Raw genomic sequence first — 144,179 nt, 5'->3', positions numbered from 1 at the left:
GTCTCCAGCTGTTCCTGCACAGTGTGGGGGAAGTATAGGTACTGGGGTACCAAGCTGATGATGGCATCTAAGACAGGTTTGAGGAACTTGGATAGGGCTGGCTGTGAGACTCCTCCGACTCTGGTGGTTGTTGGTTGGAAAGTCCCAGAGGCCAACAGGTGCAGCACAGCCAGCAGCTTTGTCTGTGGAGGGATGTTGGTTGTCCGCTGTGTTGGTGCCGTCAGCCTGTGGGCAATGATGTTTAGGATGCGGAGGATTGTTGTCCTTTTGAGTCTGTAGTGGGCAATGACATGCTCTGGTGTTAAGTCTGTGAGGCTGGTGTGTTTCCTGAAGGTCCGCTGTCTTTGTCTGCGCTGCCTCTTCGGTGGTCCGGGTGGGGGGTGGGGGGTGGGGTCTGGGGGCTTGCGGTCCTGGGGGTGGTGGCGGTGGGTGTTGTGGCACTGTTGGGGCTCCGAGTTGCATGATGAGTTGCTCCATGGTATCTGTTGATCTTCAGGTGTGGCTCTGGGCTGGGCTCCCTTTTCTGGTGCCAGTTGTCGACCGACTTTGCACCAAGTCAGAGCAAGTGTTCATTTCCAGCTGCTAACGTGCCTTATCGCATGTTTTGTGATCTTATCGCTGATCTGGCTGCTTGTTGAGAATGTTGCGGTGTGGTGTTGTCATGGCTTTTTGCTCGGGAACGCCTACTCTGCATCTCATTAGCGATAGTTGCCGGGATCATCCGTGGCGATGTTTTTTGAGGATGCTATCGCGGAAGAACTGGTGATATCAGCTGGTTACACCGGCTTGTGAATTGAGCAATAGATTTAACGTGACTTTGGCTGCGCTAAAGTGCCTAAAACTCGGCCATAGATCCTTGAGAATATGCCCCTTTTAGGCACATGCATCAAAGGAAAAAGAGAATTTGCCCCTTTGCGACCGGTATTTTTGCATTTGAGATGCATCATCCCAAAAGCAAAAATCGCAATTTAAGGAATCTCTAAATTGCGATTACTTAAATTGAGATGGCATTTAAGGAATCCCAAATTGAGATTCCTTAAATGCAATGCATTAAAGTAAAAAAAATAGCGATTTTGCTAATAGGGGGAGCAAATTACCATGAAGTTGAACTTCATGGTAATTTGCAAAAACTTTGAAAAATGCACTTTTGTGCATTTTTCAAAGTTTCATGTTTCGCACACACAAGCCCTTAGGGAATGTGTGTGTGCAACATATTTGCACAGATCAATTTCAGGGGTGCAATAGGGTGTCATTTTGACACCCTTGTACCCTTGAAATTGCTCATGCAATCTCCAATTCATTCCTATGAGCCTGGAGGCCCATAGGAATCTGCTCACAGGTACCAGAGTTGATAATCGGAAAGCATTGGAAAGTAGGATAGCACCCAATGACCTTTGAGTTTGTGTGCCCCCCAAACTTATGTGAGGCATGTTCTCACCTTGAGCAGATCTGGAGATTTCCCCCTTTCAGGAGAGGAAGTAAATCCATATCCAGGCGGGGAATGAAGGAAGTGTGGGATAGGTATGTCCAAAGGGCAAAGGAATGAAAACAAAATTCTAAAATTCAAGTTAGCCTTTCCAAAATGTTTATGCAGGGTTACGTTAAACACAATTTAGAATTTTGTGTTTGAAAACATGATAAAATTGAAAATGTCAAATGAATTCAAGACCTACTCATGGGAGACTGTTACAGGGGCAGCTTCTCAGAAGTAGTCCTGGAATCCTGTGTGAATTCAAAAATGACCATAAATATACTTTAGGTGTAGAGGGTAATCTACAGAAACACATTTCCGATTTTTTTGAGTATTGAACCACAAGCACCAAGAAGCAAGTGAGCTGTGAAAGGTTGCAGGATTGTGCAGTAGAATTTGGTGATCCAGGTGGGGTGGAATGATTGCTCTGTATTAAACTAGACAGGTAGGGGCAGATTTACAATAACTGGCGCATCCCTGCGTATCAACAGGGATGCGCCAGTTATTTTGCGTCACGGCAGACACCTCTTGCGCCACCATGGATGCGCCGCATTTACAATGCGGCGCACCATGGGGCAAGAATAGACAGATGCGTGACGCATCTGCTGCCCTAAAGGTTATGCGTTGCTGGAGTCGCATCACAAGCGAGACACAGCTCCAGCAAGACTCGGGGTGCCCCTATGCCTAACATGCTGTGTCAATCCTTACGCCTGCTTCAAGCAGGCGCAGGGTTTTGATGCAGCATGGCCATAAAAGTGACTGAGTGAAAGCCCTGCGTCACATGTGGCGCAGGGCTTTACAACGTGACGCATCTCCCTAGATGCGTCACGTTGTAAATACCCCGCAGCATGGCGCTGGCTTTGCGCTGCCGCTGCATCACATAAGTGACGCAACGGCGGCAAAAATGTGGTATACGGGGCTTATAAATCTGCCCCTTAGTGTTTTACAAGAATGGAGTGCGACACAGGGCAGTGCAATATTGGAAAAATAAGGTAAGGAATTAAATACAAGACACATTTCTCATCCGCTATGAAAATGTATCTAATTTGTAATGGTAAGGGGTGACTTAAAGGCCCGAACACTGGTAAGAATAAACACTAGAATCAGAATTCCAAATAATGTGTAGTGTACCACTGCTGGTGATTTTTGAGATGTATTAAAACATGCTCCCCTGCAATTTTACCTTTGTTAATTTTGATAGATCAAACTTGCCAACATGTATGGGGGGAACTCATGGGTAAAAACAAGGGCATGGAGAATCTGGTGTGATAAGTATTGCATTACATATGTTACACACCATTTGAGTATACAAAATCAAAATAAGTGGTATTTAGTGGATCATTTTACTATTTACTAGGACTGGTAAATGCCTCATGCCCCTTGGCCTCTTTCCCTCTTTCCTGACCAGGGAAGAAGCATTTTCTAGTGAGTGTGAATAGCAGAAACATAGTTCCTGTTTATACGCAGCTATGTGCTGAAAGTTGTGATCCTCTGCCGAGTTCAACTACCATAAATATGAAAGGTCTGTGATGTCTTATATTACAGGGGTTTAGGAGTTTCACTTAAACTGAGTAGAGAACGAAATGGGAGATTGATTTCTTGTGTAAAGCGTCTACTATCTTTAAGCAGGGAGCCACGAAGCGAAATTGAATTGGACAGTACATCTTATCCTGAAAATGAGGATGACTTTTGAGCAGCAGTTTAAATGCAAATGTTGTAATCTAGTTAACTTTTCTTCAGAAGTTTCGAGTCAGCCGAAAAATAGAAATTCAGGCATTGAAAATTGTTCAGGCAAACCATAATTTTACATTTCTCTGCGACTGCTAATTAAGTGTAGCTTCATTTCAGATCAGGTGTGCAATAGAGCAATTAATCATAATCTACAGTGTATTGAAATTAAAATAATATAATATTCAGCCAGTTCCATCGTAAAAATGCGTGCACTGCAGTTAAGGACCCCGATTTGTACCACTAATGTGTCCCAGTGAAGAATGATTTTAGACTTATGCATGCAAAGTCATGTCAATTGAGAGTCTCGCTTACTGTATTCGATGTTTTTTCTGTTTCTGTCCCTATTTTAAGGCAGCTCCACTATTTCTACATGACTGAATTACACATAGTCAACATTAGCTGTAATATTTTTAATTTAGACTAAATCAAAACATGATTTGTGTCTTTTTTTATTGCCAAGTGAAAGATACATGTTCACAATTATTCCCCTTCATCCATAAACATTTGTAAAGGAACACGTGACACTTGAGGTCGAACATATGTAAGCTGTTTTATAATATATATAAATAAAACACAACTAACGTGAAGTTATAGGGGACGTGGCTAAGACGCCAAATAAGATGGCCGCGTTGCTCCGGAGCTCTGCCACCGATACCGTCGTAATTAACTTTAGGAGAGATTCACACCTATTTCGCCCAAAGCATGTAGGACTCTAAAGCTACACTAAATCGTTGAGCTTTTCATATATTCAGAAGCCGTTTTCATGCATTTTCCAGCTATTTTAATGACGTGATTCGTTTTTACCTGAAAACGGCTGCCATCTTGGAATCTCCTCAACATTAACAACGTTTTTCTTGGAAACATCACTATGCTCCATTTTTTCAGCTCAAAATGCTTCTAATATTGACTTGCACTGTTGGTCAAATAATTTTTTACACGCACTGGGTCTCTATTCTTTTCTTTTGACATGTGAAGTCAATTCTGTCTCTTTTGAATCAGCAACCATTTTGTGCTTCAGTGATTGATTCTGCGAAGAGTATTTTTTTCCTTGTTATGGATGACCTTCATTTGACAGCTCCTGTTGGTATGACTTTCATAAGCTCTTCTTGAACTGTGCCACGTTTCTTTTAAGGAGCTCTCCAATATTCTGAATGCATTGGACCTTTCCTGCTGTATTTTGAATATTTCTCTACGCCATCAATGATATAGCTTATGCCTCCTACATTACTTTGACCTTTCTCTCTGCCGCATCTTTCCGTAGTGTCCTAGGCAAATTAAGGGGGTAGACGTTTAAGAGTTTAGTTCAATATTTTACTCACTAAACTCCAACAACACTATATGGGAAAACTGAGGAACCTTAAACTTTCTGCCTCTTCAAAAGTTACTGAGTGCTCAGACACCAATTTCATGGATATGGAAGACACTTCTACTTCAAACCCTGAACATCTGTCAGGTACCTTTCCAAAAACTCAGCTCTCAAGCAAACTACCTGCGATTTCCACCAAAAGATCGAAGAAAGATCCTCCATTCACCAGTATATTCTTCTTCGACCTCAATGGACTTAATTCTTGAGGAAATTTGTGCTTTAACACCTTTTATAGAGGAAACTACAAGACTCTGCAATTTTTTGTTAAAGAATTAGTTGAAAAATAAAGACATCAGCAAAAATATGAAATTAAGCTCAAACATAGTATAAATCAATAACAATGCAAATGTCAGTGTTAAAGAGACAAAAAGCATTTTATGGGGATTTTAAAGATAAGGGAAAGAAAAAGGGAGAGATAGGGAGGTAAAGGGGAGAGGAAGGGGAAAACGGAAGAATCACAAAGGTAAGGTTTACAAAATATGAACTCTAAAAACACAATTACGGCTTAAAATCAAGTGAATATATGAACAATATAAAAAAGGAGAGAGTTGGAATCCTTCAAGGAGGTCTAACATTTTCTGAGGTAATATGCATAGGTTTCTTAAAAGCCAATTGATCCAGGTAGGTAGTGAGGGGTAACCAGAAAAGATCAACATTACGTATTGGTTTGCAGGAGGAGGCAAAGGCAACATCAAACCTATGAAAATGACATAAAGTGTTCCACCAGCCCTGTATGGAAACATTTGTGAGAGATTTCCAATTGGATGAGATGTGTTGGAAAGCAAGAGCAAGCATGAGATCGAAAAGGCCATGTGAATGCGCAGGTAAATCTAAAGAGACAGAAAGACTACCCAGAAATGAAGAAGTAGTTGAGAAAGTAGCAGAAAGAGTAAAAATATGAGAAAGGTATAACCAAACCTTTCCCCAGAAAGCAGAAACAGCGGGACAGAAAAAGAGCAGATGGGGAAGATCAGCATTGGGAGCACCACAAGTCCAACATTTAGAGTCAGAAGTGGATAAGAAACGAGACAAGGAAAGAGGAGTAAGATAAATTCTATGATAAAGATAAAATAAAGATTGGGTAAGAGAGGCAGAGCGAGAAATTTTCAAGGATCTGGACCAGAGCTTATCCCAGAGAGCAACAGACCAAGTGCAACTAAAATCCGCTTCCCAGGAGAGCTCCGTCTTAGTTTTGGCGCGATCAGGATTAGGGGAGGCAAAAAATGTATAGATAAGAGAAGCTTTAGGGAGAGTAACGAGAATACTAAGAAGAGGAGCTGGAGATACTGATGAGAACAAAGAAGGAAGAGAGTAATAACAATCAAGAATTATTGCCATAAGGATGGAGAATTTCTGTAAAAAAGATCGGGGGCAATGAAATAAGAGTTGAAATTGGGGAAAGGAGCAAGGTAATGAACCATCAAAGAGTTGATTAGCCCACATGATGCCTCTCACTCTCCAAGATTTCCAAAAAATGGGTCTGTTATTTAAGAGAATAAATGAGTTATACCAGATGGGTGTATTTAGAAAGGAATCACATGTAATAGTAGAAGGAAGGACCAAGGGTCTTAAAAGCGGAGAAGTATGTTTAAATAAGGGAAGTGAAGAATAGGGAGTCTTGGCAGAGAAGCGTACTACTTCATCAAAGGAGAAGGGCAACAGTAATGTTTGTTCAATGAGAAGCCAAAGAGGAGTGAAGGGAGAAGGTTTTAATGATAGCCATCTCGAGGCTTGTCGTAAAGAAAAGGATTTATGATAGAGACGAAAATCTGGGAAGTTAACTCCAACATTAGGTTTGGGTTTACGAAGAGCTGTGAGGGAAATTCTAGACTTTTTATTTTTCCAGAGAAACTGCGTAAGGAGAGAATCGACACGCTTAAAATAGAGTGCAGGAATATGAACAGGTAACATGGAAAAGACATAGATTAGAATAGGGGATATCATCATTTTAATTGAATCCAATCGGCCCCACCAGGAAAGAAAGAGGGGATTCCAGGAGGAGAACAATTGTTCAATTCTAGAGAAAACTGCAGACATATTTAATTTAATTGAAACAGAAATGGAGTTAGAAAGCCAAATACCCAGATATTTAATCTTTGAGCTATTCCAGGCGAAGCCAGTAGAGGAGAAAAGATGGGAAAGACAGGATGTGGTGAGCGGGAGGATTTCAGTCTTGTCTGCATTGATCTTATATCCTAAGACTATAGAGAAGGAGTCAAATTCAGATAGTAGGGGGGAACAGAGGTCTCTGGGTCGGAAATAAACAAAAGAATATCATCTGCATATGCAGAGAGTTTCAATTGATTGTTACCATAAGGAAAACCAGAAATGGAGGTATTGCAACGAATGGAAGACAAAAATGGTTCAAGAGCTAAGACAAAAAGAAGTGGGGATAAGGGGCAGCCCTGACGAACGCCCCGCCGAAGAGTAAAGGGCGAAGAGAGTTGACCGTTTACAAGCACCGATGATTTGGGAGCAGAGTATAACAGAGAAATAAGGGAAATAAAATTGGGACCAAAACCATGCCAACGTAACGAAGCAAACAAAAAAGACCCATCAACCCTGTCAAAAGCCTTTTCCGCATCAACAGAGATAGCGGGTGTCGAGAGAGACAAAACTTTATTGAGAACATTAAGAAACAGACGAGAATTATCAGATGTAAGCCTGCCCTTAACAAAGCCACATTGCTCCTTGCCAATGAGATGGGGCATAAAGGGGTCTAAGCACAACGCAAGTAATTTAGCAAATAATTTATAGTCATCGTTAACTAAAGAGATCGGACGATAATTTTTACATAATTGGGGGTCGCGACCCTCTTTTGGGATAAGACAGATGGTAGCATCATGAAAAGTGCCATCCGCCCTACCAGATGAATAAAAAGACTGAAAAAGAATCATAAGTTTAGGAAGTAAGAGATCAGAAAAGTGTAGATAAAATTCAACGGGGAAACCATCAGGGCCGGGGGTTTTACCTTTAGTAAGGGAGTTCAGAGCAGTGGAAAGTTCATGTAACGAGAGGTCAAGTTAAAGGTCCGGAAAGTTGAGATGAGAATTAGTAGGTTTAGGGAGCTTCTCAAAATAATTCTGAATAAGAGAAGGGGTAGGAAGAGATTCTGGGGTATAGAGATGTTGGTAAAATAATTGGAATTGATCAAGAATTTCCTTATCCTTATGTAGGAGAGTGTTATCAGAGGAATAAATAGATTCTATATAAGTGTGTTCTTTACGAGATTTAAGATAATTAGCTAAGAGTTTCCCTGACTTATTGCGGCCTCCATAATAATGAGCACTAGAACGAAGAAGAATTGAGGATGCATTATCGGTAGTAAATTTGTTAAAATCTAATTTTGCTCGTAATAGCTCTGGGGACATAAATTTATCTGAAGAGGTATAAAACCTGTGCTCTAAAGATTTTATATGCGCTAGGGAGTCTTTCCGCTTTTGTAGATATTGCGGGTTTTTTTGGAAACGAAATCAATAATGAAGCCTCTTGCGGTAGCCTTAAAAGAATCCCAAAGGATATAGGGAGGGGTATTGGTGTCAGAGTTAAGTAAAAAGAACTCCTTAGCAAAGGAACGAAAAGAAGAAGAGAAGGTAGGGTCGCTAAGAAGAGTACAATTGAAACGCCAGCGAGAGGGCTTGGGGTGTGGAGGAAGTAAGTCAAGGACAGTTACAATAGGGGCATGGTCCGAAATAACTACGGGTTCGATAGAAGAAGACAGTACGTTTTGAGATGAAGATTTGGAAAGAAAGATATAGTCAAGACGAGAAAAAGATGAGTGAGGAGGAGAGAAAAAAGAGTAATCCAAAGTATCTGGGTGCGAAAGTCGCCAAGAGTCAGTAAAGCATGTTTGCAAGATAGTATCAAGAAACTGTTTGTGAGATTTGTGTGGTGTGAAACGGACCGCAGATTTACGATCCAGGAAAGGGTCAACAACCTGGTTACAGTCTCCTCCTAGAATAAACAATTCATCTTTATATTGAATACATTTGTTCGTGATAATTGGCCAAAAAGAACAATCCGGTTGTGTGGGACCATAGATGTTAAAAACAGTTAGAGGAATAGAGTTCATTAACAATTTAGCTAGTATCCATCGACCTTCAGCATCCCCTTCTTGTGACAGAACAGTACATTTTAGTTTTTTGTGACATAAAATGGCAACTCCATTCTTTTTATTATTGGAAGGTGAAAATAAAACTGAGCCTACCCAGCCCCTCTTTAATTTAAGGGATTCAATTTCGGTAAGGTGGGTTTCCTGTAAAAAAACTATATCAGGGTTGTAGGAAGCTAAATGGGAAAGAACTCTCTGCCGTTTTATAGGGTTAATAAAACCTTTTACATTCCAAGAAACAACTTTGAATTTACAAGTAACATAAAATCATTAAAAACAAGAGAAAAAGACATACAAAAATGTATATACGTACTATAAAGCCGAAAAAATGAGAGAAAGAAAAAGAGGATTGTGAAAATAGGGAAAAAAGAGAAACGAAAGAAAGAGGAGTTCAACCAGTGAATGAAAAGGAGGGAAAGGGAAAAGAAGGGGAGGAAAAGAGGATACAAATACAAGAAAAGACAGTACATATCCAGAAGGATGACTGAAAATAACATACCTGAGAGGAACAGAAAAAAAAGGGATATTGGGGCAATGGCGACACTCGACAAGACGAACCTCCCGAGAGTTGGGAGTCCAACCGCACCAGGACGAAGACGTAAAAAGGGAACCTTATGGAAATAAGGCGAATACGCCGACCACTCTGTATGAATCAATACAAAGAAAACAATTAACATCCAGGAAATATATAAGAATATAGAAACCAAATCAACCAACAAACAACTTAAAAAGATACACAAGATCCGGAAAGACCAAGATGTCAGGAGGAACAAACATAAAGAAGAAATGTACAATGAAAGGAACCATGAAAAATCTCAACAGAGAAGAACCACAATAAAACAGATATCTGACGGATAAAGATCAATGTAAATTACTTCCAAAAAGAAGACCTGTAGTGAAAAAAGAGAGAAATGAATAGATTAAATAATCAACCACAAGAAGAGGTGGAAGTATCCATGCCACTGCTAGTTTGAGTATGAATAAAGTTCTTAAGTTCTGCTGGGTCAAGAAAAGTCCTTGTTTGGTTCTGGTGAGTAACTTTGAAAATACATGGGTGGAATAAACCATATCTAGCACCAATAGCACGTAAAGGAGCACGGAGGTTTAAGAATTCTTTCCTCCTGGAGGCGGTGGCATTGGAGACATCTTGAGACAAAAACACTCTCTGACCCAACCAGGACACTTGACGTTTAGCTCTAGCTGCAGATAAAACTGAAAGAAGATCCGTGAACCTCAAAAAGAGAATGATGACACCACGTGGCTTAGTTGAGGCGGATGAGCGAGGGCCAAGCTGGTGCGCTCTTTGAATGTTGAAAGAAGTAGTAGATGGCATGTCTAGGAGCTTCGGGAGGAAAGAGGTAAAGAACATCACAGGGTCATCACCTTCCAGGGATTCTGGCAAACCATAAATGCGTAGGTTGTTCCTCCTATTTCTGTTTTCTAAATCCTCAGTGTGCTGCTGAAGAGCAAGGACCGATTTTTCCAAGAAAGAGATGCGTTGAAGATTAAGTTGCAGGTCTGAAACTTGTTGTTCTACAGATGACACTCTGTTATCCATTGATGACCATTTCTCCTCAAGGAACTGCATTTTGCTGTTTGTCTCCTCTACAAATGGGTGCAGAGCGCGAATCTCCTCTAAAAGTAGTTCCATGGAGATGGGAGATGGAGCCTTGTCTGGAGATGGTGGGTCATGCTTCAAGCGTTTAGATGACGCAGCAGGCGGAGAGGGTTTGCTTGAAGGGGGCTGTGAAGAGGGAGAGCGACCAGGAGGAGCTCCCGCCATTTGGCTTGTGACAGGAAAAACAGAGGAATGAGAAGATGGTGACGCAGGAACGCTCTTTGATGGTGTAAAGACGAACTTCGGTTGACGTAGCCTGCCCATAGAAAATAGAGTCCTCAGTTAGAAGGGTAAACGAAAGGCTGTTATTATAAATGAGGAAAAGAGTACCAAAAATAAGCCTTCCAAAAACGATAGAAATTGACCATGTGGAATAAGTGGGAATGTTATAAAAGCAGAAAAAATATTATGCACCAAGCAGATAAGGCAATTATTTTTGTAAAAAAGGACTCAGCGCCATAAGAAAATAAGCACACAGCAGCAGTGACACAGAGGGCTCTAAAAACATCAGGCACAGAAGGACAGAAGTACAGTCGGTGCCTGTTGAAAACTTATGAGGCAGTAAGTCTCTGAGAATGAGCCGGCTCACGAGAAAACAAAATGGCGGCCATTATGTGGAGGAAATACAAAGCCCTGGAAATTGCCCAAATACAGCGCATTGGAGGTAGCAAATAAGCTCACCAGAGGCAGTCAACGCTCCGATACATGATGCGAGCGTTTGTAGACAAAAAGCCTCACAATAAGCACCGTAAATGTTCCGATGCGCGTCCTGATGTGGCGGCGAAAACTCTTCAGGTGGCCATCTTGTGCGGTGCCTTAGCCACGCCCCCCACGACTCTGCAATTTTTAAATGACAAATGTTCCTCGTTGGACTCACAAGTGCTTATTGTGGAACAACGAACAGAGTCTCTTCCAAGCTCATGCTCCCGTATTCCATGTCTAGAGTCTGAAATATCTACCCTTAAAAAGCAGGCTGAGGATTTAGAAAATCGAAATCGCAGGAACAATATTAGAATTTATGGTCTTCTTGAAAATATTGAGGGTTCCAATCCAACTGTCTTTTTTCAGTCTGTTCTGCTTAAGCTCCTGGACCTACCTGCTACCACCCCACTTAACATTCAAAGAGCATACAGGCTTGGTCCTAAAATTTCTATAAAGCCTCATGGTGTCATTATGCTTTTCCTGCAATACACTGACCTTCTACAAGTCTTGTCTGCTGTCGAGTCAAAAAAACAAATTATTTGGGAAGGTCATAGCCTCTTTTTTTCTCAAGATGTGGCTAGTGTTACGGCAGAACGTCGGAAATATTTTCTGGACTTACGCCCCCAATTATGAGCTATCAATGCCAAATTTGGTCTTCTGCATCCTTGCATATTCAAAGTCACATATAAAGAAATAGACTACAACTTTTGAAGACCCAGCGGCATTACAAGAGTTCCTTTGTCACCATGGAGCTACTGCTATGGACACTTCAAAACCTGCATGATTATTACTTATGCTTGGTCATGTGTAGATGTTTTCTTGTTTTGGTTTTGCACTAATTTTGTCATATTTACATTCTGGTAATGTTTTAATGTTTTATTTGTTCTATGTATTCTTCTTGTATTGCTTATTACATTACTGTTCTTTATTCCTTCTTAAGCAGGTGCTTTGTTCTTGCAATCCCGTCACCTTTTTGGTCTCCCTTCTTTCTTGAAGTTTTGAATGTGACTCTTCGGGAGTTTGGTGGACCTCGATGCTGTCAACGTCATCTTCTGGTGTGGTCACTTGCCATTTTCGTCTTGTATTTGTAGGTATGTTTTTCAGTCGTCATTTGTATGACTTGTACTGTCTTTTTGTTCTTCATCTTATTCCACTTGTATCAGTTTTTTCTTGGAAAACCCCTTTTTTTACTCCTTGTTTATCTTTTCTATTTTCTCTTTCCTACTTTCTCATTTTCTAAATTTTCTTTTCTGCCACAATTGCTTTATTTATTTTGTATTTTTCCTCTATACTTATTACATACAAATCTAACTCCGTTTCCTGTAAGGATGCTGTGTGTTCATACTTTTCTTGTTATAATACAGTCCGGGTTATTACATGGAATATTAAAGGATTAAATAATCCTATTAAAAGGCAACAGGTACACTCTCACATAGCAAAGAAAATAAAAATGAAATTGCTTTACTCCAAGAGTCTCATGTCTCCGACATTGAAGCCTCCAAGTCGAAGATATGCTGGGTGGGACATGTGTTCAATTTGTGGAAATATGGATTTTTCTGGTCAGTTATGTCCCCTATCTTGGACCCCAACGGTTCTATGTGCATGTCACGAGTACATGTATGTTCTCTCCAGTTCCAGTTTCCAAAACGCAAACATATGTGCGTCCACCGTCAATATGTTCTCTGTCAGATCCGCCATCAATGGGCTGGGTACTCGATTCTTAAGTATGAAAGGCCACCGACTTTATATGGCTAAGTTACTCTATTTTTACAGTTCAGGCAAGTAGGCCCGATTCTGTCCTCAAAGCCTTCCCTGCTCTCTGTCTCTGACAGCTTCAGCTTGAGCTCGCATCTGTATCCATGAACTTTGTCCTACCCCCTGTGCAGCTAACGGTGCCTGCCTCGGCCAGTTTTCGCCTGCCTGCCAAGAAGCTGTATTTCACCTTCGAATTATCTATTTTGCTCCTCAGCCGATGCATTCCTGTCCAGTGATTTAGGTAAACATTTCCTTTAGCTCACAAGCAAAGGACTCGGCCTTTCACTTCTCCTGCAAGTAATTCATAGCCCTGTTGCCATGGAAAGTTTTCTGCCCCTCGCATCTCATATAGACACTTAGACGCTTGTACACGCACACAGACAGTATAGAATAGATTCTGTCCGAGAGTCTCTTCTTGTCGATAACATAGTTCTCTAAACATAGGATGTTAGATATGATTTGGGATTAGGTTGACTTGACCCCCCAGACTTCTCGTCTCCACATGTAGAGCTAAATGTCAAGTCCCCTTCACCCCCTAGTTGCACGGCAATCACACGTCATGCTGCTGCGCGCGCATCTATGTTAAGTATTATCTTATAGATCCACCTATGTATTACATCATAGCCAATCATGTTCCTTTTTTCTCATTATTACACCCATTTTCGGCTACGCACACTAAACGTCAATGTCCTTATCAATTGTTACGCCTACTGTATCCACTTCATTGTGATGTATGTATTATAAAAGTTACTGCTTGTCAATAAAGTATTGTACTTCACTTCCTGAACCCTCGTGGTGACGGAACCTGAAGGCCGCCACTCGAGTCGGCCATTTTGGATGGAATAAAGCCCATTTAGAAACCCTCTTATACCACGGATTCTGCCTCTTGTTATTCTGAGCTATTTTACTTTATTTTAAAGATTCCGTATGAAATTCAGTTTAGGTAAAAAGAATATTTACCACATAATGGCGCCCGAACAGGGACACTTTCTCATCTCACGCGCCGGCGGTGCGTTGCAGGCCCGGTCTCCTGCCACAGCTGGACGGACCATAAACGCGTACCAGCAGGATTTCCTGTAAGCTCCCTCCGGTCAAGCGGGGGCGACTGAGGCTGCGATCAACCCAGACGAGGCGGTGAGAAGTGCGAAGTATCCCGACCAGAGCCTAGCTGAGAGAGCAAGATCCGAGGTATACAGAGGCCCACCAGGTTTTCGAAATCCCGATGTCCAGAGGGTCCGCTGTCCGCAGTCATCGAGTCCCGTTCATTCTCTGAGGCCTTCCGTTTCAAGGAGCTACTCGGTGAGTACCATCGCCGAGGAGGCGTGTTGACAGCACATAGGTTGTGCCGGTCAAGACGGATTTGGGTACACAAATCCGGTCTGCACTGTTTAGCAGTGTATATGTACTGTTTAGCAGTATATCAAGTATTCCGAAGTATTCAGTTATTGTCAAGAATTCAGCTTGGTGATTAGTTATGCAGACTGTCATCATCGTCGGTCATTTTTAAAATGTTTAATGTTTAATGTTTAAAGTGTTCAAATGTCTTGCATATTGTGGTATGAATGATTGTTCATTGTTCACCGTTCATTATTGTGTTTTTCGTATTAAGTAAATTCAAGAGTAAGTATCAAATCAGTTGTCAAGATGCCGTTCTTCTCGAAGTTAAGACAGATTACTACCAGAAAAGGGGTGCTTGAAGAAGCAGTTCCTATTCCTCCTAGGGACACTCCAGGGCATTTTATGTACCACAAGCATGGCTTAGATGCCATATTATTTCTTGATTTATGGGTAGACTATACCAAGGGATTACCAGAAAGTCAAAGGTGGCCCGCAGCGGGAACCTGGGATGCAGAGTGCATCATGAAAGTCGAGGAAGAGTTATGGAAAAGAAAGGTCAGACAGTCACAGAAAGACGCTGTTGAGTTATGGCGTAAAGAATCTCATAGACGTACAGAAAAAGCACGTAGACAAAAGGAGAAGAGTAAAGAGAGTTCAAAGGAAGTTCAAGAAAATATGTTAATTGAGGAAGGTATCCGAGTGAAATCAGAACAAGTAGATAGACAAAGAAACGCTCTTATGAGTGGTATGTACCCCCTCCTAGCCGAAGGACTACCTAAGGCTGTTCCAGAAATGCCAAAAGACTTGCCACCCCCATTATTTCCAATTAGGGTACATCCAAAAGGGCATCCCAGAACCGCAGAAGATGTTTTTCTTTCCTCATATCTAGATGACGCAGCTCCCGAGTATGCTAACCCCACACCACATAGACCGCCTGGCGGAGGGGTTCAACGTCAGGATCAGGTATCTGTCCCCGTGCAACAACAAGTCCCGACACGAGCTCCGGCAAGCACATCTGTTTCCGCATCTGTCCCCGCAATCGATTCTACAGTGGTATCGACACCTATAGTTGCTGTATCACGTTCGACGAATCCATTCACACCCGACGCCCCTGAAGGGGCCACGGGAGGTGCAAGCAATACTTTTACGCCACCTAGAATAAATAAACTTGTTTTTCAAGAATCAGCGCATTCGCGTACACCCAAGTTCGTAAGTGAACGTACGCTTAAGGAACTCCTTATAGATTGTAGATATGACCCGGTGGTCGGTAAAGAGGACGAAATGGTCCTGGCATCCTTACGTATCAGACGAGCTGCAGAGTATTTAGCGAGGTTACCAGGAATGATTACGCATCTAGATAAAATATATCATTTTGTCCAAACAGGGCGAGACCCAGAATGTATTAACAGAGCTATGGAATTCCAGAAAGTAGAGATACAGGGGGAACTGTTACGTTTCCTCATAAACTGTGTGATCAGAAATCAAGACCGTCCGGGGGTAGACCCGAATACAATGCTAATTCTTACAAAATGGAGCCAGAATATATCAGAAGGGAGACACGATAAGAAAAACTGTATAATAGCCATGTGCCGAAAAATCCATAGAGAAATAGAACGTATTCACGAAGAAAGATTGGAAACAGACGAGTTCGAGCAAGATGAAGTATCCGAATCAGGGAATTCCGCAAGACAGTCAGAAACCATAGCATACGTAGGCAGAGGAAGATCCTGTGATAATACTAGATACTTTTCTGATCCCATACACTCAGAATGTCCAAATAATAGCAGAACGTATCCGACGCCTATAATAAATTTAAAGTCTCCTGAACATTTGTTCCAAGCCGTAGATAAAATACTACGAGGACGAAGGGGTTACCATCTCCTCGATTCCCTGGATGAGCAAGAATTAGCCAGATCAGCCGTTCACTGGATTGACAGTCCTGAAAAATACGGTGATGAGACCGTAGCACACACGTTTTTTAACCTTAGTACAGATGAACAACGTTTAGCTGGAATCTATATGATTCAGCAGCTTCTTATACTATATAAGAGCGAACATGCTGACCCTGGTCCTTTACCTGATATATTAACGGAACTACTCACGAACAGATGGAGAGGTTCTAGTAACAAGTTAATTAAAGAAATATTAGTGTCACGTAAACAGTATGTCCTTTTTGTAAGTCCGGATTCTTTCTCGCTGCCCCGCAGAGAAAGAACGCCGTATTATATGGATAGACAAAATCCCTTACGAGAGGTGCACCCAATAAAAGGCGAAGACAATGAGTTTCACCGTGTATTTGTATACACACCCATATCAAAAATAGAATTGTTAGAAATGAAGAAAGTAGTACCAAGTCATGACAAAGACCCAGCGGGTTTCCACCGAGAAATTAAGGACATGTTGCTGATGGGAGAGTATACCTATCCTGATATTATGACGATATTAAAGGTGCTCTTACCTGCTGGCATTTATGAAAAACTGAAAGAAAAAGAGTGGGAAGTGGGAGACCAAAAGATAGATTGGACAGCATTAGAAACAGAAGAAAAGGCCCGAGCTGCAGGTTCAGGGCTCGGGGATAAAGTCAAAGCATTACCAGGTTTACTAGTACAAGTACTGCCACGTTTATTAACTACGAAAAAGGAAGATTGGGGTGCAATCACGGCCTGTAAACAAAAGCATGATGAAGACACAAGTGACTATTATGCCCGATTTGAAAAATGTTTTGGAATAAATAGTGGTATAAAAACAAGTAGTGAGTCGTATCCACACTTATTTGTGACAAAATTAGTAGAAAATGCATTACCTCCAGTAAAGAATAGAATATTGAAATTCGAGAGTACCTGGCAAAGTAACACTCCGTCACAAATGCTACAAATGTTACAGTATCATCACAATAGAATTAGAGATGAACAAGAACACGAACAAAGACGTATGAAAGATACAAAAATGAAAATGCTAGTGTCTCAGACAGTACCGGCTGAAGGACATAAAAAGGGTATGACACAGTCCGATTCAGCAGGACCGGTAAAAGGGACATGCAATTATTGCAAAAAGCCAGGTCATTACGTACACGATTGTCCAGTTTTAAAACACAATATCGCCATAGGTAAAACACAAGAAAGATCACGGCCACTCAGACAAGATCAGAATGAACAAGGAGCTATGCCACATCCCCAGGCCATGCCAGCCGCACAACAGCCAATACAGTTTGTGCCAGCTGCACCACCGTTGCCTGTTACTGCCACACAAACCACCACACGACAAATGTATCAGACTGCACAGTATGAATATCCAGAGTATCAGCGTTACGCATGAACCAGCCTAGAGAGGGAAGTTGACTTACCGCTTATCGAGATTCCTGTAGATCAAGAAGGACCTTATGTACATAGTGAATTATTAGGCCAAAATAGGAAATTCTTACTCGATACAGGGGCAAGTCGTACAACTATAAAACGTAGTGAAGTTCCAGGGGCACCCCTCTCAGGCTCTCAAAATGTTTCCCTTGGTTTTTCAGGAAAACCTATTGTTAATGAAGTATCACAGCCTCTTCCACTTACGATAGGACCTTTGACACGAACTACAGATTTATTGCTTACTAAATCATGCCCAGAAAATCTGTTAGGAATTAAAACTCTGAAAGCCCTAGGAGCCATAATATGTTGTTCTCCGGAAGGAGTAAGATTGTTTTTACGTGATTTTAAAGGTCACTATGTATCTAGAGACATGGATCCCCGACTACAGACTTTACCAGCACATCTATGGGCACAAGGCCCTACTGATGTTGGTTGCATGAACATTACACCATACCGAGTTACACTCAAGGCAGGAGTGGTATTACCACGAATGCGACAATACAAGTTACCGCAAGATGCTGTAGTGGCTTTGCTGAAAATCATTGATGAGCTAATTGCCCAAGGAGTAGTTATAGAAACAGACTCCAATGTATGTAATTCGCCGATAATTCCGATTCTTAAACGAACTGACCCTACTGCTCCGCCAGTATACCGATTGGTTATTGATTTGCGTGAACTAAACAAGTGCATTGTGCCACAATTTCCTGTGGTCCCCGATATATCATCATTATTGACAGCAATTGATTCCGAAGCAACATTCTTTACTGTAATTGATCTCAAGAATGCCTTCTTCAGCGTCCCAATAGATCCGGAAAGCCAACATTTGTTCGGATTCAGTTTAAATGGGCGCAGCTTTAAATTCTCACGCGCTCCCCAAGGATTCACAGAAAGCCCCAGCATCTACAGCCAAGCACTGAAACGAGAACTTGACAGTATCCACATGCCAGTCAATACTGCACTGCTTCAATATGTCGATGATCTGCTGATCACCGCGAGAAGCGAACCTGAATGTGAAAAGGCTTCTCTGACAGTTTTACATTTTTTAGCCGACAAGGGGCACAAAGTGTCTCCTTCTAAGCTGCAATTCTGTGTCCAGCGAGTTATTTATCTTGGTCACTCGCTGTCCAAGGAGGGAAGGCAGCTTACACCAGATCGCATCCAGTTAATTGCTAACATGTCAATACCCCAGACACAAAAGGAGGTGCGGGCTTTCATAGGCCTCACTTCATATTGTAGGCAGTGGATCCCTCAGTACGCATTTCTAGCAAAACCACTCATTCAGTTAACCACACAGGAGGCAGCCACATCGACGGTTCTCCCTTGGACTCAGGAACATACACAAGCTTTTGAAAGCTTAAAGGAAGCTTTATGTCAAGCACCTGTTTTAGCACACCATGTTATAGCAAACATTTTACATTCATGCCTTGTTAGACGCAATACATCTACCAACTGCCATATCGATTATGAAATGTAAAGCACACACGAAGGTTACTGATATCATTTCTCAAGGCAATGATTTAGCTGACAGAACAGCTAAACAGACTGCTCAGAATCGCACATTAGACATGACAAAGCCAATAGTTCAGACACCAACACAGTGTATGACAATTAAGGATCCCGCACTTGACGTGATTAACATACAGACACATGCTACTGCAGAAGAATTAAAGAAATGGACTGAACTAGGAGGGATCCAGACAGATCAGGGATGGATGACGAAGGAGAAATCTGTATGGTTTCTTCCTGACTCTATGGTCCAAGCCATTATAGCTACAATTCACAGCCCAGCGCATTTAGGAGAGAAAGCTATGCTAGATAGCATTCAACACATTTGGTTCAACAAACATTTACGAGCAGCAGCTAAACAAAAGGTCCGTACCTGTATGATATGTTGTCAGTTCAACCCAGGAAAAAGTGTTCCCGTAGAACAGGGTGGATTCCAGACTCCTGACCATCCTTTTGAAGTGCTCCAAATAGATTATATCCAGATGGAACGATGTCGAGGATTCAAATATGTTCTGGTAGTTGTCTGCGCTCTCTCCCGATGGACTGAGGCGTACCCAGTATCAGATTACACGGCCCCGACTACTGCCAAACAGTTAGTTCGAGAATTCTTCCCACGGTACGGTTTACCACGTGTTGTATATTCAGATAACGGCCAGCCTTTCTCATCCGAATTAATGAAACATGTCTCACTTTTGTTGGGATATCAGTGGAAATTCCACTGTGTCCGACACCCCGAGGCAGCAGGTCTCGTGGAAAGACATAATCAAATATTGAAAATCAGATTGTCTAAAATATGTAAGGAGAAAGGTGTTGACTGGATAGTAGCATTACCAGTTGCACTATTTTACATAAGAATGGTAGCACACTCTCGAACAGGGCTATCCCCGTATGAGGTGATCTTCGGAAGACCACCAAATATGTGGGGGACGCCTATACCACGTAAAATAACTGATGTTAATTGTAATATGCTGACAGATTACTTGGCTTCCTTGATGTCTGCACTACAATCTTGTCGTTCACAGGTAGCTGCAGCTTTTCCTGACAACACTGAGGTGAAACCCCATGACGTTGCTCCGGGGGATCTGGTGTTTGTGAGGAATTTCGATCGGAAAACCCAATTGGAGCCCAGGTGGAAAACACCGAAGCTAGTCCTGCTGACCACAAGAACAGCCGTGAAAGTGGAGGGCCGCAAAGGATGGATACATTCCAGCCACGTTAAGAAATTTCATGGTCTATCCTCGGATATAGACACTGTGCCCTGCACTCCCTCACAGACTGATTCAAAACTTCCCTTTGTTGAAAGGAATGACTCTCAGAACTATAAATTAAAACTTAGGCCCAAACAGTCGAGCAATTTGATTGTTTAAGTCCTCTCCAAGGTGAAGCGGTTGAATTGTCTCTGACATGTATCCCTTGGACCTGAGTAGAGAAAATACCAGAGAAATGTTGAAACGACAGGCGTATTGTAAATCACTGCGTAGCTACTGTGTGAGGACATTATTAATTCTGTTTTTATTGAGTGTTTTAATAATCATTACGAGTGTGATTTTGCACATATATCATCCTATTTCTAGACATGTTTATAATATTACTGCTGAACATTCTTTTAGTGACCTACCGCCACATGAATTATCTTATAGACTTGCGCTGCGCAATAACACTTTCATTAGTATGTTACATCATTCCCATCAGACTAGTAATGCCACCAATTGTTGGGTGTGTGGCCGACTCCCTCCCTATCAGAATAACAAAGGAGTTCTGCCTTTCTTTCCACATCCGTTCACACACAATGGCTCCTGTGGAGCATGGTTTAGTTTACTAAATTCCATAGACCCAGACACAGCAGTTTATCAACAACATTGGATATGGGGAAATCTGAATCTAGTTTTATTCAAAGTCTGTCATCCTAATAAGGAGGGTCACCCCAGTAGAACAGGAACTGATCTAGAAAATGAAGTGTATAAATTAGGTAATTTTACACCTAATCTTATGATTCTGAATGTCAAATCCGAAGTTGAACTAATTCTGCCCACTATGTCAGTATTTCCAGTTAAGGGTGAATTATGTGTAAGAAAAGTTGGTTCCATACATATGGGCCATAGCCAATGTGTTACTACAGTAGAATATAGTGATCAAGGTAAATCGTCATTTAGAGCTTCTCGCCATTCCTATTTTATATGTGGTCAGACGGCATATATGCGTCTGCCTCTAGATTGGGATGGTACCTGTTACGTAGCATTCCTTCTGCCACCTGTTTTCCTAGCTCCACCTGATTATTATCGAAATGTTCATTTAGTACACAAAAGAGAGCGTAGAGATCTCCCAGTTGTCGATTATACTGAGACGGCATGGGACAAGTATGTAGATTTCAATAAAGGTATCTTTCCCTATATAGGTACAATATCAAATAGTAAGCTGATACGTAGACTAACCAAGACTCTTGAAGCTGTAGTAAACGAGACTATAGCCGCCCTAGGCAATCTGACAGAGGAACAATCAGTGATGAGAATTGTTGTTCTCCAGAATCGTCTTGTCCTTGACGTCATCCTGGCCGATAGGGGCGGAGCTTGCAGGGTCATCGGATCCAGCTGCTGCATATTCATACCAGAAAATTCGCCATCTGTATATAAAGCTATAACACGCCTTCATAAGATTGTGAGCCAGATACACGAAAATCCAGGCACTTGGACGTGGTCCGGGTGGTTTTGGAGTGTGATATCAGCCTGGGGATGGAGAGTTCTATCCTTCCTGGGTATTGGCCTTCTTATGCTCTTCAGTTGTTGTTTATGCCTGCAATGTGGACCAGCGATTTGTGGTCTGTGTGCCACATCGTGCATTCCATATCAAGGTTCTCGTTCAAGATCCCGGAAGAAGAAAGAAGAACAAATGATGCTATATGAACAGATCAATGGATTGATGAAGATTGATATCTCGTGAAGGGCAAGAAGGGGACAAGGAGGGAATGTGGAAATATGGATTTTTCTGGTCAGTTATGTCCCCTATCTTGGACCCCAACGGTTCTATGTGCATGTCACGAGTACATGTATGTTCTCTCCAGTTCCAGTTTCCAAAACGCAAACATATGTGCGTCCACCGTCAATATGTTCTCTGTCAGATCCGCCATCAATGGGCTGGGTACTCGATTCTTAAGTATGAAAGGCCACCGACTTTATATGGCTAAGTTACTCTATTTTTACAGTTCAGGCAAGTAGGCCCGATTCTGTCCTCAAAGCCTTCCCTGCTCTCTGTCTCTGACAGCTTCAGCTTGAGCTCGCATCTGTATCCATGAACTTTGTCCTACCCCCTGTGCAGCTAACGGTGCCTGCCTCGGCCAGTTTTCGCCTGCCTGCCAAGAAGCTGTATTTCACCTTCGAATTATCTATTTTGCTCCTCAGCCGATGCATTCCTGTCCAGTGATTTAGGTAAACATTTCCTTTAGCTCACAAGCAAAGGACTCGGCCTTTCACTTCTCCTGCAAGTAATTCATAGCCCTGTTGCCATGGAAAGTTTTCTGCCCCTCGCATCTCATATAGACACTTAGACGCTTGTACACGCACACAGACAGTATAGAATAGATTCTGTCCGAGAGTCTCTTCTTGTCGATAACATAGTTCTCTAAACATAGGATGTTAGATATGATTTGGGATTAGGTTGACTTGACCCCCCAGACTTCTCGTCTCCACATGTAGAGCTAAATGTCAAGTCCCCTTCACCCCCTAGTTGCACGGCAATCACACGTCATGCTGCTGCGCGCGCATCTATGTTAAGTATTATCTTATAGATCCACCTATGTATTACATCATAGCCAATCATGTTCCTTTTTTCTCATTATTACACCCATTTTCGGCTACGCACACTAAACGTCAATGTCCTTATCAATTGTTACGCCTACTGTATCCACTTCATTGTGATGTATGTATTATAAAAGTTACTGCTTGTCAATAAAGTATTGTACTTCACTTCCTGAACCCTCGTGGTGACGGAACCTGAAGGCCGCCACTCGAGTCGGCCATTTTGGATGGAATAAAGCCCATTTAGAAACCCTCTTATACCACGGATTCTGCCTCTTGTTATTCTGAGCTATTTTACTTTATTTTAAAGATTCCGTATGAAATTCAGTTTAGGTAAAAAGAATATTTACCACAAATTCACCAGCTTTGGGTAAGAAAAATGGAGTCTTGATTTTATGTTTTAAGAAATTACATGTCTCTGTAGTTCACCAAGAGGCTGATGTTGAAGGTCGCTGGGTTATTGTTAAACTTCTGATTGATAAGATTCCTTTGGTTATTTTTAATGTATATGGACCTACTTCAGTAGATAAAGTTTTTGGGAATAATGCATCCAATAAACTGCTTACATTTGATGATGATTGCATGATATTTGGTGGTAATTGAATTAAATCCTTGACCCTATTCTATGCAGGAATTCTAAAGTTAAGTATGTTCCCTCTTAAATGCAATCACAATTTGCATCCTCTGTACAACATAAAGCGTTAGGTGACATTTGGTGACTTTGTCATCCTGACCTTAGAGAATATAGTTTTTATTCGGCTGCCCATCATTCACAATCCCGTATTGATTATCTCATCCTAAGCAAATCCGTGGCCCAACATGCCATTCAATCTGAAATTGGTTCAATCCTTATCTCAGATCACATTACCGTATCTGTTGATATAGATCTCATCCCCTTTTCCCCCCATCCAGGAAGATGGCGATTCAATAATTCCCCACTTCTTGACCTTAACTTCTGTCAAAAATTAAAATTCCTTTACCTCTGAGTTTTTCACTATTAACACTACCCTGGACTCTCCGTTTGTGATGGTATGGGATTCTTTTAAAGCTGCTGCCAGAGGTTTTATTATGAATTTTGTATTACAAAAGAAAAAATCCTTAGCAGCCCAATCCTCTCAACTACTTAATAAAATTAAACAATTACAATACGCATAATATCATTCACATGATGAATTCTCATCAAAGAATCTCATTGATGCTAAACTAACTTTTAATAAAGTATCTACTGATGCAGCTTCCAACTACCTGTTGAAAAGTAGTTCTCGCTATTATGGAGGCCAAAATAAAATGGGGAAACTTCTGGCTAACTATTTAAAAGTAACGAAAGAGAGAATAAAAATAGAATCTTTACAAGGTCCTGCCGGCACTCCTATTTTCAAATATAAGGATATTCTAAATGAATTTGCCTCTTTCTATAAGGATCTTTACACTCCAGAATCATTACCAGATATGTGTCACGCTCTCCTGAACTCTGGCATCGGAGCTGTGAGCGAGGGCAATAGCGTGTGGAATGCATTTCTCGCCGGGAACACAACTCTCATCATTCCCGCGGCATTAGTGGCACGTGCGCATGCACTGGTGACGCGATGCAATACCCGGAAAAACAAATACCGGGTGGGTGAGTCAGTTCCTTGCTGCGTATTCTGATTTGGAGCTTAGACCGGAGCAGGTGCATAAATGAGTAGAGCGGAGACGCTGGACAACTGTTACTCTGCAAAGGCGGTAAGGGTGACGGAGTCACCATTCATGAATATAGAAAATCTTGATAAGGTATCAAGCCTATTCGGAGTCCTTTTGGCAACTTCTAGAACTTCCTGATTGATACACTCTGAAGTCATTGAGTGTACAGGGTGCTTTATTCCATTTGTATGTGCAACTTTAATTCCATGACATGCACATGGATACTTGGGCTGTGCTTGAACATTGTGAGGGGCATGAAATTAATGCCTATCCTGAACGTTTAATCTTGAAGAGATGACATCGACCTTACTTATGTTTGTTCTTGTGTTTTCCCTCTTTGCAGGGGATAGTGGTGTGTGTCGTGTACTCCCCTGTGATGCCAGATCAATTCCTTATTGTGGTGGGTACTGATTGGAGTAAGCGTGTGCGGTTATTACTTATGGTTTGTTTCACTATATGCTGATTGGTGTTTTCTTATCTTTAGAGAGCCTTCAGACGATAAGGCATCTCACGAAAGAATGTTTACAAGGCTTCATGTTATTTTCCTTTACAGGTAGTTACAGCATCTGTTTCTCGATTGTATCTTTTAGGATAGTGAGATTGGAAACTGAACAGTCATTTAATTGTGTTTCTTGTGTTTTTGGTCTCCCTCCCTGTAGTCCCCATCCTTTCCTTCCCTTGCTTAATCATTCCAACCCTCTGCGCTATTATAGCATTAGAGAGTGGGGCGATTGAGAGGTGGACCCATTTGAGCAACGTACCGATCCTGGGAGTTTGAAATAAAACCTTGACAATATGTCTGACCTTCCTATTTTTGTTCCATTCCCTCTCCCCCTTCTAATCACATTGATTTTGAATCTTTGGGAAATTTTATTTCTTTAGCAGATATTTCACATGCTTTTTCAGACCTGCGACATGGGAAGGCACCTGGACCAGATGGTTTTACCATTGAATTTTATGCTCACTTTGCGAAACTCCTTTTGCCCAATCTTTTACTTTTATTTCAATCTTTCGTGGATAATGGTTCTTCTAGCAGTATGTTTCAAGAAGCATTGATCTACCTAATTCCCAAAGAAGATAAGGATCATTCTCTGTGTAAGAATTATTGGCCTATTTCTTTGGTTAACACAGATTATAAGATCTTCGCAAAGAATTTGGCACTTCGTATTGATCCTATTCTGCCCGAACTTATTGGCCCTGAACAAGCAGTCTTTGTTAAAGGACGACTTGCATCTGACAATTCTTGGGTCTTCTTTAATGTTTTAAGCAAGGGTTCTTCCTTAGATTACCCTATCACCGCAATTACTCCAGATGCTGAGAAAGCTTTCGATCTGATTGGATGGGATTTTATGTTCCATGCTCTGAAATGGGCAGGTTTTCCACCTAAATGAATTGCTTTAATTTCTTTATTATACTTTTTGTTAACGGTAAAGCTTCCGATTACTTTACATTACGTAGGGGGTGTACAATAGGGTTGTCCTTTATCGCCATTATTATTTGTTATATCATTAGAGCATTTTTTAAGTAAAATTAGACGAGATGGTCGTATTACAGGGTTTCAATTTGGTCCCCATCAGGTTAAAATGTCAGTTTATGCTTATGATATTCTTTTATATTGTGCTAACCCTGAAACCTCTCTTACTCCTTTTCTTCAGCAGGTAACCTCCTTTTCTAAGTTCTCAGGATATTGTTTAAATGCCGATAAATGCTAAATTTTGCCTTTAAAATATTCTATGTCAAAAGCATATTTTTGACCAATCTGGTTTCTCTTGGCAACCAATTAAAATTAAATATCTAGGCCTGTGGTTTGCGCCTTTACTATCTGAAACATTAAAGTTACATTTTGATTATATTATTAAAAAATTTAATTACGCTAATAATCATTGGCACCCCCTTTTCATATCTTGGTGGGCTCGGTTAGATTCAATTAAGATGATGCGTTCCCCTCTTATATTATATATTATTTCCATGATTCCTGTTCACATTCCTCAATATTATTTTAAAGAAAATTGATTTCACTTTGAGCAAATTTCTATGGAATGGTAAATCTTCGCGTATAGCCTTGTCTTCTTTGAAGAAGGATATATCTAATGGCGGGCTAGGATTCCCCGACTTTAAAACTTATCACTCTACTTTTTCACTAAAACAAGCCGCTAGGTGGATATCTGCAGATCTTCCTTTATATCCTCTTCTCTGGTTAAATCTGGAAAACATTCTTATTGCTACTTTTAAATTTCCACATTCATTACCAACATTGCATCTTTGCGCTCCCCTGTCATTTCTCACTCTTGTAAACTTTTGATCCTGCTTCTATCTTCTTCATATCCCTCTGTTAGCTCCCTCCATCAACAATCTATTTGGCATAGTAATTCAGTACAAATTCGTAATCGTCCTATATACTGGAAAGTTTGGCACTCTAGAGGTATACGTTGGATATCTCAGCTTCTATCTGGTAACCAACCGCTTACTTTTTCTGACCTCCAATTAAGATTTTCTTTACCATCTTCCTCTAGATTGCAATATAATCTTCTATATCCTTCTCTTATTCAGTATCTTCATAATTTACCAAAAACGTCTGATTTTCCTGCAAATTACAGACACTTATCCTCAATCCTACAAAATGCCCCATCAACCTCCAATATTTACAAATCACTACTATTTCCCACTAAAAATCAAAAATCAAAAATTGAACTGGCATGAGAGAAGGATTCATTAGAAGAATGGTCAATTATTACATGGGATAAATTATGGTCCAAACTTCACAAAACCTCTCAGGCTGCTAATACCACACAAACCCTTTTTTTCATTTACCATCGAATATTATTTTCCCCAGTGTCCATAGCGTCCTTCTCCTCAGAAATATCCCTTACTTGCTGGTCCTGTCCCTGCCTTGCTGCAGACTTAAAGCATATGTTGTTTGAATGGCCTTCAATATTTCAATTTTGGCAACTAGTCTGGTCCCAAATTACTTTTAAGGTTCAGATCCCTTTTTCTTTCACAAATGTATGTTTAGGGACTCTATCTCCCCAATGGCCTCAATCTCCACTAAGTTTTATACTTCTAGACTTACTGCTGGCTATTGCATTCCATTTAATAACTTCAAACTGGAAGCAGGTCGATAACGTAACCTTTAGATCCTGGTGGAATGCTATGTGTTTTCATCACCGACTAGATACTAATTATGTCTCTCCCATATCTTTAGCAATTAAAAGAGATCTTCTCTGGCTTTCCTTAACAATTTATTTGTCTCAAACTGCCTCTTCTAATGTCATTTCTAAAAATGTATCAGATGATGTACGAAAACCACCTTAGATTTCGTCCCTTCCCTTTCAATCCATAGATGATTAGTCAATTCTTTATTTCCGAATGTTTATTACCATATTTTTTATTATCTCCAATTCATTGTTATGCTTACAATGCTATATATCTCATACAATTGCATGTCAATTACATATGTTATCTTACTCATACAATTTACATGTTGCCTTCAAATGTTCTATTTTTATTACTTTTCTGTTTCTTCTTCTTTGCCCATTTTCTTTACTGTTTTCTATGATATATTTTTCTTTAGTATACAGCTAGATAGTTCTACCCCTTTTTTGCATTTCTTTACTCTATATGCTTACATTTTTGTCAAATAGGATTAATTATATTCATATTATCGCTGTTATTTTTCTATTCTTTTGCCTCAATAAAATCACACTTAAAAAAAAAAAAATGTGAATTTATAACTAAGGAACAGACCCAAACAGCAATAAAAGTGTCCAGCTATGGTTAGCAATACCAACCATAATTCATATCATCGCCATTCATTGCTCGGACATCACTCATGAGATTACTGATGAACTCTCGCATGATCACACCAATAGCATAATTTCTGTAGATACTTATGACATCAAAACAGAGCTAAGATCTTCCATAAGAACATTTAAAATGACGACTTTTATACTGCAAACGATCCATTTTATATGGTATATTATCAAAATATGTTTTTCACATATACACAATTCAGGCTATCTTAATGTAGTAAAATGTGCTGATGATTCTCCACATTCCAAGTTGTAAATTTTATACAGTGCAGTACTGATTCCAAGCATCTAAATACTAAGGCAGCATAGGTACTCATTGGATGTACTTGGGTTATTCTGTGAATACAATTTTTCATGTTTTGTGGGCAGGTCAGTAGTGAAATATTCACTGTAAGGATTATTCTTACATGGCCTTTAGTATACGGTGTCCATGGGTTAAACCAAAGGACCTTGTATGTTCCTTTTATTAAATTAATTCTGCATCCCAAATTATTCTGTTATTAAGTACCAGATACATACAAGAAATGCAGATGTAATAGGAAAAACATTCACAACATTGATGTCTCAAGCAGTACACTGGTGTTAACACTTTCAGCTACAGGAAGCCCCCCCTCAACTTTAAAACATCTGCTAGGTTATGTGTATTTATTTCAAACTCATCTTAATCATGTTAATGGTCTTCCTGCCCCTTGGGCATTCAGAGAAAATTTGTGGATAATACATCTTATTCGATTAGTATGCCCATCAATCATACTCGCAGCTCTCAATCATGTCTTCCAGTATGAACTTTTGTAAGCATTATGTCTACTTTTTAAACTGTATGTTGGATTCTGAATGACTTTGTATGTAATTTATGATGCAACTAGCTCTATAATGTTAATTATCTTTCCTGCAGGTGTATATCATAATATTGTTTTGTTTATTGTGCTCTCTTTTTTTACTCATGCACTTTATATCACGCATGGTGCTTCCTGGTGTAGTGATGTTATTGATTATGTGATTCGGTGTTCAACCTTAATATAATTTCAAAAATATAATTAGTCTTTAATATGGTTGCAAAAATATTGTGATTCTCAGGATACTGTGAGACATAGTATCGCAGGTAAGAATATTCTTTTATTTACTTTGTTAATAATATCTGAGTATTTAACATTGTTTTGTTCAATAGCATTGTGTAAAATATGGTATTGTTTTTTAAATGTTTTATTAGTTTTAGTGTTAGATCTTATTATTATTTTATTTATGTTTCCTACACAGCTTATCGTGGCTACATTTGCACATGCATGATAATAGTTACAGTTATAGTAGGCATTGAGTCCATCCACATATTCCAATGCACCAGGTGGTGCAGCATAGTTAGCGGGCCAGGGTGAGGTGTTGTTGCAGCGGCCCCTTGCGGGGACTCATGATGAAGCGTGTTGACCATGTGGAGCTGGACTTTGGCCTGTGGGGTATGGACTCTAGCCGCAGGTCAGGAAGTGTGTGTACCTCTGTAAGAACAAACCTGAAGGAAGAGGGCAGAACTAAACAACCGCATGGTTGTCATTAGTGGCCATGTCAATAGAGTGGATGTGGGTAGTGGGAGCCCGAGGAGGTCAGGGAAATCAGTGAGGCTGAAGAGCTGTAACTGTCAGCGGTGTATGTTTTTCATCTATTTGGCACAGACGTGTATGTTTTTCATCTATTTGGCACAGACGCAGTGTGCGTGGGCTGGGAGGGTCTCAGACATACCTGTGATCATATGCCCGGACAGGCTATGCTGGCAGAGGGAATGTAAGTAATACTATGTCGGATCTTCATGAGGGAGTTCATCCTCTCGCAATAGTTCCCGGAACTGTGTAAGCATGGTGTTGTTAGATCTTATTATTTTACTGTAGTTCCACGTATTTTTAGTATGTGTTATTGTTTTATATGGTAATATATTTAAAGAACTGTAGATTATTATTTTTTTACTTGTTGGCAGGTTGTTGGGTTTGTAGGGGAGTAGTGTAAGAAGTGTATATGGTTTGATGTTTATTACTGTGCCATTTTTTTAAATTAGGTAATTCAAATTTTAATTATGTAAATTAATACATTTTATTATGAAGATTTTTGTGTATTTGATGTTTCACTGTATAATTTATTTTCTTTCTTAACTGACATTTTTAATGCAATGGCTGTGTTTTTACATATAAAATAATACTTTTTTCTATTTGCTTTGTTTTGTTGGGTTGTTGGGTTTTTAGGGGAGAAGAGAATATATTTATTAAGCTATATTGATTTTCAAATCTGTAAATTCATATGTATGTTTTAAAGCTGATGAATATAGGGAGCTATTCACAAAGACAGATCTACATGTGCAGGGTTACTGTTATACTTGAGTTACTTTACTCCGTTTGGCTGTTCACCGTTTACAAGTGTAAGGTTACTCACAAGTGTGGATTTACATGTCCCTAAACCCCAATTCATGGGGTAGAGTCTAATTTTGAGTGTAACGTTATTACTTTTAACTTTCCTCATTTAGTTGAGGGTTTCAGCTACAGGGGTAAAAAGCTCCTACAGTCAAATATAGGGAAGAAGTATAAACTTTATTAAACTTAAAATATATTTATTTAAATGTTAAAATGACTGTAACTGTTTGAGAATATTTATTTTAAATGTAGAATAAATTAAAAAAAGACAAAGCATTAATTCATATTTAATTATTTTCAATATATGAAAATAAATTGGAATTATATTTAGTTTTTTGTAAAACTTTTTATTGATGACAGAGTTACAACAATTCAAGCATCACATTGATTATTCATATCACCCTATCTTTCCCAGCTTGGGTGATGTACTTGTTCACCTTTAGTTAGTGTCTTCACAAGTTCATTAGTCCAGTTCCTACAGACCCTGTGCAACAGCTGAGGGGGGGAGGGAGCAAGGGCAGAGTACAGATGTTTCCTCTATATACATTCCATATTTGTGTCCATTTTCTTGGGCATCCCTTGGCTACATATACAGTTTTTTCCCTTATCCTGCACCAGTCCATGTCTTTTTTCCAAGCGCTCACTGTTGGCACAGCGGCTGCCCCCACAGTCTACAAATATTGTGTTTGCGACTATTAGGCCCAGTGTTACCCAAGTCTTCTTTTTACTGTTTATGTCAGTGGGTTCCCAGCTATTCAATAGGCATATTTTAACTACAGGTTCTAATTTACACCCCAGCACCTCCTCCGTGCAATAGAGCACCCCCACCAGTACCCACTGATGTGGGATCACTCCCACATCATATGTAGAAACTTGCCCTCCTGCCCTCACTGTCGCCCACACCCGAGACCTTCCCTATAGTCCATCTTAACTACAGTTGAGCCAGTGTAATATATTCTGTGAATTATTTTTAATTGTACCAACTTTAGTCTGGAAGAGATTACAACTTCTTTGGGAGAGGCAAATGCTTCCTGCCATTCATCATCATCCAGCTCCGATATATCTGCTTCCCATTTCTTAAAGAGTTCTGTGAGGGGGTCTGGCTTGTGGTTAATTAGTTTCTGATAGGTCATAGATATCTCTTTTTTGGGCATATATCCGTCTAGGACCCTATCCTCCAGCGGCGAGGCCTCGGGGGAGTCTCTCCCCTCGGGATTTGTGCCTGTAGAGCGTGTCGCACCTGCAGGTATCTAAATCTTTCTGTATTTTTCATTTCATATTCTTGTTGTAGGAGCAAGAACGATACCACCTCCCCTTTCTTCCATAGGTCTCCAACTTTGGATATTCATATAGTGTCCCAATCATGGTTTTCCTGAGAGCACCCAATTGCTCCAAATCCCACAAAGATGCGGCCTGTGTGATTCTCTTTGCCCAACCCAGACTCTTGTTAGCGGTATGCCAGACTTGGACAGAGTGTCTCATGGGTACCAGAAGCTATACCCTCATGGGCCTGGAGTAGAGCGCCCCACAAAGTTACCACCCGGTAAGAGCCATCTATCCATTCTATACCCAGGGTCATCAAAGGGCCGATATATACAGTGATTGATGGCTGTTAAGAGTGCAGCCCAGTAGTATTTTTTTATGTCCAGGAGTCCTACTCCCCCATTGTACCACCCTCTCACCAATTTTGGGAGTGATATTCGGGGCTGTCCTCCCCTCCAGAGTAGCTCTCTCTCTGCTCACTTTCTATAGCCTTAAAATATATCGCAGGCACAGGGTTGGGGGAGTTGTGCTAAACGTAGATGAAGCGTGGCAGAGACATCATTTTAAATAGCACGGCTCTCCCCAACAGTGATAGGGGGAGGGCCTTCCAGTGTGCCACATTGTTTTTTAACTGGTGCAGCGGGGGCTGAAGATTGCAGTCATAACTCAACTTCAGGTTAGTGGTGATGCATATGCCCAGGTATTTGAAGCCATCTTTGGCAACTGTCATTGTGCATCCATTAGGCAGGGCAGGGACCTCCCCCCTCAGTACATAGATTAGTGACTTAGTCCAATTAATAGTATATCCAGAGTACTTGCCAAAGTTTGTAAATATGTTTATGACTCTATGGAGTGAGACCCTTGGTGATGCCAGAATATCATAGGCCTAGAGGGAGATGCAGTCCTCCCAATCCTCCGACCATCTCAAACCACATATTATGGGCTCTTTCTGAATCAATGCTGCTAGGGGTTCCACTGTCAGAGCCAAAAGCAGGGGGGGACAAAGGACAGCCTTGTCTGGTCCTTCTTTTAAGGGCAAACACTGCTATTGTTTACGACTACTTGTGCCATAGGTTTCATATAAAGGAGCCTAATCCAGCTTGTAAAGTTGGGACCTCAAATAGGGTGGGTCATTCAATTGTATCGAATGCTACCCAGGCATCCAAGGACACCACCACCGCATCTTCTCTCAGTGTGTTTATTCACCCCATTACCCCATGCAGTCGACGGAGATTTAGTGCTGTATTTCTGGTCAGCATAAAACCTGACTGATCAGGGTGGACCAGTTTAGAGATAACTTGGATCAAGCGAGTGGCCAGTAGCTTCACCAATATTTTGGCCTCGGAATTTAATAATGAGATAGGTCGGTATGATGAACATTTATTTTTGGTTTTCCTTCCTTATGTATGGCGACCAATGTGGCGATTCTCTAATCTCGGGTGAGGTAGGGGGTGATTTTGTCGGGTTTTAATTCATATAGTTCAGTTGGAAGACCATTAGGCCCCATCTCTTCCCTGGATTGAAGTCCCCTAATTGTTTGTGCAATCTCATCGTTTGTGATATCACTTTCCAGAAACCCAGAGTCCTCTATTGATAGTGTCGGGAGCGTAATGTCCAACATTGAGTCCTCCTCCGGAAGGGAGGTATGAGATTTACATACTGGCCGGTAGTGATTAGCGAATTTGTCTGCTATTTCCTGGGTGTACATGATCCTTTCCCCTGTCTCTATCATTAGCTCTGTGACTAGGCGGTGTGCGTATTCCACTTGCCGAGCCAGGCCAACATCTTCCCGGCTTTGCCCCCCAGCTCGTGTAGTCTGCCTAGCTTGTCCCTGCTTTATGTTTTTGCCATGTCAGTTGCCAGGTTCCTATATTTCACTCTCTTTAGGATTAACTGATACATCGAATCGTCTTCCCCATTGCCCACTCCCTCCCCCTCTAGTTGCAGGATGTCTTTCTCCAGTCCCTCTAACTCCAAATTTCTTTCCTTCAGTGCACCCGCAAATTGAGAGATCGTTAGTCCACGCACAACTGTTTTGAAGGCCTCCCAGAGCGTCCGGGGGACCCCACCGATCCCTCAATCTCTTGGAAAATGAAAGAAGGAAGTCCTAAAAAATTGTCTTTAGAGTTTTTTGTCTGGTCAGTCAGAGGTTTCAATGGATCCAGTCTTTGAAGAAGAAATCAAGACCTATGATGCATCCTTTCAAAGTGAAAAGGAGTGTTGGCGTAAGACTGGGTTAGTCTGTATTGGGGTGAAACGAGATGTATGTTTGATGTCTGCATTAAGTGCTCAAAGGAATTCTATAAGAACTCAACGAGTTCCATAGAATATGACAGAAGTGCATTTACTTTCTTATATTAGGCCTTCTATGAATAAAGCTGATAATGTGCTCCCACAGACAGTTGTGAGAACAGAAGAAGAAAAGGTTGTTAATACAGCGGCATTGTCGGATAGTGGCACATGTGGAATATTTATTGATCAGCACCAGGCCATTAATAATAACATTCCTAATGAAGTTAAGAAAACTCCTGAAGTCATTCAAACTGTTAAGGCTCAGGAGGATATTGATCACCCAGCCTTAATGCGAAGATCAACAGATACAATGTGATAGTGGCTAACTTTTCTTAAGTACCTCTATAGTACTATTTGTTTCCAACACTTATTGCTATGCCAACGTTTGTTCACTTCATGCTTACAGGGTATGTGATTCCACAAAAGGACCAAACTTTTTGCTATTGTGCTTTTTATACCCAAGAATGACCAAGATCATTAACCTTATATATACAACAATATAGAATACATGCACTGACTCGTTTTCTTAATTTGGCTGCTGAAGCGACCTGGATCGAAAAAAACTCAGATGTCAATTTTCCGACTTGTACTAAAAGAAGAAATTTTGTATACATTGATTTGATTGGAATCCTCTACTACACTTACTGAAATTGTTGTTTCAGTGCTGCCGATTGAGCACAGATTAAAGGAGAGAAAATATAAAAGAGGGAAGTTTCTTTAGTGTGAAGTTATTGCTAAGCTTGATTTAAGAGGATTTTATCACCTGTTGAGAATATTAGAGGGGGATGAAGGTAAAAAGGCTTTCTGCACACCATTTAGTCATTTTGAATATCATCTAATGCCATTTGGATTTAGCAATGCTCCAGCCATTTTGCAGAGCTTTATGTGCTCACTATTCTCAAATGCCTCAAATCAGTTTGTGTTACTCTATTTGCTAGTTTTCTCAAAGACTATTAAGGAACATTAGGAATACGTGAGTTTGGTGTAAGCAAGACCATTTGTCTTGAAAACTGAAGAAGTGTGAGGTTGAAGAAAACGTTTGGTATCATACGTTTATATTTGGTACTTCTAGCCTTGTTAGAAATCCTGAAACTGTTTGAGATATTTTGGATTGTCCTTCAACTACTGCTCTTAAGGAGATTCAGAGTTTCCTTGAATTCTCAAACTGTCAATTTATTTGCTGTCAATTTATCAAAACTTTTGCTGAGATGACCAGTGACAATAGTTATATTTTGACAAAGGAACCTATGAACAAAGGTTTTTGCCAGGATGATCAAGCTGAAAAGGCTTTTTATGTGCTGAAACAGATAGTTACGTAAGCACCGTTAATGTGTCATCCTAAAACTTCAAAGATGTTTATTGTGGAAACAAAAGCCTCTGAAAGAACAGTTGGTAGAGTTTTAATGTTTGTGAGAAGATGATGGTGGGCAAGCACACCCTGTCTTTTCTTTCTCCTGTTTCGTTAGAAAATAATTATTCAATACTTGAAAGAGAACTCTTAGCCACGAACATGGCTTATGTCAGTATAAAGACTATTTGAAACAAATGAAATTTGAACTGACCATTGGAATTTACAGTGTATGCAAATCTTCAATGTAGACATAGTAATCAAAACAAGTGAGCATTTTGTTTTGCCCAGTATGATTTCAGTGCCACCTATATTCCTGGTTCACAGAATGCGTTTGCGGATGTTTTATCTTGGTGCTATCCTGAATCATCACTTAATTCACCTAATTATGACCAGCATGCAATTCCTTCTCAATGAGTGGTTGGAATAGTTCTGCCTTTCTTAGACAAAGTTAAGTTTGCTCAAGAACAGACAGATCTGAAGGCACTAGATTTTCATTTAAAGCACACTTTAGATTGACAAAATGAATTGTATTTAAGATGATCTATTTTTTGTTAGAACTAAGGAATTACAGCTGGATGTTATGAACATGTGTCATACCGAAGCCCTTTCAGGCTCTAGAGGAATGAAGACTACTTTGGATTTCGTGTTGTGATCTTTATGGTGGCCATCTGTTCACTCTCATGTTCAAGAATATGCTCTTGTCTCTCCTAATTGTGCCCAGCATAATCATAAATACTTTCTGTAAGGGAGCCGATTGCCAAAAGAAACCCAACATGGAATAGAAGCAGCAATCAAGTCAGTGAGTCAACCCACCAAAGCATAGGTGCAATGACTGCAGTTGAAACATCGGAGTGCAGTCCACTGTGCACACCTGGTCAGCTCCCATGATTAGTGTGAGCCCTGGTCAAGCAGCAGCCACGATCCCTTGCAGGGTGAACCCCAAAAAGTCACTAAATCAACCTATGCTCAATCCCTGGTTGCTTGACACAAGAAGCAGTCAGGCTTAACTTAGAGGCAATACGAGCACACAAGCAGTAACAAAGTGAAACCACAACCCAAGAAAAATAGGAGACCAATTAGGAAAGATAGTGTAAATCTTAATAAATTATATGAAACCAAAACAATAAAAATCCAATACGTAGAACCGGAGTTATACATTTCAAAAGTTTTCTGTAAAAACTAGCATGTAAAAGATCAAAGAGCCAATTGCAGACATCTAGTGGCGTGACACCGGGTCAAAGTCGAAAACATGGCCGACTACAATGGAAGTGAGGTTCAGATACAAGAAGTGGATTGAGCCCCGTCAAATAGATTTTGAGAAAAAGTGTCTGAGAAGGTAAAATTCAGTGGGGTAAGGCTGCAGGAGGTGTCTGAGGATCCAGATTCTTAGTCGGATTGTCTTGAGTCAAAGCTGCAGTGAACATTTCTTTGTTCGGGCCTAGGACTGATTACAATCTTGACATTCAGGGTTACTCCATCATATGTGGCGGATATCCCATCCACCAAATTACATTCCATTATATCCTATGGAACTTTTAATACAGCGGACAGGATGTCCGTCACATTTGTGATTGAGTATCCCATCCAGAAGATTGTAATCAGGCCCTTGGTCTTTGAAATGGAAGTTGAAAATTTACAGCGGGACAAGGCAGAGGGCTGTAGTTGAAAACAGTTCCATGAGGCCGGATACCCGTTTGGTGACAGACCACTGAAAAGGATTTGTTGCAGCAGAGAAGAAAGTAGCAGAAGAAGCTGCAAAGGCAATCTGAACGGTGATGCACCTCGGGGACATAGGTGAGTAAGTTGGTCCTGGTCTCCTCCTGGTTTTCAGAGCAGTTCTTGGCCAAAAATGTTTTAAGTCGCTAGTTTTGGTTTTTGGCCATCTGGGTGAATTTTGCACCAAAACCAGGGGTCCAGGACTGGTGGCACAACTCTGGGAGCTCAGCATTCACTCAGGCTAGGTACAGGTGCAGATTCAAGATGGTGGGAGCCTTTTTTGTCCCTGTGACTTTGAACAGGAGGCCAGTGAACTAGCCCCTGGAGCAGGTGCGGCTCGAGTAATGGAAAAAAGGTGGGTGGAGCAGGGGTAAGGGGCAGAGTGGGGGTGGAAAGAGGGGCAACGGAGAGCAATGAAAAAATGAAAAGAAAAACGTACCTGCTGCCCTCTATGGTGTCGCACTCATCTGCTCCTCTCCTCTTCTGAAGGCACAGGCTCCAAGCCTGCCCTGCAGCCAATCCTGAAGCTGCTCTTGCATGAGAGCAGCTTCAGGATTGGCCTCAATTTGCGCTCCAGGACAGACTGTAAATGTTGTTGGGTTGGAGAGAACTTTCACTGAGCATGGTGGGTTTGGCCGGCCTGAGACGGCCATTCAAACTGTCATATGTAGTGAAGGGAATGCACATACCACTCCTTACAGTGCCTGTAGTCACTGTGGCCCTACCCCCTAGACTAGCAAAGGAAAAAAACGATAATAGAACAGGTTTTAAACCCGTTTTATTTCTTATGATTTGGAGGGTGCTGGCAGGGGGGGTTATGCTCTTCCGCCATAGCGCATAGTGGAGGAGTCACGCCTGCCCTGGAGTCACTCTGATATTCCTAGATTAAGGTAAAGATGCAGGGACTCACCAGCAGGACTGGCCTCTGAGGGTTCAAGGCAGGCTCCAGACAGCAAAGCAGTCCTTCTAGGTTCAGCAGCATTTTTACAGAGTGCAAAGCAGGTCACAGCAGCAGGCAATCCTCTGAGAGTCTGGTAGGGAACTGAAGAGTGGGACTGAAGGTCCTATTTTTATACCCTGGTGCACATCCTCTAGAAGGTGGTAGATGCTTCTAGAACTTTGAAGTGCGTGACATTTCCTGACTCCCCTACCTTGACTCCAAGCTAGCTGCATTAACAATGTGGGGTTGTTAGGCCCTTTGTGTGAAGGCGGAGCAATCCCCATTCAGTTGCAAGTGGGGCTGGGCTCAGCTCTGCCCCCACTCATTCTGTCAGCCAATGCCCTCCTTTCAGTAAGTAAGTCTGGAGGCCTACCTAATGCCTCTAATGTGTGACAGTCTGGGAGGAATTCAAAATGTCTAACTGCCAACTGCACCTAGTCATGTGACACAAGAAACGCTGTTTATTTAATATGCAGAAATCCAGTCCTAGCCCTGAAGAGAATCCTGTGTAATAAATGCGTTGGCACAAAGTACCATAAGGAGTCAAGTTTAGTTTAAAAATGTATAACAACAAGGACAATACTGTACCAAAAATGCACACCCTTTGTTTGAGAAGTTGTTTCCCCTTTGATCTGTAATCCGTCTTTGCTATGTGAATGTTATGGTAAGGATTACTTTTCGCATTGTTATGTGTTTGCTGCTAATGACTGGAATAGTAGCATAACTGTCTGTAAATTGAAAAATGGATTGTTATTTGTAATTTGCATTAATGTTATGAAGTGGTTTCTTTTTTCTGTCTTGTCTAAATATTGATTGAATAACATGAAAAAGAATTAATAAAGTTGAATCATTAAATGATGGTGATCATTTTATCATATAGTTTGGTCTCAGTCTGCTGAAATTAGTGGCAGCTCACTAGAAATCCAGCTGGCAGATTTTGTGTGTATAGTACTTTTAGAAAGTGGGAATTTCTCTGCTCCTATTGCTCTGTGTGTCTGCAGCCTGTCTCCAATACATGTCTGGGGTGGGTGACAGCTACATTTTGTGCATTCTCTTCTAGACAGCCACAAACATAGGAAGGTTAGGTGTCTGCATACACGTCTGCATTCTGATTACACTTCATGGAGTACTGCGCGGCTAGACAACGGAGCATCACGTGCATCGTAAAGAGGTTCATGGACGAAGCCTTCATTGACTGCGTGGATGGGAACTGATGCATCGCCTGCATCCACAAGATCGATGACTACACATAGCCTCCTCTGCTCCCTACATTGAGTCTTCAACATCGATGCTTCCTCCATCCAAGGACCTGCATGAGTCCTGTAGCCCACATGCCCTCTATTACAGTCAGCCTGCCGTTTGTATTTACCCAGGTCTAGCGTGACCACATGTCCCCGATTGGCGCTTTATGACTCCAAGCACTATATTTGATTTAGTGTTTAAAAATTCATAACTCTGGTTCCACTTATTGGATTTTAGTTGTTTTGGTCTTGTTTTACTCGTGAAAATATTATCTATTTTTCTAACCTTGTGTGGAATATTTTTGTGATGTTTTCATTGTGCTACTGTATATGTGTGTGTGTTGCACAAATACTTTACACTTTGAATCTTTAGATAAGCCTGGCTGCTCTGTACCAAGCTACCAGAGGGTGAGCACGGGTTATCTTTCAGTATGTATCTAGCTTACCCTAACTAGAGTTGCGGTTCTTGCTTGTACAGGGAGCATACACTGACAACTAGAAACCCCATTTCTAATAGTATACCACTGTACAAAGTACTAATAGGTACATTAAATATTCCAATCAGGTGTAAGCCAATCAAACCATGTTTAGGGAAGTGGGCAGAAGCACTTTAGCACTGGCTACCAGTGGTATAGTCCTAAGCCTAAAAAAAACGAATCTCAACACAAAAAACTAAGGTAAGTTGGCAAAACATTTGGGGGAAGACCACCCTAAGGCTGACAGATCTAACACATACCAAGAGGTGAAGATGGTGGTGGCGAGTTGTCAATCTACAAAGGATATGTAATTTTCACTCTAGAATGATTTCCACTGGCCTGGGTCTCTTTATTCTGAGATAGTATAAAAGGAGACTTGAGAGGATTATAGGTGAGGAAGATCGAGACAGGATGGTTGGCTCTTTCCTGAACATCCTTTCTTCTTCTCAGGAACCTAACCCATATCTTCAGAAACCCTGTAATGGAATCAGTTAATCAGGGAGCTTACAGCCAGGAAATGCCTTAATACTTAACTCTCACATAAGACTGAGGCAATACTAATCCTTCTTGAAAAAGAGGGAATGTCCTCGAGAGAAAAGACTGTACACCTCCTATTTGGACATAAGGTAATACCCAAGGAAACCTTTAAAGCCATGAAAGAGGTGTGTATTGGTTCTTAAAAGTTAACAAAGTAAAATATTTTCTAGCCTGGGTTAATTGGACACCTTTACAGTTTGGTTTCAGAAGTGGGATTCTCAAACACTAATCATAGAGGCCGTTCTACAGCAGCTAGCAGATAGCAACTAATTCAGAAACTGCGTGTATACCATGAGCGACAGTTCTTTTAGAAGGCAATATTTTACAAGGGAACTCATCAACAAGCTGCAAAGGAAACATACAAAGAAGCCATAGTACTGTCACCAGAAGTCATTGCTGCAGTGTGGGTAGATCATAATGTGCCATCATCTGTTTTACAAAAGTACCCTCCTAGTGATGATATTGTCTAATTTTTTACTTCAGTTGAAAGAGTGGCCCAGAATATCACCTGAACTCAGTGCCAATGAAGCCAGTATAGAAAACCCCTCATAACTGGAGATTTGCAGACTGCATATCATGCAGCCAATGTAAATGGTATTACAGGTTAGCCCAAAATAAAACAGGAAGTGCTAGAGTGTATGGGGTTTGATGAGAGGGCCTACTTACATCGGTTCTGGGCACTTTGTTTATAAATCAATGAGATCCCACTCCAGATTTATTTTCAAGCTACAGACCTGCTAGCTGATCACTAGTTTGGCATCATAGGAGAAAGTATAGCACTAGGAATGGTTGAAGCTCTTCTATCAGCTATGCATAGAAGCATCAGACAACATGTGAATCGTGCACTCCCTGAGGTAGTAGACCTAACCTCCTCATACCAATGGCTGTAACCGTAATACCTCAATCCTTCCATTCCACTGCTAGAGCTCCTTCAGTAAAAGGGACCAAAAAGTCCAGATCTAATGATGGGACCCCAGAATTTTTACCGTGCATAGTTAGGTTATCTGGCTTGAATGTGTCCTCACAAAGCAAAATCTGAGCCAATGGATATGAGATGAGTTTGTGTAAATTATGGGGTGTATGCTGTTGGGTCATAATTGTGCATGGAAATTGAGATATAATGGGCAACATACTAGACGACTGGTGAATACTGTGTCAAGAATGTGAGGAACATGATGGGTTGGGGAGTACAACAGACAGAAACTTGGAGATCATGGAGAATAGGAAAATGAAGGATAGATAGATATGTTAGTAGACAAGTTTTCCATCAACTTAGGAAAAGGTGACTGCTTCTTTTGTTCCTGCTTCCAAGTTACAATGGTCCTTAAAGAAGGTGCATAATTCATCTGTTCACTGCTTCCTAGTTGTGTACTTTGCTTTTACTTCTATGATTGCTTATGATCATCATCTGACCTACCCGTACTTTACATTTGTTGTGTTTTTCCATTATTAGTACCTTACGCCTTTGTTAGTACGTTTTTTTTCACTTTGCTGTATCCTCTTCCTCCTTCTGCGGGTATTGGCTCTCTCGTAACTTCTTCTTCTGCCTGGTTGTTGGGAATGTCTTCAGGTCTTCTGCAGTGAGCATCACAGCCTCACTGATGGATGATTATATATTCACGTTGCTAGGCATTTATCTTTAATTACCATCTGGGTTTTAAGATACAGGTTTCTACAGAGTACCAGCTTTCTTCTTGAATGTAATGTACCATGAGGGAGGTTTCCTGTTACTATCAAACCACTGATCAGAACCAGAAGAGATGCTGGAGCAACTGTGCTCTTTCTCCTTGTGAGTTCTTTCCTTGCCGCCCATTATATTATAGCCATATATCAGCAATACTTTACAATGAAGGGAGAGTTGAGTTCACGTTGAATTTTCTACACTGCTGGACCCTGGCAATTTGCAAGATCCCAATGAACATGGATGTGAATCCTTTAAAGGTACAGTTCAAGGTATATATAAATTTCAAGATAACTTAGAGCAGTACTCGACAAGAGAGGGTTTTTCTTTATGAAAAGCCAACAGTTGGCATTACTGCTGTTACTAATCATAACCAGTGCCTCAGTGTTTTGAGTCTTCAATCAGATATTTATGTTAGTCTGGATTGGCAGTAGAAAATTGTGATATGCCTACTACATAAATATTTCTGTAATATATGGAAGGAGTGCTCCTTTAGCCTTCCTTGATAAAAATGGAGGTGACCCGCATACTTTCCAGGCTTTCCTGGCTCAATGTAGTCTTCATTTCTTGGCTTGGCCTCAATTTTTCTGTCACCAAGGCAAACACAGCTTTATTTTTGTGTATTTGAAAATGGATGCCATATTGTGGGCTACGACCTTGAAATTGAATAAAAGTCCCTGGTTGGAAAATTATAATCCCTTTATTGAACAATCTCATGCAATTGTTGGTAAAAGTCATAGCTTACAATCAGCACATGCAGGACTGCTGACCCTGCAACAAGTGTTCAGGGAACTCATTAGGTATATAGCTCATTTACAGCAAACCATAGCAGAAGCAGTTGGATTGACGAGGAGCTGTCATTGCTTTTTATCAAAATTTGAGGGAAACTCTCCAAGATGCTGTCTTGTTTATAGTGAACAACCTCCATGGTTTTAGTTGACCTCCCTTTACAGATAGATGCTCAACATAGAAACTGATGAGGGGACCATCAAGGAACCATGCATAAGATTTTGGTTCTCTTCACAGTGGAGAAATCACCAGTAGAAGAATTAAAGGAAGAATCCATGAAGGTAGAAAACCTACTCAGATCTTTTACCTGAGCTGAAACAGAGAGGAGAAGATGTGAACTTTTGTGTTTATAATGTGGAAAGTCCAGACATTTTTTTGCCATTGGTCCGTGTCACTATGAAACAAGTCTGCTTAGTCCTGAAAGACAAACCAGGACAGATCACCTCCCTTTTGGAAAGATTTGTCTCTGAGACAGCATAGTTTTTCTTCCAGTGTTTCTCGTTACTAAGCAAAGTCCCTTTGTTTTATTAGTCATAACAACAGAAGAGTGTGCCTTGAAACAAAGTATGTAGAGCACAACAGGAGAAGCCAAATTTGGTTCTTTATAAAGCCCTCACTCACCAACCTGGTTGGTGACATGCTTCATCATTGGGCCCCACCAGGAGAAGCCGAGTGCCACCCTGGTGTGCTGCAACGCCAGAATTACTGCAGAGCTGGTTTTTCTTGTGTGGTGAAGAGTGAAGATGTGAAAGTTAAAAGTATCACTATTGTGTCCAGAAAAAATGTTTTATTAAAGGCCAATCGGACACAGTAAAAACAAAGTGTGGGACGACAAGCTGAGTAGATTGTTCAGCAGAGTCCACTTAAGAGGTGGTCAACATGTTTCTGCCTATGTGTTTGTAATTTAAACGGGCATTCTTCAGGACCATAAGGTGTAAACCCCGACGGTATGGGCGCGCTAAGGCCCACCCTAACTTGAGGTTATAAGTGTAAAAAGAATAAAAAGTGTCAAAAGATTTTGACACGTGTCTACTGGTATCCCTCGTGTGTGAGAGGAACAGAGTTTATTCTGGTTGAACATAACATACACAGACATACATACAAAGAAAAAAGAGACAAACATAGTCGTTAGCCATAATTCATTCCATAAAATACAGTTGAAAAAACAGATACTGATGCTCTACGCAGTGCACAAATAAGCAGTACTGATGAGTACAGGCCCCAGCTAGGCCCGCAGAATACAAGGGTTCGCTCTTCTGTAACAAAAGCTAGAAGGAAGTTGGCACGGAAACTGCAAATACAAAGACAGAGTTTATTAACCCTTAAGGGTGGTCCTACAACCTACACAACACTCTTCAGTATTGCATAGAGTAGCACACAGAACTTGCGTACATGGTCCCCTTTTATACACAACAGAGGGGCTCATAAGTGGGTGGATACAACATAGAGCAAAATTCATTACCATTTATGGACATTTTCGATACAGGATCAATATATGGGCGGAGTTAACAATTTCCTGAGCCCGCGAAAACATGGTCAAACAAGGACTAACTGATAACAGATGTGGTCAAGTCTGGGCATGCGCCAGACGGACAAAGGAGCTATTTATAGACTGTTACTAGGCAGATTACAAGAGCAACTAGCGAAAAGGTAGGACTCTTCTCGTGCAAAGCACGTGGAGACATGACAATACAACTGGAGTCCAGACTTTAGTCAACATAAGACAAGAAACACGTTTTAACTAGAGAGAATTCATGTCTTCAGTGAATGCTTAATCATATCGCCGTTTTAGTTTTCAACAGACGACCCTTTCAGCATTTACTGAAGACATTCGGCTTGTTGGGATAATCATCATATATGTAAATTTTCATCATCTCTTCCACCTCTTTGTTTAAATGTTTCTGATAGGTGATATTGGCAATAGCTTTCTTATCAGGAATACAGAATGACACACATAAAGAACAGAGTAAAGGACCACACTGAACACAGATGCAACAAGATAACAGAACTGCTACAATAATACAGAGACCAGTTAAAACTTTCCATCCCCATGTAGTAATCAATGCCCAAAACCATCCAGAAAAGGTCCAAGTGCCATTTTCTGTATGAATTTCAGCTGCAATTTTATGCAATTTATTAATGGCGTTATATACTGATGGCGTGTGGTCAGGAATGAATACACAACAGCTACTTCCGATAATCCTACATGCTCCACCTCTGTCTGCTAACATAACATCTAATACCATACGATTCTGTAACGCAACAATTCTAGTGATTTGTAATTCTTACGTAAGATTCGCAAGAGCAACAGCGGCTTGATTCGTTACAGCCTCTACAACTCTTGTTAATCGTCGAACCTTCCTACTATTTAAGGCAGCTCCAACAAAGAAAAACAATCCTAAGTTAAAATCAACATACTGCTGTAAGCTAGTGTCAGTTTGGTCAACATCATCAATAGATAAAGTACGTTTATACCTATTTACAGTTACATTGTTCAATAACTTCAAGTCTTTATGATAGGATGCAGGCGCTAAGAATACAGGGGGTAATAAGAACGCTACATAACATACTCCGGACCAGCCGGCTGGTAAGCGATAATAACCCTTATTCCCACATACGAAATACATATTATGGGAAGCTAAGAAAGTACTATTGTTTAATCCATCTATATTCAACACAATAATACAGTCAATAACACCAACAGGAATATGACCCACACTCTGAACACACAGGTGCGCTTGAGCTTGTGCCACTTGAATCACAAATTGTTCGTTTCCAGCAGTATCTCTGGTGTTCGTGAAGATGTAGGGGATCGATTCATTATCTGGTCGATATTCTTCCCATTCCCATATTGTTCCATTCGCTTGTGGATAGCCTTCTTTATCTTGATGACATTCCCTATTAAGTCTAAAAAGTAGTCGTCCCACTGTAGGTTTCCGTGTGGCAAAAAGCAAAGTGTACCATGCTCTACAAGAGCCATTATGAGAGAAAGGAAGAGGTATGAACGGCGTTCCTCCTTTCTTCTGATGAGCTGGCATCATACCACATATCCAACAGTTCGTAGCTTTTGTAGCAACATGGGTATGATGCAACATCTGGATAAAAGTATTATTCAAATAAGACTGACGATGCTTCAATTCTTGATACGGAAGGGTGTAAAAGTAGTGCTCCTCAGGCACTGGAGTAGTCAAAACAAGCAACTCACGGGCAGGAGTCACATCCTCAACAAACCACGTGGTTATACCAACAGTAGCTACAATGATAATAAAACTTGTCGCACAAAAATCTTCTTCTTCTCCATTTTATAATAAAAGTCAATATCTTCCTGAAACTAAAAGGTTGTCAGAACTCTTCCCCTTAGGCAGCCGTTGATTTCTTCACCAGCGGGCCAAGATGGGTGTCACTACACTAATGCAGGGCCGATCCCCCCTTTTGCCTCATTGGCTCTCCGTTTCACTAACCTAAGGGCCGTTCTGACAACGTGTCCTGATACAGAAAGAAATCACTTCCTTGGTCTGAGATGATATCTTCCTCCTCCAAGAATCGCTTGGTCCGGGAAGAGCTCCTCAGTGTCGTTCGGTTCCACAGCACGGCCTTTCTCTGCAGTCAGGATTTCTCGATAGTCGGTCAATACAGCAGGCTCCACTAATCCAGGCGGCACTTTACGACAGTGCAAGGAGTGGATCCAGTTCTTCCGATTGGAGACTCGCACAGCTGTCCTCGTTGCGAGCAAGACTTGCTCAGGACCAACCCATCTTGGCTCCAGACTGTTCGTCCTTTCAAACACCTTGATCAGGACATGGTCTCCAGGCCGGAGGTTATGTCCTTCACCTGTGGACCGATCAGGGAGCGCTTCTGGAACCTGTTGATGAATAGAAACCAAATTATCCGTTAACTGTGCCAGATAATCATTCATCATTACACAAGGTACATCATACACTGACTTCGGATTCGGTGGACCCCAAATATTCATTGGGCGTCCGAACACGATCTCATATGGCGTGAGACCGGTCCGAGAATGCGGTATCGATCTAATTGACAATAATGCCAGTGGTAAAGCGTCTGGCCAAGTCAAAGAAGTCGAAGCTTGGATCTTAGCGATCTTAAACTTCAAAGTACCGTTATATTTCTCAACCAATCCCGCAGACTGAGGGTGAAACACTGCATGAATTTTCTGGGTAATTCCCAGTCCTTTCAGGACATGCTTGATAACGTCTGCTATAAAATGAGGTCCGTTATCACTCCACAACAATCTACAAACACCATATCGAGGGAAGAACTCCTTCAATAGCATCTTCGCTGTAGTCATTGCAGTATTGTCTTTCGTAGGGTATGCCTCAACCCATTTACTGAAGGCACAAACCACTACTAGAACATACTTCAGATTGTTACAGCGCTCAAGCTGAATGTACTCCATTTGCAAAACCTCAAAGGGTGCAGTAGGTGTTGCAAATCCTCCTGCTGGAGTTCGTGTACCCTTTCCTGGGTTATACCTCAGGCAAATCATGCAAGTCTGCACTACCCTCTTTGCCGTACTAGCGATCTCCGGATGCTCCCAAACTCGTGTGAGTAACTTGACAATTGCGGAAGCTCCGACATGCGCTAGTCCATGTGCCATCTGAACCATAGGTTGTACGAAAGCTGTGGGTAACTTCCATTTATCCATCTGCTTACTTCTCCAACACCCTTCATCATCTAATTCTCCATCATTGGACCATTGCTCCCGTTCCTTATCGGAAGCGGTCCTCTGTATCTCCAACACTTCTCTCCTAGCATCGTGCCATCTTTCTGCCTGTGACTTCACAACATACATTGCAGTAGAGCCAAGCTGCATCGCCGTCTCTCGTGCCACTCGGTCTGCCAAAGCATTCCCTTCTCCAACTTTATCAACCACCTGTTTATGGGCACTACATTTAACTATAGCAATCTTCTTTGGATATGTTAATGCAGTCAAAAGGTTGTGAACTAACTCTCCATACATTATCTGTGCTCCATGTGACGTTAGGAACCCTCTCTCCTTCCAGAGTAGGCCAAAATCGTGCGCCACTCCGAAGGCATAGCGGCTATCTGTATAAACATTCCCACACAATCCTGCACTGAGCTCACATGCTCGTGTTAATGCTATCAGTTCCGCTGCTTGAGCTGATTTCTGCGGTATGCGTGCTGTCTCCACTATTGTTTGTAATGTGGTAATTGCATACGCTGCTGAAGTCGTACCATCTGGTAGCTTCAGGCATGATCCGTCCACCCATAGTTCTCCATCTACATCTGTAAAGGGCGTATCCTGGAGATCAATACGACCCTTTGTCTGTTCCTCAGTCACAAGAATACAGTCATGTGCTTTTCGTGCTTCCGACTGAGTTTCCGGGAACGGCAACAATGTGGCTGGATTTAACGTTGCACACCTCTTTAACGTAATATGAGGAGCCAAAAGCGTCAACTCATATCCCGTTAAACGAGCACTGGTCAAATGCTGCGTCTTTGTCTGATTAAGCAAGGCATCAACAGCATGGGGAACTAATACCAACAGCTTATGAGATAACACAATTCCCTCGCTTTGGCGTATTGACACAGCTGTCGCCGCAACCAAGCGAAAACAACCAGGCAATGCTCGGGCAACAGGATCAAGTACAGCCGAAAAATATGCACAAGGGCGCTGCTTGTTGCTGTTCATCTGCACTAAAACTGATAATGCACATCCATCTTTCTCATGTACATATAATGTAAAAGGCTTCGTATAATCAGGGGTACCTAACACTGGTGCTGAGCAAAGGGCTTGTCGCAATTGCTGGAAGGCAATTTCACACTCATTTGACCAGGGAAGAGGAATTGGGGTATCTTTTGTCAAAAGTGCTAACAATGGCTTAGCTATGTGTGAAAACCCCAATATCCATTGCCTACAGAAAGAAGCAAGACCCAAGAATGCACGCACATCCTTCTGTGTGGAAGGTACTGGTGTGTCCAAAATTGCTTGAATACGATCTGGTGTGAGTGCACGCCCCTCCTTAGACAAAAGGTGACCCAAATAAGTCACCTTTGGTCTACAGAATTGCAATTTCTTCTTCGACACTTTGTGATTGTGTGATGCCAAAAAGGAAAGCAAGGATAACGTGCACTTCTCACACAGCTCAGGAGTGTCGGCCGCCAACAAGATGTCATCGACATATTGTATAAGGGCGACACCATCAGGCAGAACAAAGGAATCCAATTGTCTTTTCAATGCTTGACTGTAAATACTAGGACTCTCTTTATAACCCTGAGGGACTCTACAAAATCTATAAGACCTATTATTCAAAGTAAAGCCGAAGAGGTATCGGCTATCGGGGTGAATAGGAATCGAAAAGAAAGCATTTTTCAAATCGATAACTGAAAATGTGGTCTCCGTTGGCGGGACCAGAGTAAGTAACGTCGTGATATCAGAAACCACTGGATACTGCGGTATCACTATCTTATTCACCTCTCGTAAGTCAATAATAAAACGATAAACCCTAGTATCGGTATCTTTCTTCAAAATGGGTAAAATAGGACTGTTGCAGACATTGTAGGGAACTTCCTCCACTACCCCCACCTTGATCAAATCCTGCACAATCTGTATGAGTGCCTCCTCCCCCTCCTGGGAAATACGATACTGAGGGAGGCGTGGTAACACCGCACCCTCCTGGACACTAATGTGGACAGGCGGAATCACCATCTGTCCCACATCAGTATCCGAAGTGGCCCACAAAGTACGAGGGAGAGAAGCTAACACAGTATCCTCTGCAACCACACACATCCGTTCTGTCAGAGGGTGATTATCGTTTAATATCACACGTACTCCAGTAGGGGAGCAGCGGTTCGTTGCTCTGAAGTGCTTGAGCATATCAAGACCCATAATGTTGTCAGGCGTGTTCGGGGCAAGCAAAAACGGACAGGGTGCAGAAAATTGGTCAACATGAAATGCAAGGGGTCGGGATAGAGGGCTTCGAGAGAGTGTACCATCAAACCCTACCGATGTAACCATTAAGCCAGATGGGGGAGCCCTCGGAACCAATTGTTTGGACAGCGCACTGCGAGTAGCTCCTGTATCAACTAGGAACTGATCAGTAGAACCCAGAACATTTGCTGAAACATAAGGACCCCTCTGATCAACCGGCACTTCAACTGATTCCAACCCCCATCCAACGCAATCCTACGCATGCTGCGAATCATGGTACCCAGAACGGTCATTCCCAGACATTTGATACTGATTTTGCCGATCAAATACATTAGGTCTATCCCGTTGCTGCACGTTAGGCTCAAAGCGAGCACGATCATTGGAATTCCCTCTAAAATTCGAAAAGCCCCCTCTACCTCTCGGCGGTCCCTGACCACGTCCCTGACGAGATGCATATAGTACCGGACAATCCCTGGCCCAATGACCCAACTGTTTACAATACGCACATTGATTTCTATTAACATCTGACCGACCCGAAGGGGGACCATAGAATCCTCCTCTACCTCTTTCGACACCCCGTCGAGGCGGACCATACACTTGTGCTAACATCACCTTAGTTTTCAAATCTTTCGATTTCTTCTCCTCATTCCCCATCGTTTCTTGTTCCTGACGCTCATAATACTGAGCCATAGTCAGGAGGGATGCTGGAGACGAGGTGGACCAAGAACTTTCACTCGCCTTTAATCGAGCTGCTATTCCTGGTAATAAATTCGCCACATATTTATCAACAAAAAGATGTCGACCCGTATCATCCGTAAGCGACTGACCACTGAAATCATGAAATGTTTCCTCAAAACGCGTAAAGAAGTCTGAAACTGATTCATCAACCTTCTGTTTACACGAGGCTAACATATTCCAGTCAATCTTTTTAGGGGGAATAATCGTTTTCAACTTGGTCAAGATAGCGGCAGGGAGATCTAAAATAATCTGGGGCGGTTTTTGCGCGGGTTTTCTCTCCCTATCCTCATCCTCAATCTCAGACCACCTGGCCTTAAAAGCGGCTGGATCATCCACCTTCCGCACAGATCGCCACATATCCGGTGGTAAAATGAGCCCAAAGAACAAATCTATATCTGCTAAAGTCATAGTACAAGAATTCAGGGCCCCCTCGACCTCTTCATAAAAGGCCGCTGGATTCTTGCGGGGATCAGGCAATGCATTCTTTAATGCCATAACATCAGTCCTATGCCAGGGAGTATAAACCCAATTATACAAAAAATATCCCCTAGCATCGGGGGAAGACATGTCTGGACTAGTTCCTGCTCCTTTAGGAGGAACATACAAAGGTGCCGCCTCTCGCATCGGTTTAGCATGCACTAGGTCGCTCTTATCTGAATGGGAGGTAGACAATTGTGTCCCGCCGACATGTGAATCCGATTGCTCCTTCTCCCCTGTCTTGTGGCGTGCTTTCTCTTTAAGTTCAAACGCCGCATCCCGCAATGCAAACAGCCGTCGGACCGCATCGGGTACCTTAGAGGGAGAAAAGACACCGTTACGTAATGCTTTAGAATCTGATACTACATCATCAGGCTCAAAAACATCTGAATATTTCCGAAAGGCAGTAATCACTTCTTCAGAAAAAGTTTCAGCAAAATACAACTTCTCTTTATCCTGCCAACTTTCCAAAAATTCCAATAATTCAGTAAGAGATAGCTTGCCTTTAAGCGCACGAAAAGAAATTTTCCGAAACTCACCCATACGAGCAGTTGATAATATGGACCGCGTGGCTACCTTATCCGAAACCGATCCAGAATCCTGTGACCTCGGGGCAGACGCGCCAACATAAGGGGGCGGAGAGCGATCTAATAAATGAAAATCATCTTCAAGATTAGTAAGGACAGGATAAAGTGGCTGGCGGACAGCATATTGACCCGACACTTGCAACCTACGCTCTTTCTCTTGTCTCTCCGCCAGTTCTCTTTCCTCCCGACGCTTCGCTTCCTGTGCTCTCACATGATCATTTTTCCGTTGCTCTTTATCAATCAGCGCTTTCTCACGTTTCTCTCGCTCACGCACTTCCTTCACCCATAACCGTACACATTCAAACATGTCTTGCCGAGCACGCCGTTTACACATACACTGTTCCACATACTCAATCTTATGCACATCAAACGATCCATACAAAGGCCATCGTAACTCAGGATCCTTTTTGGTGTATTTCCTCCACACTGTGCTGTACATTATAGAGGAAAGACCATGCTTCACATACATATCCCTATTAGGAGTCCCCACTGGGGGGGCTGGAGCAGATTCCTCGAGATTTAACCGGTTTCCAAAGCAGCAGCACCACTTACGGAGTGCGCTAAAAGCAGGCATGCTCAAAAATAATGCAAAATATGCAGTATTATAAAAAAAATGGCACTTAAACTTTGCGCCGTTCAGATTTAAACAACTCCGGAGAAATATCTCCACATTACCTGCCTATATGTGTTGCAACGCATATATTCTCACAGTAATCAATATAAAATATGACCGGTCATCACAAATCAAACTCAAATAGCCAACCCAGGCTTCAAAAACTCGGAGCAAGTACCGTACAACGGTTCTTACCAATCAAGAGTGTCCAGATTCCAACTGCCAAGTTCCAAAATTCGCCCAAACGGCTGTCACACGGCAAACCGACAGAAGAGGTCTCAGTCGAGGACCGGCGCCACCCAGATGGTCAGCTCGGAAGGGAAGGAAGAAACCTCAGGATGCCAGGACTAAAAGACGCCGCTGGCAGTGATCACATCCCCGGCCAAATTCCTCACCTTCGTCATGACCAGTCCTTCGAGCATCCGAGTCGCCGATGAGCCCCACGTGACGGGCGCCAATTGATGAGTACAGGCCCCAGCTAGGCCCGCAGAATACAAGGGTTCGCTCTTCTGTAACAAAAGCTAGAAGGAAGTTGGCACGGAAACTGCAAATACAAAGACAGAGTTTATTAACCCTTAAGGGTGGTCCTACAACCTACACAACACTCTTCAGTATTGCATAGAGTAGCACACAGAACTTGCGTACATGGTCCCCTTTTATACACAACAGAGGGGCTCATAAGTGGGTGGATACAACATAGAGCAAAATTCATTACCATTTATGGACATTTTCGATACAGGATCAATATATGGGCGGAGTTAACAATTTCCTGAGCCCGCGAAAACATGGTCAAACAAGGACTAACTGATAACAGATGTGGTCAAGTCTGGGCATGCGCCAGATGGACAAAGGAGCTATTTATAGACTGTTACTAGGCAGATTACAAGAGCAACTAGCGAAAAGGTAGGACTCTTCTCGTGCGAAGCATGTGGAGACATGACAATACAAATGGAGTCCAGACTTTAGTCCACATAAGACAAGAAACACGTTTTAACTAGAGAGAATTCATGTCTTCAGTGAATGCTTAATCATATCGCCGTTTTAGTTTTCAACAGTACCACTTAACAGGACGTGCAGCTTATGGGAAATGATGTGCACTAAAGGAGGTAAAACAAAAATTCATTCCGTGATGGAATCTCACAACAGTCAATTAATCTATATGCCCATCGTGAGTTATATCGATAAACATAGACTGGAGTGAGAAATGCTATGCGTAAAGCTGTTAAACCCAGCGCAGTTGGGCATAGGATACTTATTAGAGGAAAAAAAACGGAATCTCACTTAGCCATTAACTACATCATGGGTCTCGGGAGGTGGGTGATAGCAACAATGGCACACCCTAGAGAATTAGAGGGAAAAGAACACGAAGCATAGAAAGAAATTGATTAATAGAGACCGACCAGAATGTTGTGTTACTTATCTTAGCTGCCGAGAAAGGAGGACTCACGCCTGCATAACACCCGCTTGGTGCCTGCAAATATCCTCTTGTACCGGACCTCGATGACGAAGTAAAAGGGGAGACTGGCATGTATATAAAGACAAGTTTCCCGAAGGTTTGCAAGGGCGTGGAGTCACGTACTGAGTGGCGCGGTCACGTATTCGCTGAAAGGCGTTACCCGCTATCTCCCAATCAGGGGTCAGGAGACTTAGGAGGCCAGAGGTTGGACGAATCAGAGGTTAAATGACAATGAATCTGGTAGTCATGGAAATGGAGCGCTAGAGATGCGCGATTGCGAAAAAAAGTGAGCTGGTGTGAAAAAGTCAGAAACTTTATTCAGCCATAGCGGTCAAACATGGAGGCAGGAACCCGATCGTTCTGCTGTAAGTCTCCGTAGTTGGCACCCGAGTTTTACACATTTGCGAGTGAACTTACACGGGGTAAGTATAGAATGAAAATAAAAAGAATAAAATACACAGGACAAAAAACAGAGCAAAATGACAGTGTGTGGAACACGAGAAAGGTTATCATGGGGCTGTTGCCTGAGTCAATAAACAGAAAACACTCGTATTTAATGCAAGTGTGGGGGGGCCATATAGATCAATGGGTTTCCAGGGTCAGGTACCCGTATACAGCATAGTAAACGGGAGGGTCCCGTGAAATGGTCATCCTTCTTTTCTGGCACAGTAAAAAGTGTTACGTGAAAAAAGAATTTGATAGTGTGGTCAAGTAGTGTCATGAGAAGTGCGAATAACTAGCGCTTCACTACTGAAGACCAGGAGATGTAATCATTTAGTCCTTTGTTATGAGTGCCCAGCCGTACACCCACCTTTGTCCTTTTTCGAAAAGGATTTCTTGAGTATTGCGTTGTGTGTTCACATGTTCGATAACTATCCATCTGAGATCATTGGCAGTATGATTCTGCTGTATAAAGGGTTCACTGAGTTTAGTGGTAATTCTACCACAGCAGATATTGCTGCGATGTTCACCAACTCGTAATTTTACTTTTCGAGTCGTCATGCCCACATAACGTAAATCACATGGGCACATTATCAGGTAAACCACATTGGTCGAGTTACAATTGGTGTGGGCTTGCTGTATCCACGTCTTTCCTGATTCTAAATTAAGGACTTTAGTATGCTTAGTCAAGTGACAGACGCTGCAGTCTGTGCAAGGAAAGTGGCCCATGACTTTGGGTAGTCCCCATGCCTCAGTGATAGTTGGATCTTTGGTGCGATTATCTTTCGGATGTGTATGGACTAGGAAGTCTTTCAAGCTGCGTCCTTTTTTGAATGAAAAAAGCGGTTTTTCCCAGATGCGGTTATTGCTCGTGAGGATACCCCAATGTTTATTGATTGATTTTTTCACTAGATTGGAAGCACTGCTATAAGTTGTTACGCATGTCAGTGGTAAGTCTTTATTTACTTTGGGGTTATCTTCAAGTGAGGGCTTTATAAAGAACCAAATTTGGCTTCTCCTGTCGTGCTCTACATACTTTGTTTCAAGGCACACTCTTCTGTTGTTATGACTAGGTTTACCCTGGGGGACTAAGAGTGTTTCGTGACTTATTTCCCTCCCTCTCTTGTTGTTTACAACAACCTTAGTTTTATTAGCCTTAGTAGATTCCGAACTGAAATATTGCTCATGGTAGCGCAATCCGGATACTTGGAACAGTTGATGTGTGATTTTATAGGTGCTCCTCGGTTTTCCATGATTCTAGGGAATTTGTTGTTTCCGTGTCATAACTCAGGAATCAGGTGGTCAGAGAGAAAGCTCATTCCACTTTGGCAGCAAGAGTGTTATTCTCGTTCCCCTGCCAATATAAAGCAGCAACTGATGTGTTTCTCACTACAGGCGCCTGATGTAGCAGGATTACTAGAGGCATAAAAAGCCATTCTGGATGTAATTAGTGATATAAGGGTGGTCACTTCTCCACCCATTGTGAATATGATTTTACTATTATCTTAATTCCTAGGGCAAAGATACCACAAGGCAGAATGTAACTCCGTACAGTTAAAAAAGATTACATTTTGAAAGAATATCTGATAGATAAAGATTTCATTCAACAATCCATGTCCCTTGCTGAGGTTCCCACCTTCTTCTTTCCAAAATCTGGAGGTGATTATTAACCTTGTATATATTATAAGGAATCACTATGCGCAACTATTATCTGCTACCATTAATATCCGTTTTTCCAGATCAAATCAAGACTGCTGAAGTCTTCACCAAATTGGATCTTAAAAGTTGATATGATCTAGCGCATATTAAATATCAATACCTTCAGTACCTGGTATGCGCATTTTGAATACTAGGTCATAACATTTGGGTTCTGTAATGTTCCAGAAACCTTCTATCATCTTGTAAATGAAATTTGTAGAGACAAACTAGATGCCTATGTGCCACTGGAATCAAACTAGATCCTCCTGAAGAGTCCCAAATAGGCAGAAACTGGTCTGTGGCTGCTTGTGTTAGGGTTCAGGCAGACCTGTCATGGCAGTTAAGGCTGGATTGTTACTATTGGAGCAGGATAAAGACTGATTTACATTTGGCTGGATCCTGCCTGAGGTGGCATGGTGGGCAAAAATGAAGGACTATGATGTGGGCCCGAGTAATTACCATTTACTGAGATTTATTCCAGCATTCCACCCATCACTTTTTTCTTATGCCTCCATATTAGATGGACACATCATTATATACTTGGATGCCATTCTGGACTTCTCAGAAAACAAAAAACAACATCAAATTCATATCTGTGAAGTATTGCAACATGTGAGAAGACATTGTTTCTGTGCCAAGTTGGAGAAATGTGTCTTTAAAGCCAATAAAGTGACATTCTTGGGTTTTGTTATCTCCAAAAAAAGGCATTATCACAAAACCCCATATGCTACAGCCATACAAGAGTCCCCTCAACCTACAAATGTAGAATAAATAGAGATTCAGAGAATTTGCTGAATTCTACTGACATTTCATACCAAACGTTCCTGAAAATAACACCACCATTATGAACTTTACCCAGAAGATACACCCTTTCATATCGGGCACAGAACAAGAGGCCTCTTTCTGTAAACCAGAAGTAGAGGAAGGGAGTTCGGTGATTTCCTTGGGCACCTACAATAAACTGATATTCAGGGTGGTAATGTGTAACACAAAGAATTATCTTGAGGGTTGCCCAGAAGCATTTCAAATCTTGTAAGGTTAAGTCACTTATCCTAATATTTGAGAAACCATTGAAACATATTTAGCCTATATTTATATTCCGGTTTGGTATGTGAATAACCTTTGTATCACTACAATTTTGCTATCATATGGGGAAGCTTTGTTTAACAACAGATTTATTTCTTAATTCAACCATCGAGCTAACAAAGATATTACTAGAACAGGACTACAGAAAGCACATACTTGTGTTATTATACACGAGACAGTACGCAGAAAACGAGCAATGCTACAATGTTTTTGTCAGATTAATAAAATCCAACATTGGACTACATTTACACATTCAGACACTGTTCACATGTACTCTTTGACTGGGCAATTAATTAAACATTTTTAAAACACCCCTGTTGTCACCAGAATGTCTGTAAAAAACTTATCCATGAGTACACACTTTTCATACATTGTTCCTTATTTATCTTTCTTTCTGACCAATAATACTCTATAGGTGACCCAATTTTCTGTTCACAGTACAGTTGTGAGGCAGGCATCACTCACTAAAACTGTTCCCTCTATCCTCACCTGCCTCCTTCATTGGTACTTTACTAGGAGTTGTTAAGTCACCAAGAATGTCTTTTGAGTGTTCGGTCTCTCAACATTTTCTTCCTAATGTCTACTGCCTGCCCATTGCTCATCGTAAATATCTCGACCAGGGATTGTTTGAGGAATTTCAAGCTCTGTGGTTCTTCCACATACACTTCATACTGGCACATTTTAATGTATAGTGGGCACTGATGCATTACTGGCTAATGGGAATTTTACATAGTTGTAAGCATCAGTGAAGCAGTGAAGCAGGAATCTACTTCTTAGCACACACATTTCAAGACTAAGTTTCACATTTATTTAAACAATTACAAAGTTACTTAAAACCATTGTATTAAGAATAGTACAATATAAAAACACTAATACTAAGAGGTCCATTAGGATAACCGACGGATCGCCAAAAACCTCCGCCCGCTGCATATTTCCCCTGCCACATTACCATGGCGTGTGGGACCCCGGCGAACGGGAAGACCGTCCACCGGTGTTCTGCCGGTTGGCAATCCGCCCGATTGCCTACAGGGCTGAAAAGCAGTTTATATGGTGGCGGTGTCTGGTAGACACCGCCATCCATATTACTATGCAGGCGGGGTGTTGCCTTGGTACCCCCTGCCTTTCAATGACCAACGTGGCAGGCACCGCGCGGTGCCTGTCACGTTGTGCATTGAAACGCACTACCTGCCTTTGTGGCATTGCGGCGGGCGGCGCTCTCTGCACCGCCCGCCGCAATGTTGCAGATGTGCCATGCGCCCGCCAGTGTGGCAGGCGCATACTAATCGGGAGTGCGTGACCGCCGCACCCTCAGCGGGCAGTCTCGTTTCCCGAGGGTATGGCGAGTGGACAAAGTCCCCCCGCCATACTAATGGGGCCCATTGTATAGAGAAAATTAATCATTATAAAGATAACATCTTTGCAATTCAATTTAAACAGTTTCCCAGTGTTGAAAGGAAAGTAAAAATCAATGCATTAAGAGCTGGAGGTACTATTTGTACAGGACAGTAGTTTTTCACTTTGAATAATGTCATTTAAAAGGGAAACTGATTGTAGTTTAATCCCAGACGTATTACAACTCATAGATTTTCTATGAGTGGGTTTAGTTCGAGAGTCAACAGGACTGTCCTAATAATGCCTTGGTGTGCAAAATATTATTCCTTAAAGCCTATATGACCGTTAAGGAGCAATTTATGTCGGCTGCACTGAACAAATTACGTTATCTGTAGTCTTTGCTCCACATTTAACAAAAATCTGACAAAACGGCAATTTAGCTGAGGGCCCTCTGGATCAAAACGAGCTAAAATTGCCTGCCTTCTTGTTCAAATTCCCCTTTGGTTAAAGGTCCTAATTAATAGTTGTTTTCTTTCTGTCTGTACAGTGTTGCAAGAACAAACTAGGCGCAACAAATCTTCCTTATTAGCCTCAGAGACTCTACAAGTAGCAGGGAGGTTTCCATGAGCCAAGGTGCCATATGGTTTTTTTAGAAACTGTTGCTTGATAAAAGCTGGGTAACCCGTGGCAAAATAATATTGAAGGCCAACAGTCTTATAATTATTTAATGTCATCCACCCATGTGCCCTTTTTGCTAATATGGCTTTGTCCTCTGTGACTGATTGAATTTTAAGTGACTTCTTGACCAGACACTTAAAGGTCAGTAGATTGATTGGAGTTTCCCAAAGTTGTGCAAGACCTGTAAGGACAAGGGACTCTTGCAGGTACACTCTTGCCGGTGATGTGTTGTGGTGCTGTCGCTCGACCGTATTTTTCAATGAGTTGGGTTCAGCTTTACTAATCTTATTCCAGCATAATATATATGTGGTTCACTGATAGAATATCGATGTTAAAAATATCGATGTTCAAAATATCAGAAAAAAATATGGGCTACAAAAATATAGACTCCCATACCAACAAGGTAAGTACAAAAATATTGAATCCAAAATATTGATATAAAAAACTATAGTTATAAAAAATATCAATTTAAATATATATATATAAAATAAAATAATGCATATTAAATATATTAAATATTAATATTAATTTTAACAAAATAAATGTACTATACATCTTTACAAAATATTACAAATAAACTTAATTACAAAAATAAACACACAAACATAATAATTCATACATATATATATTTATTTTAAAATAATTAATACACTATTATTTTTAATTTATTTTAAAACTTTAAAATTATATAAAAATAAATATATATATATATAAATATTTAAAATATAAAAAACATTCTAGAATAAATTAAAATATTAAATGATAGAAAATATTTAAACTTAAATTGCCCAGTGCAATCAGTTGGAAAAGTGTTGGTTAGCAAAATAAATAAATTTACTATTCCAACTCCAGTGAGCGCTGGATAGCGGAGGGGTAAATATTACTACTCCCACTCTAAAGAGTGCAACCGTAGGGAAAGTGTTGGATAGTGTGGGGGTAAAAATTACTATTTCCACTCAAGTAAGAGCAACATTAGGAAAAGTGTTGGAGAGCGGAGAGGAAAAAATTACTATTCCCACTCCAGTGAGTGCAACAATAGGGAAAGTGCTGGATAGCGGAGGGGTCAAAATTGCTATTCCAACTCCAGTGAGTGCAACAGTAGGGAAAGTACTGGATAGCGGACGGGAAAAAATTACTATTCCCACTCCAGTGAATGCAAAAGTAGGGAAAGTGTTGGATAATGGAGAAAATAACCTACTCAAACTCAAACACAACAAAAATATTAACATTTTTAAAAAATAAGAAAAATTAATAAACCATATTTAAAATATATATATATATTAAACATATAAAAAGAACACATATTATAATATTAATTAAATATAACAAAAACCTACACATACTATAAATAATAAAATAATAAATACATTTACAAAAAAAATCCTTTTAAATGAGAAAATATTAACAAACAAAAAAAGTAATTAAAACATAAATGTATTTATTTTCTTTCCTACCCTATAACACCACACAAATAACAAAACACTTCAACATTTTAATTAAATATATTACATATTTAACATAATTAATAATCAATTAAAAAATTTATTAATAAAACAAACTGATAAACCTTAATTGACTACACACACTTTAACACTATATATTCCACAACACACACCTAAATTAAACTATAAAATAATAAAACACAATTAAAACTTATTTTAAATTAAAAGCTATTACTATTAACAATTAATAATTAAATAATTAATATTTATTTAATACCCACCCTTTACCCCTTTAAAATTAAAAACAACAGACACGTAAAATAAACAATTACCCAAAACAAATATCAAATAATTAACATGAATTAACAACTATATATTGATTAATTAAAAACAAATTACTTCCCACCCTTTACTCCTATAAACAGCACAACACACACCTAAAATTAATTACACAATTTCCATGATCAATTACCAATTAATTAAAATTAATTAAAAACCAATTAATAATTCATAAATTACCATTAAGGGGCCGATTCTGATCCTGTATTTTTTTTTCCCGTACGACTCGTATCCGTATTTTTTTACGTACGAATCATACAAGTACCGTACACATGGTGAAGTACGATTCATACGGGAAAAATACATACAAATCGCCTCGGGAAAAGTCTACGAGACGACCCCGGACAGTTTTACGTATGAGTTGTAAAACTGAAGTCCGAGCGCACAAGTCTGATCCGTATCGGCGTTCCGAATGCACAAGCGTATGGAAAACGTCCCGTACGGAGCGAACTGTGTACGACCCCTACCCTGGGTACACTTGTGCCCGGGGTACGAGTCGTGCGGCCCCCCACCCCAGCCCCGTATGTACGGACCCTACCCCTAGCCCCGTATGTATGCGCCGTACCCCCAGCCCCGTATGTACGTGCCGTACCCCCAGCCCCGTATGTACGCGCCGTACCCCCAGCCCCATATGTATGCGCCGTACCCCCAGCCCCGTATGTACGTGCCATACCCCCAGCCCGGTATGTACGTGCCGTACCCCCAGCCCGGTATGTACGTGCCGTACCCCCAGCCCCGTATGTACGCGCCGTACCCCCAGCCCCATATGTACATGCCGTACCCCCACACCAGCCCCGTATGTACGTGCCGTACCCCCAGCGCTATGCGCTGGGGGTACGGCGCATACATACGGGGCTGGGGTGGGGGTACGGTCCGTACATACGGGGCTGGGGGTACGGCGCGTACATACGGGGCTGGGGTGGGGGTACGGCATGTACATACGGGGCTGGGGGTACGGTGTGTACATACAGGGCTGGGGGTACGGTCCGTACATACGGGGGGTGTGGGGGGTACGGTCCGTACATATGCAATGTTGGGGTATGCACCGTACATGATGACAGGTACGATGTGGGTGATGGCGTGTATGTCGCGTAGCGGGCCCCCTTTTCCTCGTGCATCGCTGCGTACTTAGCTTTTCCGGCACTTTTTGGCTCCCAGAAAAATATAGCCGTGCGGAGTGCTGTGGGTACGAATCGTACTTGCTGGTCCGTAACACGCTGCCTGTCCAGAATCGGAATTGTATGTATTTTTTAGCCATACGGTGTTTTTTACGATTCGTACGGAAATGGTATTTCTGTACGAATCGTACTTGCTGGTTTGTACGGTGGAATTCCCGGGTACGAGTCGTACAGAGAAAACTCTCCGTACGACCATTTGTACCCAGGTTTTACAGGATCGGAATCGGCACCCAAATTGCTTCCCACTCTTTACACCTATAAACACCACAACACACACCTACAATGAATTACAAAATTAATAACCAATCAATGAATTACATGTATTTAACAACCCATTATTAATTCATAAATTAAAAATAAATTACTTCCCACTCTTTACACCTATAAACACCACAACACACACCTAAAATTAATTACACAATTACCATAATTAATTACCAATTAATTAATTAAAATTAATTAACAACCAATTATTAATTAAATTATAATCAATTACATTACACATTTAACACTATAACATCTCAATTAAACAAATATTAAAAATACAAATTAATCAATAAATTTAACATAATTAAATTACTTCCCACCCTATTCCCCTATTAACCCAGAACCCGCTACGAAACTAAAAGTGCAAAATTCAAATAAACAAAATAATAAAATTTAATATAATTAAATTACTTCCCACCCTATTCTCCTATAAACCCACTATGGAACTAAAATCGCTAAATTCAAATAAAAAAAATTAATAACTACTAAAAATGTAACACATATTAAAAATACAAACAATTCTTATACAAAAAAATACATCACATACATATAAAATATATACTAAAGTACATAATAATAAAACTATATTTTTGCAAACGATAATAAACACTTTGATATTTTTAAAATCGATATTACTTACCTTAAGTCGACATTCTTCACCACGATATTCTTTCTGTTGATATTTCTGACCCATGATATTGACGACTCACTATTTGTGCAACTCGATATTTTGTACTCGATATTCTGTCCCTGCACCTATATATGCACCACGTCTAGCTAATGACTGCTTGAGCAACCCGAATTCTAACCTTATCTGGCAAGGAGAATATAATTCTATAAACTCAAGAGATTGCATCCTGCCCTCTTAGGGGCCGATTCCAATTCCGGCTGCAAAACGAACCGACCGACACGGACCCGGACCGAATACTGACCGACACGGACCAGCGCCGTACGACCCGTGTAGCATGATGCAACGCATGTGAATTACAACCGACACGTACGGAATACAAGCCGTACGACCGAGCTGTAGAGAAAATAGTGATCCGGCCGGAAAACCGACGCGATTTTCACCGACCAACACGAACCCAGAATGAACGCGACCCGTACCCGCGATGTACGATTAGCGCAGTATGATGCAATGCATGTAAAACCAGACCTACTCGCACAGAGACCAAGCCGCATGATCGACACGCACAGACAACCCGGCACACAACCAATAGAGACCGCCGCGATTGACGTGTACCAAACACAGAAGACAGGCAGCGTGAACGAGGCGGAGAAGCCCGCATGAGACAACAGCTGCGTCCGTTTCCGTCACATGAACGTCTCCTTCATGCCTACAAAACACAAAGGAAAAAAGACAAAAAAAGGACCAAACAAGCAATGACAAAGCCAATAAATACCACAAAAAAAAACATGGGACAAAGACACACCCACAACTCCAACTATATAAAGGACTACAATCACTACCATCATCCCTTGCAAACAGAAGACACAGCCAGCAGCAAACACCAGTACACAGCAACCACAGACACACTCACAACTCACCCATCACACAACTCACCCACCATCAGCACCTCATACAAAAGCACACACACATACACACAGCAAAACCAACACCAACCCAACATCACTTGCACCCTCACACACACATCCCCCACCACCACCACCCATCACAATGCCTCCAAAGAAGAATCCAAAGTTCACAGATATTGAGTTAAAAGTGCTGGTAGACGAGATCATCAGAGTAGAGCCACATTTGTTTGGTACATTGGTTCAAAGGATCCCCATCTCACAGAAAACCAAGATGTGGGCGAGGATTGTGGACAAGGTGAACGCACAAGCACCAACGTTGCACATAAAGGAGGATATCCAGAACAGGTGGTATGACGTCCGCAGGAGGGTCAAGAAACTCATCGAGAAAGATCACGCCTTGAGTCAGCGCACCAGCGGTGGCCCTCCTGCCAAACCAGTCTACTTCAGGACCTGGGAGGAGAAGGTGCGGGACATCCTACCACCAGAGAGCGTCCACGGCCTAACAGACATACCAGAGCCTGGTGAGTACACAAACCACATACCCAAGATTGTGTGGCAAGGGGACAGTGAAACCATGCACCACAAGCAAAGTTACACCAACCAATAGATAAACATACCACGATGTGTATGCCAGTCAGACACACACAATACCTGCCATCTCATAGAGACTAGGGACTGTGTCATGACATGCACCAACCTACAAACAAATAGAGCAAGCCAGTGGCACTAAGCCAAATAGACACTGCCAGACAGTTTGCCACCACAAACACACCACCTCACAGTGCAGCCGACTGTCAGGAAGGAATAGTGGGGATGCAGGTGAAGTGAGTGTAGCCAAAAGCATGATGGGGCCTGTAGTCACAGATAATTCTCCCCCTCCTGATTGGCCCATCAAAACCTCTCAGAAACATGCCCACATCACAGGGAGTGGAAAATGACTGACAAGATGGCTGACACTGGCTCCTGCTGTGGGGAGCACAAGGCCCTGCTAGGGCTTGTGTGCAAATCACAAGCAGGACACCACTGACTGACATCCTGAAAGACAACTTGCACGCCCTACCATGGAAGCATGTTTCATGATGGGAAGGAGAACTGACAGCCCTGACCAGACTACGCAGCATGGGGAGACACCCCCTCAACACAAACTCCACACAACAATGCATTGACACACACCTCATTGAAATATCAGCAAAAGATACCCCGTACTGGGTGCTGCTGTGTGAAGCACAGGGGCTCACTTGGGACTTGTAGCCAAACAAACAGCAGGATTTCACAGTCAGCCATCTTGCCATTGCTGTCACACCCCCTCACAGGGAAGAAGAGTCAAGAGGGAGGAAGTATGGGCATGCTGGGAAGGGGGGTGTAGCCAAGAGTATGATGGGAGTCACAGTCACAGACAACCTACACCCACCCACATGGCCCAGCAAGATCAAACTGAAACATACTCACCTCCCAGGGAGTGGGAAGGGACTGACAAGATGTCTGACACTGGGCTCTGTTGTGGGGAGCACAAGGCCAATCTGGGAAAAGGCCAACAACAATATCAAACTCTGTCCGTGACAAGCTGGGAAAAAGCAGTGTACAGGCAGGCATCTGTTTGAAAAGTAGAAAATGTCATGTTTGTGATGCATGTAGAAACATAAATCACATTGTGTGTCTCTTCCAAACATAGGTGGTGCTGGGCACCCAGCACCAAATGACGAGGATACCCAGGCCCAGACTCTGGTGGACACTGAGCTCTCTGGTCTGACTCTCTCACTGTCCTCTTCGGATGACGGCGACCAACCTAGCCCCTCTGGTGTGAGCCATCATGCAGCACCAGCAGCATCAACATCTTCCCCCCCTGTACCCACGCCTCCAGCATCTGGACACCGACAGGGCACCCCCGCCAACACGGACAGACCAAGGACAATCAACACCCACAGCACAGGGACACAGGACCCCCCGGAAGCTACAGCCAACACCACCAGCAACACCACCCAAGGGGTCCGAGTGTCACCTGTGCGTACCGCCGCTGGTCCTGCCCGTGTGGAGAGTGGTGCTGGGAGGGGTGGGAGGCACAGGGCACGCCTTGTAGAGGGGTCTGGACTGCATGATGACCCACAACTGGCACGCATCTTAGATGCGTACCAGGATAGCACCGGAGGATTTGGCCCAATAGTGGGGATCCTCATGGACATGCAACATGAGCAGGTCGCCCACCATGCCCGCCTAGAGGCCAAGTGGGATGACATCACTGCAGTGCATCGGGACATACTACAATGCCTCCGCCAGATCAACACCAACCTGTCCACACCCCCCTGTGTACCCACAACATCTGTCGCAACACCATCTGCCAGCGCCACAGGGAGGGAGGAGGTCTCTGGCGAAGAGTCCCCTGCACCGCAGAGGCCTGCACATCAGGATCCCCCCCCCCGGAAGAAGAGGGGTCGTCCGAAGAAGGACATGTGAGAAGCAGATGTCCCAGCACATCCCCCAGGGCCTCCAAACCTGTTCTGGACAATGTTCTTTGTGCGAAACCCGTACACCTTGTCCAATCGCACACAACTCGCCCACATGACATGGAGGGTTCATGTTGGGCCAATGTATCAGATGACTGTGGACTTTACCCTGGACATTTCATCTACCAGCACTTCCAACTCCAATGTGAACTTGGATTCCCAAACCACTGTACAGCACCCACCATCCTGTGCCCTTCCCTCACACATGTTTGTAAATAAACTCACCAGTACACCATACTTGCCTGTTGTGATTCCAACTTGCAATGTTCAGGGAGATGTCAATCTGCTACACAACACACTGCATGCCAAATACTGCAACAATGTGACCAACGTAAGGTGAGTCATGGGGTTGTGACACATGTGAGGAAGACACACCACTATGGCAACACAAAACATACTCACCATGGCCATGTTACTCATCACACACAATGATGTTGACCTGAAACACATTGGCATGCACAGACACAACACCAAGCCGAGTCAGTGTTAACAAGTCCACAGGTGAGGTAAGCAGATGTCACTCAGATGTGGGAAGACAGACAACCCACACAACAAAGCGTAGCACAGGTTCATTACACATCAGCAACACGTTTATTCCACACTATTTCCACGGTCATTCTACGTAACAGTGGACACACGCTAACAATGTGTTGGAGAATGGAAGTCCAGGGATGTGGGGTACATCAGTTGATTGGAATTGTCAACTTCCACACTGGTGTTGGCTTCTGGGTGTTGGGGGCAGTGTTGACCACACAACAGGCAAAGTACCCTGGGTAGGACAGACAAGATACAGTCAAAAGCACAGAAGAACAGGAGAGAAATGCAATACACATGCACAAAACATGTTGCAAAACACCTACACAAACACTAGTTAGCAGTACTACCCTATTGTGGAGTACACACCAGCTGAATGGACACATCACAGCACGCATCCAGTCAAGTGGCAAACAGACACACTCAGACAGCAACAGAGCTGGCTCAACACATTCCAGGCTACCTCCATACATTCACATAACAACCCTGGAAACTCACATTCAGGTGAAGAAGTTGTTGATGAGCTGGGAGTGGACGTCACCATCATCTTCATCATCACTGACATCTTGGACCAGGCCGGGATCCTCCACAGGTGCCGGAGGTTGGTCGTCATCATTGTCATCCTGGATGAGAGGCACCTCCTTCCGCACCGCCATGTTGTGTAGCATGCAGCCGACCAGTATTATTTTGCACACCTTTGCTGGCTCATGTGGGAGGGCCCCTCCGGTCTTGTTCCAGGCAGCGAAAGCGGCTTTTCAGGAGGCCGAATGTCCGTTCAATCACCCTCCTGCTCCAATCATGTGCCTCATTGTAGCGCAGCTCGGCTGGTGTCACAGGGTTCGTGAGGGGTGTCAGCAACCACGGCATGTTGGGGTATCCGGAGTCACCTACACACACAAAAATGAACAAGTAGCTGAGTTTCGTAGGAGTGCGGAATACAACAGTGACAAACACACACAATGAAAAACAGTCAGTACACACCGACAAGCCAGGCACACTGAGCTGGCATCGGTGACATCAGCGTTGCAATGCGACTACTCCTCATAATGTAGGCATCGTGCGCCTAACCAGGGAACCGTGCACACACATGTGTGATCGACATGTCAGCAAGACAGACCACCAGAGCATTGATCGAATGGTAGTGCTTTCTGTTCCGGTATACCTGCTCATGTGCCTGTGGTGGAATCAGGGCAACATGTGTCCCATCAATAGATCCGATGACGTTCGGCATCCTCCCCAGTGTATAAAAGGCATCCTTAATTTCAGGGAGTTCATCTGGGCTCGGGAACTTGATATACAGGTCGGGGAAGTGCAACATCGCCTCCAAGACATCGCGTAGCACCCGACTAAACATCGTTTGCTACATACCACCAGCAGTAGCCACAGTGTACTGGAAGGTACCGGTAGCAAAGAAGTGCAGGGCTGCCATCACCTTCACCTCAGGGGTCAGTGCTGTAGGGTATGTCCAGCCAGGTAGCAGATGTGGCGCCAACTGCTCTGCCAACTCCACAATCAGTGGCCTGGTGAAGCGGTACCGTCTGATGCGGTCCTGCATGGTTGCAAGGTCTGGGAATGGACGATGGACAGCGGGTGCCCTGCAGTACAGAGATGCACAAAGGAAGATTGCCAGTACATCCACCCATGTGGCCATGACCACCATCACTATCACATGCTAGTTCATGACATTACACAATGTACTGAGGTGTGTGCTGTTGGGCATGGACACATATGTCACCTACAAGACCACCACCTCACATCTCAATTCCACATGTCCACATGAGTGCCATGTAGTGCAATGGGCCAATCATCTGGCTGTGTCACCCAATCTATGTGCTGCTGCAACGTTCAAAAAACATACTCGATTGATAATGGAGGCCTCATGTCTCCCAGGCATCACAGATCTTTGCCATGCAGAAACCCAGGCTCCCTGTATTGCCACATCAACACAGCAATGGACATGGCGTAGCACGTACACACCACAAGGCAAGCTTAAGTCCGACAGGTAGTGGCCACTGTTGTTCCTGCCGGCCCTACATGTACGTCTCTTAGACACACACCCCATCAAGGTTGATTGCACTACCACATGGATGTGGGGACTGTCACCCATTGGTAACATGTGATCAGACACATCTGAGACACAACATGCCCACAGACTGTGGGGGCACATCAGTATTGGGGCTACAGGTCTCATTGTGACATACATGCCATCACCCCCAGGACTCAGGGTGTATGTGCCGTCTCTTAAACATATACAACCTGACACTGTGGCCTTGACTCATGCCCATTACTGTCCAATTGCACATCACAGTGGTAATGTGCACAACACACAAAGGATTCTGACCCCATGTACACGTGCACAGCCTGGGAGTGGCTGCACAAAGTGCCAGCCAAAAAAACAGATGTGGCCCCCCCAAACACCCAGGGAATGCAGCCTTACATGCCATGGAACACTGTGTGGCCAATGCTATAGTGTGGCAGGTGTGCGCAGGTGTCCATGGCCAGTTTATGTGTGTTGCATCCGTATAATAGTCACACTAATGAGGTCCGACGCAGGAGACAATGCGTACGCATTGCACAGTTCATGACTGAGCCGTGGGTACGCTTTGTCATTGAATGCAATGAGGTCCGACGCGGGTGACAATGCGTACGCATTGCACGGTTCATGACCGAGCCGTGCGTACGCTTTGTCATTGAATGCAATGAGGTCCGACGCGGTGACTATCATGCATACGCGTCGGACAGGCATGGTCCGAGACAGGCGTATGCCTTGGCCATTGAATCGTATGGAGACGGGTGCATGTGTATATTCAAAATACGCGTTGTACAGTCAGTTGAACGAGCCGGGCGCACCCATTGGCTCAGGACTGTCATGGAGACGGATGCGGATTCAAAACTTGTACAAGTTGTGCACTGGAAATTCAATTGGATGCCTACAACCATGTTGCAATTTCAAGTGTTCCATGAAGGTGAAGATTTGAACGATGCGAAAGGCGCGTACGAGTTGTACTTTTGAATGGATTGGCCAGATTCATAGAATGCAACTGTGTTGGACCTATCACTTGGGACACATGGCACAGAGTCTGCCTCTGCAGCACAGATATAAGCCTGGCTGGCCCCCAGGGAGCTCACTTGCCTGCACTACATGCTACTGGACCACATCCCTGTTACCACTGCTGCTGTCTCTGCATCCTCTGGCTCCTGCTATGGCACGTACTCTGGAGAGGGTCCCAGCCTTCACTGAGGAGGAGAACCAGGCTCTGCTGAACGGGCTGCTTCTAGAGTACAGAAAGCTCTATGGGACACCAAGGGAGCAGGTGAGTGTGCTGTCCACTGCCTTCCTAATTATGCATGTTGTCTGACTAGCAGTACTAGCAGTGTGTACAGCAGTGGCAAGCATTGTCACTGACTACTTTCATCCCCCAAAGTGTGTAGGTACATGTAATGAATAGTTTTCCTGCTGCTAAAGTGCATTATTGCAAGCTTAAACTATCCAGGCATTGTTAACATGTCAGACATGCATGTGAGTTTTCATTCCCCATGGTTGCACTACCTGTGTAGTTTATTTCCCTTTGTGATGATGACATGTATATCCAAATGTGTGCTGCACAAATCTGGGGCATGTGTGTTAATGTACTTTTCACTTTGTCATCCTCGCAGGTTGATGCCCACCAGAAGCAGGAGATCTGGCTGACCATCGTCCGGGCTGTTCGTTCTGTGGGGGTCTACAAGTGCCGCATCCGCAACTGCCAGAAGAGGTGGCAGTACCTTCGGGGCTGGACCCGGAGGATAGCTAGAGTCCAGCTGAAGCTGTCACCTCCACGCAGGAGGGGTGGACACCGGACCCTGACTCCCCACATGCTCCGTATCCTGGCGGTGGTTTTCCCGGACCTGGATAGGCAGCGGAAGGCCAGACAGCAGCAGGAAGGGGGTAAGTCCATGCCTGATGGGGAACAGCCATTACAACGCGGTTTTTACCACGCAGTGCAGTTCCATCGCATGCGTTACAACGCATGCGATGTTACAACGCTATGCCATTACAACGCAAGTCTGTACATCGACTTGCGCTAGATGGCGTGCTAACATTACAAATAGTGTAGTTTACTATCCCAACACCTTCCCTACTGAAAAGTGGACTGGAGTTGGAATAGTAAATTGCACTTTTTTAATGTTAGCACGCCATCTAGCGCAAGTCGATGTAAAGACTTGCGTTGGAATGGCATAGCGTTGTAACATCGCATGCGTTGTAACGCATGCGATGTAACTGCACGCGTGGTAAAAACCCGTGTTGTAATGTCATACATCCATGCCTGATCTGTGTACTATGTCTGACATGCAAATAGCAGTCTTTTGTCCTGGTCACTCTTCCACATTACATAGGTCTTGTAGTCCCAAGCTCAGGTCCCTCATTTGTGTGATGCACCCTCCTCATCTGTTCCACAGGTGTGGCCCCTCCAGTCTGTTGCTTGTGTCACTAGGGCACTGTGTCCCTGCAGTCAGCTATGCTTCAGGTACCGGTCAGCATCAGTTCCCGTGAATATGTTGTGTGTTTCATGGGTGGCACAATTGTTTACACAATGCCTGAGATATGACATGTGATCTGTGTGTGCCCTTGAGATGTGTACCAATTGCAGGTCTGACTCGCAACATGTGGCTGGGGTATTCCAAACAAACCCATGCAGCAGGGGACTCCAATTTGTGGGCATCAGGAGTATGTATATCAAGTATGTCACACTTGCTTAGCCACCTGACTACTGTCCGGGGCAAAACACTGTTTCACTTAGTCCTGGCCAGTCATGCCCCCTCAAGGGCATTCAGAAACACTCTGTAATCCCACTCCTGTGTATGAAATTGCAGGTTGTGCTTAGTGACATGTGCCCTCAGGGCATTCAGAAACACTCTGTAATCCCACTCCTGTGTATGAAATTGCAGGTTGTGCTTAGTGACATGTGCCCTCAGGTGTCTGCCTCTGTGTCATTAGGGTGTGGCTTGTTGCTACGTACAACTGGGGTGTCCATGATTCAGAGGGTCAGCATGACATCTGCGATGTGACTGTGAGAGACAAGACCTGTGTGACATATAGGTGTGTGATCATCTGACAGCGCACAATGGTGTATGCAACTGTGTCCTTCATGCATCTGAGTTACATGCATGGCAGACTGTGATGTGTTAATGTACAGGGATTTGTGTTTGCTGAGACTCATATGAATGATTTATATGATGTGGGGTCTTCTGGGTCCTGGATATGTTGTATGCATGGGATGGGCAAGTACGCCGGTCATCTGCAGAGTCAGCTTTACCCCTAAGCTAGGATTGTGAGTCAGTGCATATTGTTGTTGTCTGGATGTCCTGCCCCTGTGACAGGAGACAGTGTTGACTGACTTTCAGGGCATCCCAGTGCCATGGCATTTAACTTGCTATGAGTGAGCCTGCTTTTTGTTCAAGTGTGCACCATGCACCCCATTGTGGCCTTGCCCATCAGGACATGAGTAGATCATAGTGTGTGTTGCTGGCATGCATCCTAAGCATGTGAAATGAGTCTCTGCCCATCCCTTCATCCTGACACCTGTACTGAGTCAGTCGCAAGAGATGTGCTTTGTGTATAGTGACATACTCCTACATGTTTACTTGCATGTACAACTAATGTGTGGGTGGTGCATGTTGGCACATTGGTGTGTTAGCATCCAACATGCAACGGACATATGTGTGAAAGTCAAGGAGGGATATGTGTGCCATGGTTGATGTTGAGAATGACAATTGTCTTATCCCAAACAGTGTTGGCACTTTGAGCTGTGTTCAGCTGATGATGCCAGGGCTTGCCCTGTGATGTGATGTACTCACTGTGGTGTGTGCAGTCGGTGCAGGTGACTGATATAGTTCTGTTACTTCCTATTCCTATCCAGATACATCCATGGCCACAGGAGGGGACAGCTCCATGGACCAGGAGGAGCCACAGAGCCTTACAGGGACAGAAGGAGAGGAGTCGTATGGACCCAGTGGCACGGAGGGCGAGTTGAGCCACACAGAGGAGTCTTCAGCACCATCCCCCCCAGCTGAAGGCCACAGCAGCTCTGAGGATGACAACCTTGTGGAGGCGGGTGTCAGCAGCCACCAAACCCCAGCTAGTGAGGCTGTCTCTGACCTTGCCACCGCCACCACCACCACCACCACCACCACAACCCCCCTCCCATCGTCTCCCATCCCAGAGGTCCCTTTGGGCTCCCGTGTTCGTGAGCATGTCTCCTTTGTACCAGGCACCGCACCCCCTGCCCCAGTGTCCCCTGCTGCCCTGAGTGAAGAGTCTGTGGACTAACTTAGACAGATCCATGTAGGGCAGAGATCGATGCTGAAGGTCTTCCATGCACACACAGGTCTGTTGACACAACTGGTGTCATTTATGGAGGGCATTTCCTCGGGCATGTCTTCCCTACAAAGGACCAATCAGTCTGTGGCCTCCTTCCTGACGGCAGCAGTGTCCCTCCTCCAAGAGTCCCGCACCCCTCCTACCCCTGCACCACCCACGATTCCTAGCACCCTCCCTGTCCCAAGCACAGAAACCCCCAAACCAAGGGCTAGATGTGCACAGAAGCAAGAGCAGGGGACTGATTCCACACTCACAGGGGCTGGTTTGCTGACACACACACAGTCATCCACAACCACTCCACAGTCCTCCGAGACCTCTCCCTCCCAGCCCCCTTCCCTTGCCTCACCTGCAACCCCATCCCTCAGAAGCTCTTCCTCTGTGACCTTGACCTCTTCCCCACCGACCCTGCAGATCCTGATTACAAGGGGAAGAGGAAGTCCCCACACACAGAAGGGAGTGCCCCTCACACCCGGACATCCTCCCCCAGGTGCAGTCAGACTGAGACGCCCACTCGCAAGTCCCACCGGCGCAAGAGGAGCACGATTCCCCCGCCACCACGCAGCTCCAAGGCAAAGTCTCCATCCTCCATCCGCCAGGCCACCACTCCAGAGGTTCCCCCGCCACTCCCTGCCCTGGGTTCCCCCACACACAGATACACCATCCCCAAAATGCTAAGGCCATCCCCCCCTATCACTTGCTCCTCCACACCTGGTCAGACAGTTGGTGCCACTGATGTGGGGACCGTATCCCCCCTCCCTGCCCTGCCGACATCACCTGTCCCCCATCCCGCTCCCATGGATGTAGGCACTGCTTTGCAGTCCACGACCACCCCGTCTGACTTGGGCACTGCAGTGGTGAGCCAATCCACTCCATCTGACCTGCCCACTGGAGTTGTGCCAGCACCCACCCCATCTGACTTGTGCCCCACAGTTCTGACAGCACCCGCCACTTCAGTCAGATCCACTGCAGTTGCAAGTGTCTCACCTGCATCCCCCACCTCTCCACTGCCTCCTTCTGCTGCGCCCTGATCCTGTCCCTGCGGTGCCTGCCCTGCCCCCATGTATGCCCCTCCGAGGGAATGACCCCGGTCCTTAGCAGTGCAGGCAAGCAAGGTGTGACAGTTGTCACTCTAGTTCACTCCTTGGCATTTGGACATGGACTGGCCATTAGCCTTTTGTTTGCACAGACGTTTAGATTTTCATATACTCAATTTGTCACTCTAGTTCACTCCTTGGCATTTGGACATGGACTGGCCATTGGCCTTTTGTTAGAACAGACGTTTCACTTTTAATATGCTGAATAAAGCTTTTTTCATTGTCCCTGTGAAATTGATTTAGCTGTACATCATGTTGATGTTGTTTTACATGCCCTTGCACCTGTAATGCTTGGTTTACAATGTTGCATACTGATGTGTTGATGAGAGGTACTCCCTGTGGTCCATGAGATATGTATCCTATTCTGGTGGGTATCCATGTCATCCTTTGCAACTACCTGGGTATGTCAGGATCAACAATTTGTGTACATCTCTCTGTGAGCATTTCATTGGCATGGTCACATCTGTGGCTTGCACCCCTGCAGATATGATGTGCTTCCCATTATCCAAATTGTCACTTCCACATACTCTGTGCTCATCAAGACTGGACCTACAGGTGTGGGCATCATTGTAATAGGAGCAACTAGGGGCCTCTGTGCAACTTGCTAGACATATGTTTTGGGTATGTGCAGATAACTTAGGGGAGACTCACGTACCCAGGCTGTTGTGACCAGAGCCATCATTGTGTGGTAACTGATGGCTGACTGACCAAGTGTTCTGCAGACATGAGTTGGACTTGCGGTGAATATGTTTGGCACAGCTGGGCTCCCACAGGAGTTGTGTCCCCTCAAGTTAGTGTGTTGTCCAGTGACATGGCCTGGGCCCATGATGTGTGTTGTATGTGCATGTGTGTGTGTGTCCACATCCCTGTTCATACGCAGACAGTGTTCCCTTGATATGTTCCTGTTGTTGATGCTTGCTGAGTGGTACTGGGTTCATCCCACTACTTTTCCAATGGGCTACCAGATGTGTGGGTGCATGACACACTACTGTTAATTGGTTTATCATCATTGTGATTTGTCAGTTCTGAGTGGTGAGGATGCTGTTAGACACAGAAGGGACACAGTCAGGGTTCCTCAAGGCACTTGTTTGTTCGCAATAGTAGTTGTCCCTAGGTGGTAGTTTTCAGTGATTGAGACATTTGTATGTGTGTGTGACTGCTCCCACTTGTCAGGTTCACGGCTGCGATGCTGGCTGGTGTCTGCATGGGTACCTTGTGTTTCTCCTTGGTATCTGCATTGTCCTGGGACTGTGGCAGGGATTCTGAAGGATACATGAGCATTGAGGTCATGGCCATGCACCGCATACTGTGCAGTATGTCTGTCATTCCCCAGGGTTGTAAACTGTCCTTGTGTGATGTGTCTGTGCACCTTAGATCCTCCCAACATTCCTGTGTTTGTCATGGGTGCATGTGCAATGTCACCTGTCCATGTGGGCTTCACAGATACACATTGTTGCAGTTCTCGGTGTGTGGTGTTGAGGGTGGACTGATGTGAATGTTTGCATGGATGGTCCCCTAGCTCCCGTTTGTCCATGGATGAGGGGCCATACTGAGTGATTTGTGTTTGTGTATGTGTGATGTATGTTTGTGGCACAGGACACATGTCTGGGTTTCTCAGTTTGTACGACATCTGCCTTTAGCATCACAGTGGAGGTGTCATGCATGCTTGTGTCACCCCAACGTCTGTTCCCTGGGGGTAGTGGTGTTGTGTGTCAGTCTCTTGCTGTGTTAGTTGGTGTTCATTCCAGCTTGTGTCACATGTGTCTGTTGTGCTCCCTCTCATCTCCCAATGTCTGATTGCCCACTGAGGGTGTCCCAATGATGGTTTACTTTTGTATGGCACTGTGTCCACATCTGTGTCACTGTGGTCCAGCCCCCCTCATGTGTTGTGTAGTTGCCTGGGGATACTGTGACACACACACACACCCATGCTGTGTCAGATGTGCAGTGTGACTTTGCCTGTTTGTGTTTGTACATCTGCACCAGTGCATTGGTATTGCTGTTGTGGGCCTTTGTCTGGATGCTGTTTCTGTGATTTTGCCTGCTGTCCCTGTGAGTCAGATCACATCATTGTGCACATTCATCCTGGTTGTTAGGTGCCATTGCTGGCATGGAATGTGAGTTTGGGAGCTGACACCTACAGTCTACACATGTTGTTTTGATTGGTGTGTCTATTTTCGAGATGTGTGCATGCTTGGTGATGGTCACTTCTGCTGTTGTGTCATTGTACACTGTATGCATTGTCAGTCCCCATGTGTGGTGCTTGTCTGCACATGGCCGAGAGTGTGTTATGTTTTCACAGCACTGTTAGCCTCACCACATCTCTGTGTGTATGGGATACAACCACTAGTTTGCCCCAGAAGTGTTTGATGTGTTGGGAGCAGGGATCATACATGCTGTTTGTTATTTGCAGCTTTGACCATGATGACACTTACCTTTTGGTCACTGTGATGAGGGGGGTTTAGTCCTCATCACCACAATGCTCAACATCTGCTGCATTCTGGAAGCCCACACTTAACTTCTGTTCTACACAGTGAGGGGGTGTTCTTTTTACATTGCCACAGTGCTATGGTGATGTTTGCCTGGTGTATGTCACACTCATGTGTTGGTCACACATGTGCTGTTACTTACATTGTATGTTCGTAGCCATAATCACTGTTGTGGGCATTTGACACAGACTACACACTGTTGACATGATGTTAGGGGGGATGTATTTTGCGGACATACCTGATGTTGGAGTATGCTGGATGTGATGCGCATCACCCATCATATGGCTGGGGGTGGCAGGGGTGATGGGCAACATCAGCCCTATGGCTGGTGGTGGCAGGGATGATGGGCAACAGGTCCCCTATGGGTGGGGGTGGCAGGAGTGATGGGCACCATCAGCCCTATGGGTGTGGGTGGCAGTAGTTATGGGCAACATAAGCCCTATGGCTGGGGGTGGCAGTAGTGATGGGCAACATCAGCCAAATGGGTGGGGGTGGCAGGGGTGATGGGCAACAGGTCCCCTATGGGTGTGCATGGCAGGGGTGATGGGCAACATACGCCCTATGGCTGGGGGTGGCAGGGGTGATGGGCAACATAAGCCCTATGGCTGAGGGTGGCAGGGGTAATGGGCAACAGGTCCCCTATGGGTGGGGGTGGCAGTAGTGATGGGCAACATAGTCCCTATGGGTGGGGGTGGCAGTAGTGATGGGCAACATAAGCCCTATGGGTGTGGGTGGCAGTAGTGATGGGCGACATAAGCCCAATGGGTTTGGGTGGCAGTAGTGATGGGCAACATAAGCCCTATGGCTGGGGGTGGCAGTAGGGATGAGCAACATAAGCCCTATGGCTGGGGGTGGCAGGGGTGATGGGCAATATAGGACCTATGGCTGGGGTGGCAGTAGTGATGGGCAATATAGTCCCTATGGCTGGGGGTGGCAGTAGTGATGGGCAACATATGCCCTCTGGGTGTGGGTGGCAGGAGTGATGGGCAACATAGGCCCTATGGCTGGGGGTGGCAGTGGTGATGGGCAACATAGTCCCTATGGCTGGGGGTGGCAGTAGTGATGGGCAACATCAGCCCTATGGGTGTGGGTGGCAGTAGTGATGGGCAACATAGTCCCTATGGCTGGGGGTGGCAATAGTGATGGGCAACATGAGCCCTATGGGTGGGGGTGGTAGGGGTGATGGGCAACAGGTCCCCTGTGAATGGTGGTGGCAGGGGTGATGGGCAACATCAGCCATATGGGTGGGGGTGGCAGGGGTGATGGGCAAAAGGTCCCCTATGGGTGTGCGTGGCAGGGGTGATGGGCAACATAAGCCCTATGGGTGGGGGTGTTAGTGGTGCAGGCCATGCAACCCCTATGGTGGGCTGTTGTAAGTGGCCAGGATGTGGATGCCCTGTGTGTGTGCCATTTTGCGTGTACGTGTTGTTTGTTTATGTGGTAGGTGTCTGACTTACCCCCTGCGCCGTCGGTTCCTGATCCGGTCATAGATGTAGAGTACTGGTATGACCTGCGCGATGGGATTCATGATGTGTTCGTGTCGTACACGCTGCTTGTTGCTCCGTCTCGTACCCGCTGCAAACTGCTCCGTCTCGTAGCCGTGTATTGAGTTGTGGCACGAAACGTCGCTGATATGCTTGTTTTCCGGATGCTGTGACGTGCCGTACATGGCGACCCACCCGGCGCGTAGGAAGTACGCATCGTACTTGTCATGCCGGAAACTGCTATGGATACCATGCTCTGGTCACGAGCCGACTGGACTACGGAAACACCCTCTACGCAGGTACTACCGCTAAACTCCAGAAGAAACTCCAATGAATCCAAAACGCCTCAGCCAGGATCATATTAGACATTCCGCGCAACGAACACATCTCTGGTCACCTGAAAGACCTCCACTGGCTACCCGTCAATAAGAGGATCACTTTCCGACTGCTAACCCACGCACACAAATCACTCTACAACATCGGACCAGAATGCCTCAACTCACGACTGTCCTTCTACACCCCCTCCCGCCAACTACGTTCTTCCAGCCAAGCCCTCGCCACTGTACCTCGCATCAACAAGACCACAATGGGAGGCAGATCCTTCTCATACCTGGCTGCTAAAACATGGAACTCACTCCCCACTTACCTTCGCCTTACCCAGAACCACCTAGCATTCAGAAAGCAACTTAAAACGTGGATATTTGACAAGTAATCCTCCTCCCCTCCCTAAGCGCCTTGAGACCCTCCGGGTATGTAGTGCGCTATATAAATTCTTTGACTTGACTTGACTGACATACTGCTTCCGGGCGACTCGGTTCATCGTTAGGAGTTACGGCTCGGACGGAGAATCACAGCCTACGTGCCGGTCGCGTTTTTGGCAGTTATGCGCATCGTACTTACTCTACAGGACGAACCGGCTCCGGGTACGTGTCGGTCGCACGGTAAGGCTACGGACAGCTGTCCGACCGGCTATCGGAATTGGCTCCTTTGGGTTGTTTGATTTGGAGTGTTTTTCCCAGAGTATTCCAATAAGAGTTTCCCACATGTTTACAGCTATAGTTTCATTACGTAAAGTTTCTTAAAGTATGTCCTTTACAGTTACATGTAGTTGAAAAAAGCCCAACTGGAGTGCTCTTAATACGTCTGCAGTTTGTAAGGTGAATTTTGTCTGATGTCTCCATTATATGGTTTGGACTAGTAATATGTGGAGATAATGTAACTTCATGGGGAAGATGATCACTACCGCATCTATCTGTAATTTGAAATGAACAGACATGTTGAAATATGGACAGGGATACAAAGGTATTGTCCAAACAAGTACTCATTTTATTTGAATGAAATGTGGCATTTGGAGGATTATCTGTTTGGAACCTGCCATTTAGGGCCCTAAGGCTTAAGTGTTCGAGGTCATCCAATAGTCGACACCCAATTTTCGTCTGGTTCCCTAATGTATTGCTGCCTTGATCGGGTATTCTCCAAAGTGCTTGAGAAATTGGTAAATCGCTTGCAGAAGTACCCATTAAGTACAGATTGAGGTCCCCAGATATGACAAAGTGGGTCGGGTTTTCCTCCTCCAGCAATCTCATTAATTCTTGCACTACCATTTTACTGCCGTGAAGTTTGTTTTAGGATGAATATAGATATTGATAAAAATTACATTAGTAGCAACAGCTTTAATGTTAATGGTGCATTTTGTTGCATTTATTCCTGTAGTGTTAATGTCTAAGGCTGTAGCCAAGGCTACACGGTCTATTGAAATATAGTTTGACAGCCCTCCTGAGGGATGCCCGTATTTTAACTGTTTTACAGCTGTGGTAAAAAAGCATATGTAGCCATGGATATATAAAGGCTCAACCAGCCATGTTTCATGGAGAAAAATATTATCAAAGGACAGCGGGTAATTATACAGCTCTGGATCAGTTAATTTTGTATTCAGGCCATTTATATTCTGGGAACAGATGCGCAGTGGTCTGGGGTTAAGTCCTGTTTGATTATGCCGAGCTGTGTTTTGTCATGGTGGAGTTAGAGTGAATCTTGCCATTCTGACTATATCTCGTATAACTCCTTGATAGTTTTACCTGGCGGCTTGCTCTGTCCCCTCATAAGATTTGTATAATAAGCAATTTTTTTCTGTGGAGCCCTTTGCACCCTTTAGCATTGAGGTGGTTTAATCTATCCATGTATCTGATTTCACATTTTGACCTTGTGGTAAAAGGGGTAAGGGGAAATCCAATTGTTTGCCCAGGAATAACTTTTATTCCCCATTTTTTAAGAGATGGATCTTCTACAAGAATTATTTTTGTAATATTGTTAGATGACCACGTGGTCTTGGTTACTTCCCCTCTAGGTACTACATCTGAGCTTTCAAATTGTATTGCAGTCGGTTCTTTGGATGTTACGTTACTTAGACTTGGTGTAGCTGCCAGTAGTCTAAGGATGTTCCCCCGGTTTAAGACGTCATGTCTCCCTCTGGAGACATATTCTGGTATCAGGATTAAAACTGAGGTATTGTGAAGATCATCCTTTGCGTTCATCTGAAGGTTTTCCAGGTTAAAACTTCCTTTAACATGACCTAATGACTTGGAGTAACATCTTGGGGGATCATACATGGCACGGAAATATTCTTAGGGCCCCCGGGGAATACATTAGGTTGAATACTAATAAGCGATGTCGAAGCTGAGACCACAGTTGAATTTGCGGATAGTGATTTATCAATTTGTATCATGTGTCTGTGTCAGTAGGTAACCGTTCTTCCATGCTATTTCAGTGACTAAAGGCCCCCACCCTTAAAGATAACATTATGATGTCGTCTAAGACCACCATTTTGGATGTCATGGACTTCTTGGAGACGGTATTCAATGCCTGTAATGTTTCTTGGGGTTCCCCGTGTATGCTCGCTATTTTTAAAGTTCGACTAGACTCAGTGAACTGTTTGCAAGGCCCTGGGTAATTCAGGTCTGGATGGTGCTGATCTCCCTTTTCCTTGTCCCCTTGTGTGGTCACAGTTGTGATTTGCTTCGCTTTTTCCTGCGATCTTATTGATGCGTCAAAGAGGGGGTAGAATTGCACTTGACCAGCAGTTTTTTTAATCCGTCCCTTTCTTTTTTGTACTCGTCTGTTTTTAGCATTTCCTTTTTTACTTTCTAGTCCACCTTTCCCAATGTTAGGGGTTTCAGGCGCTGCTGCAGTGCCGTAATGTGAATATCCTTTGGTGCGCTCGTGTTGGATTTTGGCTGAACGCCTGTTTTAAGCACTTGACTACTAGAACTTCTGGATCACCCGCTGATAAGTAGGACTTAAAGAATCACCTGATTTTGTTGTCTGTTGAACTGACGTCCCTGATTGGCTTCCATTTTGGGGCTATGCACTTTGTTTCAAATTAATTAATAGTTCACTTAACATTATGGGGACTGTTGCCAGCTTATCAACAATTTTTGAATATGGGCAGTTTATTTGGGAAAAGTATGTATTGTCCTGCACCCTTTTTATTAGGTAGTTCAACTCTCTAAGTTTACCGTCGATCCCTGCTACATAAATTGCCATAGTGTTCAATAGCGAGAGTTGGATATCCATTGTATTTCACTGCAGCTGTAGTGCTTCTGCTGCTATCTGGACCATATTAAAGAGGGATGCCCAAGCAAAAAAAGAACGTATTTTTTGTTCTTCAGTTTGATTTGTTTCCCTTTCGTCAGGGTTGTGTTCACGGTTAGATGACTTGTGCGGGTCCTGCATGTAGGCTGAAAGGATTTCATCCCATTCTGGAGTTTTTAAGTACGAGAGTGGCTCACTGTATTTTTCTTCTTGGATCTCTGAGGGTGCTGTTGGTGATGTGCTTCCCTGTAGGAGGCTGGATTTGGGGGAACTGTTTGAATTCCATGCACTAACAGTACTTTGTGGACTTCCCTCAGGCACCTTATTTGGGTGGGTGATGCCCTGTCTTCTGCTGCTTATCTGCGAGCAGGGAATATTCCCATTTAGGTCTCCTTGGCCGGTTTGCAAGAGGTCTAACTTAAGCTCTTCCGTCATTGGATGTATTGGTGAATTTATCAGATTACCACTTTCCCCGTTTTCACTTTGTTCAGGGTTAAGGAGGAAACTTGATAATAGAACCAGTGTGGAAGTTTGCTGGAGATTTAGATATATAGGTGGAGGAGGCGATACTGACTTTTAGGGGGTCATTATGATGGCGGGCGGATCACCACCGCTGGCTCGGCAGTGGCGAGCCGCCTGCCATCCCAAGTTGATTTACCCCCGCGGGGGGGTTACCGCGGCAGACGAAAAGTCCGTCTGACGCTTTTCCGACGGTCGGAAATCGTTACGATTGCTGGCCGGGCAGACTTGGCCACTAATATGGTAGCGGTGCCTACCAGGCACTGCCATCCATATTACGATGAGTGCAGTAACTAGCCTATCCATGGCGGCGATGCTGCCATGGAAAGGCTGGCGGGGATGTGCTTTGGGGGCCCGTTGCGGACCCCAGGGGGCTGGGAGGGTGGGGGGTGCACTCAGGACATTTCCCATGCACAAGGTGGCAGGCACCGCACAGTGCCTGCAACGTTGTGCATGGGAATGCTCAACATGCCTTTTCACCATTGCGGCGGGTGCTGCTGTACAATGTTGGAAATGTGGAATGCGACCACCAGGGTGGCGGTCGCATCATAATCAGCGGTGCAGGACCGCCGCACATCTGGAAGCCGGTCCCAGCACTGCGAGGATGGCGGGCAGGCTGAAGTCCGCCCGCCATCCTAATGGGCCCCTAGGTTGGAGTTGTGGAAAGTATTGGAGATTGCAGGCTGGTACGTTTTTCATAGCTGGAAAACAGCGATGCTCCCGCGTTTTTTAGGAATGCTAATTTTGTAAACTTTTTGGCTGATTTGGGCAGATTGCATATTTAGTGTCTGGGTAATTCCCATTTATTCCTTACTTCAAGTAATGTCCGCTTGATTAGAAAGATCTATTAAAGGACCTTCACTGGTTTGGAGGTTTGATTTTGCTTTACCTTTTGTATCTTTTACTTTCTTCGCCTTGGCCAGTGTACCATTTTCTTTTGTTTCTTTACCTGACTTCTTTCTTTTTACCATTAGTGCCAGTTCACCCCTCGTCTTCCCTGATCGCATGCTTGGATTTAAAAAACTTCTATCTACTTAAATTCACAGGTTTGAATCCTCAAGAAAGTTTTTTGTTTTTCCAGTCCGTAGTTGAATCTACTCTGACTTGATCTTATCTTGGTAATCTTTTTAGGGGTATATTCTTCATTCCGCCGCACCCACTTTCCAGGATAACTACTAATAAGGTAGAGGGGGGGCACAGCCGTCTTATATACTGGACTTTCAAGGAGCTAGTTTGTTGACTGGTGCACTAGCAACTTGCGGTAAAAATAAGAGGAAGGCCTGATTGTCGTGTCACACACCACTTGGTCATTTACTGATGATTGCTTACTTGTAGTCAAGTAGTCCTTTGTGATGATCCTTATGGTTACAACTGGAACAACAAGATTATGGTGACACACTGAGGTTAGGAGAGGAAATGGAAAATCCAGGGCCATCTGGATATTGGCTCAGCAGGGGACAGCGCGCTGCAAACAACCCGCACTGACCTACAGCCGGCCACTTCTGTTCATGTCAGGAAAACCCCAGAAACCTAGTCTCACTGCTGGCTTTGCCACCTGAGCAGTACTAATAAGGTGTGATAGGGTGTGGCGGCAAGTAAGCAAATTCTGGGCCGGGCCCCAAAACCAAGTAGGGTCTATGATTATGGTTAAGGAACATCATTCTTGGGACCGCGGCGGTAAGGGCGTACATTTTAACATTGAGAAGTGAGAGTGAAGGTCCTGCCTTCTTCCACCATGTCCACCCACCTACCACAGCCTCCAGGTCCAAAATTCTCGCCACCTCCTGATCCGAGATTTTTTGTGGGACCCAGCTGGCTGTGAAGTCCCCAACCACCGCCAAAGCCAAGACTGCAACCACCAGGAACCGCCGCATAGCCTGCTTGGTCTCTGGACTGCCAGCTCGCACGGCTGTAGCCACGGTCCCTACACCACACGTCGCTCACGCCTCCTCTCGTCTGCTCTGCTCTCACTCCTGAAACTCCGCAATGCCTCAGTGAGGTGGACTCACAGGTCCAGAGAATGAGTTCAGTTAAGTCAAATGGCTGGGGGTAGACAAGGGCGCCAGTACGACAAGCAATCTTCGAGCTCTGTTACACTCAGCTTCGCCGGCCTGTCATCGGAGCTGAGGGAATCATTTTAAGACTTGGATATGTCTGGCTTTCTATTTTTTTCAGGACTGTGTAGTAGAAAACACAGAGGCCAATTCACAAAGAAAGTGGTAAATCTGCAGGTATAACTAGAATTCAAAAGATTGCCAGGACTCTGCACAAAAACTCTGGGCCAGCCTAGATTTCGGTGTGGATTCCTAGGAATTTCAATGTAACATTCCCACTGAGATCCAACTCACTCCAGACTAAGTCCTCCATTGCAGAGAACTTCGCATAGGGAAATAAGATACCCTCTACCAACACATATTTCATTTTCTCAGCTGGGAAATTATTTTTCACCATGGAGAAAGCCCTTCTTATATAGTCCAACCGCATCTGGTGGTACTTAATCTCCCTTAACATCTTGGAATTGGACGTGGGCCAGTGCTATGCTGGAATGGAAATCCCATGGTTTATAGGCTGAGTTTGCAAAAGTCCACAAATGTACTTGTTTGTGAGTGTTCACACTCCTCCAAGACGAAAATACCTTGGGAGACTCACATATTGCTACCCCTTGAGTGGGATTCCTGGGTGCGCAGTACTTCTCATTCATGGCAGAGATTTCTACACACATAAATGGGGTTACACCAAACCGGAAAATAGGGCCCTTTGTTAATAGGGCCCACAGTTTTTCTTTGCACATTTGAATTCCTTTTCTTTGTCTCAACTCAGGGTCCTACTGCTTCGCACTAGAATTGGCAGCATGTGTACATCTGGCAACTACCATTCAGAATGAAAATTTTAGGCATGCAACTACCTTAATTTGGTTCCAAACACCCTTCCTTTCATTGGAGTCCTAGGAATTATGTGACCAAAGAGTACCTTTTCGTTTAAAGACTGGACAGAGCGCTTCAGTTCAAGGATGTATTACATCTTGTATTTTGGAACATCATCAAATGGTTGAAAAACGGCCCAGTACCTACGTCGAAGTGATTATGCCAAAAAGCATTATTTTAAAATTAAAATGTCGAACCACTTCGTCTATTATATCATATTTAGAGTTTTTAAATAATTTTTTTCCTTTACCAACTGATTCAAAGGAACTGTAAAATCAACGTAACAGCAAAGGACAAATGAGAAAAGCATTAAAACAAGAACAAGAAACTTATTATAGATGTTTAGCTTAACAATACATGTATCTCTAGTTTTTTTTTATGAGCTAAAAATTGAAGCGTTTTGGTAAAACACCTAGTGAAATATTTCCTCCATACATTTTTTTTTGATTTTTCAAAAACAGAGCTAGTTAGATTTATCGGAACGTGCCAGATTAATAGTGTTATGTTACTCCTCATAATAGTAACCTTAACGTTGCATGCACATTTAGATATTTCTGATGCTTTTCTAACTAATCCCAATAGAATTGTTTTCGAACAATGTTGGTACTTTGTTTCAACAGGTATTCATTATTTAACATGTTTTTTCAAATGTATCTTTTATTAAGATCTAAGAATATCCACACTATTATTTAGTGTTCAATAGGACGTCATACATTTCTTTTTGAGCTATATTTTTATATATTTGTACTTCCAATTCTATTCATAGATACATTTCAAAACTCTACAATCCTCAAATTAAATCTGTTGTGTCTCTGGTGCTAATAGTTTGCAAACCTTCTCAAGATAAAGTCCCAAAAATGTAACATCTGTGACCGATTAATAGCCTCTGCATAATTCATTAAGTAGGAGAGGCACAGTGGTGGCATCTTGCCATTTAGTGAATGGTAATTTAACAGAATACTTTTATAGCAGTAATTTTATTTTCAGTTTACAATTTATGCATTCACTGTACATAGATTAAACACTGCACATGCTCTCTCTTAGTAGTGCCCATCCCAATACGAGTACCAAAGAGTAAAGGATGTGTCTGGATGTTAATAGTGATTAACAAGATTAACTTTTTTTTCACCTACTCGGTGAGGAAACACGGGTATAACATCACAAAAAACAATTAAAAATGGTTTTTATAAAAATATTTTTGTTCAAAATAGGTTGATGGAACCGTGACATTATAGTGACAAATTGGCTGTGCAAATTAAAAATCATTGTAACCATTGATAGAGGTGTCTATTTTGTCAGCGACTGGTTCATTTAAAAGTTATTTAGAAGACTTCAGTTTGGGAAATGAATAGTTTTGCATCATAAGATATTTAACAAAATGCTATCCTTCAAGTACAGGAATCTGAAGACGTCATCAAATCCACGGATTGAGATAGGGAGACCTGTTGCTTCGTCTGAATGTTCAACAGGAATTCTGTCTCAAATCGACCTGATTCTCGACATGTATTTAATCAGGATGTTTTGCTTGATTTCGAAAAATGTAGGCATGATCCAATAATAACAGTTAGTAAAGACAGACATTTGTTCCTCTGTTATAACTCCTACATTCGGAGATACTTTCTGAGTTTTTTTAATTTTCTGAGAATTTCTGGAGTGTTGATGGAAAAACTAAAACAGTTCCATGAAAGAATATAAAACTGCTGGCCAGGACTGTTAGCTGTTACTATTACACCCCAAGATCCACAGCTGCTCCTCCAATATTCAGATTGACATACACCATGTCCATAACCATTCTGCGGAACAAGAATATCCATACTTATTTTATCAATATCACAATTGCTCAAAGCCACATTGCCACAAAAAATACCCCAATTAGAAAACCAACAGTCCCAATACACCACTCCACTGGACCCAAACCCACCCAACAACCCTCCTATGGTTCTCATAAGGGTATGCTGGCCTACCTCTCCCAAGCGGTACTATATGGCCACAGGCCATTACACCGTCCATACAGGTTTATGGTCCATTTAGAGCCCATTGCTGAATCTGCCGGCCGCCCGGCCCGCCATATGCTCTTATGTCTGTGACACTCCCAACCCAACAAGAGAAAATCACACTGAAAAAATTAAACCCACAACAAAAGGAAAAAGGAACAAAAAAGACAAGAATTGAGGACGATGCCAGGGATGCAGAAAAGAGCCTGGAAAACTGTAATAGAGAGAAAAAGAAACAGCCCACCAGACACCATTGGCTTAGCATAAACCCCCCACAATCATAGCGTAAGGGACAAGCAATACCCCAGCCAAAAATCAAGACTGTTACTTCTTAGCCAAAGTTTGAAAGCTGTTATGACCTACGATGACAGAGACCACTTTGCTCAAACAACACCACAAATTAATAGCTGAAACAGCATCATCCCCCAGTTGCCACTGTGTTAACAGCTCCTGGACTATTGGTCCATCATAGCAATAAAAAGTCTGAGCGTCCTTTCGAATCCACAAAGTTGCAACCTCCATAAGAGAAACAAAGGCACCAAGTTTCTGGAGTGCGGGGATATGCTCCTGAAGTTGACACTGAAGCACCACAGTTTGATGGCAGAAGTCAAATTGAATTAAGAGCTCAATACCACTTGCTTTGACCAGCAGCTTAGGAGCCACAGCTCGAAAGATCTCATGTCGGAGAATGATAGATGAGTGTGGCCTGTGGAAACCCAGAGGGCTTGCTAGGAGATCTAAAGATAAACTGATATGTGAGCTGGATCAAACATTCCATGTCTCAGTCACCCAGGGCAGGGAGGGTTTCTTGGAGTAGTCGAACTACATAACCGTGAGAGTCATCACCCACCACGCCTTCGGGAAACCCAAGAATCCACAAATTATTCCGGCGTGACCTATTCTCCAGGTCTTCCACCCAGGATGACAAGGTGTTAGTTGATCTGCTGCTCATGCTGAGTAATCACTGAGCTATTTGATTCCACTGCCTTTTGAAGAACCAACTAGGAGGCTTCCACCACTCCCAGTCGAGACTGGATGATGTCTATGTTTTTCAAAAGCTTGCGAAGAACAGCTTTGGTCTTAAGGCGAGCAGCCTTCAGGGCCAGTGAGTCTTTCTGATAGTCTTCTCTATGCTACCAGTGTAGGGACATCCTTGGCCCGGCCAACTAGTTGAGATCAAGGAGGTGACGGTGTGTCTCTTCCCTTAGCCTGATCACCAGATGAAGATGGGAAATCTGATGGTGCTACCCTCAGAGGAGAATGATTTGTAGGTATCAGCTCAGTTCCTTCTAGGTCCCTCAATAGATGCTCTTCTTCCTCCAAGGAGGGGGTGTGGTCAATTATGCCCGATCGAAGGTTGCCTCCACCAGACCCACTACCTGGTCTGCTGCCTGCTTTCTCCCATGCTGGGATGAGATGTTCGAAAGGTCAAAGCCTCAAGACATCAAACTTGAGAGATCAGAACAGTTACTGCAGGTATTAAAGACCAAAACAAACAGGGGCCATTGGTTCAGGCCCTCATCCTAGTCACTGTCAGATAAAGTAGAGAAGGAAAAAACACCTCTTGGCCGTCACCCCCACCACAACATGCTCCAAAGCTACTAAGATATAGAAGCTGACAGCTCAGGAAGGATTATGGCTGCGGAGCAGGGTGAGCCATTGGGAGTCCTTCTTCAACAAGATGGGAGTTCACATCTGCCACAGATACCTCAGTCACTTCCAATTGGTGCAATGATGCAGAAACAGAAGCAGTCGACTCCCTATCACCAGATGTCACATCTGTTGGGTAAGATGAAGAGGAAGCCACAGCTACCCCAGGAGGCTCTGTCTTATCACTGTCCTTACCCAGTTCCACAGTCATAACAGCTGAAGCAGAAGGTAGACCCGAGGTAAGAAAAGAGTTCATTGTACATTGGGAGCGGGGTAACAGACTGTCCTTCCCTGATACCACCGGACCCAAAGAAATTGCATCACCAGATGACTACTCCATAGAGAGTGGTTCCAGGGTATTTGTGGCCGAGGGATCCTCTACTGCCTACTGCATGTTTAGGGTGGCCAAAGAAGGGAGTGTGGTGCCTTTTTCCCTTCTTAGCCCAGTACGAGTGTCAAGACTGCCATCACCCAACTTCCATGGCAATAGCTGCTTTTTCTTCACCTTTGGAGACGTATGAGGGGTGTCCACTCCTGGCCACCCACCCCCTTTGCCCTCCCCATAGGCATATTGACTGTAGCTCAGGAGGCCCCCCAAAAATGCTGCAGGAGCCACCATAGTCAAATATACGGACACAATCTTAGTTGATTGCAGCCCAAAGACACCATTAACTGCCAGCAACAAAGTATCCAACCGGGCACCAGCCCTGAAGCTGAGCTGGCTTTATGCTGATACACAGTAGCAATAATTCCAGGCAGGATCTCTTCTCTTTGCTTGGAAGTGGGAGAAACAATTCCGGCAAGGCCATATGCAGCAGGTTACTCCAGGAGCTGCAAGGCCAGAGCACAGCGCTCCCCTGGCAGCTGGCATGCAAATCGTTACAAGATATTGATTATGGCAACCTCAGCCAACCACAATCAGTGAGGATTGTTCAGAACTCCTCAATCTGCTAATCACCCAGGAAGCAGCCTCCAGCACCTGCATTCAGTTTAGTCGAAGGGTCGGAGAACCCACCCAGTTACAATCGCCCAGCCACCGTGTATGCTTCAGCACGCCGATACTACGACAAGGTAAAGATGGACAGCAAGAGAAAACGGGTGAGAGAGGGTTGGTGGTAACAAGAAGGGGTCAGGCCAGCATACTCAACAAGCTTTGGTGGAACTGGACCTCAGTGCCAACTCAGTCACGAGCCGCCATCTTAGCCTCCAAATTTTTGGAGTATTTCTAAAAACTACAACTGTTGTACTTTCTCAAGTATACATACTCTCATATATAGCACTGAAGCATGGACCATTCCAATAAGGTACTGTTCGTTTTTTGTACGCATTGAATACAAATAACTGTTTTTAAGGAATGTATATTATGATAAACAAATGTGTCTAGTTCACATGTTTTAATAATGTGTTTAATTACATTTTAATGATTTAGCAAAAATGCTGACCAAACTCTGAAATGACTAGAAATGCACATATTGTGTGTGCAACACAATCATTACTAGCAGCAGTGTTACATGCAGAATATGGTCACTTGTTTATGCAGGGTCTTCTCAATGAACAACCCTCAACGTCCTTGCTGAAGGTATGGGTAAATGAGAAAAACAGAGTAAGCCAGAACATTTTGATTGATTCTAGATTTAATGACAAAAACCTTTTCCCTTCTTGCCATTTGCTTGTGAAACTGAAGATGCCAACATCTAGTTGTGTTCCAGTTTGAGGGAATATCTGTGATCTACGCTTGTTCCAAGACAAGAGCTAGTTATTGATAATGTACTGGGATGAATCATTCATAGTTTTTATATTTAAGAATGGGATGTTTTGGAAATTGAGCTTCCAGTTCAGGGAGGGCAGAACCCATCTGAAGCAGAAACCACAATCCCTGTTAGGGTGAACAACAAAAATTAAATAAAGTATCCTGTGCTTAGCACTCTGGAAGCATAGCACAATAGCACTCAGGCTTAACTTAGAGGCAATGTGTGAATATTTAGGCAGCACTCAAACAGTAATCAATTGAAAACACAACACAAGAAAAATCCAAAACCAATTTAGGGAAATACAGAAAATTTCAATAAATAATTTGACACCTGAACAACGAAAATCCAATCAGTAGTATTAGCTAAAAGATCAAAGTGCCAACCACGGATGCCTAGTCGCGTGAGTCCACGACAATGGCGAAGGTTATGTCTGACCGCAATAGAGCACTGTCCAGATACACAAGGTGGATTTGGCCTGCCCTCTGATTACTTAGTGGCTTAGAATAATTTTCAGAGAAAAAGGCTGAGAAGGTAAAGTTCACCAGCGCTGGGCCACCAGCTGCATCTGAGATGTAGATGCCATAATCGAGAAGCCACTGGATGAAGCCGTGGTTAAGATTTTTACATTCAGACTCAATCTGTTATTTTGAAGTCAAAAATCTCTGGTGGGACAAAGCTGCAGGCTATAGACAATGAGGGCTATAGGGGGCCGGATACCCTTCCAAAGAGGAGCTGCTTAACATGATTTGCTGATATGGAGAAGAACATAGCGGAAGCTACGTCAACCAGTGATGCACCTTGGGCAGATCTGCGAGCAGGTAGATCCCAGTCTCCTGCCAGTTCTCATAGCACTTTCTGGTGAAAAATGACCTAGGAGGGACTTGTATGTCTTCAAAAGGAAGGTTTAGACCTTGCAAAAAGGGTTATTTTGCCAGTTCGAATTGGCAGTTTAAAACTGCATACAGGCTGAAATGACAGTCCTGAGACATGTTTTAAAGTGCTACTTAAGTGGGTGGCACAATAAGTGCTGTAGGCCCACTAGTAGCATTTAATTATTTACAGGCTCTGGGTACAGGTTATACAACTTTACTAGAGACTGATAAGTAACTTAAATGTGCCAATTAGATGTAAACTAGTTTTATCATGTTTAGAGGAGTGAGCAAAAGCACTTGTTAGCAGTGGTAAAGTACACATAATCCTAAGGCCAACAAAAATCAGGGAGAAAGCAAAATGTTTGGGGGGAGACCACCCTCAAATTGATAGGTCTAACAGTATGATTCCACAATATTGTTGTCAGAATATTGTCTGACATAAATATTGTGTCCTAATTATATTCTGCACAAATTTTGCCCTTGGAGTTAATAATAGATAAAGTACACCCAATAGGGTGATATATTTGTAAACATTATTTAGGAAATCTTAGTTTTGTATACGATATTCTGACATGCAGCCTTCTAGGAAGAGACAGCTGTGGCCATTAAAGGTCTAGCCTGATGATCATAAAAGTGGATCAAGCCAGACTGATCATAAAAGTGGATCAGTGTTTAAATGTCATACCACTTATCTTGTTCTGCTGGAATAATTGAAAATCAACGGGCCTGGCATAGAGTTTGGTGGGCTGGGTTAATCCATCAGAAACTTGACAAATATCATGTACGCCGTATTGCACGTCCATTATATCCTATGGCACTGGTAATATGGCAGATGGGATACCCGTCACATTTGTGAAGGAGTGACCCGGTCCTTCAAACTCTAAATTCAGGCCCAAACCTTCTAATGGGATGTATGTCGTTACAACGCACACTTTTACAACGCATGCACTTACAACGCATTTTTTACAACGCACAATCCATTACAACGCATGACATTACAACGCAGGACACTACAACGCATTTTTAAAAACTACCTTTACAACGCATTTCCATTACAACGCATACTACCTTTACAACGCATACCATTACAACGCATAATATTAAATTGCATTTAAGGTAAGTATTAGATAGTATAGGGGTAAAAATTACTATTCTAACTCCAGGGGGTGCAACAGTAGGGTACGTGTTGGATAGTATAGGGTTAAAAATTACTATTCTAACTCCAGGGGGTGCAACAGTAGGGTAAATGTTGGATAGTATAGGGGTAAAAATTACTATTCTAACTCCAGGGGGTGCAACAGTAGGGTAAGTGTTGGATAGTATAGGGGTAAAAATTACTATTCTAACTCCAGGGGGTGCAACAGTAGGGTAAGTGTTGGATAGTATAGGGGTAAAAATTACTATTCTAACTCCAGGGGGTGCAACAGTAGGGTAAGTGTTGGATAGTATAGGGGTAAAAATTACTATTCTAGCTCTCCAGGGGGTGCAGCAGTAGGGTAAGTGTTGGATACTATAGGAGTAAAAATTACTATTCTAACTCCAGGGGGTGCAACAGTAGGGAAAGTGTTGGATAGTATAGGGGTAAAAATTACTATTCTAACTCCAGGGGGTGCAACAGTAGGGTAAGTGTTGGATAGTATAGGGGTAAAAATTACAATTCTAACTCCAGGGGGTGCAACAGTAGGGTAAGTGTTGGATAGTATAGGGGTAAAAATTACTATATTATGCGTTGTAATGGTATGCGTTGTAATGGTAGTATGCGTTGTAATGGAATGCGTTGTAAAGGTAGTTTTTAAAAATGCGTTGTAGTGTCATGCGTTGTAATGTCATGCGTTGTAATGGATTGTGCGTTGTAAAAAATGCGTTGTAAGTGTAGTGCGTTGTAAAAGTTGCGTTGTAAAGGTTGTTCCCCCTTCTAATGACACACTGGGCAAATGTCCTGATTTAAACTGACAAACACTATTTGGTGCTTTATTTAGAGAAACAAACATTAATTTGCATTCATCTGTCAAATGTATTGTAGGTTTATTCCAAAAGCCTCAAATAACAACAAAATAGAAATTTGCTTTCAGATTTGTAGAGATGTAAAAGTAACAAGAATATATGGGATGACTGTTCACTTGAATTACACTGCATAGAGTTTGCAAGCAGTAGGGGAGTGAGCAGAAGCATACCTATTTGTAGGTGATGCATGTCTTGTGAAAGCAGCTTATAGGTATAGGGTTGGTGAAAGTAGCACCAATATATCTTTTAAGAAAGTCTATATATTGTATAGGATTCAGGTAGGTGAATGAAATCAACTGTACACATTTATTGAATTGTGCATTTTTTCCATTGGTCTGAAATCTTATACATGTGTATGCTTCTTTATCCTGGCTGCAATGATGACATTCTGAAAATAGCTACAGGGACACAGGACACGGTGCTGCTAGTTTCTTTGTGATGTACAAACTTCTGCTCTTTAGGAACAAAATGGCTGTAACCACCATGGCAATCAATATAGGACGTGAAAGAATGAGGCTCTGCCCTAGAGACAGAATAAGAGAGAGGGTTGAGAGGGCAATTCCCCAAAGAACATTAGACTGCTGATAAACTATCGAAAGTGCACCGATAATAAATTGTCCTGGGGCAGGCACTCTATTTGCTCTCTCACACAGTGCTCTGATTGAGTTTGAGAAGCTGTAGCACATACAGGGTTTCTGTTTCCTCAGGCAAAGGATTTCTTTAGATGTAGCATTTTGATAAAAGACACATAGTCAAAAAAGTGTATTTCTCTTTCAGGTGTCAAAATCTCCATAATTGTGTTCAGATGTCTTATTATCCCAATTAGTGAAGGCCATATTGCAGCACTTGCTTCAGATGAGGAAACAAAAAGTTTATTTTACGATGTTATATCAGAAGCAGAAAATGTCTCCTATCAGCACTTATTAGTTTCTCCAATTTAAGCTGAACACCTACCAAGGGCATGTTTCTCTAAAACCTTGGCCTTTCAACAACTAACAAAAACTGCAGGAGATAAAATGGTGTAATTGCAGTGTAAAAATGATTTCTTATGACATTAAATGAATGTCAAATCACCTTTCAAGAGAAAACCGACCTCTGAACATTCTACCCGAGCAATTTTGTAAAGTTCTGCTGATTACTGTATGGTGACATTCGGGATGTGTGATATAATGTAAGTATGAGAATTGATACAGCATGAGACAATCTACAATGCAAGGACTCATTCCAAAGGCGGGGGTCAACGGATGGAGCACCGTTGAGTGGAATTAGAAAGAATGCAGGGAACATAAGAGGACTTACCAACTGTATAACAAGGGAGTTACACTTGGGTTGGTTGTTTCTTGAAGAGAAGGATCATCAGTTCCTTGCTGAAGAGCAGGAGTTAGGTAATTAACTGGATGTGGGTGGAAAGAGAATTCCAGATCCAAAGAGTGTTGGAAGAGTCGGCGACGTTTGCAGCTGCTGCAGAATGCTGCTGCTAGGCTGCTGATGGACCTTCCAAAAGATCATTCAGTCTCGGCCTCTCTCATTTCTTTGCATTGGCTTCCCTTGGATCGAAGAATTTTGTTTAAGACCCTCTGCCTGACCCACAATGCCTTCTATGGCCTAGGCCCCGACTCCATCAAAGGGCTGTTTCAGCGATATGTTCCTATCAAGCAGCTTAGGTCCGCAAGTATAAATCTGCTGATAGTTCCAAGGTTCAAGAAGGCTAGAAGGGGAGGCAGGGCCTTCTCTATTGCCGCTGCTAGGCTGTGGAACTCCCTCCCAGTTGATCTTTTGGGACAAGTGTCCCATTCCCTCTTACGTAGGGCTTTGAAGACCTGGCTCTTTCTACAAATATCAGTTTGAGCATATTATTTAAATTCTGTAAAATATTTTCTCCTGCAGCGCCTTGATGCCTTGGGGCTAAGTTTGCGCTCTATAAATCTAATATTCATTCATTCATTCAGTTGCCATCATGACTTTTTCCTGCTGCGCTTATTTGCGTTGGGTTTAATGAAGTTGCTTCTATCAGTGAAATGTAGCTACTGGAGATCTTGATCTTACTTTCTGGATGCAGCGGAGTGATTAGGTTTACCTTTTGTATACGATGCAACAGATTTTGAAGGTGATGCAGGCTTCTAGACTGAGATAGTGGAGTTTTCTCCGAATGAGTTACATTTAATCAGTGAGGAAACAAGATGGAGGCTCTTCAGGTGTATTATATTTGATTCTGGTGTGCTTGCAAATAGAGCATTTCTTCTGACAAGCAGCATCAGACCTTGTGTGGATCTTATGAATTCTGATTAAGGAAGAAAACCTTCAACACTGTGGAGCATAAAGAGCTAGGTTTAGTGGTTTGTGTCATTTTTGTGATAGACATACTGAACGAGTCATAACGATTTTGGTGCAGTTGGCTAGAGTATGGTGAACGCATCAAGGTTCTTCAATGAGGATCAGTCCTGGTTGGGGGTCTCTAACTGTTGTCAGCAACTCTTCTGCAGGTTGAGCTTCAAGTACAACTTGGCAAACACAACAAGGTGATGGATGGAGTGCTGAAACTTTTCAACCACTCACCCCCAGTCAAGAAATCTGGATTTAATCCATTGTTCTTTTGCTCACTATGCCACCTCAGTTTGGACCAGCCATATGCAAATCAGTCTTGACCCTGCTCCTCGTGGGAACATTCCAGCCTGAAATGCCAGGCCAGGTCCTCCTTGGAATAAAAACAAGCATCCTGGGATCGGTTTCAGGGTATCACCCCTCATTAGCCAGGCTAGCTTGAATCCAGTAGCGCAGTGAGCAAGGGACCCACATCTGGGCATACTCCTGGCCACTTAGGGTGAACATAGCAAACACAACAAGATGACGGACGGAGTGCTGAAACTTTTCAACCATTCACCCCCAGTCAAGAGATCTAGGTTTAATCCATCGTTCAACTTGGGCATCAAAGGCTAGAGGACATTGAGGCAGTCCTTAAGTTACATGATAGGATTGATTTTTAGGTAGAAATGAATGTGACCACATATTGATTAATGTTGACATTTCTGCAAGCCAGGAGGAATACAAAGGGTTTCATGTGGTAGTTAACGATTACTGGAGCTCGGGTGAACCCTTGTTGAACTCTATAGGTTGGAGCAATGGAGTTCATGTCTGGGGTAGCTCATCTGAAGAAGATGGCATATGTTGCTCAGGTAGGATATGAACCACTGAAGTGCAAAATGCCATTTGGTTAGATTTGATAAATGACAGATGCACAGATCCAGAGAGGTCCAGCAAAATGAGTAGACAGGAGAAGGCAATTCTTGTGATTTGGAGTGAGAAGTCATTACATTTTGTTGGGCCGTCTGTTTGTGCTTTGTGTTCTGAAACTGTTAGCATCAGAAGTAGGTGTTCTTCTTAACATCTCTGTGAATTTCAGAGGTGATTCTATTTTTGATAATCTTGCCAGGAAAGGCAGCATTTGGCCAGGTCATGGCGGAGACAGCATGCAATTATTGATGAAAGATTTTCCGACGATATAATTAACTTTGATATTGAAGTGGTTGTGTTCCATTTCAAGTTAAAGGTATTAGGATATTTACAATCATCTTGAAACTTCAGGATGGCACCTGCAAAATGGAGGTGGGTGCTACAGTTCTCAAGCTCTGCAAAGCATGTGTCACATCTTGTGATGCATTTAGTAGACTCAAGGTCGTCCTGGGGCAGGCACTCAATATGCTCTCTCACAAAGTGCTCTGATTGAGTTTGAGAAGCTGTAGCACATACAGGGTTTCTGTTTCCCAAGGCAAAGGATTTGTTTTTAGATGTAGTATTTTGATAAAAGACACATAGTTCAAAAGGTTCATTTCTCTCTTAGCTGCCAAAATCTCCACAATTGTTTTTGGATGTCTTATTGAATGTGGATAGGAAACCTGTCCTGGTGTTGGGGCTACAAATTCCTTTGGGGTAAATGGGACTTGTCTGGGGTGGGGGATGGAAGAGTTTATGGCTTACTTGCTTTGTATAGATTATCAAAAGACATTTTGATTCAACATTCAGAAATGACTGTTCCTGGATTAGTATGTGCGAGCAGAAATGCTACCACTAATACTTCTACTACTGCTAATAACAGAAATATTAATAATAATAAACTGAGAATATTTAAAGATGCAAAACACCACAAGCAATTCTCCTGGATATTTATGTTCCTCAAAGACACTTTGGGGCCTATTCGAATGGTGGGCGGATCGCCCCCGCCAGGCCGGCGGTAGCCACCACAGGTCCGGCGGGGGCGATACGCCTGCCATCCTTCCATGATTGACCCCCAGCCACATTAGGATGGCTAGGGGGTCCGCGGCGGACGAGAAGACCGTCTGCCGCTTTTCCGCTGGTTGACTCGTCGACCGGGCAGAAAACTGCCACAATATGTTGGCGGTGTCTGTAAAACACCGCCAACCAAATCAGGATGCCGGCGGAGAGCCATGGAAAGGCATGCGGTTTTTGCTGTTGGGGGCCCCGGGATGTTGGGGCGATGGGGGGTGCACATGGGGGTACCTATGATACCCCCTGCATTTGCATGCACAAGGTGGCAGGCACTGCGCGGTGCCTGTCACGTTGTGCATGCAAATGCACTACATGCATTTTTTATATTGCTGCGTGTGCTGCTTACAGCACTGCCCGCCAAAATGTAAAAAATGCGTGATGCATCCGCCAGTGTGCCGGGCGCATCCTAACTTGGATGGCGGGACCGCCGCACCTATGGCAGGCGGTCCCTTTTTCCGTTGCGGTGGTGGGCAGACTTTGTCCGCCCGCCATCGTAATGGAGCACTATGTGTCTCCTGAGTTCATGTGTGCTGTTGGAGTCAGGTATTCCCAGGTCTCCTGAAATCATACAATTTCACAACTGGATTCCACACAAGTATTGATTTGACGCATATTTCAAACAATCTATCACCTACTACATAATCTGCAGATTTGAACCACAATATCAATTCAAGCTTAACTGGATCAAAAGTTAGTAAGAACTCTGCATATGGAACTCAAAGGAGATCCTAGCAATTGGCCAAAGTTTCATTGATATTTTCAACCGATGGATTACTGTAGGTAGTGATAATTTCTGTATCCAGTGTGGGACAAGGGTGACCCTAAAAACAGAACTGTTACTAGAAAGAGGAGGAGACAGCAAAAGGGATGTGCCCTTTCTTCCTATCACAGCGGTGGTGGAGAGCTGAGCAGTCCCTGTAAAGGTTCATCTCACACTACAGTGAGGGAGGAGACAAGGGATATTCCAGCAGACCTCTGACATCTACCTATTATTTCTCACAGGCTGTTCCAAGTGAACAGGGACTAAGTTAGAGGAAGGAAATCTAGACAATATCCAGACACTTGGGTAACCCATACAGAATAGTACTGGGGAAAAACTCCCAAAAGAAGATATCTTATTTCCTCCTAGGAGAATAAGGAAAGGACAATGGCATTGATGTGACTAAACACTTTTGTATAGGTAGGGGAAAATATCAAAGAAAAGGATACAAATAAATATCTACATAAAATGCTCAGTGAGAAGATCTACCTAAATGATACAGTGTATCACTGGCTCTGGAGTATTCCTTATCCTAATCTTCTACAAACAGTCAGATTTTTTAAGAAGTCAAAACATTGTGAGTCCCCTTTATAGTCTTGTATTTTCAATATTCAAATGGCACCTAATAAAATATTCACATTGTTATTTATTGCTTAGACATGTGGAAACCACTCTTTTTATTACCAACAGTCCATTCAAAGTACACAGTAGTATGGGCAGAAGAGGTATGTTGGGATGCCATAACAGGATGGCTGATGCAGTGTGGAAGTAAAAGAGTTTATTGGAAACCACTCAATTGAATGGCTATGGCTTGAAGATTGAACTGAATCTGAAATGGTCCTCTTCATCCTGGAGGCCTGAAGGTATGGAGTTGCATTAACCTTGGCCAAAGACCAAGAAGATCCAAACACACAATTACTGCTGGTGGAATCTTGGGACATTCTGGATAGCTGTGGTTGAATGGTCTTTATCCTACAGGACTCTACAGATAATATAGAAGGATTTGATTGTTACAATGGTCTTTACAGGCAACCAATGTAGCTCTTTCAAAGATCCTCTAGTGGTGTTGTATACATGTATATGTACTGCCTAGATAAGCTTTGAGAGAACGTTTGCCTTGATCAAGGAACATGTAGGAAAGGTGTGAAGTTTTTGAGCAAGCGGAGCAGATAGTTGCACCATTCAAAAGGCTACTTAAGAGCATTTTTTAAAATTATTTTATATTCGTTTTTTGTCAACAAAAACACAACTAAAAAATTGACAAGCAAGTGAGGAGGGCAGCCTATAAGTACTTTGTTACATAATCCATAATTATTTCTAATGACACAATACTCTTAAATATGTCCAGGTACTTGCAAAACATTCAAACAAGGCACAGGCATTCATGATGCCAATTCTTTTACAAACTTAGGTTACACGACTTCTAAGTTGGTATCTGATCTTTAGAGAAAGGCAGATCAATACTTGTACACTCTCTAGTGTCTCAAAGTATTCTTCCAAAGTGCCATCCTTCCTTGACATTTTCATACATTCATTCATATTTACATGCTCATATATATATTTAGATATTCAGCCCCCACTATTTAAAATGTGCTCCTCCAGCAATTAATGTGCTTCATTCCTAACAATTCTAGGTTCCTGCATAATGCGTGGAAACAAGCCCCTTTTGAATTTTTGCTCTAGCATGATCAGTGTTTTCAGTACCTCAGTATGCCACAGATAATTGTGCTGGTAGCCTCTCTCCATCAGTGTTCTGATCCGTATTCAGTTTCTCATTCACACTCCTCAGTTCCTCCTTGGTCAGGACGTTTTCCTCGATCCCTTTCTGTCCTGCTGTTAATTTGGGCAGTGTATAAACCTGCAAAACTACCTTCACGAGAGGTACAGATCGGTTGCACATGCAATCTGAGTTTACCCTTCCATAGTTTCTAATTGTTAATATTGTATGTGTTGCAATTAATAAATTTCAATAATAGCAAATTTTTACTTGCCCATCTGCAGTTGCAGAACATCAATACTAGGCACATATCTTGCAAGATGTAGAATGTTGGTTTCCCCATTTCCACTATATTTTTAGGAGAGGCACACACTGGATTTAACTTAATCTATAATGTGTTTGTTCTGTCTTAAACCATTTTAAATTAAAGCGTGCTGCAGAGGAGGCACGCAACAGTCATGAATGCCAACTTTGCACAACAATTTAAGGGTCGATGAGACCCGACCTCTGCGCACTGTAACTGACAGGTTGAAATACCTGAATATTTAGTACTTTTGTCATTATCACAATATTTAGAGTAGAATAAATTTTATACTTTTCATAAACATAAAATACACTGCAAGATTCAACGAATCCAAAGCATTATTATGAATACATTCCAATTTTTATTTATATTCATTGGATGTCCATATATTCATCTTGTTCAATCCAAGTTCTTAAATGATATTCAGAAAATTATCTTGCTGCCAATGCATTTCGAGCCTGAACTGGCTCTTCTTCAGGGGCTCAATTTCTACAACATAAACAAAAAAATAAGCTATACAATAGTAGGAGTACTAGTGTCATTAAATCCAAAGCAACTTAAACTTCATTTAACTCAAACAATAAGAGTTATAGATGAGTTTTTTTTATAGAAACGACATTAAAGTAGTCAGAAACAAACCTAGAGGTGAATATCTCGTCCAAAGAGTTCACCCCATCACAGATCCAAATTCTTAACAAAGGATTGGGCTTTGTCCCTACATATGACACCAACATACTTGAATGTGAAATAGCTCTTTTCAAGTTTATAAGAATTCTGCGACTTAGACATTTTTTTACCAATGTGTTACCACCTAAGAAAGATGAAGAGGCAACAGAATTTTTGGAATTTCGTCCAAAATCCAAATTTCAAGAACCCATCTCTCACAAAATATTGGACTCATTCGAGAATTTAGTGAAAAAAGATTTCCAACAGATGCACTTTAACAGAACTAAGAAAACCAACTTGACTAGACATGAAACTTACACGTTACGTTCAATTCAGAATAATGCTGAAGTACAGATACAAAGAGCAGACAAAGGAGGCGCCATTGTCATAATGGATCGCTCTTTTTACTTCAAAGCAGTTCAAGACCATGTAGCAGACTCACAAACATACCTGATGCTAGATAAACACCCCATCATTGATCTTAAAACAACTTTAGGGAGTATTTAGACCATGCCCTAGAGATGGGCTGGATAACCATTGCTACAAAACAATTTCTCACTGTGGATTACCCTCGGAAACCTTTACTATATATGTTACCAAAAATCCACAAAGATTTGCACAACCCTCCTATGCGACCAATAGTAACCAGATGTGGCACCATCTTCGAACCCCTCGGTCATTACATAGATAACTTCCAGCAACCTTTTGTCCAAGGATGGACCTCCTACATAAAAGACACCAAGGACTTCATACAAAAACTGGAGGCGGTAGTTCCCACAGAAGAGATTATATTTTGCACAATTGATGTCAAATCACTGTACACCTCCATACCACACATAGCAGGCATGGAATCAGTAGAGTGGGCTCTACTGCGTCAATCCTCACTCAGAGCTGATAAAGTTTTTATACTTGAACTCCTACATTTTTGTTTATTCCACAGTTACTTTCACTGGAATAACAACTTTTTCCTTCAACAACAAGGAACTTCAATGGGCTTTGCAGGGGCGCCTGCATACGCCAATACCTTCATGGCTAAATTTGAATCGGATTACATATACAATGATGTTAAATGGACAAGGAATTCCCTGCTATATTGCAGGTTCATAGATGATATTTTTATCCTATGGACAAACACACAGGACTTTCTTGAAGAAAAAATTTGTAATCTGAATCAAATAGACGAACATATTCAATTCACTCATTTAATCAGCAACACTAAGATTTCCTATTTAGATGTGACTCTCACCAATAGAGGAGGCCGCATTCAGACTGAAGTACACAGGAAAATGACCGATGTAAACAGTGCGCTGCACATTCAGAGTTTTCACCCCACCAGTCTTAAACATTACTTACCTTTTTCCCAATTTTTACTGATTAAAAGAATTTGTTCAGAACCTGAGGATATGGAAATACACTCTTCATACCAACAACAGATGTATTTACAAAAAGGATATCCATACCAAGTGGTAGAACAAGCTAAACAATGCACCGCTAAACACACAAGAGAGAGTTTGCTACAACCTCAACCTCGCAGACAAACATTCCGACAAGTGTTCGTCTCAAAGTGATCAACAAGCTCCGTAAAACTTAAAAAGATCATCAATAAGAGATGGGAAATGTTACAGAATGAATCAGATTTCAACAACATCTTTAAGGATCCACCTATGTTCGCATACAAGCATTCTAAAAATATAAAAGAGCTTATCAATACACCCAAACAGCAACTTGGCATCAACTATAAAGGCATGAATAAATACCAGAATTGCGTTCAATGCAACAATGTTATAGTGGGGAATGTATTACACCATCCTACTTCAGGAGAAATGATTAAACTTTATCACAACTCGGACTGCAATTCAAGCAAGCTCATCTATTACATTAAGTGCCCTTGTGGAAAACTTTATGTAGGAAAAACAGAACGAAAAATAAAAGTGCAAATATCTGAACACAAAAGCACAATAAGAACTCAGAATAAAAACAGCAGTTTAGCTACTCATTGGATTGAGGAGAGACACAGTATTGCCCAATTAAAGTTCTCTGTGTTAGAAAGGGTTGTACAACATTCAGACATGGATCTCACCAGAGGCCTTTTGCAAAGAGAGAAGTATTGGATAAAACGTCTAGACACCCTGATTGACAGGGGAATTAATGACAGAATTGATTATGCATGTTATCTATGAGAATGTATACAAACACTGTTACAGGATGGTACAGCATGATTTATATGCGCTGTTTTCATATGGAAAAAATGATGACATTTCACTGGGGTTTTCTTATGTTTTTACTCCATCTTTACTCTATTTTCACACCTCATAGAACAGCTCTTAAATCTACATATCATAAGGACCAGAGCAATAGTTATCAGTATTTGAAGGCGACATGACATTTAGCGACCATTCTTTTTTTATATTCCCATAGCAGTCATCGTTTTTTATAGAAGTCATTTCTACTATATCCTTTCTTGACTATAGTTTCTAGCGTGATTAGTTTAAATTTTAGTTTGTGAACCGAACGTGCAGTCCCACATATATGAGAAGAAGCCTTCATAAGATGGCGACATTTTTCAGACATGAGACCCATTGTCTGTTTTCAGTTTCCAAGGAAAGATCGTCATCGCGAGATTAGTCCGCTTTTTATTGCTACACCGGACGCACACCATTGCGCCAAGCTACAACGAAGCCCCAAGCTTTCGTACGAAGAGGACTCACGGCGAATCCCCGCGAATTCGTTACGCTACCACTGAGGATTGTGGCTTAGAATTCTCCAGTTTTTCAGCATGGTATGACCTTTCAGTTGTTCTAGTTAGTAGACATTCATTGAGGAGTTCGACCGAGAACTCTTTACACTTTTTTTAAAATTAAAACCGTCACTATCGTCTCTTTCAGATCGCGTTTGTCCCAGACTTCAGATTTTGGTCACGTCGTGCTTTAAGTATTAGGACTAAGGTATTTATTTCTCAAAACCCCGTCTAGTATGCCAGTTCCCACGTGACAGTAGATTCACAGGTTTTAAACAGATTAATCATCGAATTAGAATAGTGTCACCCTTTGGTGGAGGGCCTTCTGTCTACTTTAATGTCGTTTCTATAAAAGACTCATCTATAACTGTTATTGTTTGAGTTAAATGAAGTATAAGTTGCTTTGGATTTAATGACGCTAGTACTCCTACTATTGTATAGCTTAATTTTTTGTTTATGTTGTAGAAATTGAGCCCCTGAAGAAGAGCCAGTTCAGGCTCGAAATGCATTGGGCAGCAAGATAATTTTCTGAATATCATTTAAGAACTTGGATTGAACAAGATGAATATATGGACATCCAATGAATATAAATAAAAATTGGAATGTATTCATAATAATGCTTTGGATTCGTTGAATCTTGCAGTGTATTTTATGTTTATGAAAAGTATAAAATTTATTCTACTATAAATATTGTGATAATAACAAAAGTACTAAATATTCAGGTATTTCAACCTGTCAGTTACAGTGCGCAGAGGTCGGGTCTCATCGACCCTTAAATTGTTCCCCATTTCCACTGCCTACTTTCTTCCCTTTGATTTTCCCAAGAGCAAATCCTGTTATAAAAGTATTCATAACCTCACCACTCCTTCTGTCTTTTAGAACCTGTACTTTTATTCAGTTCAAGAGAGTGTGATAATTTGCTTAATCTCGGAAGGGGAGCGGGCTGAGAGATTATATGGATGTTGCTGTTCCCTATTTGACTAAAGACACACAATTGATGGACGAAATGCAGAACAAATCAAAACATTCTACCCAGTCAAGAAATCTGGGTTTAAATCCATCATTCTTTTGCTCACCATGCCACCCCAATTTAGACCTGGCCATATGCAAATCATCTTGACCCTGTGCCTCATGGGAACAGTCCAGCCCGAACTGCCAAGCCAGGTCATCCCTGGACCGGAAACAAGCATCTGAGGACCGGTTTCGGGGTTTCACCCCTCTTCAGCCAGGATAGCTTGAATCCAGTGGCACAGTGAGCCCGGACCTACATCTAGGCATACCCGGCGCACTTAGAGCGAGAAAGCAAAAGACACACAATTGATGGACGGAATGCAGAACAAATCAAAACATTCTCCCCAGTCAAGATATCTGGGTTAAATCCATCATTCTTTTGCTCACCATGCCACCCCAGTTTAGACCTGGTCATATGCAAATCAGTCTTGACCCTGTGCCTTATGGGTACAGCCCAGCCCGAACAGCCAAGCCAGGTCCTCCCTGGACTGGAAACAAGCATCTGAGGAACAGTTTCGGGGTTTCACCCCTCTTCAGCCAGGATAGCTTGAATCCAGTGGCACAGTGAGCCCGGGACCTACATCTAGGCATACCCGGCGCACTTAGGGCGAGAAAGCAAAAGACACACAATTGATGGACAGAATGCAGAACAAATCAAAGAATTCTCCCCAGTCAAGATATCTGGGTTAAATCCATCATTCTTTTGCTCACCATGCCACCCCAGTTTAGACCTGGACATATGCAAGTCAGTCTTGACCCTGTGCCTCATGGGAACAGTCCAGCCCGAACTGCCAAGCCAGGTCCTCTCTGGACCGGAAACAAGCATCTGAGGACCGGTTTCGGGGTTTCACCCCTCTTCAGCCACGATCGTTCCCTATTTGAGTGAGCAATTGAATGATGAATTGGAATGTATCTTAGAGTTGGTGCCAGGGACTAAGATTTATTCAAGCAGTTGAAGCATCACTTTTTTGTTGGGTTAGTTTGATGTCCTCAGTGCAACACATAGGCACATACATAGCTCACATATTAACCTGCTGATTTGCAAGGATTGGCTCACTGTCAGGTGTGGCACAGTGAGTAAATAACTGACTCGAATGGGGTCCATTGTAACGACTAGTTTCTGAGATGGAGGCAATCATTACACTCATCACTTTTTTGTTCTCTCAGCATTTAAGATTATGGCATAATTTATAGAACCAGCATTACATGAGTGTACACCCTAAATGTTTAACAGCTTACACTAGATGGACACCACCTCCTATCCTGCCAAAATCTAAAACACACAGAATTGTAATTAAATATAAACACAGCAGAAATGTTTACTTGTGTGAGCAGCTGCCTGCAGTATATATCCCACCTCCACCATGATCCAAAATGTGTATATGCCAGGCCTACACAGGAGTGGAGGTCATAAAAGGGCCATGGTATTGAGGTTCATCGAGTGATATGGGCACATAGAATAGGTACTCAAGGGCTCACAGTTTGGGGACTTGTCATATTGGAGTTTAGATGGTAAGAACGTCTTTTATATGTTTTTCAGGTGTTCAGAAAGCACATGGGGCACATCTAGGTGGTAGAGATAATTGGCTATTTTTCAAATAACAGAGCTCAAAGTTAAGTCCTTGAAGGTGAATGACGTCTTTAGCTAAAGCATAATATGTCTTCTTCCTTCCCACATTGATTTGACACTACCTTACACAGTGTGTCTATCAGAAACATATGTGGTATTTAAGGACCATAGGCTATTCAGGAATTTGGGGATCTAGCAATATTTGAATGCCAAGTTAATCAACTAACTAGAGAGGCATTCCCATTTTAATTATAGGCATGCCATTCTTGTGGACAGCACTACTAGTAATAGAACTGGAGCTTGGACATTCTTCAGGCTAATCTTTGAGATGGAATTTTTTTCTCGCTGTTTTATATAAGACCTTCATTGAGATAAGGATGATGTTTGAATAAAGGCATTTCTTAAAGTGCTGACTTTATCTGGCCCAATGATAATAGATGTTGATCTCTATTATGCTCCAGATCTGGTTTTGGTCACTTACAGACTTGCCCCTTCCTGTCCGATTATAAATACACTTTTAATCTTGTGATATCTGGCCATCTCAAAGCTCCCTACTGTTCAATATACTTTTTTTTCATTGGTATATAAGTTACACACGTATATTGATGACTGTCTCTCCCCAGCTTCACTTCTCGGTTGCCCTTTTTTGAGTACAGATCCAACCAATTTTACTGAAAATGGCCAGGTCAGATTAGACATTCTAATTTTCTAGGCAGCTGCATTTCATACAGATGGATTTACCATAAAATCCTTGCTTAAGCACTCAGATTAATTCTCTTATATGCAGGATAAGACTGACAAATCTTTTAAGATGAACATTCTCAGTGCAGATATTGAAGTGGAACGGGGAGATTTTGAGTATGGGATTTGCATAAGATAAAATGTCATTACAAAGTCTGCTTTAAAACAGCATAAGTATAGGCATTACAAAATTTGCATCGCCAAGTTAGATATATCAAGGCATTAGAGGAAGGTCATGAATGGATGATCAAATATTGGACCAACAAAGGAAGACAAGGAGAAATCTCAGAAAAATCAACATGTATCTAGAAACCAGGCTTATAAATGCAAAATCTGTGTGCTCCCCACTAACAGGATAGTATGGACTAATGGTATCACACAAAGGTTTTAGGGACTCCTATACATATTAGCTCTTTTTTAGCTACTGGGACTTAATGCAACTTACCTCAAGAACGAATGGCCCATCTCCCTCTTCCCCTTTGCCGCCAAAGTCACAGAGAAGATCGTCAACATCCAGCTAACAAACTTCATAGAATCCAACAACATCCTCGAAAAATCTCAATCTGGCTTCTGGAGCAACCACAGCATGAGACCGCCCTACTAGCCACCACGGACGACATCCGAAAAGTCAGCGACCAATGCCACACTGCAGCCCTCATTTTACAAGACCCCTCAGCAGCCTTCAACACCGTCTCCCACCGCACACTACCCACCAGACTTCATGACGCCGGCATACTGGGAAGTGCCCTAGACTCGATCTCGCCAGCTGAACTCAAAGAATTAGACTCCCACCTTCCTCTCCAAACCCACACAAATCAGATGCAGAGTACCCCGAGAACCTCCTTTAGCCCCACGCTCTTGAACATCTACATGGCCCCCCTCGCAACCATCATCAGAGAACACGGACTCAGCATAGTATCCTACGCCGATGACCCCAGCTCATCCACTCTCTCACCTAGGTACCCGACATCACCAGGCACCACTTACAGGAAGGAAGGAAGGACTTCGCAACCTAGATGAGCAGCAGCTGCCTGAAGGTCAACTCAGAGAAAATGGAAGTCCTCATTCTCGGATCCACCCCCTCCATGTGGGACGACACCTGGTGGCTTCAAACCCTCAGCAACCCTCCCACAGACCACATGCACAACCTTTAGCATCATACTCAACTCCTCCCTCACCATGAACTGACAGATCAACGATGTATCCTCCACATGCTTCAACACCCTCCGCATAGTCCGCAAGACCTTCAAATGGATCCCCCCAAATCCAGGAAGACCGTCACCCACGCACTCTTCACCAGCAGGCCGGACTATGGGAATGCACTCTATGCCGGAATCAACAAATCTCTATTCCACAAACTCCAGACCGTCCAGAACGCCACAACCAGCCTCGTCCTTAGCATCCCACAACAAGACCACATCACCCAGTGCGTACGAGACCTCCACTGGCTCCCTGTTGAAAAAAGAGTGACCTTCAAGCGGCTCACACACACCTACAAAGCCCTCCACAACACCGGACCCCAATACCTAAACAAAATAATCTCCTTCTATGCCCCCAAGAGAAACTTCCGCCTACTGACCTAGCCTTGGCCTGAAATCGCCAGCATCCACAGAGCCAGAATGGGATGCAGATCCTAATCCTACATCATGGGCAAGACTTGGAATGAACTCCCACTCAGCATCAGATGAAGACCCACACTGCAAGGAAGAGCCTCAAGACCTGGCTTTTTGGATGACTGGGGCTGCCCAAATCCCCTCCCCCCAGTGCCTTGAGACCCTCACGGGTGAGTAGTGCACTCTATGAATTCCTGATTGATTGATTGCTGCAGCAATCTCTGATAATGTATGCCCATATCTGGGCAACAGGCAAATATTTCAAAAGAAGGCAAACACTGTAGCTATTACATTTCCTACTGAGCCATTGCTCTTCTCAAAACTGTTGGGGAAATCTTCACACAGGTCTTAGCACCCTCTTCTCTCACAGCTGTTTCTGGTAGTGGTCTCAGTGCAACAATGAAATCTCACCAATACCTTTATGGACATGCCAACGGTTGGAGTTCTACTTTGCGAATTATCTCTATAGATGAATAGAAGTATTTTGCCAGGGCCAGCATGAACTACCTTTGGGCAGTTTTGATTAATTATAGCTTTTGAGGAACAGTTACAGAGCTAAACAATACTTTGTATTAATAACCACATATTGCTTTATTCTGTATCTTGACCCTGTCAGGTATTTTTTTTTCCATTTGAACAAGGACCCAGACAGAGGTTCCTGATATTTCCATATCATATGCATCATATTTGAAAATCATTCATTGATTTCATAAGAAGGGAAAAGAACATCTTTCCTAAAGCAATCCTGGACATATATCACTGCATTATTTTTAACATGTCTGACATCGGTTGATATATAGTTTGGCAAAACAAATGTAGAGACAGTTGCTCTATAAGGTGAATCAAGAGGAACCCCAGATTATGAATCTCCATATGAATACTTGATCGTTCAATATCTGGGGCTTAAACTTCCTGTCAAACATGAAGATATCTTAAAAAGTAATCTTATACCGCTTTTCAGGGTTTAAAGGTGTGGCATTCCCAATGCAGTAGGGCTAATGACTCTTGTAACAACTGCATGTTATCGTTATGACAGCTTTGTTTTTTTAGATACTTCTTTATGATACTGCTACTTTACAACAAAAATCACACTTGTGAGTAGGACTGCATGTTTTATTGTCTATACTAATGCTGACACAGAGGCACTTTCCCAAATCACATATAGTAAGAAAGAAATGATCTAGAATTTAGCAAGCACCTGCCAAGGGCTTTTATTCTAGATAATTCCATGCTGAGTAAAAGGACTCCAAGTGATTCACTGCCCATTATAATCAGGGTGACAAAACACAGTTAAAGCATTCATTGTTGACTTTGTGTAAACCTTGAATAACCCGATTATCCTTGTCCGGAGAAAAAGAGGGCAGTTTTAGAGACTTAATGGTATAAGTAAAGTTGACCTTGCCATTGTAGAATGAAGAACATGTCATTGAAAAAATTTAAAATCAAGGCAAAACTAGTTTAATCGAATTAACTGATCTGCTGTGGGGGTTAAAGGGATAAGGGGAGGGAGAAGCAGGGTATTTTAATATATATCGGCACCACGATGTATATAATCATTTAAATATATGTGCTTTGCTTTATTATCAATGCAAGAAATTTGGCTACTAATTGGCTGGGGTGTGAGCCCTGGTTAAGCAGCAACCACAATCCTCGTCAGGGTAAGGCACAAGCAAACCCCAAATTAACCTGTGCTCAACCCCAAGGCTTAACATAGAGGTAATGTGTAAAGTATTTGTGCAACACTTCAAACAATAAAACAGTGAAGACACTAGACAAAAAGATTCAACACCTGGTTGGAAAAATAAAGCTTAATTTAACAAGTAAACACAACCAAAACAACCAAAATCCAAACAGTAGAACTGGTGTTTTCAATTTCTACAGAATAAACTGCACTATAGTGCCTAAAAGCATAAAGCAGTAACCATGGCTATCTGGTTGTGCTGGACCAGGTCAATTCCAAAAGTTCAGGCCGACTGCGATGGAGCGCTAGTCAAATACAGTGCCAGATTAGCCTTGCTGAAGTTTTACCTTCTCAAGTTTTGTGCCATGGGTCCCGTTTGCGCTGGAGAGGTTCACCGGGAGTAAGGAGAGCTTTGCAGGCAGTGGTCAGCATCATGTGAGGAGCAGGTGGGACGTCGCAGATGGGCAGGCTGGTGCTTCGCCTTGGTGGTCCTCTGCGGCAATTGATGCTTGCTGTGTGAAGAGATGGGATGACGGTGGTGGCCAACACTGAATGTCGGTGTGGGAGGAGCGGTTTCAGTGAAAATGGGCCCATTCGTAGTCACAAAGAAACAAAAACTTGATTTCCAGAGCCACACCAAAGATACAGAACCTGAGGAACTTGCTGAAGACTGGTCCAGGAGCTGTTGGAGAGCCTTTTTATGTCCATGAGGCTCATATCACAAGGCCAGGAGGCTAACCTTATGAGTCACTCTGGGGTCCTGTATTTGAGATGAGTTGCAGGTCCAGTTCTTCCCAGGCTAGAGGGCAGCAGGCAGCAGATCAGCCCAGCGGAACAGCAGTTCCTTTAAAGCAGCAGTCCAGCTGAGTTTCTGTCTTTGTAGCAGCACAACAGTCCTTGTTCCTGGCAGAGTATCCACGGGTCCAGAAGTATACCGAAGTGTTCGTGTCTGAAGTCCCCTTTTTATACCCTTGTGCCCTGATTCTGGAAGGTGGGAGAAGCTTCTAGACAATGTCTTTGAAGAGCATTGAATTCCCCTGACTCCAAGCTGACTGAAGTGACAATGCAGGGATGCTAGGCCCTTTGTGTGCAGACAGGACACAGCCTATTCAGGTCTAAGTGAGGCTGGGCCCAGCTCCTCACTCCCATCCTACCAGTGATGGACCATCCATCCACATCCAACCTCCAATTGTGTGTGGCTGTCTAGGTGGAATACACAAAGCCCAACTACACCCAGTCTTCCGAACAGAGAGGGGCAGCAGACACCAAATGGCCAATGCAAGAAAATGCCAACTTTCTAGAAATCAGGTAAGAATTTCAACAAAGGATTTGTTCAGAAAACATATTTACAAATAAATGTGCAGATCACTCAAGATGTCTTAAAATGACATTGCAACGTCATTGAAGGTTATACAATAGTTTTGTATCTGGAAAATAAATCGCAAAAGGCAGGTGTATATAAATTTATCAAATTTGTATTGAAAAAATAATGATTCAAACTTTAAAATACAGGGATCCAGAATATACATCTCATAATAAACTGACAGTGATCATTACACTACATCTCAAAATTAGTATGCCATTTGTCAATATATTTAAAGTCCACTTCCTAAATATACAGCTAGAGTCTGTCATAAAACAGAACGACTAGTCTCTAACTAAATGTTTAACAATGACTTAAAAGAAAATTGGGTTATGCGTTGGGGTTTTGGTCTCGGTTGTTGTACAACTGTGAGACCATCTTCAGGACTGTATATTTTCATGAGGATAAAGGACCCCACTAAAAATATTTATAAAGGGATATAACTAATATAGTCAAATATTAAAAACATACACCTACAGTAGAAGAAGCTAAGTGTGCTTAAAGAACCACGGAGAAAGAACACCTTCTTAATAATTAGATATATCTAGATTTTGCCAGATATATCAAGAGGGTCCAAGGGAGAATATTTATTGACCACTAAGTTCCTAATCCCCTGATACTCAATATATTATAACCACAAAACGGGAAACCTAGGGTCAGACCAACAAAATCAAGATGAAGTAGGTGGATACTACAACAAGTGAAAATAAATCCCATCAGCCACTTAGGTAGCCACCCACATCATTTGGGATTTAGTAGCCTTTCAAGTGCCCTCTATTAGAACAGGGCCACAAAATGAAAGGACCAACGTGAACCTTATCTTCACTTTGAGATGTTGTATCAACCAAGGTTCTTAATAATGTGGGTAGTGGCGAGGGAAGCAGTGCAACAAGCAAAAATGTGAATCTTAAAATCATCTACCGGAACAGAAAAGAAACTTTATTGGTTCTGTTCAGGTGACGAAACTAAAACCAGTGCAGGAGCAGTTTTGAAAGAATAACCGCTCAAGTGCAGCTCAAGAGGGGTCTACATGTTTCAGCCATGTGATTGTATGCTAATCTGGCTTTCGTCAGGACCTATGAATTTATGCTACTGCTGTATATGTGTGTAATCCAAAAAGTAAAAAACACAACTAGAAAGGAAAATATACAACCTACTTGGGTTGCTGATTTTTTCACACACCGCTCTGACAGTTTTATCAGTAGTGTTAATCCATTCCCTACAAAAAAAGGGGGGAAAGGAGAAAGATCAGTACCCAAACTTAAGCATCACTCTACTTCATCTTTACCTACGGTCTATCACCAAGGGTCTAAATGTAACTCTTGGAACACTTATGATTGATTTCAGTGTTCTGTGTTCAATGCAAAAACCCAAGAGAAAACAGAAACACAAAGAAAAAACAAAAACGCTTACCCGTCAATGTACGGGAGCTCTCCTCATCTCACCCGGCATCCGCTCGGAGGAAATGAGGCCCCACTCTATATGCAAACGAACGGGTATAGAACATGTTACATGTCTTTAAAATAGAAAACAAATAGAAAATCGTACATATCTTGCACCAACCGCTTGCACATGTGGATTAATACAATCCAATTGCGCGAGCTCTCAATTCAATAATTACCAATTCTTTATGTGAACCACTTTCCTGCTAAATCTATACACTAGAAATCAGTTTTCTCTGCCTTTTGTTAGGGCTGAAGACGTCTTAGCACACCAATACTTTGCTCATATATATCAATAGGCACACAATGACAGCTTCTAAAGCCCATAACTCGAAATTTAAAAAAGATCGTTAATCTTATTACTCCGAATGGTGTTGGGAAGCCACATGATAGTAGGCATTTAATGATCGCTCAACAAGGGAATGCCTATTAGCAGACACATAAAATTCAACCAGACCTTTTCAATGGTCGAATACCGGCACTGTACATAGTCCACAGCACCGTCTTCCTTACTTATTTATCAAGTCGTTCAAAAGTTAAACATTACTTGGTAATAGCAGAATTTTATTAAGCCTCTCGTTAGCATTAGTACACTCGTACACTAACCTGTCCGTCGGTACCCCGGTATTTGACTCGGCAGGATGGGGAGGGGCCGACGCGCATAGCGCGATGATCTAAATACACACGCCTTGTCGCTTTCAATTCATTTCGTCATAACCGAGCGCCCGAGCATCATGGGAATTTTAGTGTTTTCCACTGAATTTCAGTGTGAGCTGACGATAGTGAGCAAAAAGAGGGGTTATAACTTAGCTCTCTAATATACAAATGAAAGGGGGGGCTGTTTCATTTATAGTGCCACTTAATGTCAATTGTTGAGTATCTCTAGTGAGACTCAGGCATCGTTCCACATATGTTAAATGCTTCTTTATAATTGCATTGTGACACCTAATGTTGTAGATTATTAAAATGATTCACACACGTCCTAGGCGTTCTGACTTAGACAAAAATATATAAGCAACAATCAGGATATCTAGGGGGATCAAAATACCGTCCTCCATGGTTCGTTAGTATGAACCTCATTATGTTGTATGTAATGGGCCCCTTCATGGAACAGTCCTTGCCCTCATAGTGATTTATCTTGTCCCTCCCACTGAATTCTCTATGCAAAACAAAATGCATTAGTACAAACCTATAATGCCACCTAGGGTATATCATCATTCAATCCCTGGGTATCACTCTTAAGCCTGTAAATCCATTTTTGTTCTTTCTGAAAAAGGAAGCGTGTGGTGTCAGTAATGTGTGAAGGGATATACGGTTGTTCCAGCACTACCCACTTAAGGTCTTCTGTCACATGTCTATGTAAAAGGAAATGACTGGTCAGTTTTGTTGATTGTTTTTTGCACCGAATGGTGCTTTTGTGTTCATTAATGCGCAGTTTGATTTTGCGCGTCGTCATCCCTACATATCGAAGATGACAAGGACATGTGATCATGTAAATAACCTTCTCTGAATTGCAGTTTGTGTGCTTTTTTAGGAGCCATGGTCTCCCTGTGCCTATGTCCACTTGTTTGGTCTGTTGAGTTTGTGCACATACTGAGCAAGATCCACAGGGAAAATGGCCCTGCACTGCAGGTAGATTCCACAAAGTGTGGACTCTAGTTATTGTTGTTTTCTTGGATCTCGTGTGTACTAGGCTGTCACGTATGCTATTGCCTCTTTTAAAAGAAAAGAGTGGAGATGGCACCGCCTCTGATCCAATTTGTAAAATACGCCAATGTTTGCGTATTGTTCTCTGTACCTGATTAGTATAGGTACTAAAAGTGTGAACAAAAGTAAGTCTAGTCAGTGTGGGTTTCTTTGTTGGTAAATCTAGGGCCTCTCGGTTATTATTGGAGGCTCTCTTCCATGCTTTTTTAACCAGATGTTTAGGGTAACCACGTGCTTTCAGTTGTGTTGACAGACTTCTCGCATGTTTTAGAAAATTTGTCAGTTGAGAGCAATTTCTCCGGATACGGAGAAACTGGCGGACTGGCAAGTTTTCACGCAGAGCCTTTGGATGATGACTTTCGAAGGTCAAAAGTGAGTTTCTGGCCATTGGTTTCTTGTATAGTTCACTACCAAGGTGGCCGTTGCATGGATATATGGAGATATCCAGAAAGGGAAGGGGGATGGGAGCACACTGCTACCTCCCAGCACAGTTCGCCCCTTTGCATCATGGTACATGCAGTTCAATTTAAATGCTTACTTGAAATTTTGCAGAGTGTCTCACCAAAGTTGGTGCAGGTTAGTGCTGTTAATCTCTAGACACATGTGTTTCTGGATTTCATCCTTCTTCAGTAGAGATAAAACGAAATTCTTCTGGGGTTTGCTGAGAAAGCTGCCACAATCCTCTCAGGTCTCTGTACCTCTCCCTGGCGCAAAGGTGCCTCCCATGAGCTGGTCAGCCCAGTGGCTCAAGGCAGCCTTTTTGAAACAGAAGGGGGATGGGAGCACACTGCTACCTCCCAGCACAGTTCGCCCCTTTGCATCCTGGTACATGCAGTTTAATTTAAATGCTTACTTGAAATTTTGCAGAGTGTCTCACCAAAGTTGGTGCAGGTTAGTGCTGTTAATCTCTAGACACATGTGTTTCTGGATTTCATCCTTCTTCAGTAGAGATAAAACGAAATTCTTCTGGGGTTTGTTGAGAAAGCTGCCATAATCCTCTCAGGTCTCTGTACCTCTCCCTGGCACACAGGTGCCTCCCATGAGCTCGTCAGCCCAGTGGCTCAAGGGAGCCTTTTTGAAACAGAAGGGGGATGGGAGCACACTGCTACCTCCCAGCACAGTTCGCCCCTTTGCATCCTGGTACATGCAGTTTAATTTAAATGCTTACTTGAAATTTTGCAGAGTGTCTCACCAAAGTTGGTGCAGGTTAGTGCTGTTAATCTCTAGACACATGTGTTTCTGGATTTCATCCTTCTTCAGTAGAGATAAAACGAAATTCTTCTGGGGTTTGCTGAGAAAGCTGCCACAATCCTCTCAGGTCTCTGTACCTCTCCCTGGCGCACAGGTGCCTCCCATGAGCTCGTCAGCCCAGTGGCTCAGGGGAGCCTTTTTGAAACAGAAGGGGGATGGGAGCACACTGCTACCTCCCAGCACAGTTCGCCCCTTTGCATCCTGGTACATGCAGTTCAATTTAAATGCTTACTTGAAATTTTGCAGAGTGTCTCACCAAAGTTGGTGCAGGTTAGTGCTGTTAATCTCTAGACACATGTGTTTCTGGATTTCATCCTTCTTCAGTAGAGATAAAACGAAATTCTTCTGGGGTTTGCTGAGAAAGCTGCCACAATCCTCTCAGGTCTCTGTACCTCTCCCTGGCGCACAGGTGCCTCCCATGAGCTGGTCAGCCCAGTGGCTCAAGGGAGCCTTTTTGAAACAGAAGGGGGATGGGAGCACACTGCTACCTCCCAGCACAGTTCGCCCCTTTGCATCCTGGTACATGCAGTTTAATTTAAATGCTTACTTGAAATTTTGCAGAGTGTCTCACTAAATGTTGGTGCAGGTTAGTGCTGTTAATCTCTAGACACATGTGTTTCTGGATTTCATCCTTCTTCAGTAGAGATAAAACGAAATTCTTCTGGGGTTTGCTGAGAAAGCTGCCACAATCCTCTCAGGTCTCTGTACCTCTCCCTGGCGCACAGGTGCCTCCCATGAGCTCGTCAGCCCAGTGGCTCAAGGGAGCCTTTTTGAAACAGAAGGGGGATGGGAGCACACTGCTACCTCCCAGCACAGTTCGCCCCTTTGCATCCTGGTACATGCAGTTCAATTTAAATGCTTACTTGAAATTTTGCAGAGTGTCTCACCAAAGTTGGTGCAGGTTAGTGCTGTTAATCTCTAGACACATGTGTTTCTGGATTTCATCCTTCTTCAGTAGATATAAAACGAAATTCTTCTGGGGTTTGCTGAGAAAGCTGCCACAATCCTCTCAGGTCTCTGTACCTCTCCCTGGCGCACAGGTGCCTCCCATGAGCTCGTCAGCCCAGTGGCTCAGGGGAGCCTTTTTGAAACAGAAGGGGGATGGGAGCACACTGCTACCTCCCAGCACAGTTCGCCCCTTTGCATCCTGGTACATGCAGTTCAATTTAAAGGCTTACTTGAAATTTTGCAGAGTGTCTCACCAAAGTTGGTGCAGGTTAGTGCTGTTAATCTCTAGACACATGTGTTTCTGGATTTCATCCTTCTTCAGTAGAGATAAAACGAAATTCTTCTGGGGTTTGCTGAGAAAGCTGCCACAATCCTCTCAGGTCTCTGTACCTCTCCCTGGCGCACAGGTGCCTCCCATGAGCTCGTCAGCCCAGTGGCTCAAGGGAGCCTTTTTGAAACAGAAGGGGGATGGGAGCAGGTACAGAGACCTGAGAGGATTGTGGCAGCTTTCTCAGCAAACCCCAGAAGAATTTATTTTTATCTCTACTGAAGAAGGATGAATTCCAGAAACACATGTGTCTAGAGATTAACAGCACTAACCTGCACCAACTTTGGTGAGACACTCTGCAAAATTTCAAGTAAGCATTTAAATTGAGCTGCATGTACCAGGATGCAAAGGGGTGAACTGTGCTGGGAGGTAGCAGTGTGCTCCCATCCCCCTTCTGTTTCAAAAAGGCTCCCTTGAGCCACTGGGCTGACGAGCTCATGGGAGGCCCCTGTGCGCCAGGGAGAGGTACAGAGACCTGAGAGGATTGTGGCAGCTTTCTCAGCAAACCCCAGAAGAATTTTGTTTTATCTCTACTGAAGAAGGCTTATGAATGGTGGAGACGGCTTATGTGTACTAGTGAAGAGTCACACAATGTGGAAGTCTAAAGAGAAATCAAGGAAAATAAATGAATGTCGAGTACAAATGAAGTGACTAGTTCCATGTTGAAACAATTGGTGTAATACTTACACCACGAAATTCCTTCGGTTTCACTATAGAGTTTGTGGTGGTAAAGTGCGCGCAGCTACTATTGCTAGTTAACTCAGCATATGTATGAGTCTTGAGTGGAACAGGGGAAACAGATTCATTTCTCAGTAGAAGACATTCGCATTGTTGAAAATAAGTAATTTGCATTCATTCATATATCAATAAATCTCACTAAATGTATGAACGATATGAAAAAATAACTGGATTTCATACATCAAGGGACATGTTTCTCGGCAAAACGTTTGGGGTGTGACTGCAGAGAGGGCCAGGTCCCATCGTCATTATAACACTAATTAGACGTGAAACATTCAAACATTTGATTGATTAATTGTTTTACTACTGTGGGTTTAATTTGTGCAGTGCATTTAATAAAAAAGACACATTTTTTTTTTTAATTCAATTAAGTAGTGATAAGAAATCTTAAAATCTATATTATGCTTATAGATGTACATTAAGTAAAAAAGTGAAAGGTATGTTTTGTATTGTAGAAGTCTTTGCATAAGATAGGTAATAATAAAATGTAAAACTTAAAATTAAAGTCCACAAAAACCAAGCGAACCATCCAAACAATTTGACCGCCGTATTTGACAATATAAATGCCCAGAAAAGTGGCCCATTTCAGTCTGAAAAGGGCATCTTACCCAAGTGAGAACACAACATACTCAGAAAAAGCAATACAGAATCAAATAATTATTCTTATTCTGGTTATTCTTACATTTGCTGACTTTTATCTCCAATGCAACATTTTTTTAAATAATGTTCACTTGACAGCATTCGTGAGACGACAACTCTACACCTAATACAGTTTAAGACTGGTTATCACCATATTACTGGGGTGACAAGCTAAGTAAGGAATAAATCACCTAAAGATTTTTGTTTGCTTCATCGTATTTGGAATGTTTAAACGCGTCATTAAATATATATTTGTAAGTAGTTACCATAGAGACAGGAATTTGAAATTACTTCTCCTTCACTTGAAAGGCATCAAAGTGTCCAAAGCCTAAATATAGCAGAAACTGATAATATTTTCCATACAAGGATCTATGCATGAGTGAGGAATGCATGAGCGAGGAGTGCTTTAACCACTTTTATACCTGTCCTATGTTGCTAAATCTATCAGCCTTTCTTGATGTTAATTTTTCAAGACAGCTTTAGGGTATGACCTGCCTTCCCACTGTTTGATTTAAATCTCTACTGAAATGCACAGGCTTCAACCGCAGTGAACTTAAATACTGGTAGAAGCACAAGGCAACCTGCAGCTTGTTCTCAGACAGATATTTTAGGACGTTCATGAATATCTCTTCTGTGGCCTTATGTTCTATTCTTCCTGAGAAATGCCAGCATTAACAGCATAAACCTCACGATGGAAAAACATATATATATCTCCGGTTGCACCATGCATAGTTTACACTCAGACATCTGTGTAATTTTGACTTAAAGGCATTTTCTTTAAACCTTTGCAGTACCATACACCGTACAGCTCTCATGTGTAAATGCAAAATATTCACAAAGAGAAATGGTTTACAGTTGCTTATCATATTTTATGAACTGTGCACATTTATAGGCAGAGGAAAATCACACATACACAAAGGATTTTCTGTTCACATTTATTACACCTATAAATGTTTTGCAAATTCTGCAGACATTGATGTACAAGCTGCACTGCCATTTTTTTCATTTAAGCCTAATTTAGTTATCCGGCTGTGTTTGATGCAATTTGAATTTTGATGTCTATCATGCATTATTGCTTGTGTATTATATTGTGTTGCAACATTTATATAACTCTTACTACCACTACGTGGGGTGCTGAAGCGCTTGCCTACATGTGTGCATACCATACCGTGTGCAGAGTGTTTGATTGGAAGAGTGTCTTCTTTGATTTGATCCTGTGGGAAGTATTGCCATGTTGTGCTTGAGGACCACCAAGGTGCGGTTGTCATGTTAGAGAGTGCAGTGTTTAGTACAGTGATGGATGAAGAAGTGTGAGAGTTAAGCGCATAGTTTATGGTTTTCTGTAAGCTGGCTGCTTTGCGAAGCTCTGCTGGCCCTTTATGTCTTTCTTATGTTTATAGTCCACTTAGCTGATTACTGTTCATTCTGAAATATTTTGTTTGAAGTTTATGGTCTGGAGCAAGCATAGGTTAAAGGGGAAATTGGTGGAGAGATCTGCTGGGATGGGTTTTGAAAATATCATCACAAAAGTGATTGTCATTGTGAAATGCCAAACAAGTGGCCTTAGTATGTTGCCAGTCGGAAGCTGTAGTGGTGTACTAACTAAGGGTCCTCAGTTGGACAGTGTTATGTGGCAGATCTCTTCAGTTATTCTGTGCCTGTTCAGTTATTGGTGGGTGGGGTCAATTACTGTGGACCGGTATAATACCAGGTGATGGATATAACCCTTTGCAATTTATCTTATGTGAGTACATGAGTGTCAAGCAGCAAATGGGAATTATTAAGCAGCCTTCATGAAGTACTATTGACCGTCTGACTGCTGAGTGTTAAGGTATTAGTTTCAATGTGGGTTATATACTCTATTGTAATTGCATTATATAGCACTTACTCCCACTGACAAGGCATTGTTGTGTGCTTTTATGCTGGGTAACATGCTGCTCCAGGTCCCAAGGTTAGTGCTTTTTTTGGGGGAGTTATTATTGGTTATTGAGGTTAGTATATTTCAAGAAGGAAGGATTCGGAAGTGATACAAGGCTCATTCATCTTCCCAAACATCTAACCATTCAAAAAGAACAGGAGGGAACCCTTACAGCGCTTAACCTATCCTTCCGTACCCACCCGTGGATATTACCCTATGGTGTTAGAAGGACTCTCATCCACTGGGATTCCAAGTGGCATGCTTCATCATAGAGTCCTCGTCCAGATACCTGGATGTGCTCACAGAGTCGCAAAGGGATCTCCTTGAATATTGGGTCGGATCCTTGATTTAAAATAGTCTAGGGTATCCTGAGGGCCAGTACCACAGAGTAGTTTTTCCCTCTGAAGCAGCCATGCCAATCGGTGGCCTTCCATAACCCCTTCAGTGTAAAGTGTTTGTCAATGCCTGCTTCTCTTGATCCTATCTAGTCTATCCTACAAGGCCTTGCGTCTGCATTTTGTGGCGTTTAGTGGCTAACTGATGTCTGCTGTCCACTTCTGCTCTTGGTTGGCTGATTGAAAGCCATCTACCTGCCTTTTGCAGTCTAGTAGGTCTTTCCAATTGCCGGCGTGTACCATAGGCCTTTGTAAGGCACTCCCAGCATGTGACCACCTTCAGTGCCACCCATTTTGTTTCCCTAGTATTCATAGTTGTCCAGTTAGCCTCAAAATAGTCTATCAGCACTTCACTAAGCTCTGCACTCTTAGTCTTCAAAAGGGGGACACAAGGCCTCATTCTCTCTGTACTATAATTTAGAATGAGTGGTGTGTGGTAAGAAAGAAATCTTGCCAAGTACTTCACTTCTCCCTCTTTATGTGTAATTGTCTCTGTAAGCAGTAATCAATCCAATCTACTGTAGGCATTGGGGACCGTGGTGTTGCACGAGAATACCTTACAGTCCAGGTAGCATACCCTCCAGATATCTACACATTTGAGGTTTATTATTCTTTCCCTGAGCACAGCGGTCATGTTGTGTTTCGGTTGTTATTTGGGGGAGTATCTATCTGCTTGATCATCTAGAGCACAAAATCTCATGTATCTATGCAGGGGACCAATTCTTCTCTAATTTTAACATAAAAATCTCTATTATTTGGGTTAGGATTATAGACGTAGAGGAGACACAATTCACTACCATCCAAGATTCCGCAAATCAAAAAATATCTGTCCTCTATGTGGGCTTTGAGGTAACACATCTGGAAGGGAACATTAACAGTGATCCAAATCAAGACCACTTTTTTTTTTTTCTGCAATTACTGTTTCTCCCCATCTAACAAGTGAGTCTCTTGGAGAAATGCTATACGGAACCCCTGACATCTCAAACTACTATTTTCTTTGTCTTTTCATGAAAGTATTCAGGCCCTGAATAATCCAGGTGACCATATTAATTGTGGCCATCACCCTATCTCACCAGTTGCTTTCTTGGGACACCCCAGCCCATCCCTGAATGACATCTCCATCCTGTTCCACTGAGGCCCTTAACAATGACCCCTTTTTCAAGAATCCTATTGCGCATATAAAACTGTTACAAAGCTGAGCAACCTAAATTTTCCCCAACTGACACCCCTCCACCTCCAGGAAAACACATACTTCCCCCAGCTGTGTTTGCCCAATCATAATAGTCTTATTTCCTGTCACCCTCTCACATCTGAGTATGTAGTCTACAGTGGTGTTTGTTATCCTCGCCTGACATCTTGGAACTATAGCACAGAGGTTACACCCAGCACTCCAAGGTCTGCGGGAAAAATTCCACAGGGTGATGTCACCCCAGACCTCTCTACTTCGTACACTGAAACCTTCCTCAACAGAAACAAGTAATTTGACAACACAATACAATAGAAATATAGATCCAGATCCAGTGATGGAAACATAGGGTGCTGACCACTGAAGGGCTCTGTGGATCCCTCTATATCTCCAGGACTAGAACCCAACACAGGGGGGTGCTGACGCTTAGCTTCTTTAATCACTGTCCATCATCCACAGAACACAAATGAACACTGTTTCCTTCTATATCAGTTCCTGTTCCAGAAGCCACCTTGTCTGGCCCTCCACATCATGTTAAAGCTTGGCACTTTCTCCTCCATCCTGGGTTCACTAATGGGGTCATTAGTCACTCATGCCGGATGAGTTTGGGGCACCAGCCACCTTTTCCCCTAGTCTTTCCATCACAGTTGTCCACTTGACTGTCTCAAACAAGGCTCTGGCTTCTTCCCTTTCTGCCTGTCGACCTTTGATTCCTTTGATTACATCTTTACAGGCCACTGCACGGGGTCCCTGCAGGCATCATCCCTACAGTCTAGCTTGGCTCCTCCTTGGGATACTCCAGTCATTGAGGTCAAGGGCCAGCCCACACCCTAGGCTTCTATCCAGTCCCATGCCTCTTCTGGTGTTGTGAAGAAGTGTGATTTGCCCTGATGGATGACTTTCAGCTTTGCAGGGAATAGTAGCATGCATCCCATGTCCATAGCTTTCAATGTTTGTTTGACTGCGTTGAATCACTGTCTGAGGTGCTGGCCCCTCTGTATGTAGTCTGGTAATATGCAGATGTGATGATTGTCAAATGTCAGATCTCTGGACTCTCTGACCGCATGCAGGATCTTATATCAGTGTTCTCCATGATGCGCCCTGTGGGGATCTTGAGGCTAGTGATCTATGGGCCCTTTCAACTACAAGGAATACAGAAAGCACAGTCAGTTCAAGCATTGTTTTTTTTTCCCCTTGTCCAGCCTCAGATGGGCTTCTCCCACCCCAGCCAGTTCCAGTGGCTGCAAACTGGTCCATCTTACTTTGCTGAGTGCTTTGCTGGGCTCTGTCTTTGCCCATTGTTTAACTGTGCATTGTGGCGAGGGGTGGGTGATATTCCACCACCGGGGCAGGCATTTCATGCAGGTGTCAGGGTCTTTACTTAGCACAACTTTGGCGCATCAATCTGTAGGCTATTAGCCTCAAGCCTTACTTTTCTCTGCCAATCGTGGCTGCCAGAGGCATCTTGGGTCTGCCTCACAAGTGCCATTCCTGCAAGCCGACTGCAGCCCCAGGATCTCACAGGGCAGACGCTGTTCTGATTTCCAGGTCCTCCACATCAGGGGATCTCACTGTGCTCTCCTGCTTCAGTCAGCCTCATATGGAGCACATGATGCCTAAGGATACGGATTGGGGGTCCAGGATCTTGTAAGTTTAGCTGCCATCTGACAAAATATGGTTTAATTTTCCCATAAAATCTGATGGAAGGAATACACAAATTGGGAATATTGTACTTTAAATGTTTGTACTAGAGATGTGCCTCACTATTCCATGTATGGTAAATATTTAAATTACCTGTACTATTTTTTATGCGGTAAAGTCTAGTAAAAATAACTCAGTCAAAATAAGAGGCAGAATCCGTGGTATTAGAGGTTCTGAAAAGGACTTTATTCCTTACAAAGGAATTATGGTTCGAACCAGGCAATCATATTCCATCACCACGAAGGTTCAGGAAGGGATAGGCAATACATTATTGACAAGTAACAATATATATATGAAAAGCATTGCATTAAGACAGATGCAGGAGGCGTAACAGCTGATAATACAGATAAGAATACACATACGTAATGAAAATAGGCGTAATAATAGGCGTATACTAGAAACGTCATTTAAAATGATGTCACAAGTGGGTGGATCCATAAGAGAATCCTGCAGTGTCAGCAGAAATATTTGGCAGAGATGCGCGCGCAGCCGCATGACGTGTGATTTGACGTGCAACTAGAGGGTGAAGGGAACTTGACATTTAGCCCTACATGTGGAGACAGAAGTCTGGGGTGTCAGGACAACCTAGTCCTAAATCATATCTAATATCTTGTGTTCAAGGAACTATATTATCTGGAAGGAAAGGTCTTTTCGGACAGATCCTATTCTATACTGACTGTTAGTGCGTGTACAAGCGTCTATGTGTCTACATGAGATGCGAGGGGGCAGGAATCTTCCATGGTAACAGGGGCTATGAATTACTTGCATAAAGACCGCGAGGCCGGGCCCTTTGCTCGGTGGGTGGAAGGATGTTTACCTAAACTACTAGACAAGAATGCATTGGGTGAGGAGCGGAGCAGATAACTTGAAGGCTGAATACAGTTTTTGGCAGGCAACAGGCCGCGTCAGGCACCGTTAGCCGCGCAGGGGGTAGGACAAAGTTCATGGATACGGATGCAGGTCCAGGCTGGAGCATTTCAGAGGCAGAAGCAGGAAAAGGCTTGATGGCAGAATTCAGGGCCTACTCGCCTGAACTGTAAAACGTGAAAAGTGTACCATATAAAGTCGGTGGCCAATCATACTTAGGAATGGAATATCCGGCCCATTCATGGCAGATATGAAAGAGGACATGTTAACGTTGGACGCACATGTATTTGCGTCTTCATAGCTGGAACTGGAGGGAACATACATGTACTTGTAGCATGTACATGGAGCCGTTGGGGTCTAAGATAGGGGACACAATTGACCATAAAAATTCATATTTCCTCATTCCCTCCTTGTCCCCTACGGACCCTCATGAAATATCGATCTTCAGGAATCCATCAATCTGTTCATGTAACATCATTTGTTTTTCTCTCTTCTTCCGGGATCTTGAATGAAAACTTGAACGTGGAATACACGATGTGGCACACAGGCCACAAATCGCTGGTCCACATTGTAAACATAGGCAGCAACTGAATACTATGAGAAGGCCAATACCTAGGAAGGATAGGACTTTCCATCCCCAGGCTGACAACACGCTCCGGAACCAACCGGACCATGTCCAGGTGCCTGCATTCTGATGTATCTGGTTTGCAATCTTGTGAAGACGAGTTATGGCTTTATATACGGATGGCGCGTTTTCTGGGATGAAAACACAGCAACTTGATCCGATGACCCTACAAGCTCCGCCCCTATCTGCTAGGATGACGTCAAGGACAAGACGATTTTAGAGAACAACAATCCGCATCGCAGACTGCTCCTCTGTTAAGTTGCCTAGGGCAGAGGTAGTTTCATTCACTACTGCTTCAAGGGTTCTAGTTAATCTGCGTATCAGTTTACTGTTTGAGACAACACCTATGTAAGGAAAGAGACCTTTATTGAAGTCTGTATATTGTTCCCATGCTGTTTCGGTGTAGTCAACAATCGGGATATCTCTCTGGGGTCTATGGTGTACTAGATTGGTATTTCTATGATAATCAGGAGGTGCTAGGAAAACAGGTGGCAGAAGGAATGCAATGTAACAGGTACCATCCCAATCTAGGGGTAGGCGTATGTATGCGGTGTGACCACAGATGAAGTAGGAGTGACGAGAAGCTCTAAATGTAGACTTGCCTTTATCACTGAATTATATTACAGTGGTACATTTACTATGGCCCATGTGTATCGAACCATTCTTTCTTACACATAATTCGCCTCTAACTGGAAATACTGACATAGCGGGCAAGATTGGTGTAGCTTCGGATTCAACATTCAGGATCATGAGGTTAAGTGTAAAGTTACCTAATCCATATACTTCATTTTCTAGATCAGTCCCTGTTCTTTTGGGAAGTCCCTCCTTGTTAGGGTAGCAGACTTTAAGTAAAACTAGGTTCAGGTTTCCCCATACCCAGTTGTCTTGATAAACTACTGAATTTGAATCTAGGGAATTAATCAAACTAAACCATGCTCCACAGGAGCCATTGTGTGTGAATGGATACGGAAAGAGGGGCAGAACTCCCCTGTATTTCTGATAGGGAGGGAGTCGGCCACATATCCAACAATTTGTAGCATTGCTGGTCTGATGAGAATGATGTAACATACTAATGAATGTGTTGTTGCGCAGCGCAAATCTATAGGACAACTCATGCGGAGGTAATTCGCTAAAAGAATGTTCGGCAGTAGCATTGTAAGCACGCTTGAAAATAGGATAGTACATATGTAACAGCATACTTACAGTAATAATAATAAGACTTAGAAAAAACATAATCAACAATGTCACTATACAGTGACTATGAAGTGATTTACAGTATGCATGTTTCTTGAGCGGTTTCTGTCTATTTTTCTCTCTCATTCGGTCTAGAGGATACATGTCAAAGACTTAATTCAACCGATTCACCTTGGAGAGGACTTAAACAATCGAATTGTCTGACTTGCTAGACCTTAGTTTCAGTTTATAGTTCTCTTTTTCTGTCTTTTCAACCAAGGGAAGTTTTGAGTCAGTCGGTGAGGGAATGCAGGGCTGGACGTTTAAATCCGATGGTAGTCCATGAAATTTCTTGATATGACTCGAGTGCAACCACCCTTTGAGGCCCTCTATCTTCACGGCTGTCCTCGTGGTCAGTAAAACGAGTTTCGGTTGTTGCCAGCGAGGCTCCAACGGACTCCTCCTGTCGAAGTTCCTCACCAGTACCAGGTCACCTGGAACCACTTCATGAGGCTTCACCTCAGTGTTATCGGGAAAAGCTGCAGCTACCTGTGAACGACAAGATTGTAGTGCAGACATCAAGGAAGCCAGGTAATCTGTCAGCATATTACAATCAACATCAGTGATCTTACGAGGTATAGGCATCCCCCACATATTTGGTGGCCTACCGAAGATCACCTCATACGGGGATAGCCCTGTTCGAGAATGTGCTACCATTCTCATGTAAAAGAGCGCAACCGGTAAGGCTACTATCCAGTCGACACCTTTCTCTCTACAGATTTTTGCAAGTCGTATTTTCAGGGTCTGATTATGACGCTCCACGAGACCTGCTGCCTCGGGATGTCGGACACAGTGGAATTTCCATTGATAGCCTAACAAGAGTGAAATGTGCTTCATTAACTCGGATGAGAACGGCTGGCCATTATCTGAGTACACGATACGGGGCAAACCATACCGTGGGAAGAATTCACGAACTAATTGTTTGGCAGTAGTCGGGGCAGTGTAATCTGAGACGGGATACGCCTCTGTCCAACGGGAAAGAGCGCATACAACTACGAGGACATATTTGAATCCTCGACATCGTTCCATCTGGATATAATCCATCTGGAGGACTTCAAAAGGGTGATCGGGGGGTTGAAATCCACCCTGTTCTACAGGTACGCCTTTTCCTGGATTGAACTGACAACAAATCATGCAGGTACGTACTTTCTGTTTAGCTGCGGCTCGCAAGTGTTTATTGAACCAAATGTGTTGAATACTGTCTAGCATAGCTTTCTCTCCTAGGTGCGCTGGACTATGTATCGTGTTAATGATGACTTGAACCATGGAGTCAGGAAGAAACCATATAGATTGTCCGTTCGTCATCCATCCTTGATCCGTTTGGATCCCTCCTAATTCAGTCCATCTCTTTATTTCTTCTGGTGTAGCATGTGTCTGTATGTCAATTACATCAAGGGCGGGATCCTTAACTGTCATGCAGTGTGTTGGTGTCGGAACTATTGTCTTTGTCGTGTCAGTTGTATGAGTCTGATTCTGAGCAGTCTGTTTAGCTGTTCTGTCAGCTAGGTCGTTACCCTGAGAAATAATGTCAGTCACTTTCGTATGGGCTTTGCACTTCATGATAGATATTGAAGTAGGTAGATGTATTGCATCTAATAGAGCTTGAATGAGGGGACCGTGTTGAATGTTGGCACCGTGAGAAGTTAAATAACCTCTCTCTCGCCAAAGGACTCCGAAGTCGTGGACGACTCCGAATGCATAACGTGAATCTGTGTATATGTTGACTTTCTTATTTTTGGCTTGAATACAGGCTTGTGTCAGAGCGATAAGCTCTGCTGCTTGAGCTGACAAGGTATCGATACAATTTGTTTCAATAACTTCAGTGTCTGTCGTGACTGCATAAGCGGCCACTAACTCTCCTGTATTTGTTCTCATGCATGAACCATCTACATACAATGTCAGGTCTGGATCTGATAGTGGAATATCTGTCAAGTCTTGTCTGGGTTTTGTCGTAATAGTAATAAGATACAGGAAATCCTGCGGGTACGCGTTTTTGTCCGTTCAGCTGTGGCAGGGGACCGGGCCTGCAACGCACCTCCGGCGCGTGAGATGAGAAAGTGTCCCTGTTCGGGCGCCAATTTATGTGGTAAATATTTAAATTACCTGTACTATTTTTTATGCGGTAAAGTCTAGTAAGAATAACTCAGTCAAAATAAGAGGCAGAATCCGTGGTATTAGAGGTTCTGAAAAGGACTTTATTCCTTACAAAGGAATTATGGTTCGAACCAGGCAATCATATTCCATCACCACGAAGGTTCAGGAAGGGATAGGCAATACATTATTGACAAGTAACAATATATATATGAAAAGCATTGCATTAAGACAGATGCAGGAGGCGTAACAGCTGATAATACAGATAAGAATACACATAAGTAATGAAAATAGGCGTAATAATAGGCGTATACTAGAAACGTCATTTAAAATGATGTCACAAGTGGGTGGATCCATAAGAGAATCCTGCAGTGTCAGCAGAAATATTTGGCAGAGATGCGCGCGCAGCCGCATGACGTGTGATTTGACGTGCAACTAGAGGGTGAAGGGAACTTGACATTTAGCCCTACATGTGGAGACAGAAGTCTGGGGTGTCAGGACAACCTAGTCCTAAATCATATCTAATATCTTGTGTTCAAGGAACTATATTATCTGGAAGGAAAGGTCTTTTCGGACAGATCCTATTCTATACTGACTGTTAGTGCGTGTACAAGCGTCTATGTGTCTACATGAGATGCGAGGGGGCAGGAATCTTCCATGGTAACAGGGGCTATGAATTACTTGCATAAAGACCGCGAGGCCGGGCCCTTTGCTCGGTGGGTGGAAGGATGTTTACCTAAACTACTAGACAAGAATGCATTGGGTGAGGAGCGGAGCAGATAACTTGAAGGCTGAATACAGTTTTTGGCAGGCAACAGGCCGCGTCAGGCACCATTAGCCGCGCAGGGGGTAGGACAAAGTTCATGGATACGGATGCAGGTCCAGGCTGGAGCATTTCAGAGGCAGAAGCAGGAAAAGGCTTGATGGCAGAATTCAGGGCCTACTCGCCTGAACTGTAAAACGTGAAAAGTGTACCATATAAAGTCGGTGGCCAATCATACTTAGGAATGGAATATCCGGCCCATTCATGGCAGATATGAAAGAGGACATGTTAACGTTGGACGCACATGTATTTGCGTCTTCATAGCTGGAACTGGAGGGAACATACATGTACTTGTAGCATGTACATGGAGCCGTTGGGGTCTAAGATAGGGGACACAATTGACCATAAAAATTCATATTTCCTCACATGAATGATCAGGGTGGGATGAGGGAGAAAACAAGCTGCCATTCAGCCTTACAGTAGCAGTAATCAGACACACAAAACGAAAGGCCTGCCTAGAAAGTTTCTCACTTGAGCAATAGAAATTGTTTCCCACTCTTCACACTTCTCATTTGCCAAACTGGCATGCTTAGGAAGAAAAGGTAGTTAGCAGCTCCTCCCCAATAAGGGCCTCACTGAATTTCCAAGAGGAGCTCTGTCTCCATTCCTTCCCACCCCTGTGTCTGGTCTCCACTGTAAGCCATCGGAATACAGGCAAATGCTGCCTAGAAGGAGGAGAAGTGGCAGGGCATCAGCCCCCACCACATATAAAGCTATAAACATATAGCAACATGGTGTCAGATCTTAGCTTCCCTGCTTGAATGAATTGTGTGACCATATGCAAATTATGTTTTCCCACAGTACCTTGGTCCGTTCACTTCTCTGTCAAAATTGAAAGCTTTTAAAACCGGGATTAAAGAAGGAGGTCACACCCCAGAGGATACGACACACCACCTACACAGCATTGTAAATCAACACACATCCGTATATGCACCCTTTGAAACCACCCAAGTAACCATGTTCACGCCCGCACATCTCACACACAGCCATCTGATCACCCCTGGGACCTATGCACACAGGCACACATTACATATATGTCATTGTACACAGTCATTGTACACAATTTTCTACTGATATACAGAGCGGAAAATCGGTGTTTCTTAGTGACCTATTGGCTTTGACTGTGGCTTTTAGCCGCACTGCAAAGCATCTGCAATGCTGTGCAGCGTGGCTAAGGTTAAAAAAAACGCCTTTGATCTGGTTGTTTGCGTAAATTTGTAGGCGCGCATGTGCGTGCACACAAAATGACACTGGAGCCTTTTTTTAGGCTTCGCAGACCTAGCGCTGGAGCGCGCAGGCGCTCCTCGCTCTGCGAGGTCTTTTTGTCATCAATACCCTTACCGAAGGGGACTTGAAGCCCCGCCCATCTTTTTGATTGGGTGTCGACATCCTTCATGCTAAACGCTGTTTTCTGATCGAAAAGGAGGCTTCTTAGTCCCTCCTTGTTACCTCCCTGTCCACTTTTGGCCCTGCCCACCCGGACTAGATCTTTACTCGCGGCGTTATCCAGTGCCCTTCAATTACTGGGTAAGCACTCTTTTTGCTTGTTTATTTATCTCAACATATGGCATATGTACTGAACAGTTTTTCCCCCTCATGTTGTCCATGTTTCCCTGCTCCTAGCCTGCCCAATGCTCCCCCTTTTCATTCACCCTGTCTGCTTTCACTACCTTCTAATGTCTGAGCAGCGTGAGAATGAAGGCGACCTCACAGTGCGCACTTCTCCTGCCTTAAAATGATGAGGGTCCACCCGTGACTTTGGCAAGCCCACATCACTGAATGTGTGTATTTCTGTTGGGTAAGCCTTCGCACTCAAGCGGCGCATTTTCGGTGCAGAATCTACTTTAAAATCGTAAGCTACTGTTAACCGCTGTGTATTTGCATACATTTTCTTGCGCACGTTCGCACCACAGACTACTCAAATGCGCAGCGTTTATCATACATTTGGAGCACCAGAAAATCCTGCCTTGTTTCCACCCCTGCGACTTTCAAACCGGACCCCCACCAGGGTGATTCCAGCTTTGCTCCTCGCAGGGCCCTGGTGAGGGAGCTTGCAGGTGGCGAGGTACGTTTCAAAATGGCTTCTGGAAGTTTAAGTGTTGTTGTGGTGATGCAGGTGCATTGTATGCTCTGCGCAGTGTCAGCGGTGCCTGGGCAAGATGGTGGCAAAGCAGGAGGGGTGACCGGTGTTCTATTGTCCCCCTTTCCCGTCCGCACTACCTGCTCTCTTATTCCTCTCAAATGCAGTATGTGTCTCTTTTCCAAAAGTCGCTGAGGCCAAGGCCTTTGGGAGCCAGGGGAATTCATGCGGGAATGTTTACTGTGTTTGTGGCATCCTCAGTGCTGCCAACCATGGATATGAAGCTTGTGATACTCATCTCTGGTATCTAGCGTAGTTCTCAAACTTACAAATAGCTGTGTTTTTGGGCCTGTTTCGTGCTAGTTGCAGAGTGGACTGGTGGGGTGGTGTCAGTACTCTTATCAGCTACCCGTCGCAGCTGTTGATGGAGCGGGTAGTACAAAATTGTGTTTACCCCCCCATTCTGCATGTTTATATTAATCTGAATAATCAACTAATAGTAATCTTATTAATTTGTTTGCAGTGAAAGCCTGATCAACTATATTAACAAAAGAATTACACGTGGGAATTGCACTTTGCATGGCTAAACTAATTGTAAACTAACATTTGTACGCATACTAATAGTAGAAAATTAGAATATTGCATGATATGTGTTGCTTTTGTGATGTAATTGTGAGTTGTGCTTCATTGAGTGAGTATAAACGCTCTGGATGTTGCTATTCTGCTAGATAGTTACTTACACATAAGGGTAATAGTGAGGGGTTAACATTTTATTAGCCATTTCTATGTTTTAATTACGTTTTTATTTTTGTTTTGCTTAAGTTGACCATTTCGGCCTAATCCAAAATGACTGAACGAGATGCTTAACGTGACTGCTCCTGACAACACGAGGTTCTGGGTGAAGAGCGCATGCGTCACCGCCAGCAACAATGGCCTAGTCCTGACCCCAGGAGATGGTGTTCTAATCAAGGACACTCTGGGAGCTTCGCCAACGACAATACAAAGGACTGTCTTAAAACCGGAACCAGCAAGTGCGATGACTTCATTTTGCGGACTATGTGAGAACTTTACTGGATGACCCCAAGTCTTCCAATCAGAACTTTCCAAAACCCCAATCTTGATACATTTTGACATTAATTTCAATATAAAAGTAGGTAGGGAATTGATCTAAAAAACTCTTCTTCTTTGACGAACTCGATTTCCTGACGTTATGCTGACGGAGAGGACGGTGACACTGCTGGACAGCTGTTATCCTGAATCTTTGAGAGACTGAATTGCGGCCTGACTTTGATGAATTTAGAGGTTTTTCCCCGACTTGACTGACTTAGAGGACGACTCTTAGACAGATTAGGTAAATATAATGTTCTATGGATTGGATGATGATTTCTAACAATTTGCAATTTCTTAGATAAATGATATTTGATTAATTGATAAATGTGTTGTGTCAATTATTTGAAAAGAAACTAGGATAAAGAGTAGAGTACAGATAGCTGAATGGTTCCACTAAACTACAAAACAACTAAATGATTCATCTCCTAATGAGGGGAATATCACAAGGTTGGAGTTAATAGTATTTAGGGTTTTAGGTAATGATATTCCTTTCATGTCAGCGTTTGGAAGCCTATTCCTCTAGGGAAGCAGATCAATGAAGTATGAGTGTTGGTGTTATGGGCCCCACCAATGAATGTATTTGAGTGAATTTGCTATTGTGGTATTTGGTCTGTGACGTATGGGGAATTTGATGTTCCACGCTGCAACAGTTTTTCTGGTAGCAGAGTTATGGTTTTTATTGTTTTGGTTTGGTGATTATTGCTAGTAAATAGCTTATTGATTATTGGTTATTGATATTGGTTTATGTACTAACACTCTATGTGTGTCGCGTTGAGTTCTATGTTGTTTGCACGGCTTCTGGGATGTAGGAAGTCGGAAGTTTGTAACGGTTCCGTAGTAGAGCAGAGGTAAGCGCTGCTCTCGGAAAAGACGGAATTGTGGTTGCGCTGTAGGTACACAGGGAGAAACGTGTAACGATTGAAGTTGCACGACGCATTGTCTGGGTTCGATTCGGTGACACCGTCGTGGGTTGCCATTAGAGACATTTTCTGTGTGAGAGAAGTGTGTATGATAGCTAAGGTCACCTGTGAAATTTTGGTCGTAGGTACCAGGAGTCCAAATGGCATTCCGATAACGCTTATCACTGGAAAGGTAACAGGTGTTCTCTGAGCTTGCTAGAAGGACAAAGTAGAGGGAAGCGCTGCTTTGTTAACGTATGTTATAATTCTGTAGTAGGACAGACTGTTCGCTGTTCTCGGGAAAGACAGAATTCTGTGTGAATGCACTACATTTTCCTCGTGTGAAAGTGCGTGAATGTAAAGGCATTTGGGTTAATTGTGAAACTCTAGCTTTATTTCTCAGGAGCATTGGGTCTCCAACTATGTATCTTAATTCTGGAGAAACGGTTAGCTAATGCTTGTTAGAAGGGTGAGGTAGAGGGATGTGCTACTTTATCAACGGAAGTAACGATTCCGTAGTAGGGCAGAGGTAAGCGCTGCTCTCGGGAAAGACGGAATTCTTGTGAGAAATGTCTATTGCTATTCCTTGGTTAGCGAAGCCGATAATGGTGGTGGTTTTATGTTGTTACTAACAGAATTGTACATTTCGAAACAAAACTTACGGAGTGGATTTTGTGAAGGAGGGGTAGACAGGAGCAGAAGCTGCGGCAGCGGCTGCTGACATCAGAACGACCACGCTGGGATTGGACAGTCGGTCAGAAACGTAAAACGCTCCGGATTGGTGCATTGGTGTGCACCGCGCTAGGAGTGGAGAAGTACAGGGTGACGTAGACGCTCTGTATTGGTGTGTTAGTGAGAGTCGCGCTTAGATTGGAGAATTGCAAAAGTGACATAGACGCTCTGTATTGGTGCGTTAGTGTAAGTCGCGCTGCGATTGGACAGAATAGCGGTACAGTTGTAAGAAGAAACTAGTGATACACGAAAGAAAGGAAAATGTATTACGATCCACCAGAGAAGGAGAAAAAGTGTTGGTTTGGTAGAATTAAAAAGTGGTTTAAGAAGGACAAACCGATTGTAACTAGGGAAGGACAGTTACTTCCTCCACCGAAAACCCCTGCATCCTTTATGGTTGCGAAATATGGATATCACACCTGTATTTGGTTAGATAATTGGGTTAAATATACTGAAAAGGATGGAGTGTTGGCTTTTCCAGAACATGGCTCATTTAATTTGGCAGTTTTGAGAAATTTGATAGAGAAAATGATCAATTTAGAACCAAGACCTAGACCGACACAATTTGAAGCATTGACGGAGTGGGAAGACGAGATGCATGGCCGAGAAAGACAGAGAAATGGTAGAGGATATAGATATATGTTTGGCAGGTCATATGGCTATGAGACGCATAATGATCAAATGAGAAGGTGGCGGAATGCGAGTATGACTGAGTGTTTGTTTCCCGTAAGAACTGCAGGAGAGAATGAAGTCAGAAAGTGTGTAGATAAGAGGCATAATGTGGAATCGAGAGGATATGGAGTGAATGAATCAGAGGATGATGTTCTAGATGACATGTTCTATAAGAATCCACCCCCATATCGACCAGAACCAGAAATATTAACCCCAAGTGCCCCAATGAAAGAAACTGTACGAATCATAAAATCGGAACCAGAGTTCCAAGATTTTGAAAAAACAATTCCATTAGAGAGGTAGAGAAGAAGTCCGGAGGTAAAACAAACGATGAAAATTCAGCAGTATTAGCAAAAACGACCCTAGAATTGACAGAGAAAATAAGAGAATTAACTAAAAATCTGGAAGCGGTAACAGTTCCAGTAACGATAGGTCCAGTAATGCCTATTTTTGATAAACAAAAAGATAGCGAACATTGTTTGATGGTTCCTTATAAAAGTAATAAACCGGTTGAACAACCAAGAATAAGTCAGAATGAGAATCCATGGAGACAGACTATGAGTATGATTGAACCGAATTTTTCAAATAACCCATTTGTAGGCCAAAACTGTGCAGAAAGGTGTGTGACAATAGTGGAGTCAATATCAGAAACACAAAAAGATTTTGGACAAGGAAATGTAGAGAAGCCAGTAGGACCATGCACAGAGGAATTGAGTGAATGGTTGAGAAGCTTGCAGAAGAAAGACAAAGAATCTCAGTCAATAGATGTGGCTAAGCTACGAATGGTACTGGAAGAATTAATAGTAGGAACTATCCCTGCGGAAAAATTAAAAACTTACCAAGATGAGGAGTTGTTATTTCTGTGTAAAAGCGTAACATGGAGAGCAAAAAGTCTCCATGAAAGGTTAGAAGAAGTAGCAAATGAAATGGGTATTGATATTGAAAAGGTAAAAGCACTACAGAAACCCTATCGAGTAGATTTCACTGAAAAAGACATTGAAAACATGAATACCACAGGACGAATAGGTCAGATTAAAGAGATAATTATTTTGTTGAGGAAATGGGGAGATGTGGACAAATGGAAAAGTAGATGGTATCGAAAACGAGATGAAGTTTCAGACAAAACCTTTTCGGCTTTCCCAGTTAGAGAAAAAGAGAAGGTTGTGACAGAATGCCCTATGAGAGAGATTCCAGGAGGAGGATATGTACATGTCCCATGGACTAGACAGGATATTTTGTCATTTACGAATGACTTCCCTCGACTACGTGAAAAACCCGTCGAGTGGTACAGACAGGTGGACAGATTTGTAAAATTGTCCAAAGTATTGTGGATTGATCTAAATAGCTTCTTTAACATAATAGTACCAGCAGATCTATGGACAGAGTGCAAAATCATGATAGATTGGCCGACACAGGAATACCCAAGGGATCCAAAAACATGGGCTCCAGACCCAGAAGTCATGAAGAAATATGAACAGGTTATGGCATTTTTGAAAAACAAAGTACCTCCTAAAGAGACAGACTGGGTACAAATTGACAGAACACATCAGGAGAGCAAAGAGTCAATACATGCCTATTATGAGAGGTTAATTTTAGCCTTTAAACAATTCAGTGGAGATGAAAATCTAAGTGAAAAGGATTTGAGTCATTTTGTATACAGATTTGTATATGGTCTTCGTCCAGAAATTAGTGAAATGATAAAACAGCATACCGAAGACTGGCAAAATAGGAAAATAGATGAAGTATTGAGACATGCTAAATATTTCAGTGATGAAATTGAAGCAAAACAGCGAAAATTGAAAGAAAAGCCTATGTGGGCACAAGTAAAGGTAGCAGAGAGACAAGAAGCTCAATTAGCAGAACAAGCAGGGTCAAGACAAAAATGTAATCCTGGGAAAGGTAAAGGGAATATCGAGGAAGCTAAAAAGAAATTTCCGTGTCATAATTGCGGTAGGGTAGGGCATTGGAAATCCGAGTGTAAATCTCCTCCAAGTACTAACGATAAAAATGCATCATTGAATCCACAGGTGCAGAATGAGGTGAGTGGTCAACAGCAACGACAACAGCAGGTTGTAACACAACAGAATCAGGTGCCAAAACCACCTTTTCCACAGAACAAAAATTGCCAGAAGTATAGTAAAGAGAACGGATTCTACAACGAAGAACAGGTAAATAAGCCGCCACGCGCTAGCGCTGCTTTGCAGTGTTGGCTGCAACACGATGAAAGCGATTCAGAAGAAGGTTATTGACAGTGCCGAAGGGAGGAAGAAGAGTGCGTGCTTGGCGCAACTCTAGAAGTAGACCAGACAGGCCCATTTGTAGATGGAAAAGTTAATAATGAAAATATTACTTTTCTAGTTGATACTGGTGCTACTCGATCAACTGTTAGATCAGCTGATGTCAAGAATCTTCCTCTCTCGGATGAAACGATCCAAGTAGTTGGTGTATCCAACAGACAGATTAAAACTTACCTTACAGAACTAGTGAAAGTTAGTATAGGGAAATTTTCTGAAATGCACCGGTTTGTCGTGTGCGACACCAGTCCTGTGAACTTGTTAGGTAGAGATTTATTGTGCAAGATGAACTGCACTATATTTTGTACTCCCGATGGAATAGCCTTTGAAACACCGGATGATGATGTGCTGTATAAAATGACAATGGCAAACAGGGAGAAAGAGGTTATAGGAACCTATGCAGTATTTAACCCTGACAAATTACCAAAAGAATTAAAACAATCAGTAAAGGCAGAAGTTTGGGATTTCACTGGAGAAGACGTAGGATTGATGAGAAATGTAGACCCAGTAAAAATAACTGTAAAAGAAGGAGTAAGTTACCCAAATGTCCCACAATATAAACTGACACCTGAAATAATCGAAGGAGTTACTCCTGTGATTGAGAAAATGATAAAACAAGGAATCTTGAGAGAAATAATGAGTAGCCCATGTAATTCACCAATAATGGGAATGAAAAAGCCTAGTGGAAAGTTCAGGATAGTGCAAGATCTGAGAAAGATAAATAAAATTGTTGTACCATGTTGTCCCATTGTACCAAATCCATTTGTGATTTTATAAAAACGGCAAACCTGGTTCGGCCCCGTGGTATACCGCGGACCTCCGACTACTTCGCAAAAACTGCAAAAAAGCTGAACGGCTTTGGAGGAGAAACTGGCAGCACGCCAACAAAGAAGCTTACCAGAACACAGTCAGGCTCTACAAAGAAGCCATCCGACTCGCCAAAGCTTCACATTATGACAAGCGGATACAAGAATCATCCAACTCAGCCAGGGAATCCTTCCTAATTGTAAAGGAGCTGCTCAAAGTACCCAACACTCCCTCCTCCATCACCCCTAGAGTCGACCGAAGTAATGAACTAGCTACTTACTTCAACGACAAAATCACCCGTATCCTGGCCTCCCTCCCACCCCCCGGCCCCCCTAGTCACATGGATAGCCGCTTATCCCTCGACCAGGCCAAAAGCAATCTACGCCCCACACTGCCGACATTCCGACCAGTAACTTGCTTAGAGGTAGAACGAACCTTGACGAAAATGAAAAGGGGATCACCTCTGGATCCAGCACCTATCAGGTTCCTTAAAACCGTAGCCTCAGTCATCGTGCCTACGGTCACGGAACTTATCAACAGCTCGCTTGCCCAGGGATCTGTCCCGGACAGCTGGAAGAGTGCTGTGGTAAAGGCACTTCAAAAAAAAACCCAGCTCGACCCAGCAGATATGTCAAACTACCGACCTATATCACTCCTCCCTGGTATCAGCAAGGTAGCAGAGAAACTGGTCAACGGACAATTATCTCAGTTCTTTGAGACCAACAACGTACTTAGGCAATCCCAGACTGGATTCCGCCCGGGTCATGGCACAGATACCGCCCTTCTTGCCGTCATCGAGGAGGCAAGGCGCATACTGGATTCAGGAGGGTCAGTGGCAGTGATCCTCCTGGATCTGAGCGCAGCCTTCGACACAGTCAACCACCGTGTCCTTTTACATCGACTGGCGGATGCAGGACTTACCAGGACGGCACTCAGTTGGATTGAATCCTTCCTCACAGGACGCACGTTCCAAGTGTGGGACGACAATCACCACTCGTCCACCCTTCCACTTACAAGCGGTGTCCCTCAGGGCTCTTCCCTGAGCCCGACGCTTTTTAATGCTTATATGGCCCCCCTTGAGGACGTAGTGACACCATTTGACATAAAAATGGTAAGCTATGCTGACGACACTCAGCTGGTCGTCTCCTTAGCCCAACTGATCGACCACCCAGAAAACCTGACCAATTGTCTCATAGAAATCCACAATTGGATGAATAACTCATCATTAAAACTTAATGGGTCAAAGACGGAGGTGATGCTCCTGGGGAAACAATGGACGACCATCCCTCCAGCACTCTGGCCCGACGTGTTCGGGGAAATTCCCCCCCGAAGCGTGAAATTAAGACACTCGGGGTGTGGCTCGAACCAGAGCTTTCTATGAAGACACAAGCAGCTAAAACTTCGGGCACCTGCTTCGGGCTTATGCGCACGACCCGCAAGATTCTCCCCTTACTGCCACCTACTTCCAGGAAACTGCTTATCCAGGGACTGGTATTGTCTCGCCTAGACTACAGCAATTTGGTCTACCTGGGAGCCCCTGAGGCCACCCTGACGAAACTCCAGCGGACACAGAACGCTGCAGCACGCCTGCTAACCAACCTCCCCTCCAGAATGTCCGCCAAGCCGGCCCTCAAAGCTCTGCACTGGCTCCCTGTGCGCCAAAGGGTGCAATTCAAAGCCATGTGCACGACGCATAAGCTGATCAACGGATCTGGCCCGGCGATCCTTAGCAACATGATCACCCCCTACACAGCACCCAGATCCCTACGATCCCAGAATGAGAACCTGGCCAACACTCCTAGATTCAAAAGGACTCGCACAGGAGGTCGACGATTCTCCGTTCAAGCAGCTGCTGGATGGAACGTTCTTCCTCGCTCCCTCAGACTGGAACCCAACTACCTGGTATTCCGCAAAAAATGAAAAACACACTTATTCCCGAAATAGAGTCCCTCAATAAGTATCTCTCCTCTCTCCCTCCCCCTCTACAGGATCACAATTCTTACAGCGCGGGGATGCCCTTGGGTCACCAGGCGCTTTAGAAATCGTTATTAAATTAAAATTAAATTAAAATTAAATTATATCAGATCCCTCATGACGCAGAATGGTATACAGTGATTGATCTATGCCATGCTTTCTTTTCCATCCCTTTGCATCATGAAAGTCAGCAAATTTTTGCATTTCGTTTCGGTGAGCGTATTTTGGCATGGTGCCGAATTCCACAGGGGTATACAGAAAGCCCCTCAATATTTAATCAGCAATTGAAGAAATCTTTGGAAAGTCTAGAAATGCCCGAAAATTCTGTATTGGTTCAATACATCGATGACCTGCTTGTGGCATCGAAAACCCGTGAAGCTTGTGAGGTAGACACGGTAGCATTGCTGAATCATTTGGCAGATGGAGGACTAAAAGTGTCACCATCAAAATTACAATTTTGTAAGAAGGAAGTACAATATTTAGGACATAGCATTGAAAAAGGACAGAGAAGAATAACCATAGACAAAATCAGGATCATAAAGAGGATGAGTCCACCAATGACCCAAAGAGAAGTGAGAATGTTTCTGGGAATGGTTGGATATTGTCATCAGTGGATTAGCAATTTCTCATTGATTGCAAAACCTTTGGTACGACTGACAAGAAGTGATGTGAGAGATCCAATTGATTTGAACAAAGAGGAATTGACAGCATTCAAAAGATTGAGGAAAGGATTGTGTGAAGCACCTGCATTAGGAATGCCTGATTATGAGAAGGGGTTTGAGTTGTATTGCAGTGAGAGAAATGGATGTGCACTCTCTCTTCTAGTACAGAAGCATGGAAAACTGAGGAAGCAAATTGCATATTTTTCATCCATGTTGGAACAGAGTGAGGGAATTGTGATGGGATGTCCTGTGAAAGTGTTTGTACCTCATGATGTGGCGATCCTTTTAACAAGGAGTCGTACTTAGTATATGACACACAGTCGACTGACTAAGTATGAAAAGGTCATATTGGGTGTAACGAATGTGAGTCTTGTGAGATGTGTGAATGTGAATCCTTCAACACTGTTGCCAGATGTAGAGAATGTGGAAGTAAGAGATGAAGCAGATCATGACTGTTTGGATGTACTTGATTTCTGTACAAAACCATGACCTGACATAATAGATGAACCCTTACCAGAAAGTGATTTTGTCATGTTGGTTGATGGATCTTGTTTGAGGATAGATGATGGAGTGCTGAGTGCAGCATATGTGGTATGTATAGTTGCAGCAGTGATGGAAGCATCCTATTTGAAAGGGGTAAGGTAAGCCCAATAACTTGTGGCCTTGACAAGGGCATGCAAGATTGGGAAAAGTGTGAGAGTGACTGTGATAACTGATAGCCAGTATGGCTATGGGGTAGTCCATGACTTTGGCCAAATATGGCTGCAGAGAGGTTTCCTAACCTCGAGTGGAACTCCCATTAAGAATGCTGAAGTGGTTGGAAAGTTGCTTGAGACGATACAGCTGCCTAGACAATTGGCTGTGGTAAAATGTGCTGCCCATAGTCGCAGTGGTGATTACATTGCCACTGGTAATAAATTTGCAAATGACATGGCGCAATACTGTGCACGAAATCAGAATTGGATCAATCGGGCAAAGGAAAGGGAGTTGATTTTTTGTTTCCCAATGTTTACTAACACTGTGGGAACATGGGAAGAAGTAAGGCAGTTGCAGGAAGAATCAGGAGAGGAAGAAATCAAACAGTTGGTTAAAGCAGGATGTGCACCAAGAGAGAAAGATCATGTGTGGGTCTATCGAGATGGAAGACCAGTTATGCCTGATAGCATGATGTCTACCATGGCACGGATGTATCATGGACAGGGACATATAGGGAGAGACGCTATGATTAGGTCCTTTAAACAAACTTGGTATAATGCAAAATTCAGACTTGTAGCAGAAAGTCTTTGTCAGAGATGCCTAATTTGTCAGCAATACAATCCAGGAAGAAAGACAGTAGTGAGTCTAGGAACAATAGGTCGAGAAGGAGGGCCTTTTACCAGAATGCAAGTGGATTTCATTAAATGCCTCCCTGTAACAGGTTGAGGTATGTTTTGGTTATGGTATGTTTATTTTCCAGGTGGGTAGAGGCGTTCCAAACAAGAAGAAATGATGGGATGACAGTGGCAAAATTACTTTTGAGGGAATTTATCCCTAGATTTGCGTTTCCAGTGACAATTGAATCAGACCGAGGAGGACATTTTCATAATGAGATCATAAAACTGATTTGTGAAGCATTGAATGTACGACAAAAACTACATTGTGCCTATCGACCAGAGGCTTCTGGTGTAGTAAAACAAATGAATGGTACTATCAAAAACAGAATAGGGAAGATGTGTTTAGCCACAGGTATGAAATGACCCGATGTCTTGCTTCTAGTACTCATGATTATTAGATCAATTCCAGACAGAACTACAGGGTTGAGTCCACATGAGATCATCATGGGACAAGCCATGCGTCATGTTTTTATACCAGTCAACAAGCTGATGAGTATAACTGATGACATGGTGTTGGAATACTGTAAAAGCCTGGCTGACGCAGTTCATTCTGTGTTTCATCAGGTTGGAGCGGATGCCACCACCCTTGAAAAGAAGCCAGCCCATGATCTAAGCCCAGGGGATTGGGTAAGGATAAAATTCCACAGAAGAAGAAACTGTTTGGTTCCCAGGTGGGGAAAACCAAGACAAGTCATCTTGACCACAACGACAGCTGTGAAGTGTGCTGGATTGAAGATCTGGATCCATGCAAGCCATACGTTGAGAATTCCAAATCCAGTCGACAGCAAAGAAAAGGAGTATTTTGACAAATCAGAATCCAGTACTGAGTCGGATGACGGAGAGCCAAAAGACAATAAAACCCTGCAAGGGGGGAAACAGAGCCGAGTTTAACTTTGGTCCCCAGAAGTAATTCCCTGAGGAGAAGGTTACAGATTTCTGATACCAGTTCAGACTCAGAGACAGAAAAAAGAGCACACTCTTCCAGGAAAGAACAAGGGAAGAACAAAGAAAAGGACAGTGGAGAGACAATAAAAGAGATTCATGAAAAAGAAGTACCAGCTGAAAGATTGAGAGAAATTCCACCTGAAATAACACACTTAGATGAACAGGTGCCAGATACAGAGAGAGAGGGAAAGATTATTGCGGAAGACCACTGAGGAGGTGTAGGGAACTCCAACATCCAGTTAGAAGCTGGGACAAGTAGTCAGCAGCAAGATTGCGTGCCGGAGATTCGAGGAGGGACAGAATTAGGGAAAACAAAAGAAGTGGTGGAAAAAGAATGTGTTGAGAGTAAAAAGCAAGTTGAAACAGAGTCAGAGGAAAGCGAAGATGAAGTACCAGAAGGCCGAGTTCTGAGAAAGAGAGCTTGGAGAACTGAAAAGAACGATAAAGGGAGAAAACTGAAAAGAGCGTCAAAAGATGACGTTTGGCCGAATAAAATAAAAAGATTGAGATATCGACTGACACGAGTAAATTCGCCAAGGGCTGAACAGGTGAATGAAGTGACGAGTCAGGAGAAATCAAAAGAAGAAGAAACAATTGTTGTTAAAGAAAGCAAAAGAACAAGAAAACCTAACCAGAAGTATAAATCACCAGAATGGACATATGTGGCCCTGCCTGAAGTAAAAGAAGAGGCGGATAGCCAAGGAAATCCAGAGGTGGTTGTACCGGAAGTGGTTGAGGAAGACGAAGAATCGGAAACTAAATGATTCATCTCCTAATGAGGGGAATATCACAAAGTTGGAGTTAATAGTATTTAGGGTTTTAGTTAATGATATTCC

The sequence above is a fragment of the Triturus cristatus genome, chromosome 4_1 (assembly GCF_964204655.1).
Source record: "Triturus cristatus chromosome 4_1, aTriCri1.1, whole genome shotgun sequence".
Taxonomy (NCBI): domain Eukaryota; kingdom Metazoa; phylum Chordata; class Amphibia; order Caudata; family Salamandridae; genus Triturus; species Triturus cristatus.
The sequence above is the reverse complement of the archived record's forward strand: the minus strand, read 5'-3'. Positions refer to the sequence as shown.